Below are 144,179 nucleotides of genomic sequence, written 5' to 3' on the forward strand. Positions count from 1 at the left end.
ATATCCTATTTATTTAAAGTATAGTAGGTATTTCATAAAATTTCAAACCTATTAGAATTAGGTGTATTTAATTAAAATCTTCACGTAAACGAAATTAAGCTGATAAAAAAATACCAAGCTTTGCATTTTATTTTTTTGGCTTCATTAAATATTTGCATATTTTTTGGCATTATGCCTAACCTTTTTTTTGGAGTTAAAATTTTGAATCTAGAGCATGGAAAAGATGCGACTATGACTGTCATGATCATCCAGTTACGTGAACAAATCTTTATTTGTTCGGCCAGCTTAATTCTGTTTAAAGGCAAGGGAAAGAAAAAAGTCAAAAAACAACCACGGGAACTATGACACTAGCGATGGAAATTTGGTAGTCCATCAAATGGCCAGCGGGCACAGTACCATTCGAGTTAGGTCTGATTCAAAATTATAGGCCTTTTGGGTATGGAGTTTCCGTAGTCAATGTCTAGTCCCAGGCTCTATTGATCAAATAGAGGTTTCCCATTAAGAGGTTAATTGAATTTTTGTTCCTATTGATGTACTACATTAACTTAAATATGTTAGTTTAATAATTTTGATTAGTGAACTTTATCAAATAACATTATGTCTAAACTAAAAATCAAATAATAAATTTAAAAGTTGAATTAAATCATTTAATAAAAAATATTAAGTTTTGACAATTTCTAAGTATTTAACAATGAAATTAAAAATAATAATAATAATTGAAAATTTATTGAGTCTTAGTGAAACTTAATACTTAATACTTAATACTTATTATTTATTAATTTAAATTGATTTTAAATTAAATTATTCTCAGATCATTAATTTTTTATTTAAAATATTAAGGTTGCTTGTTAAATTAATTTAAAATTTATTTTTTAAGTTATTGAATTGATGTATCTATCACAATGTAGACTCCAAAAATTATCTTATTTAATTAATTTATTTATTTATTATTATCTTTTTAACTTAATATTTTAAACTCGTTTTATTTTAAGTTTTAATTTTCAACTTTAAATCTATCATTATTATTATTATTTTATCTTATTTTATTTTTATTTATTATTTTATTTTCTCTTTCTTCCCCCTCTCTCTCTCTCTCTCATCCCCACGGCAACCCTCACTTACCCTTTCTTTTTATTCCTATCTTTAATTTCCATTTTTCTTTCTTCTCTCATTTTTCCCCACACCCGTATCCTTTATTTTCTCCCCATTTCTCCCTTTTTCTCTCTCACTCACCCCTCATATCACTGTCGTGGCCCCCACGACGCCGGCGACGACGACCATCTTGCGCCAACCACCCTCTTGCTTCTTTTTCGTTTTTCTTCTTCTCTCTTTCTTTCCTTTTCTCTCTCTCCCTCATCCCCATGACGGCTGCCCATCTCACCACTGCTACCGACGACGCTACTACAATGACACCATCGCTGGCGACGCCACAGTCGACCAACAGTCTCCTCCACTGTCGGCGACTGCCCCCCATCTCCGGCCATATCTTCTATGTCTCTATATTTCTCTATCTCTCTCTCTCTCTCTTTTCTCACCACCCCGACACTCATTCTTTCCACTTTCATTTTGGAGGTAACTATTTTTTTCTTCCTTTTGATTTACACGTGCTTTGTTTGGAGATTTTGGTTTTGTTTGTTTGAGCTTTGGATTGTGCTTATGGGTTATAAGGATGTTGGGCTTACATGGTTGTTGATTTGGGCTGTAGATTTGCGTAATTTGGGCTTACATATTATTGGATATTGTTATTGGACTTATTTGAATCTCTTTGATTTTTGTTTTTCTCGGTGTTTGGACGAGTGTTTTGACACTGTGCTGAGAGTAGAGAAACATAGAAGTAGTTGGAGCAAATGAAGACAGGGCATGGGTTGAGCTCTCCATCATACCTTTTCAATAGGTAACTTGACCCCAGGTTCGACTTTCTTTTCCAGACAAGGAGTCACACTTATAGTTTTCTCTTATTTTGTTTTCCCTTAAAAAATAAAACAAAAATAAGTGGCGACTACAAGTCTTTTTCTAAAAAATCAAATTTTTACAAAAAAAAAAAAAACGAGTCACGCCATTAAGTGGAAATGTAAGTGAAAAATACAGGGTTCATACACAATTAACGTTTATTATTAAAAAAACTAATTGATATTTATTTTTATTCATCTTAATAAATAAATTTATTATTTAACATTTATATTTAAAGTATTGTAAATTTATAAGATGAATAAAAAAAAAAAAAGAAGTTATTAAATATATTATTATTAGATGTGGGTAAACATGATAAAAAAAAAAGGAATAAATGAACTATTTTGACTTAATACTTAGAATCATTTTTAGCTTTTTATGTTACGATGTTAAGTTATTTTATCAAACATATTTAATTTATTTAATAATTTAAACATATTTAATTTATTTGAAAACTTAAATTACTTTAGGTCATTCGATTGATTTACCAAAATCATCTACATTTATTTAGAAAGTCACAATATATATATATATATATATATATATATATATAAAGATAGCAATGCCATAAAAATTTGGTATATAAGGATTCCTTATTCAAGAACCTAATTTTAACATGACAAATAAACAAGTGGAAAAAATGCAAGAAAATGGAACATTAACAATATGAAGGAGCACAAATTAGATTGAAAAAAAACATAGGAACTTATTTTTGAAGGATTGTTAGCAATTGACCCTTTGAGATTTTGGAAATTAATTAATGGGGTGCAAATTGTTGCTTTTAAATTTTTTTTATTAGCTAATTTTTCTTATTAACTAATTATTTGTTGAAAATTTTTTTTTGAAAAGAAAGCAATTTTTTTTTATACTAATTGATTATTAAAATTAATTTATGTTTATTTACATAGATATCTAAAAGGTAAAAAATAAAATAAAATCAAAGCTTAATAAGTTTTTTTAATTTATTTAAATGGGACTTTGATGTGAATTATTCATACAATAATGATATCCCAAGAGTTAAAAAACAAACGAGGGAGTGGTTTCTTTATAATGTCTTGATTTGACATACAACATGGGTTAATATAGGAAAATGTATTTTATTTATTTTTTGTTCAACCACAATGTTTTTAACCTTATAAATTCATAAAATTACTGACTTTTTAAACTTATAATATACTAAAAAAAATAAAAAAAGAAAAATAATGTTTGATAAAACTTAATACTTATTACTTAACTATTTAAATTATTTTTAAATTAAATTGTAATTAAGTTATTAATTTAAAACTTATTATTTAATATTTATTTTAAGTATTAAAGTTATTTGATAAAATTAATTTAAAACATATTTTAAATAATTAAATTAATATATTTATCCTCATAAATTATAATTTGGATAAATGAAATTGAGTAATAATGGGATGATAAGGTAATAAAGATATGGACTTAAAAATAAGTTAATTGATTTTACTTATTAATTAATATAATTTTTAATTACTTTTAAGTAATATTATTAAGTTATTTTATTAAATATATTTAATAATTCAAATAACAAAAAGTCACGTAGTCTCACAATATTAAATATTTTAAAAAATAAGTCATTTTTCAAATGTTTTTAATAATTAAAAATATGTCAGAAATTAACGAGAGAGAAAAAGAAAAAAAAAAGCATATCAATTATTTTTATTATAGAAATCGCCGAGCGTGACCAGTCGGATTTCGAGCACCACATGGAGCTCACGTGTCACACGTATCAGTCCAGTTCTAGATTTCATTTGGAGGAAATTGAGAGTGGTGTTGGCCCACGGCGATAACGGATAAGAGAGGGATGTTTATGGTCGCACGCAAATTTCAGATTAAAGCAGCGGCTGAATTGAAACCCAGAATTTTCAAATGGATATTCAAGTTCGAATTGGAGGCATAGCATCACAGAAGCTTTGGTCGAGAAAACCGAAAACCCCTTCTTCATACCTTTCCTCGCCTCTCAAACCTTTCTGTAAGGGAAGAGGCTCTCAGCAACCCCAACAAAACGGTGACGCCAACAACGACAATAACAGAGGTTTCTCATTTTAGCCGTCTCAATTTGTGCTTTCAGAACTTTAAATTGGGTTTCAGATTAACTTTTTTTTTTTTTGGTTGGGTTCTGATCGGAATAATTTCGAGGGTTTTGTTTGATCGCTCAATGCAAAGTTCTCAATTTTGATTTCCACATTCATGATGATTATCGGATCTTTTTTGGCTGCAGAAGGCATTTGGAAGTTGTTTTTTTTTTCGTGCCGTAATATTCAATGATAAGAATTCAGTTTGGAGTTCTGGGTGTTGATTGGGGTAATACACATGCGTCTTTTCATTGTCAAAATCATTGTTGAACCATTATTATCAAGTCTATGGTCAATTGGGAGATAAGAGTGCTTTGTAGTCTCACCATGACTTGAGACAATCCTTCTCTTAAGGGCCATATTTTCCTGCTCTCTTTTTATTTAGACCTTTCTTTCACCATACTAATAGTTATGGGAATAACTTAAAATCTGAATCTTGTAAAGTTTGGTTAGAGGAAAATAATAAGAAAAAAAAATATTAAGATGATTTTCTGGTTTTCAATTGTAAAAAAAAAATAAAATGTATATAAAAATTATTTAAAAACTTATATATCTTAAAATTATTTAATATTTATATAAAAATATTAAAATAAATTAAATAAATTTGAAATAGTATATAAAAATAATTTATTTTTTATTTTATTTTATTTTTTCTTTCCGTCTATTTTTGTTGGAAACCAAACATAGCATTAAAACACCCTATTGAAAGAAGGCGTCACTCACCTTTCTGGGGAAAGAAGCAATGAGGGATGTTGCCAGAGTGTTCCCATCCTAGCATGTCCTGAATCTCCTGATATTGTTATAATGCTCAGGCATCCTCAAGCCATGAAACTGTTTACTAACCTCACCACTGGCTTGTCAGTTTTGCTAGTTTGTCTTTGAATATGGCATTGATTACATGTAACTATGGTGGCATAACAAGCAACTTGCATCTCTACTTTGGTAGGAGAGTGGCTGGGTGAAAGGCAGGGTTAGGGCTTGGAGCCCTTGACTGTTGCCTTACAGTTCAGGTGAGGGAACATATTGGATTACCTGCTTCTATCTTCTAATCCCGAGAAATGGTTTACCAGCCCATGAAACATTGATCAAACCATAATTTCTCACCCTCTTTTGTTGCCCTAATATATCCATGTCATTGATGGACACATAGCATGGAAACAGGCATGAGGTTCTGAATACTCAATTTCCATGTTCCAACTCTATCACTTGCATTACATGTATCTCTCTGTGATGCTAACCTCAAAATTGATGTATTGGTTCTACTGTAGACAGTCGTATGTGACTAGACTCTCAAAACCCTCCCATTTGTAAGCCTACAAGGTCTATTTACAGAGACTTTATGCAATTGGGAGGCCTTCTGCTGATACAAGTCTATGTTTTGCCAAATGAAAAATTCAGGAAGCATTGCCATGTGGAAAATGGATGGGCTTGACTTTGAATACGAGTCCTTTATAGTTTATGGTTCTTTTTTTCTTGTGACCAATTTACTGCAAGCTTTATTCCATTCCAGCACAGTCCCATGTTTTTCCATTAACAAAGAAAATGAAGGATTGCTATATGTACAAGTTCCAAATGGAAAGAGGAAAAAAACTCATACCTGCATTGTCGCATATTTCTCAGGTGATAAATTCTCTACAGACTGGGACAAAGCCTGGTCAAGCTTCAGGAAGCAGGGGAAAAAGACGCTCTTCTCACAGTTCTCTCCGGACAAGTATGTGACCTGGAATCCCAGGCGTTCAAACTACCCACCGTCCGAGGAGGTTGATCCAATCAAGAGAACAGAGAGGACAAACCTCATGCTATGGACCAGTCCAGGATTTACTCTAACTGTGGCTATTATAATAGTCACATTTCTTTTAATCTACACCATTCTCGCACCAGTCAAGTGATCCCATTTGGAACCCTGTTTTTGTCTTAGATATCAGGGCCTGTGCTGTAAATTACAATGTTGTTATAAGGGATAGCCAAAAAGGAGGGTGTTGTAAATTGTAAATGAATGCAATAGCTTCCATTGTTTTTCCATCTGTTTCTTTATCCAAAAGTTTTGACACGTTCTTTGTTCTCCTTTTTTGTGGGCAAAACTTTTTATTCACATCATTCTTTTAAAAATTGAAAATCAACAATATATATGATCAATGACTAACCCAGAAATTTTGTAAGGATGATATTCAGTTTGTAGGACTGTAAAACAGGTGTCACATTTGTGGGTGAAATTATTTGAGGTATTCAATGGTCGCTTACTTGTTTCTTTGTGTCTAAATTTTTAGACGTTACCTCGCATTACTCATTGAAGGTCCCTGCAGGTCATGTCCTTGGGCTAGGGTTCTTTTTCGGGGAAAGCAAATAAAGAATCTCTTAGGACTTATATTTTGAGTGTAAGATCTCTTTTGGAAAAGCCAAAGAAGATCGACATTGGCAGGTATTTATGAGAGGTTTTGAGGGCCATGTAAGATTACTGACCTGGAAGTTTCCAGGGAAGTGGTGTTGCCCAGGTGGTTGACATGTGCATCACCGTCTCAATGAGTATGTCAGAGGGCTTGTAAGAGAGTCCAGTAATCATCCACAAAATTGTCATCGGGATTGTAGTCCTAGGTAGCAAATTGGTCGTTTTTCACTTTTTGTGCTTTATGATCTCTCAATAATGCTGCCTTTTTTGGACCCTAAATGGGGTTTAATCCTAGTCTGTTTCCACCTTTTTCTTTTCCATCACCAACAAGACAACACGTGTCTTTGGCGTGTCTCCCCTGAAAACCCACCGGAGCTTGAGTCCTTTTCACGGGGAGACATTGGAATTTGGTGCAACAGGAGCTACACGAAGGCACGCTGTGAGGAATTCATTAGCTTGTCTGGTAATACAACATGGAGGAGGAGATTCTTGGATAGCCGCTGATTTTGTCTCAGCCAGCCGCCAGAGAACTGTTCCTTTGTCTTTCAAAAACATGTATATGCTACACTTTCTTTACCTTTGCTCAGTGATCTTAAGGTGGACCTGCTATTTCTGATGAATTTCTTTTAAAATTAACTTTTGTAGATAATTATTATTACTATTTATTTTCCTTCCGAAGAAATTTTGACTTTTTTGCTACCAGACAGGACTTACCGACTTCTATCCTATCCACGTTAAATCTTCCTTCTAGAATCCTCAACCGCTTGAGGGAGACAAACCGTACGTGTATCCCAATTCAAAGAGAGACTCGTGACGAAAACAGTAAAGAATTATAATATAATAAACGTTGGAAAATTACTTATCTTCCTATTCGTTCAGCAATCAGCCAATCAAATGGATCTGTGTGATTCTCCATGTTTGTAAAACCCTGTGACTTGAGCAATTGGGTGGTGCTCTCAAAACAATATAAATACCCTTCTACTCTCTCCCCCATATTAATATCCCCACATCAAAACTAGGTTACTCTTCTTAGACTTCAGAATTCTTTTCCTTCCGAGCCTGTTGGAGACACAGAAGCTGCAGTCTCCTTCTTCCTCTGTTTCCTCAGGACCTGCCAGCTCTGTGGCAATGCCTATGGCTAATGGGCACAAGAATGAGAAAGCAAGGCTTCCTCCAAAGAGAGGACAGGTAAAAGTTAGGATATTCCGCAAATTTGTCGGGCTACTAGTTGGCGTGGTCTCAAAGCCGGGAAGAGTGCTGAGCGGGAAGAAAAAGATGACAGCAGATGAAAGTGATCAACCCCCATTACCCCCAAAGTACACATAATTCAGAAGGGCATCTAATGTCTAGTTGAAATGCAGCATCATCTCTCAATCTGGAGCTTGATCTAAGCCTTTGCAGAGTCATTATCCATGGCAGTAGCACTTAGAAGAGGAGGTGGCTTTTTGAGAGTACACCAATATCCTGAGTCCATGCTGCCTGTACTTCAGTCTATAGATATGAAGAGTCGTAGCAACTCTCTACTTCTCCCTCTCTCTCCATCCAACTACATAAGTACAATAAATTTTACAACCGGCAGTGCTGGCAACCAGACTTCAATGTCATAATCTGCTTAACAAATTTGCATCTGCGTGTCCGATTTTCAATTTTGAGGTGCAATGGAATATAATAATTAATTGCCAGTTTATAAATTACATTATATGCCCATCATCTCAACTTATACAAAACTGCAGGTAAACTGTCTTTGCTGATAAGTTGTCTGTCTATTTCCTTATACAAAATTCAATGACAGACATTGAAATGGGCGATGTTGTCAATTGGACTGTTACCAAACTGCCGGGTCATTTGTTTTAATTCCTGGGAAGATAAGGCTCTTGGGGTTGGCATAAAATTCAATTCTAGGTAGCATTGTTTAATAATTGTACCCTTGTTGTATTGAAACAATGACTTTTGTATTCCTTTCCTTTTTCTTTTTTTCTTTTTATTACTTTTGCATATGGAGAGTCGTTTTCTCTTCAAGGTTGTATGAACATCCCTATCGATGGTAGACAGTGGTGGAGCCAGGCCGACAATTTCTAAGACGTAAATTTTACGAAATGTGGATCGACACTTTTTAGGGACTGAAACTGGTCTGGGAATTGATTTCCCTTATGAGAAACAGGGTTTTATTTTTTTTAATATTTTCAGAAGTGCAGTGCCCCCGGCCTTGGCTGGCTCCGTCCGTGATGCACATTCCTTTTTTTTTTTTATAATATGTTTCGCGTCAAAACATAAAATAGCTTTATGGTTATCAAACCGTGTCTTTTATTTTATTTTAGAAAATAAAAAACCATTCTCGAAAATGATTGTCAAACAAGGGCCAAGACTTTATTTGGTAATTATTTTTTAAGATCGAGAAACAATTTTAAGAGTGTTGTAAAATTATAAAGTGAAAGGAGAAGAAAATAAGAAAGAGAAATTAAAACATAGGAAGAGAATAGAATAAATTTTCATTAGAGATATCTCCCTTTTATAGGGAGTCACAAAGAGATATACATCAATATAGATGATCATCCACAAGTTCCCATATCCGGTAAATTCTCATATTTTATAACACTCCTCTTTGAATTATCATAAGAATATGCTTCATTAAAACCTTATTAGGAAAAACCCTATGGGAAAAAACCCTAGTGAAGGAAAAAGAATATAATATTCTTTTGGATTACTGTAACTGCCTTGTTAAAAACCTTGTCAGTAAAACTTAATGGGATAAAACCTGGACGAAGGAAAAAAGAGTACAGTATATCCATATTATCATTCTCCTCCTCATGTAAACATGATTATGATTTCTTCAACATTTCAAATGGTAGAACTCTCAATCTTCGTATTCCAAAGTTATACCTTAACTTTTTCAATGTGGTCAAAGGTAACGCCTTTGTGAATAGATATGCTAGATTATTGCATGATTGAATCTATTGACATCGATCTCACCTTTCTTTTGGAGCTCATGAGTAGAGAAGAATTTAGGGATATGTGATTAGTTCTATCATCTTTTATGAATCCTCATTTAATTTGTACAATACAAGCAACATTATCTTCAAGTAACTTGATTGTATTAACTCTAATGGAAGGTAGTCCACATGTTTCTTGAATATGTTGGATCATTGACCTTAGCCATATACATTCACGACTTGCTTCATGAGTTGCTAGTATTTATGAATGATTTGATGATGTGGTCAACATTGTTTGTTTGATAGATCTCTATGAGATAGTAGTACCATTGTAATTAAACACATACCCTGTTTTTGACCTACCTTTATGTGGATCTGAAAGATATTCTGCATTTGCATATCTAAGCAATTGTTGTTTTGATTCCCTTTATTAAAATATACTCATACTAATAGTTCTGCGAAAATAACGCAGTATATGTTTGATACCATTCCAATGTCTTCAACTTGGAACAGAACTATATTTTGCTAATAAATTGACAGAAAAAGCAATGTTTGGACGTATACAATTGGCAAGATATATAAGTGCACCAATAGCACTAAGATATGGTACTTCGGGACCAAGTAATTCTTCATCCTTTTCGTAAGGACGAAATGAGTCATTTTTCACATCAAGTGATTGGACAACCATTGGAGAACTTAAATGATGCGCTTTATCCATATAAAAATGCTTCAAAACTTTCTTAAAGTATGTGATTGATGTACTAAAACTCAATTTGGAAAATACTCGATCGAAAATCTTTAATCTCAATTTTTTTTTTCAAGTACTTTGTTATTCTTGTGAGCTCTTCAAGAGTTCCAACAAGATTTAAGTCATTAACATACACTGCAATAATTGCAAATCTGATTTCTGATTTCTTAATGAAGATGCATGGGCATATAGGGTTATTCATATACCCTTCTTTTAGAAAGTATTCACTAAGGCGATTGTACTACATACGTCCAGATTATTTTAATTCATACAAGGATCATTGTAACTTGATTGAGTACATGCTACGAGGCTTTGTACAATTTGCTTTAGGCAATTTAAATCCTTTAGGAATTTTCATGTATATATCATTATCGATGGATCCATATAAATATGTTGTAATAACATTCATGAAACGCATATCTAGTCCTTCTGAGACTGTCAAACTAATTAATAAACGAAATGTGATTGCATCAATGACGGGAGAGTCTGTTTCCTCATAGTTAATACCAGGTCTATACGAGAAACCTTGTGCTACTAATCGCACTTTATATCTTATAATCTCATTATTCTCATTGAGTTTTCGTACAAATACTCATTTATACCTAACAGGCTTTACATTTTTAGGTATTTGGACCACAGGTCCAAAAACTTCTCATTTTGTTAATGAGTTTAACTTTGCCTATATAGCTTCTTTCCATTTTGGCCAATCATTTCTATGTCGGCATTCTTCCATATTTCGTGGTTCAAGATCTTCCTCATTTCTTATGAAGGCCACTTGGAAAGTGAAAATAATATTATTCTGATCTCATTTTTCTCCCGTGTATTCATAACTTACTGAGATCTCACAATTTTTCAGGTACCTGTGCCTCTTCAAGGGCTTCTCATTTAATATGTACCTCTTCAAGGGCTTCTTATTCAATATATGTGCCTCTTCAGGGGCTTCTTATATTATTTGTGTCCCTTCTAGAGCTATAGATTTATCAATTATAAGCTGATCAATTATTTTTTATGGCCTCTTTTAGAGTGCCAAGTTTTTATTGGGTTCTTCTCTTCTAGGGGGTTACATCCTTTGAGCCGACAGGTCTACCACGCTTCAGGCGTATCTTAGATTAATTTGTTAACTGTCTTACAGGGACATCAATCCGTGCTGGAGTATTTGCAGCCAGGATATATGACTTTGTCACTTTCTTTGTATCAATGAATGCATCTGGTAATTGATTTGCAAGATTTTGTAAATAATTGATCCTTGAACTTCTAGTTCACATTGATTGGTATGAGGATCAAGATAAGTCAAAGTCAATACATTCCAAATAATTTCACACTGTTATTCTGGAACTAGCTCTTCTCCCCCTAACGGGTAAGAAAATTGTCTCATTAAAATGATAATCTACACAATATGTCATTCTACCTTTTAAGTGTATAGGTAGACTAGTCACTAATTAAAAACTTCTGGTTTTGTAATGTACATCCATATGACCTTTTACCCCAGGGGACCAAGTTGGTCTTAAAAGATTCTTCTGGATCTATCATCATATAAAGTGTCATTCACGTGGAATCAAATACTACTAATGACATAGTATAAGCTCTTTTGGAACCTTTAATCAAATTTCTATCACCTGATATAGTATTAACATTGTTTGTCATCAATGTTGTGTAATTAATGAGACAAGAGTTTCATCAAAGTAACAAGTCATAAAACATTGTCATAAAGACCTCGTTTTTATAGAGTTGAAGAAATATTATCATAAAGAAATAGTTAAAATCAATGAAAAAATATTAGTCATCGATGATGACATAATAAGTTGTGTAAAAGCAATGAGAGCATAGATAACACAATAAAACAAATATGAAAAGATAATTTAAAGTTATATATTTCGTAAGCATCTCACACATTTGATTTTGTAAGTGTGGAGCAATTTATACATGAAATAACTAGAAAGTATTTCAATAATCAAACTAAATGTAGTGATGGATCAAGGTATGAGAGAGATCCATGTATCTTCAAGTATAAATAAAGAAAATAATTTAAATGATAAATAATAAAATGTGAAATAAACTATAAAATATGAATAATAAACAATGTGTTCAAAGATGATAACAAAATAAACCTATTTGCAAAGAACTAAATAAAAATATAACGTTTAATCATAACAGACATTTCCATCACCAATTAGATAGTCAATTTTCTTATTAGGATTCTCAAAGAAATCCGAAACATCTAAATAGGTTAGATCCACTTGGCCATCATTATCAATGAAGTTCATTTCAACTTTTTTTCCTTTTATTGATGTTTGGTAAAGGTCGACCAAATGTTTGGGCATACGACATGTACGCAACCTCAGTATTATTCCATTTCTAGTGGTGCAATGAGGTTTTCCTTTTCTGAGAATTTGGTGAATTATTACTTTAAGAACCATGGTATCAGGGATTTCTTCCATAACTACGACCACGTTCTCGTCATCGTCCACGAATTTGGGATAATATTGCATTCACTTCATGGAATGATTCAGATCTAGTTGGACGAGACTAGTGATTTCTCATCAAAAGCTCATTTTTTGTTAAACCTTCATAGAGATGGTGATGAAGGAAAATCAGTGTTTTTGCACGATCCTACAGGGATGCTTGATTTCCTTCTTTGATCATAGCTTCAAGATTCATTGACAATTTTGTTTTGTATAACTTCTGGTTATACAATAGAATTAGAAATTGTATGCATAGCTTCTGGCTATGAAACAATTGTACGTAAAAATTGTTTTCCATAATTCCTATTGTGAAAAAAATAAGTGAGTACAAAATAAAAATAAAAAAACAATATTTTTTATAACTTTGAGTTATGATCATTTTGTCAAAACAATAAAATATGCAAATTTATACATATTCAGACTATGAACTATTTATGTATAACTTCTAGTTACACAATATAATTAAAAGAAATTAAAAAAATTAAAAGTTAATATCTTTCATAACTTCAGGTCATGATTATTTTGTCAGAATAAGAAAATATTTAAATTTGTACATAACTTCAAGCTATGAATTTATATATATATATAGTTTCAGGCTATGAACATTTATTTATTTATTTATTTATTTTATAGCTTCTATCCATAATATTGTTTGGTATAACTTCTAGTTATACCTTATAATTAAAAATAAATAATTAGGGATCATATACATAATTTCTGGTCATGTATTTGTAATTTTATAATTTTCCTATAACTTTTTGTTATAAGGATTGCACATATTTTTCATAACTTCTGGTTATAGGAATTGCACATATTTTTCAAAACTTCTGGTTATGAATTTACCTTATAATTTATAATTTATAATTATAGGAATTGTACATATTTTTCATAACTTCTAGTTATGAATTTACCATATAATTTATAATTTACCCCATAACTTTTGGTTATAGAGATTATACAATATTTATGTATTCAAGTAAAATAAATGAAAATAGAAATCAAAAGGTAATAAAATAGAAAATCATGATATAAGTTTGTCACATACCTTTTTATGAGAAAGAATAGAGAAGAGTCTTTCTATTTCTCTAAATACAGAAAAATATTTCTCTTTCTTTTGTAGAGATTATTCATGCAGGAGAAGAAAATAAGAAACAGGAGAAGAAAATAAGAAAAAGAAATTAGAACGTAGGAAAAGAATAGAATAAATTTTCATTACAGGTATTTCCCTTTTATAGGGAGTCACAAAGAGATATACATCAATATGGATGATCATCCACAAGTTTTTATAATCCGATAAATTCTCATATTTGTAAAATAAGAGTTAGTTTAGGAATCTAAAATATTTTTAACTTATTTTTTATATTTTTAAATATGTTTTAAAAATAATTTATATATTTAATACTTTATTTTTAATTATTTTACATGTTTATATAATTATTTTTTAAAATAATTTTCAGCAAAAACAATTGAAAATAATTAAAAGAGTATCTAAAAATACTTTATTTTTTATTCTTATTTAAAAAAAAGGCTTTTTATTTGCCAATCATATTTTATGAGAAACAGGGTTTTTATTTTTTTAATATTTTCAGAAGGGCCAGTGCCCCCGGCCTTGGCTGGCTCCGTCCGTGATGCACATTCCTATTTTTTTTTTTTTATCCATATGTTTAGCGTCAAAACATAAAATAATCCATTTCTTTTTCAGAAATGACACTCTGGAATGATTTTGTTACTGTGTAATTGACCTAGGGAGCCGACAAAGCTGATCAAAAGTCGTGGCGTGCATAGAGGAAGAAAATGTATATCAGCTCAAACTGTTTGTATTAGAATATCGACCAACAAAGCGCGACGACATTTTCCATTGACAAGATCTTGCCAACATTTTTCACTGTGAATTAAGATGCAGTGCAAGGTTTGGTGTAAGTACACCTACCTATCATTGAAAAGAAAAGATTTTCAATGACATCCAACATTCATCAAATTTATTTTTTACATAGATTTTACCCAATATATCTAACATTTTTGTAAAAAATAAACGGAAAATTCGAGGGAAAGGCAAAAAAATAAATAAAATAAATTTAAAATTATTAAATCATTTTTATATATTATTAAATTTTTTTTTTCTTCCAAATTTGGAATCCCAAAAAGGCAGAAACCATTTGTAGTAAATTTTACAAATGATATTGAAATTTTTTCATTTTTTTTATTTTTCCTTGCATATGCTACTTAATCCCATCCGACAGGAAATTTCATACCCAAAACAAAGAAAGAAAAAAAGGTCACTCCCACATCAAGGCAGAAGAAGTGCATTAAACGAGTCCCTATTCGTAGGCCAAGACAGGCACTTCAAGAAAACGTGTGAGCAAATGCAATATTGTCCCCATGCGCTGTTCAGATGCGTCATAAGCTTATAGAAGCATATGAGGTTAGCACTGCACTCACAAGTCTTAATCCCAACATGTGGGCACTCGTGTTGAATCAGTTGAGGTGCCGTCCAATGAGGGATGTTTGGTTTGGGCTACAGAACACTAATATCCATAGCAAACTCTGTCCCCTGGCTGGTTTAGTGGTGGCAGTACTTTTATTTCTTCCCACTTCCCACCCCCCACCTTCATCTGGATTCATGGTGGCTTGCTTTCTGAGTTCCTAGTTTCCACTTTCCACCTTCATTTGGGCTTTTGCTGGCTTGCTTCCTGAGCCAAAGCTTTTCAAAATTTTCATGATGGTGTGCAAAAATGCAGAGAATGTGTGTAGTGCATGACAAGTACAAGATTTAAATCATTAACGTATGGCAGTCTCACAAATGGTTATTGATTCCAAAAACTAATCATTTTCAGATGGAGAAGGAACAGTTAATCCATTAGCATATGAGAAAACCCCACTATTTCATAACCCATGTCGGTCGTATAGTTGTCTTGCAGAATTTTGTTTATGATTTTTTCAAAAACCCGGTTAAAGATTTAGTTCACTTTTTGTTAAGGTAAAACACTAATTTAGAGGGTGTTTGGTACGTCACAATAAAGAATAAAAATGAATATTTTGTTTTCATTCCTATTTCTTAGTGAATAGAAATAAATTTGATGATTTCTTTTATAGTATTTGGATGAACTAGAAATGTAAGATTTGAATGATTATTTGTTTTCATTCCAATGTTTGATAATAATATAAATGAAAATGAAAAAATAAATAAATTTATAATAATATCATTTAATATAATTTAAAATAATTTTTTATTTTTTAAAAATAAAATTTGAGGGTTTTTTTGTTATTAAATAATAAGACTAAAAATATATATATACTCAATAAATAAAAAATTAACCATAAAAAAACATATAACCTTAATGTACAAATATTCAATTATTATTTTTATTAAAAATTTGAATAATTTGTCATGCTTAAGTAGTTATAAAATTATATTTGACCAAAAAAAATATTTATTATAATATTTAAATTCTCAAAACTAACAAATGTTTTTCCTATATCTAAAAGAGGAAATAAAAGAATTTAAATTTCATTCTAATTTTCAACAAGTATCATATCCGATAAAATCCATAACCTTAAAAAATTTTAAATATTCATTTTTTTTTAATAAAAAAAATCATGGTCTTTTTTTTTCTAAATGTTGTGGAAGGTTTGATTAATTCAGTTTGGGAGAATCACTTGTTGTATAGAAGTGAATGATGAATGAGTCTCTAACTTTATAAAAAAGATAAGCATCAGGCTTAAGAATGATATAAGAGGGTAAAATAGTAAATTTAAGTTATTTTATATTATCAAATGAGTTTAATGAATCAGAATATCACCTACTTTTGATGAATTCAAATCCGACTTATAAGTGGATTTGATTTCTCTCTGAATAATTTTTTTATTTCATTTATACCTTCTTAACATTTATCCAAATATAGGAATAAAAGAAAAAAAATGAATGAGATTTTTATTCCTACTATCCATTCCCGTATACCAAACACCCCCTTAAGGGGAAATAACCTTTCAATACAATAAAAAAATTATTAACATGTCAATCCTCTAAGCCTCATCATCCTCATACTTCCACATTTTTGTTGTTTTTTCATATGTTGGCTTTATAAAAAATTTTAAATTTCAAATGTTTCCCACAATTTCAAATTTTCATATTTATTGATTTTAATTATTTATGAATATTTTAAATATAAAATAATAAGTCATTAATGAAAGCAAATTTAATATAAAAATAAATACATGAAAACACATTTAGAGATTTAGAACATAAGATTTTCTATATTCTAATACATAAGTTTTTTATTTTATAAATCTTATTATATTATCATATTATTTTATTGTTTGTGTTTTTTAATATTTTAAAATTTTCATGTGAAAATCTGAATTAATGATTATGTTTTTAATTTTTTAATTGTAGATCTAACTTTAATGGGATTTAAACTTTTTTATTGGTTAAAATGTTTAATATTTTTAATTAAAAAGGATAAAAACTTGGATATAGTTTTAACTTATAACATTTTGCTTTGTTAAAATTTAAAGTTGTTTATTTATATAAAATAAAAACAAAAACATATTTAATCATTTATATTATTTTTTCTTAATTTTGTTAAAAATTAAAAATTTTGCATATTGAGGTTGCCCATCCATGGATATAACCATTAAAAATGAGAATACCACAATTTTCTGAAGAAAAAAAAATGTACAACTCTTTTATGAAAAAAGTAACACTAAAATATATTAATAGTACCACCGTGATGTGAATGAAATACCACTCTTCTTTGATTTTCAAAAAAAAAATGTATCACTCTTTTATGAAAAAAGTAATGTATTAAAAGTATCATTGTAATGAAAATGATACATCATTCTTCTTTGGTTTATGGTAAAATATGTAGAAAATTTAATTTTAATAAAATTAATATAAATGATTAAATATAAATTCTTTATGAGAAATATTTTTATTTTTTATTTTATATAATAATAAATTAAAAATTTAACAAATCAAAATGGTGGAACCACAACTAAGTTTTTATCTCCTCTAATTAAAAATATTAAACATTTTACTTAAGAAAAAAGTCAAAAATACCATGAATTTACATAACTATAAGTAAAAAAGTTAAATTTATTTTTATATTAAATTTTTTCTCATTAACGATTTATTATATGTTATTATTATTATTATTTTATATTTAACATATTCATAAATAATTAAAATCAAAAGATGAAAGGGTGAAATGAAATCCAAAATATATTATAAGAATGTATAACTAGCATATTATAAAAGATTCAAAAGGTAAAATGAAAAAAAAGGAAAAAAATTAATATTACTTGTTGATAGAGACATGTTAAGCTTAAAAACATTGATAAGTATGATTGAAAAAAAAATGATGTGACGGGGTTGATTGCCACATGTCAATTTAAAAAAAAAATAATTATTATAAGAGGAAATAGGTATTGTAGTTAACGAATGGAAGAAAGAAAAGGTAAAGAATAATTTTAAATTTTGTTTATGTTACTGTTGGAGTGCATATTTACAAAATTACTTTGTAAAAGTTCTTAAAAAAATCTATATTTTTTTGTTGACAAGCTTTACATGATTTTCCCTTTTTTAAATCCTTACCATTTTTTACCTAATATTATTTTTGATTTATTATTTTTCATTATTGAAATTTTCGTTTACTTGAATTACTTTTCCATTAATTGCCTCCTAAATTAATATTTTTTAAACAGAGATAATATGGTGAGTTATAGTTTAAGAACGTGATTGATAGTAATTTTACGAACACTTAAAATTTTTTATTTTTTAAATAATAAAAATATTATAAACACTTTTCATAATTATTATGAAACATATTTTAAAATACTAAAAATAGCATAGTAAGCTATCATTACCGCATCCAAATGGGGGCAGTGAGATGGCCCTTTTTGGGATACCATAAATGCCCATTTTCAGGCCGCCATTGCTGACTTTGACCATCAGAAAGAGGCGTACCGATGATCCCAAGTGGTCTGCTATTGCATGTAATGGAAGTAGATTGCCATTCAATTCATGGAAGCAGCACGACCAACATGCAAATTTGATTTACTAAAATTAATTATTCAGCCATTTAGGGATGTTACTCTGTTTGGCTGCTAAGAAAATGGACTAAACTAAACAGAATATAATATTTTGAGTCTTTTGTTCCATATGGTTGTACTAAACACGGACCAGGCAGCGAAAAATCAATAACAATATCCATGGTGCGTTGGAAAATGTTTACACGGACAAAATTTTATCTATTTTCACAAATAGATGGGCTTGGATGTCAAGGGCATCAATCAGTGGACAACATTTGCGAATTGGTACAAAGACTCCAAACACATGCCCGCCGTTCGAATCCAATCCGCCCAAAAAGGCAACATGTAATAAAACCCGCTTCAGTGTACCAAAAGAAAATTAACGGTTGGCCAAGGATGAGAGACCTCGTCCTCCTTGGCTCCTCCATAGTCCTTCCTCCAGACCCCATACCTCCTCACCACCGCACCAAGCCGAAACCAAAACCCAAGCCCAAACCCTCACTCCTCACCTCCACTTCCGCCAGGCTCTCTCCACCCATCTCTAGCCTCCGTTCTCGGCACCCTCTCCTCTCCAACCTCCGATGGGACCTCAACAACTACTCTGACCTCGCCACCAAGCTTGTCCAAGACGGCCGGTTCGACGACTTCTCTACGATGGCCGAGACCTTAATTCTCTCGGGCGTCGAGCTGTCGCAGCTGGTAGAGCTTGTATCGGCCGGAATTTCCGGGCTTCTTCGGGAAGGGAGGGTTTATTGTGTTGTTGAAGTTTTGAGGAAGGTTGACAAGCTAGGGATTTGCCCATTGGAGTTGTTTGATGGATCCACTCTAGAACTTCTTTCAAAAGAATGTCGCCGCATTCTCAATTGCGGCCAAGTGGAGGAAGTGGTCGAGTTGATAGAGATTCTTGACGGTGAGTTTCTTGACTTTTTTGCTCTATTTTTATTTCTGATTGAATTTGGTAAATTTCTGTATGAATTGATGGTGTAGAAAAGTTATAATAATTCAAATTGCTTCATTTCTGATTGAATTTTGTAAATTGCTGTATGGATTGATGGTGTAGAGAAGTCATAATAATTCAAATTGCTTCATTTCTGATTGAATTTTGTAAATTTCTGTATGGATTGATGGTGTAGAGAAGTTATAATAATTCAAATTGCTTCTGTCATTGGTTCAGTTCAGGGAATTGAGCTGGGAGTGTGTTAGTTTATCGTCTGAATTGATCTTGCGTTTGTGTGAGGATAGTGGTTTCCCATGTGCTTCAGTTTTTAATTATTTATTTATTTTTAAGTTTTGTTTTCTGTCTAGTTCAAGTTATTTTATTCTAAAGAAATAAAAGGCGCAGTGAGAAAGAACAAGTATTCAAACTTAAGGTCTCATAGTGTATTTTTCGCTCTCACATTATATAATTCAATATATTGCCCCAACCGAAAGAGAAAACGTTTAATTTACCTTTACCATTAAGGCATGTTTTTTCACAATGGAGATGGTTTGCATGAGATGACAGATTTTATATTGTTTCAGGTTTTCATTTCCCAGTGAAAAAACTATTGGAACCTCTTGACATCATTAAGATCTGTGTCAACAAAAGAAACCCAAATTTGGCTGTAAGGTACAGTGTATTGTTTAATTAAGAGTTGGTTTCTGCCTTTCTGGAGGGTTATTTAATTTGTAATCGGATATCCAACTATACAAATTCTACTTTCTCCCTTCTAGGCTATGCATGACCATACATTCTATTAAACCAGCAGCACTCATGGCTCTTTCCAGAACTTCATTCCATGTTCTTTTTGGCTTTCTAATGCTCTTTATGGCATCTTGGAGTTGAACTATATTATTGACATAATTTTAGTCTTCATTACACCATCCGTTTGACAATGGGCGATCTCTCTCATTTAATTTGTGTACTAAATGCCACATGTTCAATTAGATCACAAGATTACTTTTTTTATCATCGAATGTGTTGCTTCTTTCTCCTTCTTCCAGTCATTAATCATTAGTTAAAACTCACTTATTTTCTGTCTGTTAACCGCTGGTTAATGCAATATCAATCATATTTACAGGTATGCATGCATTCATCCTCATGCACATATCCTATTCTGTACCATAATTCATGAATTCGGAAAGAAAAGGGACTTGGGATCTGCTTTGACAGCATTTGAAGCATCCAAGCAGAAGTTGATTGGTCCTAATATGTATTGCTATCGCACAATGATTGATGTTTGTGGTCTTTGCAGCCACTACCAAAAATCTAGGTACATTTATGAGGTACTTGAATTGACTGCCTCATAAGATCTTTATATTGTGAATGCTTCATTTGTTAGGGTCTTTTTACTCATATAATCGTAATCTTTTTTACTGCATATTTTTCTCCAGTGTTTTTTTGGGATTTGGTTCATACATAACCATTAAATGCTATAATGAATCTTATTATGTCAAGGGTAGCCACTGATTAGTTAATTTTAACCATTTGTAGGATTCTAATATAAATTGCTCATTTTAATTAAATAATTGCTCATTTTTAATTATTATTTAATTAAACAATAAAATTTAGTTGTTTTATTTAAAATATTTTCAAAATGAGGGAGAATTAATGTGCTTCATAATGACCATATAAATGTTTTGACGGTAAATAACGGCCCTTAGTGAAAGATGGGCCTAACATTATTCAGGTTGCAAGGGTGATCTGGTACTGAAATTGGAAAAATGGCCACTTGAATGTTGTTTTGATCGGAAGCTAAGGCATGCATCTCTTCTATAAGATGTTCAATTAGAACATTTGAACTATTCAATCTTGAGGAGAGTGTGAACTTTAGTTTCTTGGGAAGATCAAAATTGTGGTGACCTAAATTGCATTCTAACCTGCTGGTGGAAGTTTTTTACTTGTATTTTTTATTTTTCTTTACTACTGTATATATTAAATTGATAAATTCTAAATTCTCAATACACAAAATGTGTAATTTTGTGTTATTTTGCAAAATAATTAGTTGTTCTATGCTTCCTTTGCTTAGGTTCGTTTCTTACAGTTTTTCCTGCTACAGGAGTTACTTGCTCAGAAGATCACCCCAAATATTTATGTTTTCAACAGTCTCATGAATGTGAATGTCCATGATTTGAGTTACACATTCAATGTCTACAAGAATATGCAAGTAACTCTCTCTCTCTCTCTCTCTCTCTCTCTCTCACCCACTCACTAACTATACACATATGTTTAGCTCCTTTATATTTCTAGTACAGAGTAGCTATTCTTGAATCTGATTCAAAAACTGCTGGTTGGATTTATTATCATGAAGCTGTTGTCAAAAATGCACTTTTTTGCCATTTGCTTGATAATTGATGACAACGATGAAACTCTTAGTGTTAATTGTATAACAGTGTAAATGTTTTGTACGCTGTATTTTTGTGCCTTTTTCCTTTCTTTCTTCTTTTTTACAGTTAATTTAATAAATTGTTTTGCTAGTTGAATTGGTTTGTTGTACATGTCATGGGGGTTGCAGTGTTTTTCCCAATTAAAATCTGCTGTAGAAACTTTAGAGCGGATGTATGAATCATTTTCTTCACTATTGTCCAACAATTAATTGATAAATCTTGTGCTAAAAATTTTTCGAAGTACATTGACAGTATTGCAGTGTGTATTATTATTAAGAACATGGTAGTCTTAACCCGTTCCTTTCATATAAGCAGAATCTAGGTGTCGCAGCAGATATGGCTTCTTATAATATCCTTTTGAAGGCATGCTGTGTTGCTGGAAGAGTTGATTTGGCACAAGAAATTTATAAAGAGGTTCAAAATTTGGAATCAAATGGAATGCTGAAATTGGATGTTTTTACATACAGCACAATTATTAAGGTAAATTTTCATTGTAGCATGTGAAGATTAATTTTGATACCTCATTCATCTGTTCATTACCACTTTCTCTGGCATAGCTTTCACATCCTTTTTTCTGGTGGAAGCGGACACCCATCCAGTGAGATTCTCTTGCATGGTATCTTCATAACGTCTGCATCAATTTTCCAGGTCTTTGCAGATGCTAAATTGTGGCAAATGGCACTGAAAATCAAAGAAGATATGTTATCAGCTGGTGTCATTCCCAATACGGTTACATGGTCAGCATTGATCAGTTCATGTGCCAATGCAGGTATCACAGAACAGGCCATTCAATTATTTGAAGAGATGCTTCTGGCTGGTTGTGAACCTAATTCACAGTGTTACAACATCCTTCTGCATGCCTGTGTTGAGGCTTGCCAGTATGACAGGGCTTTTCGTCTTTTCCAGTCCTGGAAAGATAGTAGATTCCAGGAGATTTCTGGTGGTACTGGAAATGGCAATACAGTTGGTGTGGAGCTTAAACATCAGAATTGTATTACTAGTATGCCAAACTGCTTATCTAATTCACATCATTTGAGCTTTTCTAAGAGCTTTCCCTTTACCCCTACAACCACAACATATAATATTTTGATGAAGGCCTGCGGGACTGATTACTACAGGGCAAAAGCTTTAATGGATGAGATGAAGACCGCAGGTCTTTCTCCTAACCATATAAGTTGGTCAATTTTGATGGACATTTGTGGAGGCACGGGCAATATAGTGGGTGCTGTGAGGGTAAGATACACTAAAATCTTCAGTCATTTCTAGTAATGATAGTTGATATCAGAGATAATGCAAAAGCAGTTAAAATGCTATTTTCATAGCATCACAGCAGAGTTTTAACTGTAGAAACTATATTTTCATGTATCATGATTGGCATATCTCACTAGAAACACATTAATTATATTTGAAATTGCAATGTTAGTACTACTTTGCATGCTTTGACCTCTTCCTGCATTTCTGATTCCCTTCGTACAGCATATGTGATAAGATTAACCTGGAACTAGTGTTAGTAGCATGAGAAACAATTGGAGGATAGATCAGGGCATTCCATTCACAATATGCTTGGACCAAGGGTGAAAATTAACCCAAATTTGGTAGTGGTTGTGGATGAAGATTCTCAACATATTCAGGAAGAGGTCCCACAGTGTATGCTGTTTACTGATGAAATGGCTCTAGTTTACAAGATCAAAAAAAGGGTTAAATGTTAAATTTAGAATATGGAGAAATGTATTAGCTCCAGAAGGATTAGAATATGTAGGACTTGGATGATCAAATGGTCATTTTAGTAAAAGTTCAACTCAGAACTGAGCGCATTATGAATATTGTTGTCTGGGAGGTACTTGAGAGCAATCATTTTCATTTTCACTAGGTCACCCACAAGGAGAGCCAAAGAAAGTAGGTTCCCTTCTTGTAAAGAAACAAACACCAACTATCAAACAAGGGACAAATTGAGAGGTGTATTAGTGCAACATCCTTGTACCCCTCGTAGTCAGGCTGCTTTCAAATTGAGAAGAAGTGAAGATTTTTTTGGCTTTTCCCTATTTTCCACTCCATCTTTACTGTACTACTGTCTTTCCATGGTTTAACTTCTAACATTTTATTTTCTCTGGAAAGTATAATTATGATTTGCTGCACTTGATAGCCCCTGAATTTAGATAGGCTAGAGTACTTGTTATTCATTTCATGGCTCTACCTTTTACCTCCTTGTAACTGTGCAGATTTTGAAAACTATGCGTGAGGCAGGAATTAAACCAGATGTTGTTGCATATACAACAGCTATCAAGGTTCAAAGCTTTCTCATTACACTGCATTTGATTGATTTATAATCAATGTTTTCAACCAGTGCAAGCTCCATGAGAAGCTAAATTACATAGATCTCTAACTAATTTGACCCAGGTGCTGATGCATTTTGCCTTTGGTTGCAGTACTGCGTGGAGAGTAAAAATTTGAAGATAGCGTTCTCATTATTTGCAGAAATGAAACGATATCAGATACAACCAAATTTGGTAAGTGGCAGAAGTGAATATCTGTGATTTCATTCCCACATCTTGTTTCATTGTAACAATAAGACAAGTTGAGTTGTGCATTAAGTATGACTTCAAAGATATCATGTCATAAATCAATTGGGTCCTAGGCCAATTTAACTTGCATATGGATGAGGCTGCTCTGAGTTGTGTCCACAGAAACCAACATGTAAGTTGTTATTTCAGGTGACCTATAATACACTTTTAAGAGCTCGAAGTAGATATGGTTCCTTACATGAAGTACAACAGTGCCTGGCTATATATCAGCATATGCGGAAAGCAGGGTATGTTGAATTTGTACAAATTTTTTTCCATTTTACTTATCATTGCCAAATGAGCAGTACTTTTGTGGCATTCAAAGTGCTTCCCAAGCAAGGTAGGAATGCTAAGTGATAGCTACAATATAAGTTTCTCTGGGTGAGCAAAACCAACTCCCCACCCCCACTGCAACCCCCAAAAATATGAAAGGCATCTGCATCCTTCCTAGTATATATGAAATTCCCGACAAATGTTTTTCAATTGTCCTTTTTCTTTGTACCATATTTGTTTTGCTTCATAAGGTAATGCATCTATATGCTATATCAGTTTGTTTAGGAGTAATCCTCGAGTGCAATGATTATTTGATTATCACTTGTCACAAATCATAAGTATTTGTTCATCCGAAAAGTTTCTAATTAGTTTCTATCCCATCCTGTCCTCTTCAAACAATTGTCAACTCTGATAGCTTGAGTGTTGCAATGTTAGTTGTTCCATCTTTCTATTGTGAAATTTCATGGAAACTTGCACCTCAAAAGTCACTATGCACAATCAAGCCCATCCCATCAATTAAGGAGCGTGTATGATGATATTCTACCAGGAACTTGTATAACTACATCCTAGTTTGATTGTGACATTTTAACTTCCAAGATGGTGTGATTTGCATGTTTCACGATATATTGGCCCATCAAACTTTTGTTAGATTAACTGTATAATAATTATGGCTGACAATAGGGTAGCTTTTTTAGGATACCCGTCTCGCCCTTAATAGGATAGGTTTGGAATAAAGACAAATGAGTTAGGGATGAGTTCAAGATTTTTTTCTTTAAAAAGAAAAGACACTTGGAATGGGTTTGAGGCAGGTTTAGACATTGCCTTGTTCCGCCTTGCCCTGTTATATTATTAAATTTTAGAATAGTTTAATCTATTTTTTTCTTTCATTTTCTCTTTTTTAATGCATATAAAATAATTTTAAAAAATCTCCTTCTCTAATGAAATTAATTGTAAAAAGTTGTAATATTTATTTATTTATAAAATGTGTTTATTTTTAATATAATTAAAAATTTTAATAATAAAAAATAAATAAATAAATGGGGAGGGTGGATATGGAAAATTCTTATACCCACCCCACCTTAGCCCGTTTAAATTTTTTATTGGGATGAGGATGAAATTAGGTTTATATAAATGGGATAGGGTCGGGATGGGAGCAACCCTCCTTAACCACCCCATTGCTAACCCTAATAATACTCTTGTAGCTTTGTGCTCAGTGATGTCATAGGTGTTACTTGTGAAGGATATCATTGATCTAGAGTCTAGACAAAGCCACGCTGAATTGTTGTGGACCAAGGATCATGTAAAAGAATTCTCCACTATTTCCTGCTTGATAGAAAACTTTTTGAGGCCATGGAGTATTTTGAACTTTGCCTAATTCAAGCATTGGGAACTTGGTCGAACACTTATGAGCTCAAGTATTTTGAAGTTCATACCATGGAATGGATTTTAGCTTATACAACCTGAGTGAAAAGGAGGTCGCTAATGTAATATTAGGTTGTACTTGATATTAGGTCCTTGGTGATTGTGCATTTTTGCTGGTTTTTGTTCCTGGTTCTTTTGCTTCTTGAGATCTCTCATCTCTCTTTGTATTCACCTTTTTTTTCTTTGGTCATGCATATAAAGTCGCTCTTGTGTGATGTGCCCATGTGTATATTGGGATAAAATGAAACAAAAATAATGCACATGCATACAAGCACCTGTGTCCAACTGCATGTACTTGGTTTTGCCTTTGGTGTTGAGGGAACAGGAGTTGTAAGCAACATGTTCTCCTTGGAACTTGGATCTGATTGTAATTTCTTTGTGATTTTAATCATGCATGTTTTAGGTACAAATCCAATGACTACTACCTCAAAGAACTAATTGAGGAGTGGTGTGAAGGGGTGATACAAGATAACAATCTGAATCAAAGCAAGTTTAGTTCAGTCAACAGAGCTGACTGGGGGAGACCTCAAAGTTTGCTTCTTGAAAAAGTTGCTGCACACTTGCAAAAGAGTGTGGCTGAAAGCCTAGCAATTGACCTTCAGGGCCTTACACAGGTATGTTTAATAACAACAAAAAACATAAAGAGCATTGGCAAGTTTTACAGGCACACTTGAGGGCAAGCATTTTGTCAATATAGTTACATTTGGTATTGATTACTCATGGTTTATCGGTATTTCATCTGTATGACATAATCTTAGCATCCTTTCTATCCATAATTCATTCACTATTTCTTGTAGTTTGGTAAAACCAATATTACCGCATCTCCTTATTGTTGCTTTATATCTAATTTTCCTTATTATGTCTTGACAGGTTGAAGCTCGGATTGTCGTCCTTGCAGTTCTTCGAATGATCAAGGAGAACTACATACTAGGTATGAATAGTTTTTTTTTTCAAACATACTAGGTATGAATAGTTATTCTTATAACCTTTCTTATATAGAAATTTATCTCACTAAAATTTGGAAGCATTGCAATTCTACATTTTCACATAACAAGTTGAAAACCATGAAGTTATAAAAACACATTAAACCTTGGGGGCAGAAGGGTATTTAGGTGACCGGATGCATTTATTAAATTTGATAAAATTTCCACATCCTTCTGTGATTGGTATTGGGGCAAATAGAGATTGTGTCTGGAAGTTTTGTATCTGGTACAATCCACACATCCTTGTGGTCATACTTCTTTTGCATGGACATACATAGATAAATGCATGCACACTTCTTGCATCATGTGATCAACTCAACCCAGCATACACGGGCACATTTTTGTTGCATCGCATTTGTCATCTATTCAGCATTTCAATGTTATTTTGTGGTTGCAGGGCATCCAATAAAAGATGACATACTGATTATCTTGGGGATTAAGAAAGTAGATGCAAATCTAGTCGAACATGAATCCCAAGTGAAAGGTGCAATCATTAAACTTCTGCAGGATGAACTGGGGCTTGAGGTTGCTTTTGCAGGACCTAAAATTGCACTTGATAAACGTATCAATTTGGGAGGCCCTCCTGGTTCAGATCCAGACTGGCAAGAAGCTTTAGGAAGGAATAGGTTACCGACCGAGTTAGAATCTTCTACCAGGAGACCTGCAGTTTTGCAAAGGTTTAAAGTCACAAGGAAATCGTTAGATCATTGGTTACAGAGGAGAGTGGGTGCCACGAGGGGGTAACAATTACCATGTACCAATGCTCAATTTTGTATATGATTTTAATGTTCCTTTCCAAAGAATGATAAGCCACTGCATTGTAAATTTTTTTGTATCAACAGATGCCATGTATACAAAAACATAAAGGCCATCACCACATGTCTGAAAAATTATAGAATGCAAATAGCTTTTACTCATTTGTTCCTCTCTTCTGCTTTAGTTTTTCTGTTGCTTCTAAGCCCTGATTTTTCTAGGGTGATCGCAGCATGTCCTCATCAATGCCAAAGGTATTGCAGCTTGAATAGAACATAACTCAATGACTCTTCAGCTACTACTAGTTAATGGCACAATGGTACCTTTGTTTTTGAAATGCAGTACAAAACTTTTCTCAAATACAGGATCAGTTAAAATCATCTTAAAGAGTCAGGGAATTGCTTTAAGACTTCAAAAAACCAAGGAAAAACGAACAACTAAATAAAAACAATCGCAACCTTACATATATATGCTGTATGCATACCTAAGACGCAAAGATTAAGATTGATCAATATAGTGAAATTTTTCATATTCCTTCTGGTCCTAGTAGAAATTCCAATACCATGGGAAGATTCATCATTCTGGAATCTAAATATTCCGCCAACAATGAAGTAAAAGGATACATGAAAATTGAGCATCAACAAACATCTTTCCAGGCCTTATGCCTGAATCTAGAACAAGAAATGGTGTGTTTGTCATTAACGTAGCCCTATTCATTCAATCCTCCGCACTCACAGCCAATCTTGTTGCTGCAGCTTTAGTGGCAAATAAACCTCAGACAAGTACTGGAACCCAAAAGTGCTCAAAGCCTGAATCTCAGCCTTTTGCTTCGTCTTCACCATCAAGTTCAACTCCTCCACCCACCCCGGATTCTTCTTCACAAAATCCTCTTCCAACAAATCCTTTCCAGTCTTAATATCCTGCTCTGTCATCGGCAATCTGCATTGTTCAGGTATGCTATACTTATCCAAATCACTGGGCCTAATTCCCAGCCACTTTATATCTGGGGTTGTCAAATTTGCACTGTCATAGCTCATATTCTTCGACCCACACCCATAGACCGATAAAATCTTCAATCCATATGGATCACTGTCGACAAGGGCAAGAACAGGTAATTTCAACTCCGTCTTCATCTTCCTCAAGAACAACCTGGTTGCCACATCAGGTTGCCCTTTGGCAGTAACAATAATACATGGAAACCTGTTGTAAAATCGATCTTCTGCCAGTCTAATGTATGCAGCATCCTTCTCCACAAGCAAAATAAACAACGCATCACTCTGCATATCCCCAACTCGATCAATATTTGGGGGAATGGCTTTTCCACCCATACCCATCTTTGTACAATCAATCATATCGCCATTGTCGCTAAAAATAAGCCTCCCCACAACAACCCCTTTTTCAGATGCGATAACATTGAGGCTCGACCTGGTGCACCCAAGCATACAAGAAACATCGTCAAGAACCGAATCGGATTGTGTTTGGTCTTGAAAGAGCTTGACATCGGTGTAGAAAAGGTCACGCTTGGTGACGTGGATATTCTTGGTGCACAACTGGTGAATGAGCTGGAGAATTCGGGTAGTGACGGCGGATTTGCGGACAGTCGATACGTTGGCGAAGGGGCGGAGAGATGACTTATCCTTGAGGACAATGCGATCGAGCTCAGGGACGTAGAGTTGGTTGGCGGAGGAGCGTGAAGGAACGGAGAAGGAGAAGCCTTGGCCAGACAGAATGGAGTGGGTGAGGCGGAGGATAAGGGTTTCGATAGTAGATTGAACGGAGGAGAGTGAGAGGTCGGCGACTTCGCGGCATGTGGAGGCAAGGCCAAGGTCAGAGAGGGTTAAAGTACCGGTGGCACCATCGCTACTACTGCTGCTGCAGAGGTCTTTCAGGGTCTGGAGTATTATTTCGTCGGATTTCAGACTGTTCCTGAAGGGGAGGTGCTGTTGATCAGAGTCGGAGGGATCTGTACGACGCCGTTTTTTCTTATCGGCCATGAATTCCTCCGACCGAGACGGCGGCAGCGGGCGTGTATCAGGGCAGCGCGAGGAGCAGGAGGGAAAGGAGCTGAGAGAATCCGAGATTCACTGATGTGAGTCGGTTTTAGATTTTAGGGCTTTGATGTACTAGTTATGAAAGTCCCAAAACGACGGCGTTTTAATGTTAAGTGTTTAGCTAGAGGCGTGTTGCCTGGGTGGCTTCAAACTTAAACACTCCCGCTAATTTGCGAGGAAAAGTACCAGGGCGTGTTTGGCAACTACAACAGTTTTCTATTATCTACAATAATGACTTTATCATTAAAATAATTATCATATATTTAAATAATATGATAATATTTTTATTAAAATAAATATTTATAACTAAATGTATAATAAATATTTAAACATTTGAATATTTTAAATTACATATAAAATATTTAGAAAAATAATAATTTTTATTTCTAAAATCCATTTAAAGGACAATAAAAAATATTAATCATAATTATAAGTTATTTCAAATAAATTAAATAAGGATATTATAGTAAAATTATATATTCCATTATCTTTCATCTATCATAAATAAATACTTCAAAAGGAATGAACTTATTCTCTTTTCATTTCCTTTATCACAAGTAAACTTTACATTTTTATTCCCTTTTATTTATCGTAAATAAAAATAATTTAGCTCCATTCTTATTCCATGTTCTTATCATGAAATAAATTCTTCAATCAAAATTTTAATTATGGTTCCCTTTCCTTTTTTTAAAAATAATGTAAATTTGTCAAATTAAAGTAATTTCAAACTAGGCATATCCCTTTTGAGTATGAAGAATTCGTTTGGTGATGATCGAAAACGTTTTTAACATTTATAACAATTAAATTTTTTTTATTTCGAATATTCAAAATACTATAAACGTTTTCTAAAATTATTATGAAATGCATTATAAATGTATTTCAAATTTTATATATTATTATTAAGTTTTGCTTAATTTTTAACTTTAATAATATTTCTTTTTAAGTTTCATTTGATATTTAATATCATATATCACCAAAAAGTAAATAAGGGCCTATTTAGTTGTTGTTTTCAAAAACTATTTTTTGTTATTTAAAAAAAAAAACACACTAAAACATGTTTGGGAAATGGGGTGATTTTTGTTTTTTGTATTTTATGTGTTCTCGAGAGGCCTTTTTTCAAAGAACAAAAAAAAAAGTTGTTTTGGTTGTTTTCTTCACTGTTCAAGAAAGAGTTGTTCTCCGTATTTTATTCTCTTTTTTTTTTTGTGTTTCCCTACATGTGGTTTCTCATTCAGCAACAATAAATGAAGGATAAAGATGGCAACCATGTTGGTTGACTATGGTGGTCTTGGCGTGAGTGAATGGTTGTGGGTATGAAAGGTGTCGACGACCGTGCGGCGCTTTGAAGGGCAAGGTCGTAATAACAAGTACGATTATGAGATTCTCAAATCCCAATTTCAAACTATCAATCTTGTCCACCATGAAGATTAAAAAAGAAGAATGATGCAAACCTCAATCGACACGCTTTGAGACCCAACAAACAGTATTGAAATAATTGCCCAAGAAAGCTAAAATATAGATTTTTGATAGAACCCTAACCCAACATTTATAAGTGAAACGCGAACCAAAAGTATAAGTAATAGACTTGGACCCAATGATTACAATGGAATCATGAATCGAAGGTATAAAGTTTGAATGTTATAAGGAAGAATCTCTAATAAGTTCACAATTCTTGAAGAACCAAAAGAAGAGCAAAGCCTCACATTTTATGCGTGCTATTTATATGTCATAAAAAAAACTTACTAAATATTAAAACCCTAAATAAAAGTTGATTTGGTTTGAAATTAGCATATCCAACATAGGAAAATAGTTTTAAAAAAAGTTCTAAATAATAAAAGCCTAAAATTAAGGTAGATTTGGCCTGAAATTAGAAGCTCTAAAATAGAAAAAATGTTTATTAACTGATATGAGGTTGGAAAGTCAATCAGTCATTAATCTACGCTATAAATCACGCCCAATCAAGCCAGATTAGCCCTCAATAGCTTGGATTAAATTTATTACACCTTCATCTTCATTTGGGCCAAGCTTGGAATGTTCCGCGTTAGAATCAACCCAAATCTCTTGAATTAGCCCATTAAGTGCTTCTTTGAACTTTTTAGATATTGCTTTAGTAATAAGCCTAACTGGAACATGCAATAGATCCTTAAATGCTTGTTGATTCTCATCAAAGAAGAATAACTATTCTCGTTTAACCCAACTGTTACCTCCTTCGAAGTCTATTAAGATGAGAGATCAGGGGATGAGGGCTCCCTTACCTCACTACAATTGATGGACCATGCAAGATTCCTACAACCCTCGATTGTGATTGGGATTTGGGAGAGCTTTGGGTTTGAGGATTTGCTAGTGGTTATTGGGATAGGGAGAACCATATTTGGTAAACTTGTAATTTTATACTTTATAATGCAACATCAAATTTAATATTTGGTAATTTATATGTAGCATCACATTTAATATTTGGTAAAGTAATATTTAGTAATTGATAATTTATACATTAGAAAAAAACTTGTAAATTTTATAATTTATGTACAACATCAAATTTAATATTTGGTAATTTATATGAAATATCAAATAATAATATGGTTTGTATATGATACATTTATATGATGATCAACTTCTGATATGAATATATGGTAAATAGATTATATTTACATTTGAATAGTTTTTAATTTATTATATCATATAATTTTTTTAATCTTATAATTTTTTTTAATTGCATTAGGAAATCAATAATTATTTTTAAATGGTATAAAAATTATATCATATTCCACGTTCATATTTATCTACTAAAAGTTAACAAAAATTATAATTGGTGTAAATAAATTTGAGAATAAGTTTTTTAATTTTAATAAAATGTGAATTTAAAAATTATTTATATGCTTATGATATCAATCGAAGAAAAAAAAAACCTTTAAATATATTTTTTATTTTACTTATTCTAAAAAACTTTTTTATTAATTAAACCAAACATGTTTTTTTTTTTTTTAACAAAAACTGTTTTTCAGAATTCAATTATCAAACACAATTTTATTTCTAAAAATACCATAAATTGTTCTCAAAAACTATTTTTTAGAACAATTTTTAAAAAACAGTAACCAAACATACCTTGTACTCTTCGGAACTTTGTTTTTATATATTCAATTTTAGTGCAAAGTAAAAAAAAAATTGCTTATTTATGTACTTCAATGAAATTTTTTAATTTGTTATAAAATGACTCAAAAGTGAAGGCAAGTACACCTTTCAAAAATGCCTTTAAATTTATTTCAAAATTACCCTCAAAAGTCGAGGGAAATCACACCTATCACTTTTAAAACTGCCTTGTCACATTGAGTTTTTATTTATTTTTTAAAAGTATAACGTGTATTCAAATAGACACAACAAAAAAAATTGCTCTTTGTTAGAGGCCAACACCACCGATTCCACGGCGTCGTCCAGACCCGAAAAAGTTTCCAACAAAACCCAAACAGCCAAAAAGTTCCCGACACGTGGCGTAATGGCACAAGGAAAGAGAAAGTCGAGGCTAAACAATAGCAGAAAACCAGGAAGAGAGAGAAAGAGACAGAGGGAGACGGGCTGTATCTATATGCGTAAATATATATCGACATAAAAAACAACTATACGGACCTACCGGGAACGGACGGTGCTGATAACCCAAACCATCTCATCTGAGTCGTCTCCTCTCTCCTCTCTTCTCCAGCGTCCGATCTCATCCAATCTAAAAGCTTCGAACGCTCGCTCCCTCTCTCGCGCTAAATACATAACAATCAGTCGGTGAGCCTCTCATTTCAAACCTCTCGCACTCTTCCCTCGCTTTCTCTCTCTGCTTTCTATCTCTACACTTCTGGCTTAGCCATGGCGAACCTAGGGTTTTGCTGCGGAGAGCTAGGGTTTCTCCTCCGATTCTCAGTCTTGCTCTTTTGACCCAGGGTTAGGGCAAGTATGGCCGACTCTGCTGCGAGCCCCGGCGAAGGAAGTCACGAGAGCGGCGAGCAGACCCCCCACTCGAACGTGCGCGAGCAAGATCGGTTTCTTCCGATCGCGAATATTAGCCGGATCATGAAGAAGGCGCTTCCCGCGAATGGAAAGATCGCTAAGGATGCGAAAGAGATCATGCAAGAATGCGTCTCGGAGTTCATCAGTTTCATCACTAGCGAGTATGGCTGATGCATTTTTTCTTTTTAATTTTAGGCGGTGCGTGATTGATGGTGTTGTTGATTTTGTTTTTCAATTGGATGCCTAGGGCGAGTGATAAATGTCAGAGAGAGAAGAGGAAGACTATTAATGGGGATGATTTGCTCTGGGCAATGGCGACTTTAGGGTTTGAGGATTATATCGATCCGCTGAAGTTGTACTTGGCTGCATACAGAGAGGTAATATGTCTTTGACTTTCAGGTTTTCTCGATTTGTTTAGAACATTGATGTAGTTGTTTGCTTCACTGAATTGATGCCGTTTTTTTTGTCTTGTTATTCCTCTGGATTGTACGATATGGTGTAGATGGAGGTACGGAAATATGATTTTTAATTCATTTACCTGCTTATTACATTTTTCCATGCTTACTGTTTTGATTTGGGCATTTGTGGATTTTGGTAGGGTGACACCAAGGGACCGGCAAAGGGTGGAGATGGGCCGGCTAGGAAAGATGCAGCTGGAGCTCAATCAAGCATTAATTCCCACGTGAGATATTGTACATAGAATGTTAAGAATTTTATCTCTTGTTATGGAATGAACTATATTTTTATTACCTTACCCTATCATCTTCGTTTTGCATTTTTTCCAAATATATGTGGCAGATTTCACATCAAGGTCCTTACACGCAAAATGTGAACTATGAGACTCCTCAAGTAATCTCCCTACCCCTCTCTCTCCATCACATATGCAACATATATACATACTTACTCTTTACATATTTAGTGCAATGGTTTAAAATCTTGATTTGAGATGAGCTAGAGATAATTCTCCCAGTTAATGTGGCGATACAAGTTCTGCTAGACAGACTATAACTGATCAGGTTGAAAAATGAAGAACGCAGCTGCTCAACCAAATATTTTTGTTCAGTTTGTATTTAAGGGGCAGTTTGATAATGATGCTAACGTTGAAATTTAGAAAAAAAAATAATTAGTCACACTCATCCAATGCAATTTTATCACTTGAAAAATAATTTGCTACATCCTCCTATCATTTTTTAATCTTTCCTTCTAGATATATTTTCATTTCATTAAATAAATATCTCATTTCCCTTTTTGTTTCTTTTTTATATTATCATTAAGATGGTGTGCATTTGTATAGGTGATAGTGATGTCCATATTCAAATAAGCTTCTCAAGTTTGATTACTTGCTTAACACACATCCTTCCTTATAAGTGCTAATTAAGTTCCCTTCATATATGGCTTTATTTAGTTTCTCTTTTCTCTCTCTAACTTGAAGCCTCATGGATGCCGTCAATCTGCAGTTTGCTTTACTATATTCATTTGTTGTTGATTTCATCCCAAATACCTGTACTTTAGATTTTGAGCATTGATGGAGTTTTGAGATAGAAACCGTGGACCTTTCTTCAATTTTTTTGGTTGTATGTCTAGATGGAGAGGCAGATTGCTTATCCAGAAGGGGGAGCTTTTTCCATCATAGTAGCTTCTCTCTCTCTCTCTCTCTCTCTCTCTCTCATGCTCCTCTTCTGGTCTTTTTCTTGTTTTTAGTTATTAATTTTGCACTTACAATGGAGATATTCTAGTTTACATACATCTTCTTCACACTGTATTAACTTTCATTCTTATAGAATTATATTAGAAGTTGGTTCATCTAAATATTTTTTCTTTTCATCGCTTTGCAATGGAAATTATGGTTTTTAATTGATGTTTCAAAACCTACCAATATTTTGACAAGGTGACCATCAGTCCATCACTACCATTTATGAATCAAATTGATCATCCTACTACAAAAAAGAACTTTGCACCATCGCTATCATTCATGAGCCAAATGCACAAGTCTTGATGTTGCTTTTGTGGGAATGTATGTATGTCCATCTGGGGAATATCAGTGAAATTTTTTATTTTGCATAATATGTTGCACATCTTATAAAATTATTTTATCATACTCTTATACAACTAAATGTTACCTGTTTCAGTGCTCTGGTATGATGCTCCTTTTTTTTTTTTTTAAAAAAAAAAAAGAGGTGGGGTTTCTTTTATGGTTGATTTGGGGGATCATTGATTTGGGCAACAATGAGATAAAGAAAGATTGTAAATCTCTGTGGCAGGCATAGAGGATTTTGCACTTGTCAGAAGGATTCCTCATCTTTCTTTGTACTCTCTATTTCAATGCAATAAAATGGTTGTTTTTGATAAAAACAAGTCTCTTTGGGATGTAAAGGTAACTCGTAAAGTCCTTTGGGCATTAGGTTATCGTCTTGTTGTTTTTGAAGAATCAGCTTGTACAATAATCACAGTGCCAAACAAGTCCTACTAACGCCAGATAGTTTCAAAAGGTTTTGGTGCTTTTGTGTTCAGGCTTGCCTTGGGGCAAGCCTAAAGGAAAATACCAAGACTAAATTCGAGGATTAAGTAACATAAGGCTCATTACTGAATTGTAAGGCTCTAAATATACCTTCATCTCACAATATACTTCAAAATGTGCACTCCATACACATGTTATATAATCCACTCAGAATTATTAGTCGAGTATGGGTATCTTTATCAAGTTTGGCTTTAAAATTCCTACAACTTCACATCAGTAATGTATTTGTCAAACCTCAATTGGCTGATTTTTAAAAAATGAAGTGCACTGAATAGGTTTAATATTTTTTCATGTATTCAAACCTCAAAGTGTATGGTTAGTTTGGCATGCCAAGTTTACTATCTTGTCTTCAAATATCCAAGCATTATTGTACTATCCTTTGGAAATTGTAGGACCTCCAAGTTATGGAAGTTTTCATCTCCATGAAAGTGAACATATGCTTTGTGTGATTTGGCTATGCTTTCATGCACTCAAAAGGTGGGACTGAGTTGAATATACTAAAATGGTATCTTCATAGTCCCTTCTACTCAGCATGCAAATACTTGAATAAATGGCTGTGTTTTAGCTCTTTTTGTAAATCACAGATTTCCCTTTCACTGCCTCCCTATCCAAGAATGAACTTCGATAGACTTATAATTTAATGACTGAACACCATACTTTAAATGGTGGGGTCAATCCTTTTGTTAAATAGGCTAAACTAAGCAGCCCTTCTTCTTACTCATAATTTAACGTACTTTTTCAAGTCTAATAATTAATTCTGTGATTAGGATTATACAATTGTATTACTTATTATATGATGTTCCTTTTTGTTTTCTGCTCCCTTTTTTTTTGTGGTTGTGGTTGTGGTTGACACTTCTCACCATCACTCCACTAAATTTTGCACTCGAGTTGTTGATACATTCATCTAGCATCGACTTTTGTGCAAATATGTTTTGAAGTGTCATTTAATTGCTTTATTTGAACCATATTAGAAAATTGATCACATGGTGACATCTTTCAAGCAAACAAAAAAAATGTATTCCTGCTAAGCATCGGATGTTTTGCACTGCTTGCTCATGTATAAAGATGTGACAAATGATGGTATCTACTTCATACCTCCCTTTGATTTTTCATGATTGGTTGAAAACCTTTATTCGACATTATATGAATCAAAATGCGGTGTAAAGTCCTTTTGACTAAGTAAGAAAATTATGTTGCTGAAATCCACGGGAACTGGAGAACAGTTCATTGTGACAATATTCAGCACTCACATGTATTTTAATCATGTTTTTATTGAGATAATAAACCAAAAATGGCTATGGCTGTTCTCTGATCAGTCTCACATCATTACATAATGCATTGGTCTTAGAGTCCAGCATACGTAGGTGGTAATCTTCTCCATCACCATTTGCATCTTTGTCAACTTAAGGCTCAGATGTGATTTTCCGCATGCTTAGTTTTGTTCTGCTGCCTTCTATTGGAGATTCCTTAGTTTTTATTTTGTAAACAATTATATGTTCTTGTTGGGCTAACTTTGAGTTTTTTGGTTCTGATGCTAACTAGTTCTCTTGAAATTGTAGTCACAGACTCAACATTTGATGGTTCCCTTGGATGGCACAAAGTAGGAGTTTCTCTCCAGTTAATTGCATCATTTGGAATCCCATTCAAGGAGATGCTGTACTTATTACATCGAGACAATTTAAATATAATCTGTACAACTGTAACTTTTTCAAATGGTTTTGGCGCTATTGCCATGTCTAGTAGTCATTCTGCCAAAGTTCATATATCTGCTTGCCTTTTGGAGTAGAATGATTATTCGAGGAAAAGATGTGAACCTTTGGATGGTTTACATGCCTTTTGGAGTAGAATACTATTTAAAGAAAGATTGCAAGATTTATGATAGTCCGTATAAGAATTCCATTCTCGATTAACTTCCACTCGGGAACCGCTGATATTTTTGTGCTTACATTTCCTTGACTGCTATATCACTAAGGAATATCTGAAAGCCTCGTTGGCAGTTCCATCGCCAGCAGTGCTGGGAGTTTGTTTATTTAATCACTGCAATTTTTTCCGTGTCCTCTGGATGTTGTTCATAGTGGGATCATAAAAGTGTTGTAATGCCAACCTTATGGTGACCTAGTTTAATGCTCGGACATGAATCCAGGGCAGAGAGAAGGTGACAATATTGCCTGTGGAGATGCTCTTATTTTATTTCTCATTAGGCAATTATTTATATTTTGATTTTGTTATACCTCTGGTGTTGCACGGATGGTTTTTCTTGCTCCAGAAGGGAGTGCTAAGTCCAGTGTATCTGATTCAGGTCAAATCCATCTTATATGCGACTGTTCCTATGTAATCATCCTGTTACCTGGTTTTGATTTTGAGCCTCAAATGAAAAGTAAAATAATTTGTTTTCGAGGTTTAACCATCCTTCGGTCTTATTTGACAATTGTTTTTGAGGATCATTATTTATTTATTGATTTTAAATAAGAAAATATATTGGACGACCAATTCTTATTTTGGGGATTGATCAACTTATATGCTCATTTTTCCTACCCCAAGCAGCTGGCCTATTTGGGTGTCATTGTGGAGAACCCTTTTCGTCACAATTACACTTTCTCAGTCTTTCTTTTATTTATTTATTTTATTTTATTTTTAATATGCTGCTTTTTGCGTGTGGTGTACCAAATCCAGTGGGTTTCCTTCCCGTGTTAGTTGTCGTGGGAGAGATGATAACTGCCATGCAACCATCTCTGAAGATTCATCCGGCACAGAAAAAGAAAAAGCATTAAAAAAAATCCCCATTGACTTGCGCTAACTTATTGATGGGCTTGTAAGAAATTAGGTATTAGATTAATAGATTTGGTTCCATTCATTTTAAGCCAAAGCTCCTCCGTCCATTTAGTATTTATGCTTTTATATTCAACTCTAACTCATGCCAAAACCCTTTTTCTTCTTCTTCTTCTTTTTCCAGACAGATGGTGGCCAAAAAATCCAAGGGAAGCGATTTAACATACGGATGTTTTTTCCTTGACATTGAAGTCTATACATTTAATGAGCAACAATTTGAAAAATGTGCCACAAACTTAGAGAAAAAAGCAAATATATTCATACCATTCGACATGGAGAGTCTACCACCACGAGGCCATACCTTTTAGGCTCGACTGCCGTGTAAAAGGGGAAGTCATAAACTATAAAACCATTTTTGCTTGAAAAAGAAAGCCTCACTAAATACCTGGAAAATTCTTTTTAAAAAATAAAAATAAGGCTGACGCACACAGCAATTGCGGGAACACTAATCGCACCATCGCTCCTGATGACAATGAAACACTGGTTCCACAAGTTGCATTTCATGAAGGAGATTCCAGGACATATAAGGGATGAAAAATGTTTCACTTTTTTTTTAACAATATTATAATTTTAAAGAATATAAATAAATTTCTTTTAGATTGTGTACTTTTTTTTTATGGTACTTCAATCAAGTTTCCGATAAGTATGACCGTGTTTGATTTAATATAAAATAAGATAAAAGAAATAATAACATATTCTAACTTAAGATAAGTTATTCCAATAAATATATTATTCATTTTTATTTTTATATCCCTTATCCATAGAATCGGTTAATCTCAAACTAAGATATATGAAATACATATATCATATGCCATAAATTTATTTATTTTTATCAATTCTTTTATTTTTTATATTCTTTTTGTTGTAAAATAGAGAATTTTGATTTAAAAAAAATTAAATTTGTGATTATAAAAAGAAAAACTAAAAAAATATTTATAAAATATATTGTAAATAAAAATAATAGTAATATATGTATTATTTAATATGTATATATATATATTGAATAACATAATCTAAAATTTTTATTTAAAAATTTTAGATATTTTATTTATTAAATTTTAAATTATTAAACAATTTCATAATAATACTAAAGGTATGAGAAATTCCATATTTTTTTAATAAAAAATACTATAATATAATATAATTTTTATTTTAATTAAATATCGAAACATTGAAAAATAATAGATATTCTATTTTATTTTCATATTCATTTTACAAGCTAAATATGAAGATGACATAACATATCCCATTACATAGAGTACATCATGATACCGTGTCCATTGCGTATAATATTTAAAAATATCACATCTCATTGGGTATTATATATATATATATATATATATATATATCATATCATATCATATCATATCCCACTAACCATATACAGCTTATAATACTCATAATTATGGATGACTCTCACAACTTCCTCACGCTATTCATCATTTTCTTTGATTTAATATGTAATTTACCAATATTTCATTTCTATTATGGTTTATTTTTATGCATACGGTATATTTACCTTTGCTTTTAGTTCTAAAAAATTTATTTTCAATTCAAAAATAAAAATATAATAATATTTTTAGTTAGGAATATGTTGAAGATGTAATGATAAAGCTTTTAATGTGAGTATTTTTATATCTAAATATATTTTTTATTTGGTATTTACATTATTACACCATTAGCTATAATATTAGGAATTTCAATTTTTATTACATTGCACATGCATTGTTAATGCCTTAATTAGTCTTAGGGTATGATAATTTGGTATTAGATAGGTCACTCAAATAATGACTCTTAAAATAGACCTTCAAGAGATGTAATGTAAAATATCATAAAAGGTTTGTCCCAAAATCATTAAAAAAATATTGATTAATTTTCGAATGGGATAATCAAAACCTAATCCAATATTATATTTATATTAAATATTATGAATATAATATTAGTTTAATATTTCTACCCTTATATATGTATATATAATTGTTCATACATGAGAATAAAAAAATGAATGAAAAATATTTTTATTCAAAAAAAATATTATGAGGCTTTTAAAATATGAAGATTATTTCTATGAGTATATGATTATTTTATTCTTTTAATCAAATAATTCAAAATAAAATTACTTTTACAACAATATTCATGCAAACAAATAGGATAAAGAAAAAATTAATTAATTTTGATTTTATTAATAATATAATCAAAGTTAGCTTTAAAATTTTCAAATTTTAATTAGGGTTGTAACTAGGGTGGGTTGTTCAACCCAACCAAGATTAATAAACAATAAACTTGAGTTTAACCCAATCCGAATTCTAACTTGAAATACTCAATCAAGCCCGACTCAACCTCATTTTTTAAAACTCAAGTTGAGTTTGAGTTATTCAAATTAGACTTGAATTGATCAAATCAGATTCAGGTTTATCAGGTTAAATTCGAGTTGGTTGGGTTAGACTCATGTTGATCGATTTACATAATTCCAAATCCAAGTGTAATATTTTTTAAAAAACTTTTGTAGTATATTTATATGAAAATTTAAATAATAAATATGACAAAATTTGAAGATAGCAATAAAAGAGTAAATATAAATTTACATATTTTCTAAAAAATGAAAAATGTAAGATATAATATAATTTAATATATTTTTTAAATAGAAAACGAGAATAAATATTATTATATAAGATAATATATGTTATAAATATTATAAAAACATTGAATCAAATTTGAGTTGGACTTGGATTGCTCGAAATTTATCCCAAGCCCAACCCAAATTGAGTTCGGGTTGAGAAAACTTAACTCAAACTCAACATAAATATTGAAAATGATTGTTTAAATTTGTTCAAATGTCGGTTTAATTTGGGTCAACCTGTTCAAGTTGTGCCCTAATTTCAACTATGCGGGAGGAAAATGACCAATTGCGTTGCTTTTATCCGCTTCATGCCTACTTCAGATCTTTCATGATTGGTTGAGAATTACCATTCAATATATGAGCAAAAATGCAGCATGAAGTTGCCATCCTTTTTACCAAGTAAGAAAATTATTATAATGCTGAAATTCAACAGTTCATTGTAACAATATTCAACATTCATGTGTATTTTAATCATGTTTTTATTGAGATCATAAACCAAAAAATGCCTATGGGTGTTATCTGGTAAGTCTATCACATTGTTACATGATACATTCATCTGAGTCCACCATGCATTGGCGGTAATCTTCTACATTGCCATCTGCATCTTTGTCAACTCAAGGCTAAGATGTGATTTTCATTTCTCTCAATATCGTGTTAGCTGCCTTCTATTGGAGACTCGTTAGTTCTTATTTTGAAAATGGAAAACCATCCATGGATGAAACAATTTAATGTTCTTGTTGGGTTAAATTTGAGGTTTTTGGTTCTACTGCTAGCTAGTTCTATTGAAATTGTAGTTGAATCCACGGCAGAGAGAAGGGGAAAGACTGAAAGGGCATTGCCTCTGGCGTTGCTCGTAATTTATTATTCATTCTGCAATTATTTTTATTTTAACTTTGTTCCACCTCTAGTACAGCATGGATAGTTTTTCTTGCTCCAGAGGGGAATGCCAAGTCCATTCAATCTGATTCAGGTTGGTTGGACCAGCTGTAGCCTAAGAAATTTTATTTTAAAGTTCAATGGATTCAGGTCGAATCCAATCCAACTTACATATTCTGCGACTGTTTGGACCTTGGTTTTGAGCCTCAAATGATTTTGCTTTGGGTTTTTGTGTTGAGAATCCTGGTGTTTGGCCATCCTTTAGGGATTGCTAAAGTTTTATGCCTAGTTTTCAAACCCCAAACAGCTGGCCTAGCTATGTGCTGCTGTTGTGGACAATCCTTTCACCAAAGTTCTACTTTTTTTTGGTGGGTTTCTTCCTTTTTAAGTTGTGGGAGAGAATTGGCAGGGAACCATCCGGCACTTCTTGGATTAAAGAAAATAAAAAAGCGTTAAAAGAATCCCTATTGACTTGGCAATGATGCTGGTTGATGTAGATGGATGTAGATGAAAGTAGTCGGACCGGCCCCGGCTTGTATTGGTTAAGAACACAATACCAACAACATTCGTTCTAAGCAAAAGCTCCTCCGTCCATTTAGACCCACCTATGCTTTGATCATCCTGTAAATTACGTTCCTTTTTTGTCCCCCTGTTTGTGTAAACTACATGGCAGACTCAGTTGACATCTGCATTGATTTGGTGTTAATTTTCAAACCTGGACTTAATTCCTTGACACTCAAGTCTTGCATTTAATAAGCAACCTGTAGAAAAATGCGCCACAAAGTTACAACATCAAATTACAGAAAGACCCAAAACAAAAATTCGTATCATTCAACGGGGATAGCCTACCACCACGACGCTGTACCTTTGAGGGTCGAGGGTCGAGGGTCGAGGGTCGAGGGTCTTCTAAGAGGGAAAGTCATTCATTGGAAAAGCTTTCTTGCTTGAAAAGAAAACCTAAACAAAGGGCCTGAAAAAATCGGTCTTTTTCCATCACAGCCCTTGCAAACCCGTAACAATTTATGGAGGAGATTCCTAGAAGAAAATTGTGTCGCGGTAAGTGTAAGTTCCTTTTTGTTATATTCCAATTTCAAATAAATTTTTCTTAGGCCCTGTTTGGAGCTTAGGATCTGAAGAGAAGAAAACCAAGAATTAATTCTTGGTTTGTGTATTTAAAAATGAAAGAACTTTCAGTTGTATGTTTGGTTTTTAAAATATTTGAGAAAATGGAATGATAAAAATAAAAAAATAACTTCAAATTTAATAAATTATATTGTATAAGTTTTTTAAACTCTTATTTTCTTATTCTAATTTTAATTATATTTGATTTTTTATATTATTTATGATAAATTAAACATAAGAAAAATAAATATTTTAATATTTAATTATTCTTAATTTACGAAAATATTAATAAAGTGAATTCTTATATGTCATGTTTCCTAAAATATTATTTTCTAAATTAGAAGAATCAAATATTTATTAAGATTCTTATCGTCCCTCTTCTATTTTTTATTTTTAATTCATTTAAAATAATCCATTAAAATGGTAAGTCAAATTTTATCAAGTGTTTAATTCTATTGGGTATTTTAAGATTCTCTTTTCTATATTAAAATTTTCTTAATCTTACCCTGCCATTCTTAATAAGATTTTCAACTTATTCCATGCCAAATGAATCTTTATCAAATAAATTTTTAAATGAATTAAAAATATTATAGAATATGTTACTTAAAAAAAAAAAATGAAAATGAAACACTGAAGTTTCGTATAGATACATTTAAATAAATCGCTGATTTATAAATTTGAAGGTTAATCATTAATTTATAATCTATAAATTTTATAATTAATTAATTAATTAATTTATTGCATAATTAAAAAAGCTTGATAGGTGCCACTTATTTATACTCAAATTTGTTTATCCAAAAGCCTAGGGTGTCATTGTCATTTTTTAAATTACAGATTCATAATTTTTTTTATTTAAATAAATCACTAATTTATCATTTATAAAATAAAATTTATAATTAATTAATTTTATTAATAGATAATGATGAAATTAAAATAAAAAAATAATAAAGGATATTTTTTAGCTTCTAAAATTTCAAATTTCAACAATGCGTGAGGAAAGAGGCGAATTTGGTTGATAAAAAACCAAATAAAAAGGCGAAAGAGAATGTGCACTGGGCCGGAATTAAGCCCAAAAACACGAAAGGCGGTGCGAATATTTTCGATCTCCTCAAATCGGACCGTCCACGTGTATGAGTCCCACAGAGAGTCAATGTACCTGAGTCACACATGAACTCGGTTCCCGTGAATATATAAAGCATATTGGCGGAAGCCTAACCGTATTCACCCAAAGCTCTCTCCGATGCCATTCCCTGAATCGATACGTATCGTAATTTATCTTTCACAGAGCATCATCAAAAGGGATTCACAGGTCGCCGCCTTAAATCAACATACCCTTTGTGGTTTTAATACAAAAAATATATATTTTGGTCTGTTAATAGCTTTTGAAATTTGATTTGATGTTTGTATTTATCGATAAATTGACGGAAATTTTTAACTACACAGGATTGAAATTTTGTGCAAGTGAGAATCTATAATGGGAAATCGGGGCCAGAAGCGGTCGGAATCCGTTGAGGAGTTGCCGGCGGATAAGCGAGCTTGCAGTTCTTTGGAGTTTAGGCCGAGTTCATCGTCGAACTCGCCGGGTCAGACTCACACGAACTCTCCGAACTTGGCCCCGGAGTCCCAAGATGGTGGCCATGATGGTGGTGAGATGGACACGTCGTCATCGGCTTCCGGCTCGGTCCGATCAGAGGAAGCTGAGAAAGATTCGGCCTATGGATCATGCGATTCTGATGACTTGGCCGATGGAGAACTGCGGTTTAATCGGGACATTCTTCGTGATTTTCAACGGAGGCGATCGTCCGGTGACCAAGCGAAATTCAAGAAGATTTTGGTGACTTTAACGGAAGCCGACGAGGTTGATGTTTCCGGCGTGCTTGCTGCGCTCACTGAGCTCTGTGAAGTGTTGTCGTTTTGTACTGAGAGTTCTCTTTCGAGTTTGACGGTGGACTCGCTGGCACCGGTTCTTGTGAAGCATGCGAAGCACGAGAGCAATCCGGATATAATGCTATTGGCAATTAGGGCAATTACGTATCTCTGCGACGTCTTCCCACGATCATCTGGCCTCCTTTCTCGCCATGGTGTCGTTCCGGCTTTGTGTGAAAGATTAATGGCTATTGAGTATTTGGATGTGGCCGAACAGGTATAATTTTATTCCTCTTTGTCATAAGCATCTGATTTTGTTTATTTGATAAAACATTATTGTTTGTATGGTGATTTTGAAATTTACAGAGCCTCTGTTCCCAATGTAGTGTTTACAAGCATTGGAGAAAATTTCTCGGGATCAACCACTTGCTTGTTTGCAATCTGGTGCAATTATGGCTGTTTTAAATTATATAGATTTTTTCTCCACTACTGTGCAGGTAAGATTGCTTCTGAAAATTAGTGGCACTGTTCCCTTCTTTTGAATTCGATTGGAATGACTGTTGTTCTCATGTTGGAGGATTGAAGGCTGATATTAATTTCTTTTATGTGGCAGAGAGTTGCACTGTCTACTGTTGTGAATATATGTAAGAAACTGCCTTCTGAGTGCACAGCACCTTTCATGCTGGCTGTCCCTTCATTGTGTAATCTTCTTCAGTATGAGGACCGACAAGTATGTATTTTTTTATGTTGTGTTCATCTCAATGCATTTGTATTCAAATTTATTGTTGGTTATGTTTTGTTCATCTCAATGGATTTGCATTCAAAAGTTTTGATCATTTATTGTCCTCTAGTTGTGTTACTCTTGATGAATTTATGTTTGAATCTTTGAATCATTTATCAACTTTTGAAAACGCATTGTTTTGTTTTTATTTAATTCCTCAGCTTGTAGAAAATGTGGCTATTTGCTTGATAAAAATAGTGGAGCGAGTTCGTACCTACCCAGAAATGCTGAATGAGCTATGTAAGCACGGGTTGATTCAGCAAGCCACCCATCTCATAGACTTGAATAGTCGAACCACTCTTTCTCAGCCGATTTACACTGTAGGCATATCTGACATTGTCTTTCCCAACACCCTGACTCTCAAATGGTTTTCTAATTTTCTCATATTGATTTGCAGGGTTTGATTGGGTCACTTGTCAAGCTTGCTTCTGGTTCAGTTGTGGCTGTCAGGACTCTTTTTGAGCTTAATATAAGCAGCATATTGAAAGATATTTTATCTACTTATGATCTCTCTCATGGAATACCTTCTGTTAATATGGTTGATGGACACTGCAATCAGGTTTATATGCTACACTAGAAAGCCTCTCTGCTTTGTTTCTTACTTCAGCTATCTGTATTAATAGAGTTTTATATGATCTTATCTGTGACAATGGGAGGGAATAGGCTGTAGCTTTTGTTATAGATGTGCATCGACAGACATTTACGTTGTGAAACATGCTAAAAATAACTTATATACCATAATAGTAATTTTGAACTTGAAGTCTATAACAAAGACATGTTTGCTCCCCTGATTGGGAGGACTCGGAATGACCTGCTGTTTTAGTATGCTAGTGAACTCGAGGACGATAGGATGCTTGTGCATTGACATGAATGATTGGAGACAATATATTGCCACCATTTATGTGAGAATTCATTCTTTGTCCCTCTCCTCCTTTGTTCTCCTTTTTTCTTCCTTGCAAGTTATCTGTTGGAAATGGATAGATGTGTGGGATTGACACCCATGTTTCCTTCTTCCTCCCTTTACCTGTTTGTCATCCATTTTATTTAAAAAATTTTCTTTATTTGCCCCCTTTCCCTGTTTGGCTTTCTGTCATCTATTTTAACATTCCAATGAAACTTTTTCCAAGTCCTGCTTTCTACTTACAATCTCAGCAAATTTGCATTATAGCTGAGTTGCATCAATTGGATTCTCTTATCCTGTGTACACTGCAAAATAGGTTTAATCATGCATGCATCTCTCTGTACAATAGTCCATAGCCATGCTGGAAGTTCTCCACCCACAAAAATTTGTTCATTTTTTCTTTTTCTCTCTAATTTGCCTCTCCAAAAATAAGATTGCGACCCAAAGTCCTGGCTTTTCAACTATTGGCGAGGTACGAGTTATTTTGATGTTGCATATTTCTTAGTTGATGCATTTTTTTTCTTTTTACATAAAAAAATGTCACATTTGTTTCCAAATTGAATTTGAGAATAAAACATTGGAAGAAAAGGGGCAAAGAACTGGTAGGGGATGGACAGGTACCACTTACAGATATTTATCAGGAAGCAGAGTAGTGTCTGTTAAAATAATTACCTCAATTCGAGTAAGGACTAATAGCCTTGGCTAAGTGGGTAAGTGCCTTCCAAAAATAGGGGTGCTTGGGAATTGTCCATTGGCAAGAATGTTCCTCTATTTTTAGCAAGTTTTTCTGGGCTTGTGGGAGAGTAGTGAGGGGGTAGGGTCTGTGGCTATTTATTTATTTATTTTTTGGGGGGTCTTTGTTTTGATTGCAGGTGACTGCACATGCTCTAAGCCTTTGTCTTGGAATGTTATGATTTCAAATATGGAATTAATGCCTTTAATTATAAAAGGATGTAGAATTAATACATTTCAATCAATTGGTGCTTTTGGCAGGGATTTAGTTCTTTAATTAGATTAATTAACATTAGATTTTTTAATATGTTTTGGTCATTGTCACTTAAAATCTTACTGGTTTGGGCATTTTCAGTGTTGGGTAAAACATCAGGTCACATCAGGTCCTAATCTTTCTGCTAATAATTTCTTAGGAGAGCTTTGTATCAGTTATTTGAGTTTGCCTGCTTCTGCTTGTAACTGAATTTTATTATTATTATTTTTTTTAAAGGCTTTAGATTTTAGATGAGATTGGCTACATGAATCCTGAACTACTTCTAAGTTACATTCTTATTAATAGGCAGTAGTAGAAATAAGAAGGCACCCGACTAAAGGGGGTGCAACTCTAGTGCACAAAAAGGTGCACCAAGGCAAAGAAAGAAAGAACCAAGAAACACCCTACTACTATATCTCACCTTAACTATCTAGGAAATCAAGCAAGGAAAAGTTCATTCCCATCCCATATCAGCTTGACCAAGAAAGCAAAGATGTTAAAGAAGTCTCTTTAATTGCCAACAGAGCGTGCTTAGTGCCTTCAAAGATGTTCTATTTCTATCTTTATAAATAGTCCAAAGCAAGCATAAAGGGCCATTTTCCATACAATTCCTTTATGGTCCTCAAAGTTTCCATAAAACCCAATGAGAACATAGGGGTGCAACTTGAATGGGTTGACCTAACACATAATTTGAACAGGCTTGGGTAGTTATTTTCAATATTCAGGTTGAGCTTAGGTTAGGTTTTTTCAACCCGACCTCAATTTGGGTTGGGCTTGGGTTAAGGTTTGGACAACCCAAGCCTAACTCGAACTTGATTTAATATTTTTATGATATTTATAATGCATATTATCTTATATAAAAATATTCATTTTCTTTTTCTATTTTTAAGGAAAAATATCTAACTATATTATATCATATGTTTTTTATTTTTTATTAGAAAAATATATAAATTTATGCTTATTATTTTGTTGCTATCTTGATTTTTTATATTTTTTTAATTTTTTTTATTTATTTTTATACATAAATTTTTGTCCCCATTGGGACTTCAACTTGGAACCTCCCACAAATGGTCTCCATCCTTTCACCACTTGAGCTAAGCCTCAAGGGCAATTGCTATCTTGAAATTTTATCATATGTACTATTTAAATTTTCATATAAATACATTAAAAAAGGTTTTTTAAAAATATTATAGGTGGATTTTGAATTATATAACCTGACCAACTCGAACTCAACCCAAATCTAACCCGACGAACCTGAATCTAACTTGAACAATCTAAACTCAACCCGAATTAGAAAAATGAGGTTGGATTGGGTTTGAGTTGAGTACCTGGGTTAGAGTTCAGGTTGGATTGAGCTTGAGTTAGAGTTCGGATTGGGTTGAGCTTAGGTTGATTGTTTCTTAATTCAAGTTGGGTTCAGGTTAGTCATGAACCCAACCAATTTGCCCAAGTTGCAGTCCTATGAGAACATAATGAACCTTCTTAGGAAGCACTCATTCCACTCCAAAGAAACCCAAAAAAAAAAAAGAAAGAAAAATCAGAGATCAAAGGTAATATGACTCACAGTGCTTAAGAATATGGTTGGCTAACTCTTTGTGATTCTTGCATAAGCAACTATGGATGCTACATTTTAGTTATATTATTTTAATTCCATTAATACTAATTTACTCAATGGTATTATTACAAGTACTGTTAATACTAAGTTAAATTTTTTAAATTCAATGATTTACCATGTTTTTCATGACTGAGGTTTGGTACAAGGCTGAAGGACACAGAAATGTTACTATTATATCTTTTCTCTCAGGTGTGTGAAGTGCTCAAGTTGCTTAATGCGCTTCTCCCTACTTCAGCTAGGGATCAAGATGTTCAAATGGTGTTGGATAAGGAATCTTTTCTAGCAAATCAGCCAGATCTTTTGCAGAAGTTTGGGAATGACATACTTCCCATTTTGATGCAGGTAGCTTTTATGAAATGTAGCATTTAAGTATTTTCCTTTTCTTTTTCATTGCATTGTTAATATTTTCTTCATCCCTCAAACAGGTGGTTAGTTCTGGTGCAAATTTGTATGTTTGCTATGGCTGCCTATCTATTATCAACAAGTTAGTTTATTTCAGCAAATCTGACAATCTTCTTGAATTGCTTAACAATACCAATATATCAAGGTGAAATAGGTTTCTAGTCTCAGTTATATTATATCTTGAATATATTCTAACTAAAGCTAATAATATGATTTTGATCATGTGGCAGTTTTTTGGCTGGAGTTTTTACTCGGAAGGAACACCATGTGCTGATAATAGCCCTGCAGATTGTGGAGACACTCCTACAAAAACTTTCTGACACTTTCTCAAATTCTTTCATAAAGGAAGGTGTCTTTTTTGCTGTGGACGCGCTTCTTACCCCAGAAAAATGTTCACAATTGAAGTTTCCAGTGTTAAGTGGCACCCATTTTTCAATTGATTCAAATCAAAGGCATGCTGCTAAGGAGGTTTTCAGATGCTTATGTTATGCTTTTGATAACGATCAATTCTCCTCAGCTTCAGAAATGGAAAATTGCAAGCTTAAAAAGGATTCTGTTCACAACCTTGCAAAGCACATAAGGACAAAGTATTTGACCACTGAACTACTTAACTCTGAGAAAGGTTTGACTGATATTCTTCAGAAGCTCAGAACTTTCTCAGCTGCATTAACGGATCTGGTAGACATGTCCCTCCATGATGATACTTCTGCTCAGCATGAAGAGAAGTACTATTGTATGTTACATCAAATCATCACAATTCTCAATGGAAAAGAACCCATTTCAACTTTTGAGTTTATTGAAAGTGGAATTGTGAAATCCTTGGTGAATTACTTATCCAATGGTCTGTACATGAGAGAAAAAGTCAGTTCTCAGGGTGTATCAAGTCATTATGACAATGTAGAAAAAAGATTTGAGGTTTTTGGAGGACTATTATTATCTTTGTCAGAACCCCTCTCAGAGGACTTGCCTCTATCAGTATTAATACAGAAATTGCAACATGCATTGTCTTCTGTGGAAAATTTCCCTGTTATTTTAAGCCATGCATCCAAGCAAAGAAACTCATTTGCTACTGTTCCAAATGGACGTTGTGTGTCGCATCCCTGTCTAAAAGTTCGTTTCACAAAGGAAGAGGTGGAGACATCCCTATATGATTATTCAGAAGATGTTCTGACTGTTGACCCCTTTTCTTCTTTGGATGCCATTGAGGGATTTCTGTGGCGCAAAGTTAGCATCAAAAGAACTGAACCCACAAACTCAGTGTTTCAAGCTTCACATGATATGAAAGGTCCAATATTTCAAGGACCATTAGATGCAGGTTCTCAAGGCAAAAGTCCAGATCTGATGGAGTCTGAAAGCATGTCCTCTGAGTTTCCTGAGATGCAGGTTATTTCTTTAACTTTAAAGAATACAATTTCTCTTCAGAAGCAAGAAACTCAGATTTTTTCCCCCTATTGTTTCTTGTAGGCTTGAATTTAGTATCTTCTGGGCATTATTTGATCCCTTTTTCTGATTTTATGCAGGAAGACAAAGATTCATCACGGTCTACACCTGAATCTGCAAGCAATTTAAGAGAGATGACTCCTGGTGAAGCAACGTCTTCTGGAGAAACTCAAACAGTAAGTGTATTTCTGTTTATCATTTTTACAATCCTCCTAATCTCAACTGAAAAAGTATCCTGAGATTGAAGTCACACTGAAAGGGTTCATGGTTTTATCTGTACTAAATATATGGCATACCCTGTGTGATTGTGTATGTGGTTTAGGGCTGCTGGGCAAATGGGTGGGTATTTTGTGTTTGATAGGGGAAAAGCAATTAATTTTTATTGTAGCTGTGGAATATCCATGATTGTAAAAGGAGATGCAAAGAAGAAGGGGATGATATTAGTAAATCTTTCCTTACTAGAGCAGAGAGATGAGACATAGATTTAGGTGGTGTATGTTTTTTTGGCTTTTTGCTGAAAGCAATTTGTTTTCAGAATTTAGGTTGTTTGTTTTTCTACTTTTTTATAACTTATTATAAACTTTTTACTAAATAGAAAAAGCCAAAATATGTAGTTTTTTCTAAATAGAAAAAATAACATATTGGTTTTTCTTTACTTTTTAATACTTAATAGAAATAAAATATTATAAAAACAAACATCCTAATATTTAACACTATTAAGCATTAAGGTTCTATTTAGAATTAAGTAAAAAAACAAACACCACCTTAGTGATGTTCTCCATATTGGAAAGAAGGGCAGATGTGAAATTGGTAAAATTTGGATTAAGTTAATTTCTCAAAGATGGATTCCAATAAGAGAGATTATGGATTGTGACTTTCATTGGTAGTCACTGTATATAAATTTAACAACCATGAGGACAGAAGATGCATTTCACAAAGGTGCATATTAAGGAGAAAGAAAACAAAATTTATTGGTGGGCTTAGTATTATAGGTTTTACTATTTTGTCCTTAGTATGCATTCTCACCTTTTTGAGAACATGGGGGAGGATCAAAACACAAAAGGAGATACAAAATGTGATATTGGTGAGTCAACAGTAAGGATAACTGCATAACTAAATTAATTACTTGTTATATTGTATTGATGGCCTTCAGTATTATTGGTTTTACTATTTTGTCCTTAATAAGCATCATCACCTCTTTGAGAACATGGGGAAGGATGAAAACGCCAAAGGGATACAAAATATGATATTGGTGTAGTCAACAGTATAGATGACTGCATAACTAAATTAATTACTTGTTATAGTTGTATTTTTCTCAGGTCCTGCTTGTTTCTTATCGTGTAAGGTGCTTCTGCCTTTAGTACTACTAAGTGTGTCATGTTTCAGGTATCTGCTGAACAAGAACAACATGTTTCTTCAGAGGCTGGTGTTAAAATGAAAACTCAGTGTCCTGAATCCTGTAGCGGTGAAGATGCTTCAGTAAAATTGTTATTCTATCTAGAAGGGCAACAGCTAAACCGGGAACTAACGATGTATCAAGCAATTATCCAGCAGCAAATTGAGGCAGAACATGAAATTATTCCCAGTGGAAAATTGTGGGGTCAAGTGCACACCCTGACATACAGGGCAGCTGTGGAACCTAAACAAACTCATCCTCAAGAATGTCTTCAAAATTCTCCTGTATCTGCTAAAGTTGGGACACATCTTCAGCATGCTTCATTTTTTTCCAATATCTTTGTTCCTGAACTAGTTGCTGAGTTGGATAAGTCAGGCCCTACATATGATATATTATTTCTACTTAAAAGTTTGGAAGGCATGAACAAGTTCAAATTCCATCTTATGTCCCGTGAAAGAACAAAAGCTTTTGCTGAAGGGAGAATTGATAACTTGGATAATTTGAAGGTGGCAGTTCCTGTAATACCAGAGAATGAGTTTGTGAACAGTAAATTGACTGAAAAACTGGAGCAGCAGATGCGGGACCCTCTTGCTGTGTCTATTGGTGGCATGCCTTTGTGGTGTAACCAGTTGATGGCTTTGTATCCATTTTTATTTGGTTTTGAAGCAAGATGTAAGTACTTTCGATTGGCTGCATTTGGCCCACTTCAAGCTCAACCTCATTCATCATTTCATAATACATCAGGTGCCCCAAGTGACAGGCGACATAATGCTGGTAGTTTGCCTCGGAAAAAATTTTTAGTTTGCCGGGATCATATTCTGGATTCTGCTGCCCAAATGATGAACCTGCATGCTTGTCAAAAAGTTGTTCTTGAAGTGGAGTATAATGAAGAAGTTGGTACTGGCCTTGGTCCAACATTAGAATTCTATACTTTGGTTTGTCATGAATTCCAGAAGACTGGCCTGGGCATGTGGAGAGAAGACTATACTTCATCTAGGTCATGTAAAAGCTTACAGGCAGGGTCAGGAATGGTGGTGTCCCCTTCAGGACTCTTCCCTCACCCTTGGTCGTCTACATTAAGTACATCTAATGGAATAGAATTTTCTGACGTGACAAAACAATTTGTTCTTCTAGGCCAGGTCGTGGCAAAGGCTCTCCAGGATGGAAGGGTCCTGGATCTTCCCTTCTCCAAAGCTTTCTACAAACTTGCTATTCTTGGGCAGGTATCCTTGATATTTTAATTTAGTATTTATTTTGATGAATTTCCAATTAACTGTTTAATTTAATGTTATTTAATTATTTATTTTATTCTTTAATTTAATACTTTGTCTGGAGGGCAAAAATGTTAATTGAGTTTTTTTTGCAGGAACTTAGTGTGTATGACATCCAGTCATTTGATCCTGAGCTTGGCAGGGTTCTGCTAGAGTTTCAGGCTCTCATTGATAGAAAAAGATACTTGGAGACTGTTTGTGGTGAAAAATCTACATTTGATATTGATATGTGCTTCCGGAATACAAAAATTGAGGATCTTTACCTTGATTTTACACTTCCGGGGTATCCCGAATATGTTCTTACTTCTGGTTCTGATCATAAAATGGTAGGCCTTTTCCATGGTGATTATCTTTATTTTTCTGAGACATTAATTGGAATACAGTTTATAACATATTTCATTGTTGTTATCTTAATTTAGGTAACTATGACTAACTTGGAGGAATATGTTTCACTTCTTGTGGATGCTACTATAAATGCTGGAATTTCCAGACAAGTGGAAGCATTCAGGTCTGGGTTTAACCAGGTTTGTATCATTCACTCAGGCTTTCACTGGAATGGACAGGACTTTATCCTTTAATGATCATCCCAACAGAACATGATCCTTTAATTTTTCCAAGTTCTACCAACTAGAGTACTCAAAATACAAAATTACTCGATGCAATGAAGATGTGCTTGTGTCTAATTTCTGTCCTGTGGTAAGATTCTATGTGTTATAACGTGAAGAAAGAAGTGAAAAAAGTTTCTATACCCTTTTCTTTAAAAAATTTATACTTTATGGTTTAAAGGGATTGTTCGATAACTCAATTGATTCTAAGACAGTTGGGAAGAAAAAGAGAAAAGCAAACCAGAAATCGATATATATGTGCAAAACCTTTTTGATAGGCATATAAAATTTTATTACAAAAGCTGCTAACAAAGTGTAGAGGAAGTCTACTGAGTGCACCTTGGCTAGGAAAAGAAAGAAACACAAGCTAACATACTGAGTACTAATATCTGTGTGCGTGTTTAAAACTACAGTATGTTGGTTGTGATCCTGAATTATGCAAACTTGTGCACTTTTCTATTTCAATTGAATTGGAAACTGAAAACTGAAGTGTTTTACATATCATTTCTTACAACTGCATCAGTGAAGGGTAAAATGTAGAAAATGGCTGCCATCACTTCCTAAATGGTGATGATGAAATATAAAAATCAGCATCATTTAATGAACCCTTAAAACATCAGTCTTGGCTCTCTCTCTCACTCCCTTGAAGCCCCTCGTCATAGCAGATGGAATTGCATGTTCAAATTCTGAGTTGGTATAGTGGAGCCATGAAGTACTGGAGTTGGTTCAATTTCAATTGACACGGTTGCAAGCATATAGTTCATATTCATTGATGTAAGCCTAAATACAGCCATTCAAATAACGAAAATGAACTCTAGGAGTCTTGAACCAGAATTTGTTAAGTGATAAGACATGGTTTGACATGGGTGCAGGGTTAACATATAGAGGATGTGATAGGGATTTTGAGCTTTAGGAAACAGAGTGTAAAGCTTGAGTTTTAGGAAGACTTGAAACATTCTCTACAATGTATCCTGATGTTTCAGTGTCATCGTTTGGGTGTATCTGATCTATGATCTGATTTTGTGTTCCAGTTTTAGGAAATTGATGTAGATTGTCATGGTAAAATGGTTTAGTTTTTTATAGTTTGAATAAATATTATCCTCCTCTTGGATAGGGTCTTGTGATTAGTTCTTTCTTCTTTTCACTATGGATGATGATGCGACGAATTTCTCAATTCTACAGGTTTTCCCCATCAAACATCTTCAGATTTTCACTGAAGAAGAACTGGAGAAATTAATATGTGGAGAGCGTGATTCTTGGGCTGTATGTATATTCCATCTAAGCTATCTCAATTGGGGAATATTTTATTATCCTCACTAAGATGATATATTGTTGCCTTTTCAACAGTGCAATGGGCTCTTAGATCATATCAAATTTGATCATGGATACACTGCTAGCAGTCCTCCCATTATTAATGTTAGTATTGTTCTGTCTTTTTGCAATTTTTTTTCCTGGTTAATACTGAAAAGATTGCTAAGTTGCTGTTTTGAACTTCAGTTACTGGAAATTGTGCAAGAGTTCGACCATGAACAGCGACGAGCATTTCTGCAGTTTGTGACAGGGGCGCCAAGGCTTCCTCCTGGTGGTTTGGCATCTCTCAACCCGAAGCTCACAATTGTCCGGAAGGTCCAACTTGAAACACATCTCATAATCCCAATCTTAATTTTAATTTCTTTCATCTTTTTAAGTCGGCTACTGATTTTATGTGGACTACAACAGCATTGCAGCAAATGGGCAGATGCAGATCTGCCAAGTGTGATGACTTGTGCCAATTATCTGAAGTTGCCGCCCTACTCATCAAAAGTGCAATTCTTTCCTCAATGACATCTTTTGTTCATTTATTTATTTTGAAAAAAGGACTTCGATGCTTTTGTTTATGCATTGATTGTTATAGGCTAAACTCTTATAACACATCTATTTTATTTTGTTACAGGAAAGGATGAAAGAGAAGCTGTTATATGCTATAACTGAAGGACAAGGATCATTCCACCTCTCCTAGCTAGCTTCTAATTCCTCCATCCAACTGATACAGAAACTGTGAATTTGTAATTATTAGATTAGATGGTGGTGTAGATAAGAAAGAAATGAAGTGGGTGGCAACGGGGCAATGATAATGCCGGAAGAGGAGCTGATTGGCTTGAACAAGAGGATGCTCCTTCCTTCATGGACTGTAGATAAAACAAGTTCGTATAGGCTGTTGGTTTAGTTTTTGGAGATGGGGGAAGAGAGCTGTACAGGGAAATATGGGGGTTTATGGATTAGCTCTCCTTTCCAAGCTTCATGTACAAAGCTCTGTACAGAAGATCTTTATGGCATGTGTATTTTGACACCTTTGGTCTGGTAGCAATTCCAAGGGTCTAGCATGTGAACAAACTATATTATATCAGTATACTTTGGTTTCCGAACGACTTAATTACAAAATGATGGTAATTTCATGTTTATGTTCTATATATCATTTTGATCTGGAGTTAGAAAATACCATCACATGTCTTTGCAAGGACAACTGTTGGAAACCATTTCGTCATGTACTGGAATTGAACCGTTCTCCATAGGGATATGATTGTCATTGATTTCATTCACATCATTCCTGTTGACGTTTATCGCTGTCACTTATTTTTGAAGAAATCAGGTTGATGAAAATTATCTGTTCACCCATTTTTCATGGATATTGGGGGATGATAATTTTGCTTCTCGATGGTACTAGCAGAAGTTTTAGGATATGTTTGGGTCGTAAAAATATTTGTGGGAAAAAGATGAGAGAAACGAATGAAAGAAAAAAAAGGAGGAAAAGTAGAAGGCGAAAAAACAAATAAAAGGTACGAGCACCTTTTAAAGCCCTTCCAATCACATTGATTCAAACCATCTAGGGTTGTATTTTCCCTCAAATCTTTTAATTAAATATTATTGTAAAACAATGACAAATACAATGTAAATCAAAGTAATAGAAATGAAATATATTTTACTTTGATATATAATAGAGAAGAATAAATTAGAGAAGAGAGTTGAGAAAGTTGAGAGAATGAAAAACAGAGAGAATGAGAGAAAGTAAGAAATTTCTTTCTTGCTTAGGGATACATATTACAGGGGATGGGAAACCCTTTTATGACTTCTATTAATATTCTCATTAATGGTTTCCATTAATGAGTATTAATGGAAGTCATAAATAATACTTAATTAATATTTATTATAATTAATGTGTTGGCATTCATTACTTCAATTATAACACTCCCCTTTGAATGTCCACCACATTGAAGAATAAAAACCTTGTTAGTAAAAAACCCTATGAGAAAAACCTAGCGAATGAAAAATAGTGCAATATTTTTATAATTCTTTAAGTTGCTCTTGGTATGTTAGGACTGCCTTGTTAAAAACCTTACCAGTAAAATCCAGTAGGACAAAACTTGGACGAAGGAAAAAAGAGTACAGTACACTAACACCCTTTTACAAGCATACTCCCCCTCATGTCAATATCCTTGAGTTGACGCATTCCAATCCTGTGTATTAACTTCTTGAATGTTGAGGTTGAATGATTTTGTGAATAAATATGCTAGATTATCACTTGAGCGTATTTGTTGCACATCAATTTCACCACTCTTCTGGAGTTCATGTGTATAAAAGAATTATGGTGAAATGTGTTTAGTTCTATCTCCTTAATATAACCCCCTGTTATTTGTGCAATGCATGCAACATTATCTTCAAATAATATTATCGGGTCACCTTTGATAGATGAGAGTCCACATGATTCCTGAATATGTTGATCATAGATTTTAGTCATATACATTCATGACTTGCTTCATGAATTACCAGTATTACTGAATGATTTGATGATGTGGCCACCATTATTTGTTTGACAGATCTCCATGAAATAACAATATCATTACAGTTAAACACATACCCTGTTTGTGACCTACCTTTATGTGGATTTGAAAGATATCCTGCATTTGCATATCCAAGCAATTGTTGTTTTGATTCTCTTGAGTAAAATAAACTCATATCAGTAGTTCTGCGAAAATAACACAATATATGTTTGATACCATTCCAATGTCTTCGAGTTGAAGTGGAACTGTATCTTGCTAATAAATTGACAGAAAAAACAATATCTGGATGTGTACAATTGACAAGATATATAAGTGAACCACTAGCACTAAGATATGGTACTTCAGGACCAAGTAACTTTTCATCTTTTTCGCAATAACGAAATAGGTCATTTTTCACATCAAGTGATCGGACAACCATTGGATAACTTAAAGGATGCGCTTTATCCATATAAAAATGCTTCAAAACTTTCTTAATGTATGTTGATTGATGTATTAAAAGTCCATTTGGAAAATGCTTGATCTGTAAGCCGAGACAAAATTTTGTTTTTCTAAGATTTTTCATCTCAAATTCATTTTTCAAATAATTTGTTGTTCTTGTAAGCTCTTTAGGAGTTCTAACAAAATTTAAGTCATCATCATACATTGCAATAATTGCAAATCCGGTTTCTGATTTTTAATAAAAATGCATGGGCATATAGGGTTATTCACATACCCTTCTTTTAGCAAGTATTCGCTAAGGCGATTGTACCACATGCGTCCAAATTGCTTTAATTCATACAAGAATTATTGTAACTTGATTGAGTACATGCTACAAGGCTTTATACTATTTGTTTTATGCAATTTAAATCATTCAAGGATTTTCATGTATATATCATTATCCATGGATCTGTATAAATATGTTGTAATAACATCCATGAGATGCATATCCAGTCCTTCTGAGACTGCCAAACTAATTAAGAAACAAAATGTGATTACGTCCATGACGAGAGAATATGTTTCCTCGTAGTCAATACCAGGTTTCCGCGAGAAATCTTGTCCTACTAATCGCGTTTTATATCTTATGATCTCATTATTCTTATTGCACTTTCGTACAAATATCCATTTGTACCCAACAGACTTTGCATCTTCAAGTGTTTGGACTATAGGTCCAAAAACTTCTCGTTTTGTTAATGAGTTTAACTCTGCCTATATAGCTTCTTTCCATTTTGGCCAATCATTTCTATGTCGACATTCTTCCACATTTCGTGGTTCGAGATCTTCTTCATTTCTTATGATATCAAAGGTCACTTGGAAATTAAAAATATTGTTAATAACAATATTATTTTGATCTCATTTTTTTCCCGTGTGTATATAACTTATCGAGATCTCACAATTTTCAGGTACCTGTACCTCTTCAGGGGCTTCTCATTCAATATGTGCCTCTTTAGGGGCTTTCTGCATTATTTGTGCCTCTATTAGGGCTATAAATTTATCAATTTTAAACTGATCAATCATTTTGATGGCTTCTTCTAGAGTGCTAAGTTTTTCTTGGGTTCTTCTCTTCCGAGGAGTTACGTCCTGAGCTGACAGGTCTACCATGCTTCAGGCGTATCTTAGATTCATTTGTTAACTGTCCTATAGGAACATCAATCCGTGTTAGAGTATTTGCAGTCGGGATATGTGACTTTGTCACTTTCTTTGTATCAATGAATGCATCTGGTAATTGATTTGCAAAATTTTGCAAATGAATGATCATTTGAACTTCTAGTTCACATTGATTTGTACCAGGATCAAGATGGGTCATAATAGATGCCTTCAAACTAATTTCTTGTCGTTTTTCAGGAATTGACTTTTCTCCCCTTAATGATGGGAAAACACTCATTAAAATAACAATCCGCAAAGCGGGCTGTAAAAACATCACTTATCAAAGGTTCAAGATATCTTATGATAGATGGAGAATCAAAATCTACATAAATCCCAAGTCTTCGTTGGGGACCCATTTTAAGTATGTTGTGTAGGTGCAATTGGTACATATATTGTACAACCAAAGATTCGTAAGTGAGAGATATTTGGTTGTTTTCCAAGCACAAGTTGTGAAGGAGAGTATTCATGGTAAGTTGTAGGTCGAATACGGACTATAGCTGCAACATGCATAATAGCATGTCCCCAGGCGGAAGTAGGTAATTTGGTTTTCATTAGTAATGGTCGAACTATTAATTAGAGACGTTTGATGAAGGATTCTGCGAAACCATTTTGGGTATGAGTATGAGCAACAAGATGCTTAATATTATCCCTACTAATATGCAATAGTCAATGAACGTTTGAGAAGTAAATTCGCCAGCATTATCAAAATGTATTGTCTTAATTGGATAATCTGGAAATTGTGCTCGTAGTTTGATTATTTGTGCAAGAAGTCTAGCAAAGGCAATGTTACGTGTAGAAAGAAGACAAACATGTGACCACCTAGTAGAAACATCTATTAAGATCATAAAATAACATAATGGTCCACATGATGGATGGATAGGCCCACATATGTCCCCATGTATTCTTTCTAAAAAGACTAGTGACTCAGATATGACTTTAGTAAAAGATGGTTTGACTATCAATTTACCTTGTGAACAGGCAACACATGAATATTCATTGGGCAAAAGAATCTTCTGGTTCTTTAGTGGATGCCCATGTGAGTGTTCGATTATTCGACGCATCATTGAAGACCTTGGGTGACCTAGCCTGTCATGCCAAAAGACAAAAACTTTTAAGTCGTTGAACTTTTGGTTCACGACAACATATGATTCAATAGGCTTTATAGTTGTATGATACAACCCAAATGAGAAAGCCGGAAGTTTTTCCATTATAAGCTTCTGACCAGATATAATGGAAGTAATGTAAAGGTATTCTACATTATCTTCATTCATAGTTTCAATATAATATCCATTTATGCGGATATCTTTAAAATTGAGCAAATTTCTTCTGGATTTGCTAGAATATAAAGCATCATTTATATGGAATCTAGTGCCATTTGGCAACATTATATTTGCTCTTCCAGAGCCTTTAACTAAGTTTGTAGTATCAGATATGGTACTTACATTAGCTTTTATTAATGTCAATTCGAGGAAATATCTTTTATCTTGAAGAATTGTGTGCGTCGTTGCACAGTCTATGAGACATACATCATCCTCATTCATCTTGAGACCAAATAACACATGGATTTCAGATATAACTACAAAAAAGAAGGCATAATGTAAATAACAAAAGAAAATCAAATATAAATATAAGACATAATAATATATTATTTCATATATAAAGTAACATCAATCAATGTTAATTTCCTCATCATTTATCAAATGGTCTGTTTTTTCATTGGGACTTCCAAAGAAATCAATGTCATAGTAGGTTAGATCTAATCCATCACCATCGATAAAGTTCATCTCTATTTCTTTTCCTTTTGCTTTTATTGATACTTGGTAAAGATCGACCAAATATTTGGGCATACAACAGGTACACGACCAATGTCCCTTCATACCACATCTATAACAATTATTCTCATGGTTTTTAGGAAGTTTATCTTGTAAACGCTTCCCATTTTCTTGTTTTGCCTCAGTATTGTTCCACTTCTGGTGGTGCAATGATGCTTTCATTTTCTGAGAATTATTACTATAAGAACTATGGTATCGAGGATTTCTTCCACAACTATGTCCTTGTCCTCGTCCTCGTCCTCGTCCATGTCCACGAGTTTGGGATGATATTGCATTCACTTGAGGGAATGGTTCAGATCCAGTTGGACGAGACTGGTGATTTCTCATCAAAAGCTCACTATTTTGTTCAGCAAAAAGAAGACATGATATTAATTCAGAATATTTTGTAAATCTACGCTCTCGATATTGCTATTACAATAGCACATTCGATGCATGAAACATAGTAAAATTTTCTCTAACATGTCTTCTTCTGTGATTTTTTTCTCCACACAGCTTTAATTGAGAACTGATTTTAAAAAGTGTGGAATTGTATTCACTAATAGTTTTAAAATCTTGCAACCTTAGGTGCATCCAATCATATTGAGCTTTTGGGAGAATCACAATTTTTTGGTGGTCATATATTTCCTTCAAATTACTCCATAAAGTAAAAGGGTTTTTTACCGTAAGATACTCATTTTTTAAACCTTCATGGAGGTGATGGTGAAGGAAAATCAATGCTTTTACATGATCCTGTAGGGATGCTTGATTTCCTTCTTTGATCATAGCTTCAAGGTTCATTGCATCAAGATGTATTTCAGCATCAAAGATCCAATATAAATAGTTCTTTCTCGAAATGTCAAGTGTCATAAATTCGAGTTTTGTGATATTCGACATTGTCAAATAACTTCATATATATGACAAAACAATATTATTAGAATCAATTATAATAACTTGATAGCGTTGGTATAACTTTGATTATAAACAAAATCAAATAATTTGTTTATAACTTTTAACAATATGTAACAAAACAAATCAACAATAATATAAATATGTAAAATTTTATTCTATATAAATAACTTCAAATTTAAGATACGAGAATTACCGTCAGAGCAATTCGTACTGATAACTTGTTGTAAAATAAGGACAAATATAATGCAAATCAAAGTAGTAGAGATGAAATATATCTTACTTTGATATATAATAGGGAAGAAGAAATCAGATAAGAGAGTTGAGAAAGTTGAGAGAATGAATAACAAAGAGAATGAGAGAAAGTAAGAAATTTCTTTCTTGCTTAGGGATACATATTACAGGGGATGAGAAATTCTTTTATAGGTTTTCTAAATGACTTTCATTAATATTCTCATTAATGAATATTAATGAAACTCATAAACAACATTAATGGTTTCCATTAATGAGTATTAATAGAAGTCATAAATAATACTTAATTAACATTTATTATAATTAATGTGGTGACATTCATTACTTCAGTTATAATAAATATCTTTTTTTTTTTAATCATATAGAGTAAAAAAAAAAAAGAGTCATTACATCAACTTAATCTCTTATGGGTTGAGGTCATCGGAATTCATTAGGCTTCATATCTGTTCCAAGATCTTAGAATAAGTGGTATTTAACGAAACAAACCACCACCTAGAGCCCTCTCTCCATCTGTTCCAAGATCTTAGAATAAGTGGGATTCCGTGACTCTATGCACGATGCTCAAGGACCTCTTTCCCTTCTAGTTTCATTGGACCTCTTTCTTTTAATGGAAAATACTTAAATTATAAGAAAAAACACCCCAAAAGCATATAGTATTTAGTGTCCGCAATGGCAATAATCCAAGAAGGATGTGACGACAAACAAGAGGACACAATTTACTCGACGTAGTACACCCCACTTCCACCCAAAGCCCTGGAAGCATTTTCTCATATCATCAAATTCAAACAAAGCTCCCACTCACTCCCTTCCCCCTAATGGGCAGTCATGAACACTGCTAAACCACCACCACCTTCATCAACCTCAAGTCCATTCCCTATACTCCAAACTCTAACTCCCCTCCATCGGGTCTCTCCATTGCCTTCCTCCACCATCATCACAACCTTTACCGCCAAACCCCCACGCCAATTTGTGGTGCTCGTGCAGGGCACTGCCGATCACACTAACCCCACAAGCGTCTCCTTCACCACTACCACCGCCGCAACCACACCTCACCACTCGCTCAATCAGACACTCCTAACACTCCTCCGTCAAAGAAAGACCGAAGAGGCCTGGCTAACTTACGTCCAGTGCACACAGCTTCCCAGCCCCACCTGCCTTAGCCGCTTGGTCTCTCAATTGTCCTACCAAAACACCCATCAAGCCCTCACCCGTGCCCAGTCCATCATCCAACGCCTCCGCAATGAGCGCCAGCTCCACCGCCTCGACGCCAACTCCCTCGGCCTCCTCGCCGTCTCCGCTGCCAAGGCCGGCCACACCCTTTATGCTGCCTCCCTCATCAAATCCATGCTTCGCTCCGGCTATCTTCCCCACGTGAAGGCATGGAGCGCTGTGGTAAGCCGCCTTGCCGCTTCAGGTGATGACGGCCCGCTCGAAGCCCTAAAGCTGTTTGATTCGGTGACCCGACGGATCCGCAGGTTTACTGACGCTACATTAGTTGCGGACTCTCGGCCAGACACGGCTGCTTACAACGCCGTGCTGAATGCTTGCGCCAATTTGGGCGACACCAAAAGGTTCTTACAGGTGTTTGAAGAAATGACTCAGTTAGGTGCGGAGCCTGATGTTTTGACTTATAATGTTATGATCAAGCTTTGTGCTAGAGTTGATAGAAAAGATCTGCTTGTCTTTGTTCTGGAGAGGATTCTTAACAAGGGGATTCAATTGTGTATGACCACTTTGCATTCTCTTGTTGCGGCTTATGTTGGTTTTGGTGATTTGGAGACTGCGGAGAAACTGGTTCAAGCAATGAGGGAAGGGCGGCAAGATCTATGCAAGATTCTTAGAGACGTGAATTCTGAGAACCCCGGTAATAATGAGGGATATATCTTTGATAAATTGCTTCCTAATTCTGTTGAACACAATAACTCAGAGCCCCCATTGTTACCTAAAGCGTATGCTCCTGACTCTAGGATTTACACAACCTTAATGAAAGGTTACATGAAGGAAGGACGTGTTACTGATACCGTCAGAATGCTTGAGGCAATGCGGCATCAGGATGATAGCACCAGCCACCCTGACCACGTTACATACACGACTGTTGTTTCTGCACTTGTCAAAGCAGGTTCAATGGACCGAGCTAGGCAGGTGCTTGCTGAAATGACAAGGATTGGAGTACCTGCAAATCGGGTCACCTATAATATTCTTCTCAAGGGTTATTGCGAGCAGTTGCAAATAGACAAGGCGAAAGAGCTGGTTCATGAGATGGTCGATGATGAAGGGATTGTGCCTGATGTGGTTTCTTATAATACCTTAATTGATGGATGTATACTAGTTGATGACAGTGCCGGGGCTCTTGCCTACTTTAATGAGATGCGAGCAAGAGGAATTGCTCCTACCAAGATCAGTTACACCACTTTAATGAAAGCTTTTGCCTTGTCTGGTCAACCAAAGCTAGCAAACAAGGTATTTGACGAGATGCTCAGAGACCCACGAGTGAAAGTTGATTTGGTAGCTTGGAATATGTTGGTTGAAGCTCATTGTAGACTGGGACTGGTCGAAGAAGCAAAAAAAACAGTTCAGAGGATGAGAGAGAATGGATTTTACCCTAATGTTGCTACTTATGGAAGTCTTGCAAATGGGATTGCATTAGCTAGAAAGCCAGGAGAAGCACTTTTGCTTTGGAATGAAGTGAAGGAGAGGTGTGTTGTGAAGGAGGAAGGAGAAAATTCTAAATCTTCTCCCCCACCATTGAAGCCTGACGAAGGGCTATTAGATACTCTGGCTGATATCTGTGTGAGGGCTGCATTCTTTAGGAAGGCTTTGGAGATAGTGGCTTGCATGGAAGAGAATGGGATTCCACCAAACAAGAGTAAATATACTAGAATCTATGTGGAGATGCACTCAAGGATGTTTACAAGCAAGCATGCCTCAAAGGCCAGGCAGGACCGAAGGAGCGAGAGGAAGAGAGCAGCTGAAGCCTTCAAATTCTGGTTGGGCTTACCTAATTCATATTATGGGAGTGAATGGCGGCTTGAACCTATTGATGGAGATGATTATGGTTCAGATTCTGTTTAACTGTCTGGTCTGTGATGGCATTCCACAGGAAGGGAGCAGATTTAGCAAAAAGGGAAATCCAATACATTTATGGATCAGAAGATTATAAGGCTTGTATTACAATTGTAACATACTCGTTTAATGTATAAGTGGGTTTCACTGTTATAGAACTTATCAACTTATCTATAGATCTCTGCAGATTACAATCAGAACTTTTTGACTAATCTACAGATCTCTGAAAATGAAAAGCAGGAGATTCACTCTGGGATTTTGTTTAGAATTATAAATCTAGCATATATAACATTACTTGTCTCTGACTACCATTATTTATACTATATCCAATCTGTAAACGTATAGTTGATATACCCAATATTTTACAGTCGGTAGTGGCTGGAAATTTCAGAGCAATTTGAACATGCAGAAGTTCACAACATGGGACATTCAGCGAAGCCATTCATAATGCATAGTATGATATACCTGAGGAGAAGAAATGTTGGAAAGGAGAAAACTTGACCTCTTTAATGCTGCACAATTTTAGTCCCTTGACCCAGATGATAGACTTCATGAATGAGACGCAGATATTACCTGTACAAAAGATATCAGTTTGTAGGTGAACGAGGCTGCATGAGCCAAGAATATATTGTCATTTTGTTTTAATCATAAAGAGTCCTAAATTTTTAATGCCCATAGTTCCGTATCTAGGGTTTTAGTGTTTGTGAAATCACATTACCTGATACGTCTTAGGGCCCTTCTTGAGTAGATAACCAACAGTGTTTAAATTATCCACAAACATGTCAATATCCGGAACTCTTAATCCAATTCTATCTGCTAAATTGTATATTTCCTGAAAAACAAGAATAAAAAATGTCAATGACTGGATATTAAGGGGCATGACGTTATGGCTCAAAATGAGAGAAAAGTGTGGCTGCATACGGAAATTGAAAAGCAATCTTTTTTCTTCAACTCTGTTTGTTTATGCAAGGCACCTAAAAATCGTTTTGCTTCTTTCTGCTGACTCATTCCCCCACTCCGACCAAAATCCACAAAACCATGCTCATCAACGTACTTGTCATACAGTGATTCCTTCATTATCTCAACAACATCCTGCAAAATGATGTAAAGCTTAGAAAGTTCATGAACAAGTTTTGGTTCTGTAAACTTCAAAGGAGTTGGTGAATGCCAATGGTCATGCTTGTAGCTGGATCAAATAGCAGTTGTAGGCCACAACCTTGAGGCCACAGAATATATCTCAGCTTACCAAGCTACAAGAAAAAGAGGCATGCCAAGGTCGAGTAAGACAAGAGATGCTATTTCTGTGTGTTGCTCCTACGTCAAGTAAAACAAGAGATCATATTTGTGTGTGTGTGTTCCTCATGCGTAAGTGACTGTATTCTTCTTTCAAGATATGAGACTATTTGCACCTATAAAAGTTTTTCAAGACCCTTTTGAGTCCACCTCAGGGTTCAACTTGATCTGGCATATACCAGCTAAGTTGGTAAATTGCAAGCCTTTTGAAATAAATCCAGCTTCTGAGGCTAGTGCTGCTATTTTAATAGAACTGAACTAGACAGATGGTTATCATTATTATTGGGACCAATAAGTGTTAACCTTTAGTGAGCTATCCTCTCTACCAGATGAACTTACCAAAGCATCCTGGGCTGTTATTTCTTCTCTCAAGTCCAGCCTGGCTCGAGCTTCAGCCAGCCTCACTAAACTTTCCAGTTGCCTTGCAGTTATTGGCGTACCATCTGCTGATGTACTATGGTCTCTTAGTCGTAAGTAAAACTTCTGTAGTATTTCTGCTGCTGGTTTCGACATTCTGATAAAACAGAAAGATAATATTAGCAATTGTTGTCAAGTCAAAATTGCAAACATGAAAATTTTGCTAGGCAGAAATAATGGACAATCACCTCGGAAAGACAAAAGTTCGTGCATAAGCAATATATTTGCGAAGAAGTGGAGCAGGCAATGGAACAAAATCCATGTCCTTTTTTGGGTCAAGTCTCAACCTAGAAACTAAAGAACCACTTTTTGCATTCATATCTACGTCTCCAACAGTGTGAGCAGCAATATCTTGCAAATTAAAAGGCATATCTTGTTAAAGAAAATCCTCCATTGGTAAAATTTAACTGATTAACAAGTAGAAAATACCACCTCTACATGGCCTTTTTGCAGCTGGTGAATTTTCTCCACATCCAGCATGAAGCTGCAAGAGAAACACCTGAATCATATTTTGTCATATCTTTTAAATAAACACAGAACCCTGGGCATCATTTAAAAATCATATGTATGGTCCCAGAGACACCAAAAGGGAACTTAATTTCATTGTCCAAATGAGCAGCTAGAATCAACTGGCACAAGGAATCCCTAGGTTGAATAGTGGATGGCAGATTCTAATTACTGCCCTTGTGAAATGAGGGCAAAATTGAAGTATCATCGCCAAGTTCTCCTATTCTTGAAAACTGAAATTATTTCCCATCATTTTCATCAAGCATAATGACCCAATTCCATCATGTATATCCCATTATCACAAATGTTTGAAAATATTTCAATGTTGTAAATAAAATTGCAGGAAACTTCTACATGCTAACAACTGTTTGCTTTTCTAAGATGAATTGCATTTTCCCCTTTCAATTCACTTTTATTTCCATTATTATTTGCTCATGATATTATCTTAAATTAATTCTCAAGTTTTGAATGAGAGCAGAGGCATAGGATTTCCAAATCCAAAATGTCATTATGGCTGTATGTCAGGTTTTCTGCATAAACTTTATCAAACAGGCAAAAACTCCTCATGTCTAGGCTGAAGATAAAATATTTGGCATGACATATATTCATCAACCTCTAAATAAGTTGTCTTGAATGTGATTCACTCATAAGCATGCAAGAATATGAAGTGGCCAGACAGGTAACTTACTGACATAATATGCTCGGAGACTCGCTTATCCAGTAGCTCATCAGGTTTATCAAGTAATATGAAAACCAAATCAAACCGTGAAAGAAGAGCAGCACTCATTTTCAAATTTTCATTCACAGTTTTTGCACGGCTGCAATTTGAATATAATTTAATGAGTATTTATGAAGGAGCCTATATGATGAATAAAAATAAATAAATAAATAATAATCATTCAGGAATGGTTATGATTCTAAATCTGCTCATCTACAAGACTTAGAATAAATTTATTAAGTGCAAATCCTTCAGAAAATGGTTTGTCTGAAACATCATAATATCAAAATACAAAGAAAACAATTTTTTTTCTTTTTGCATAAAAGGAACTGAAATAAATGATGGTATAACAAGGAAAAAGACAAATTTCACAGATCAAACAAAAGTCCCTGGAGTCTACAGTATGTAATATTATTTAACAACTCCAACAAATATAAGTTGGTTTCATCATTATGGTCCAACAAGGAAAACCACTTCTAATGCACCAATGATTATATCATCAGAGTTGATAGAGAAGGCAAATACTGAAGTTAGAAACATCGGGAAAATTACTTATAATGACCACCAACAGGATTTGCCGCTGCTAAGACAGAAGTTCGTGCTGATAAACTTGCCACAAGTCCAGCCTTTGCAACAGAGACACACTGTTGCTCCATGGCTTCTAGAAGAGCCTGAGGTAAACTCAAAATTAGAAATGTGTGGTCTTGACAATTAGAGGTCAAACAATACATCAATGATTAGTCAGGCCAAACCTGATGTTCTGCTGACATTTTGTCAAACTCATCAATACAGCATAATCCACGATCAGCAAGCACCATGGCACCTGTTTGGAAATATAATTGTTGCTTAAGAGGGTAAAAGCTGAATATTTCCATGCATGTGCAAAACGACATGTAAACTTTAAAAGCTGACATGGAATGCAAGCTTCATGATCATCAAATAATGCATTACTCATGAGTCCCAAGAAAATCTCAACTTACAAGTTCCATTTTTTCTATAACGGATCAAACCCCTTAATAGCTAAATGAGAACCAGGCTAGCACAAAGATAAGATGTCATATTATCGATTTTTTTCATATCCATGACAGAAATTTGCAATTCATGATCTTTGGAATTGTGTACTTCAAATTCCTTCTTATTGCATTTGTTAGTATTTTGTACAATTTTTCAAGCCATAACAGTAGTATTTAAATTGAAAATTTGTGGATGTTATGATGTTAGAGAGGTTTGAAGATGTTATAATGTTAGAGAGCAAGTCTTGGGGACTTCCACTCAAAGCTATATTTTTAAAACTGGAGTCAACCTTCATGGGTCACAACAGTCAAATATGCCTTCTGCAGCCAAATACACATCCCAAGAATTGGTGCTGCTCTAACCCATTAATACCATGGAGCATAATATGGTTCACAATGAGAAAACTTTGTTGATCTATTAACAATTCATTGTACAGCCTCTTGCAAAGAGAAAAATTATATTGGAAGTTGTCATCCCCATAATTGGGAAAATGAAACCCATCTGAGATAATTTATTGCTATAGTTTCTTGTTACTTATCCAAAAAAGGAAGACAATTTGAAGAACGAGAAATAGATTTCATTTTCCAGTATTCTTATGATTTTTCAAGTTTGCTGAAATACATGTGGAAGTTTTATCCATCAATCATGACATCAATTACAGGTAAACCATTAAAGATAGCAAAAATAGTATTAGATAATTGAGAGAGAGAGGGAGGGAGGGAGGGAGGAGGAGGGAAACAAGTACCAGCCTCAAAAGCATAGTCACTTGTCATAGGATCCTTCACAACAGCTACAGTAAGCCCAGCATTGGTTGTAGCATTGCCACACACATAAATGCCACGTGGAGAAATGGCAGCTGCTGCTTGCAGTAGTTGGCTTTTACCGAGTCCAGGATCACCTAATGATATGACATTAGCATTTTTCAAGCTCATCTTAGCATAACATTGACTTCCAGTTGAATGAAATGTAAGATAGTTTTCACTCTCACTAACATAGAAAGTAGAATAATTGTTAAGGTTAGCACCATTATATGAGCAAGAGAAGACTTATGCATACCAACAACTATGATATGGATGTCTCCTCTGACAGGGACCTTGTTCTTATCCGTTGAATACTTTTGGACACCTCCAAACAGTGCTAATGTTATTCCCGCTGTTGAGAAACAAAATAACCACATGAGTGAACCAGACTAACAATCAACTTCAGATTCCAGGTTCATCAAGGAAATAATCCAATAACCAGAGAAAGGAGGGAGATTTATATTTAATCATATGTTCTTTTACATTGCTTCATATTTGAATAATCTTGGATGTCATTGCACATACAACCAGCATAAACAAACAGAAGTACAGAACTAGAATTAGTGAATGAGAAGTGCAGAATCATCACATCCTAGGCATAGAATCAAAAAGCTTCTGGATTTATTAAGCTCTCAATGGTAAGGGTTATGGTGGGGATGTGGGAAGTTCCAAGCTCAAGTCCTAGTGGGGCCAAAAGAAAAAGCCACCTATCAAAGAAAAAACCTAAGTTCATAGAACTTCTGACAGTGCACATAACAACATAAGCTAACCAAGAAACTTAATAAGGAAAATTTCTACTTGTGCACAAGCACAAAAATAAGCAGTGAGCAGAATCAGATGGAGGAATGTACGGAACTAGTGGACTTCTTTGTTTAACAACTCAATGAGCAATTAATTTATAGGGATTGGCACACAACCTCTTTCACTTTTTGAAGAGAGGTATAAGTACAAGATTAGAGTTAAAGAACATTGTTGAAATGCCAATTTAGCCCAAAAGCTTAAGATGCTACACAACTGGCCAAAAATGCACATTAAGGTACCACCCTCCCTCACCTGCAGTTTGGTTGCATGTGGAGAGGGAAATAATGAAACACAGAAAAATAGATAAGTAAATCAACAGTGAAGAAACTTGAACTTGAAACCTATATAAAGTAGAACTCTAATACCATATTAAGTTACCACTTCAATAAAAAAAGTTTTAAGTTGTCAAGTTATCAGCCAACTAAGTACATCAGGCTAACAAACATATTTATTAAATGTTTAACAGTTCTAGTTATAGGTTAGGACATGCAGCATGATAAGTTCATGCATAATCATTACGAGGGTAAAAAAAACTATCGATGCTAGCTCTTGATGTAAGCATATTCACTGGTCCAAAGCACCCACTCGTGTAAAAGCTTCGACAGCTGGTTGACCAAAATGAGGATTCCAAATTGCATGAGCAATAGGTCTTACATGCATTCGAAATTTCCTTGCCAAGCTACATGAAACAAATTTCTAGAAGTCCACAGAAAAATTAGTGCTAATTGCCCAAAATAAGGAGCAAAAAATTTATGATAAATGCACTCCTAAGTAATATCATCATGACTTTCAAAGTCATGTGCAATAGCACCACCAAACCAAATACAATAAGTAGTGGGGTCTTGAGCTAACCCTTGCCAAACCTTGGAAATCTTAATGTCATGTCTTTGAAGTCCTCCCAGCCATTATCCTACTATAATAATCCTTACTAAGAATACCCACATTGTGGCAATTCCACCCAAGAGATAATGGGTTACTCCTATTGCACGTTCTTGTACAATGGTCAAGGCTCTAGGATGAATAGCAAGAGCAACTATTAATTTATTATGAGATCAAATGATGAATTCAATAACTTCTTGCCAATAACCACACCTCCAAATAGAAACATTAAACTAAAATCCATACAAAATGAGCACTTAGGAAAAAAAGGCCATATGAAGATAATGAAAAAACATAAGACTGACAGGAATTTACTTGCCTTGCTGATTGTTCCTGCACTAGTTATTGCTCCATCTTAGACGTTCCTAATCACATCAAAATATCTAGGACTGGCTCACACTCCTTAATTCTCTAGAATATGACATTTTCTCCCTTCACAATACCCATTGTATTTTTTCTAATTGGAAAAAATGTTATATGAAGGTTTTTCTTCTTGCTTAACACTTCCAATCAATTGCTTAGGCAAAGAATAGCTTCAATCATATCACAAACACTTCGTTCACCCCCCATATTTTTTGTGTTGTGTGGTACTTAAAAGCCCCCTATGTCAACCCTTTACAAGCCTCACAAGATGTACAAGCAACAAACACACAATACAAAACTTCAGCCATTGTCATTGGTCATAGGAGATTGCATTCCATGCTCAACAGTCCACTTGCCTTATTGCCCTATTGCATGCCATCAGCTCCATTGTTGTAGAGAATAGCTTGGCTTGTGTCATTTGTCCTGCAAGCGTAGCAACCTGCTATGTGTCTCATGTCAGATGTCTTTCAATCCACATGCCAAGTGTCATTTCTTTGATGCTCTAGTAGTCCGTTGCTTGGGCTTCCCTCAACACCAAGGTTTTGCATCCTTATGCTTGTCATGTTCTTGTTGTGTTAACAACCTTTGCTTGGTTCCTCGCCAATGCCAAGTGTTGCACTATGTTGAGCCCACATGCGATACTCAGCCCACTGATTGTATAGGCAGGCCGATATGTACCAACCAAGCCCATTCTTAGCTCACATCCTTGCTACAACTTGGCCTATGTGTGCCAAGCTTCCTTCTCAGCCCATATCTTATATTTGTTATATTGTTCGCAAATGTTTGCCAACATTGTTAATTTCTTCCTTTTGAAGCATGCATAGCCCATGTCATGTGTTATAGCTGCAGCACATGGCATTGTGCCCATCAATTGCATCATACTCATGGTAATATGCCCATGCATGTGTGCTTACAAGGCTCACCATTACACCTTTCTCATGCCCAAGGCTCCATTGTCATGCCTTTGAAGTAGCATACCCATTGCCACCCACCTTTTATCATGACCCTTAGAAAGATTTTGATGTAGGACAACCCTAGGATAGTAGCCTACAATCAAATAGGTGGGCTAGGGTTTTTATCTTTTAGGGTTTAAGAAGAGGAACAAGGGATAAAGTTCATAGTAGAGAAAAAATAAAATAAAAAACATTGAGAAAAAATATACGAAGAGAAGAATGAGAAACCTTAAAATCTCACTAAGGCCTTCTAGGAGTTTCACCTAGAAGAAAATTAATGGATTCTCATCACATTCTAATGAGAATGACAAAGCTAAGAAAGAAAAGGAAGAAAAACTAGAGCGATTTGAATAGCACGAACAACATTGACTTTTGAAAATTGCAATACTTGCCAAAAAAATATAATATTATTAATCACCAATCCATTACTTTGGTTTTACATTAATTAGCCTTATTTATAAGCTTCTCTAAGAAATCCAAAGTTTATTAGAATTATAATAACCTATTATGTGTCTAATTTTAATTCTCCTATAACCTAATTAGTCACTCTTAATTTAACTTCAACAAATAATAATCCTAATTTAATTCCAAGTAATACTAATCTTATTTAATTGTAACTAATACTAACTCTCTTTCTTGATGTATATCTTGGAGATTCATCCTCATCAGAGTCACCTTCCTCCCCTTCTTTAAAGAGCTTTTTAAACCTTTTCCATTTTGATAGAAAGAGAATCATAGGTGCTTCCATAGACATAATATATTTTCTTTAATTATAGAAAATCCTGAAAAATATTCCTCTATAAGTAAACTCCCACTTAGTACATGCACTTTGAAGGAAAAATCTCAACGCAATGAAATCTCACAATTGAATTTTTGTTTAGTCGAGCCACCCATAAGGTGCCTTGTATGGGCACATATGCATGCTGCCACCACCAAGCCAATGCCCGATGCCCATAACACTCATCCCTATGCACCAATCTGCTACTAAGCCTCTCAAGCACCCTCACTATTCACCTTGTCTTCATCATGGCATGTTGTCTCACATGCCATAGGCATTCATGGGTGCAAGGTGCCACCACATGAGGCCTTTGTCCCACATCATCATAATCAAGATGTTTACACTTAGATGGAATCAATTGGTTAAATGATACTAATGCCTTATTGTCTAAATGTTTGCTCAATCATTTCTCTCTTTCAATTCCATAATATTACTTCTAAGTTTTAGCACTATAGTTGGTGAAACGTAAATATCACCTATGTTGTTATATACAGTAGAGGGGGTTGCTTCCATTTCCTAGCATCACCTCCCTCCATTGCAATATAAATGAACCTATCAATTAGCCATGGGCCAACCACACTATAGCAGATTATGCTTCACCAATGCATCTGACATGGTAAAGAGGTTATGCATATTTTTTTCTGCTGTTGCTCATAATTCACAATGAACTCTCCTGATACTTTAGGCTTCATGAAACAGCACTTGCCCCTGACATTACATTGTATAGGGAGTGATGTTGACAATCTAGCTATTTTAGAATTACTTAGCATCATTGTGTGTGTGTGTGTGTGTGTTTAGCTAGTGAGTTAACAATATGGGGAAATAGGGTAAGAGCAACTCCACATAGCATGATCATTAGTTACCAATGAATCTACAAGCAAACCAAACAACTTATAGGTGAAGAAACCATACATAGAAATAGTTAAAGCATAACTTGAGGAGATGGTTTAACATGAAGGAGATATTATGGTATAACTCACCTTTGACAAGCTCATGTCCATAAATGGAAGGGCAAATTGATTGTAGTATTTGTCGAAATCTGTCTGAACCATGTTCCTCTGAGAACTTAACAATGAATTCCAAATCTCTTGGAGAAAATGAGAATAAATCTAACAGCTCTGTAGCTCTAGAATCAGCATTAGAATCTTGCAAATCCTCAGATATATACTGCGACTTGGAATTTTTGATTGAAACTGCTTCTAGGTACAAATAGAACAATCCTTGGTTCTTGTTTTTTGATTTTCCTGCAATATTTGAAATTGCTTGAAGCTGCAGCTGGCATGAGTTGAGGGAAATAGTTCCACAATTACAACATAAATATATTTTCTGTTATTAATAATGGTGGACGTATTGTTGGTAACATCCTATACTTCGTGGTAAAATTACTAAACAACTAATGTATCCGCTAAAATTAATTTTAAGGTCGCCCTATACTTTGTATTGACTTGTGAGATAAGCCATGCTCTCTACCAGGATAAAATTTCAAGCTATAGAAAAGTGGAACAAGGTTTAAATTCAGCTCCCTAGACATAAAGAACGAAAATGATCTAATTGTGATAAGATAAATAGAGTTAAAGTGGATATCATATTACAGGAACCCTCTAACATGCTATCTCAAATTCCATAGTATCCTTACACAATATACTTTTTTTTGATAAGTAAAGAAAAGTTGTGTATAAAGAAAAGAGGGGACACCAAAAACAGTGCCCTCAAAGTATACAAGAAGTATACAAAAGAAGCCAAAAGGCTCAAACCAAAGGTGGAGGGATAGAAACAAAAAACATCACTTGTCCTTACTTAAAGCATAACCAATCAATGAAGCTTAAAAGAGAAAATGGCTCAAATCTACAGACACCCTAGACCAAGACCATAGGTTACATACAAAAGAATTTTTCAATCTTCGGAGCAAAAGCTCCTCATTGCCAAACGCTAACAAATTCCTTTCCTTCGTCCAAAATATACATAAGGGGGCCGCTTGCCAAGCCTTTTTACAAGCTTTACCCACAAACAACCCATGCTAACCCAAGAAGAGTTTCCTTCACTGAACAAGAAAGAATCCAAGACACACCAAAGAGGGAGAAAAGAAGATTCCAAAAAACCCAAGTCTTTGCACAGTGAAGAAGAAGGTGATCAACCATCTTTGCTTCAAAGAGGCAAGTATCCTTACACAATATATAGTTTTCATATAATGCTTTATGGACTGGTTATCTTCACAAAAGCTGCACCTAACCCTAAATTTCTCATATTAATTCAAATCTTCCTGTCATAGTGGAATGGTCGTGGTAGAATGCTTGTCTGTTGATCTATAATCATTTCATGGAGAACCAAAGGAGAAGAAAGAAATCTCAATTGTGTTAGGTTGAAAAGTTTCAAGATTTTTATAGTATATTTTTTGTTTATTGTAGATGAATATGTATCCCTTCAAAACATATTCCAAACCACAGGGCGGTTCCCTCATAACTGCAACAAAACTAAGTATCCCTTTAATTTTATGAAGCTGAATGAGAAACTACAACTAACAACTGTGAGACTGTGAGACTTTATTATCAATCTCTCACAAGGTCCAGTTTTTCTTATTTTATTATTGTATTAACTAAAATGTGTTACTCGGTTACTCCTCAAGTCATTGACAAGGCAAACAAGTTGTTCAACAATGATTTGGACTTATTCATGTCTCAATATAAGATCTTTTCTTTTTTGGTTCAAAGGCGATATTGGGCCACACAACTAAGGCTGCCTCCATATTGATGAATAAACACCAAACCAAATCCCTCCCCACACATACACTGACACACACAATAAAGCTCTGACAATCAATCTGACATTACAAGAAAGTGTAATATATAATATTAAAATAAAATTTAAAAGCATTTAATAAATTCATAAAACCGCATATATTTATGGCAAAAGAACCAATATCACAAACAGAACCTGAAATTACAAAGGTGAGATCATGCAAACAGGCCAAACATAAGGATGCTAGCAACAGAAATTGTTCTTTTTGTTCCTCTTTCAGTGCAAATTTTTTTTACACTGCACAACAAGCATTTTATTATCAGTATTCCTAAACATATAAGAAATGTCGGTTGTGTTATTTTAGAAATGCATGGTAGGATGAATATGCTGACGACCAGGGATACATATGGATTTCATTCTATAAATAGTTGTGAATTGAAATCCCTGTATCAAAGAATTCATTTGCTTTACCTCCACCGATATCCATGTAATTATTGATTTGCCTTATAATTCCAGTAACAGTGACCACATCTCCAGGAATGCATGCATCAACAAGATCTTCAGTCAATTCACACTCTACTGTTCGAGGCACCCGGCCTTCTTCATGATTTTCAGACTTTAGTATCTCCTGTAGTCTGGAAAAATAAAAGTTTATAAAAAATAAAAAAACAGATTTCTTTTTTCCCCATTGATGAGGAACTTAAAATGAAAGGAAGATGCATAATATTGAAGTCAAAGATTGTTGAGTGCTTGCCTTATTTTCTGAAAATCTATGGGTTGAGCAGTGGATCTTATTGGAGTAAAAGTTCTGCTCTTGCACCCATGTAAGGTGCAAACGGATGGTGGTGAAAATTTTCCATCATGAAAAATACGTAAAATATTGGTTTGACACTTAACACAGGCAAAAGTCATCTGTACAACTAGAGGCTTGACCGTGCTAGCTTTTACTACTGTACCACGTACAGATACAAGTTTATCTGCCATGTCACCAAAGATATCAGTAATTCTGTTCCTCAACATTTATTGCTTTGGCCTGGTATATCACAATTAATAAAAAAACTATAACTTAATTTTCAATCATGAATTTACCAATATATGCTGATTTTAGGTTCTTCAAAGCAATCATAGTTTCAGGGTGGTTGTGCAGACGGATATTTATCTTCACACCATCCTCCAACCTATTGTCATCCCAGTTGGTCAATAAAACCTGCTATAAAAGAAAGGTAATTGATATCACAGCAAAAAAGGAATACCCAAGAATACATGGAACTTCAGGGATAATTGCCTCATTGTTATTGTGTACCTTGTGAACTGCAGCACTCATACATAATAAAGCTTCTTTAGGTTTTGTATCTAAAGTTGCATAAAAGTCCTCAAGGTCGCATATCTTATGAAATTGTTTGAAGTCAAGCGACAAAGAGAAGATGTCATCATCACTCTTGACCTGTTCATTATTTAGAAATCAACTTTCTGAAATCACTGAAAAAAATTCTAAAATAAGCTAAAAATGCCAGACATCCCACTACAATTAGCAATTCAATTGATTGGCAAGTGATGAACATTCTTGTCTCATAATATATGCTCTTACTTATTCAAGAAAGATCACACAAGATCCTATCAGTAACTTGACATCTTCCATCTATCTTCACTCTTGATGCTTTGGGAATATTTCTTAATGCCTAAAGAGCTAGTAGCAACCTCATTCATGAACTAAATTTTGTGTGTTTCATGGATTGTTTGAGCATTATATATGTGAAAGGGTAGCAAGGTCATCATATCCAAGCTACAAATGTTGACAGTCAAGTTTGTTTATTTCTAATGGAGAAGGATGGTTATCAAATTGCTTGGTAGGATACATGGAAGATGTGATGGTTATTATGTGAAAAGAATATTAGTACTCATTGCACATCTAGGGCATAATTCAATTAGTTACTCTAGCCAGAGAGTTAGTTAACCTTAGTTAGCCAGAGAGTTTGTTTATATTTTGATTCGTTGTTGGTTTGTTTACATAGAGATATGCTAGAACAAACATTGAGGACAACCCTAAGCTCTAAGCTTCTTAATGGAATTTGTAGTTTTCCAAGTTATCTTTTATAGACATAGGCATTTGTAACAAGGTTTCTGCAGTTTTCCAAGCTTTCGAAAAATAAATTTAGCCCATAACAAATTTACTTTCATGCCCATGCATTGTACAGTCTCCCCCTGGTACACACATAAGTAGATTCTACCCCAGGTCAAGGAATGGGTGACCTGAGGATAGAACAACCCAGACCAGAGCTAGAGAGTGCCGCCAGGTTGAAAGGACTACCTAGGGATAGGCCATAGTGAATCCCATCATACGGAGATCATAAATACACTGAACCCAAAACATGGAGGCAAGTTACGACTAGGAGTCAGCGGTTATGGGTCCAAACTTGATGTGTTCCATCGACCCTAGGGCATGTGGCATATCAGTTAACTTCTTGCTTCAAACCACAAAAGTTGAGAGTTTTTCCCACATGATATAGTGGTTTCTCAAAGAAATGTTAGCCCACCCAGAAAATTCACTACAAGATGTTGCAAGAAATGCCAGTGAAAAGCCCTGAAAGCCAAAAACAATCTCATTCTTAACCACACGAATTCAACGCTGCCCTAGGTGGGCTAGTGGGGATCTTTCTAATTAACTTTTTTTGGGGCAAGAATTAATAAATCAATGTTTTTCTCATGTTCCCCAACCTCAGGGTTTTGAGATCCAAAACATTCACCAGGTTACAGAATTGAGTTCTAAAAAGGATAAATAGTTCAAAGCCAATGAATTATCCTGGTACTTGAAAGAAAATGGAAAGAAACTGAACAAAAGTCAATAAATTCAAGATCTCAATTGCATTTCTTAATTTCCATAGAATTTCTCATTGACTGAATTACGTTTTTAGGCATAAAATTTAGGTGGTTAAACCAGTTAAAAGCATAGCATCACTGTATGGAACAGATCCCACCTAGTCTCTAGCACAACAATAAACTCACGGAGTTTGAATCCACAATTGCAGCAGTACAATCAATTTTTGTTTCTCATAATATATCACACAAAATGTGTACAGTCAGATTTCAAATCCTCACCCACGTCAATGGCACGCCAGGCATTTTCACAAATTTAACAAAATCAAACCCCAATCCAACCATTAAACAACATATAACCCACAAATGACTGATAGCTGTGCCTCATAAGCATCAAAATGACAAAATCCCTAATACTACTTCAATTTTCAAGAAACAAAAGGAAAGAAAATTGTTAAAATTTTCATGTTATAATAAACTGGAATCGAAGTAGATTCGCAAGATTCCAAGCTTTCTTCTCTCTTTCCTTGAATTTCCTGGGAAACAAATGAAACATACATAGAAAAAGAGAGACCTGCGAAACGAATTGTTGGGCGGATGGGGAAGAAAAGAAGTGAATGAGTTGAGAAGTGACGTGGAGGCGAGGGTCGTTGGCCGACAATTGGATTTCGGGGAAGTAAGTGGCCAAGACCTTAGTAATGTCGGTGTCGGTGAATCGGCACTTGGCGCTCATGGTCTCTCCGTACATTCCGATCTCTCTCTTAGAAGATCCTCCTCAGCAACGTTTTCGAAAATAGGTCTGTTTATTTGGCGGGAGAAAAGAAGAACAACAAATTTATAATGCGGAGAAGACAACCGCCCATTAATAGGCTAAACGACGTCGTATTGGTACTTTTTTTGGCCACGCGGATCATCTGATGTCCAAACGCGCATTCTTTCAGCGCCATGGCGATCGCGTGCAGAAAACGCGCAGTTTTGGGGCTTTCAAAAACGCTTTATTGTCACCGTTTTAGCATCCCGTGTAATAAAACGCACCGATCGGTTTCACCGTTTCGTCTTGTCATATATTTCAATTCTTCATTTTCAAGTGTCACAGTGCCGTCTTGGTTTCCGCGAAGATTTTAAAACGCATCGTTTTTGTTTCACTAATCACTGGCTGGCTGAGTGAGAACTAAGAAGGGTCGGCCAAATAAACCGTCTGCCTTTCCTTTCTCTTGACAAGAAGCAGCCGCAGTACCTCTTTTCTTCAGCAGTCTGCCTTACAACACTAGATTCCAAAAAAACCTAGAAATAAGAGGGCTTGAGCTCTCAGCTTAGATTTTCGAAACACCAGCATTAGGCAGAGTTGAGTGGGGGATTTTATGTCCTGCTCTGGCTGATTTTTGATGGAAGAGCAAAAGAAAGATAAAATGAAAACTCTCGAACGTTTGATGATGGCTACAGAATAACCGAGCAAAAAGGATAAAACAAAGTCCATTGTATGGCATAAAAAACGTGAAGCGTGTCATCTCAAATTCAGTTCCTACTTTCAGTTGATTGTAGGGATTTCAGACATAATCAAGGACCAATAGCTTGTAAATTGCAAGTTTCACACGCATGCATGGGTTGAGGGAGAGCTCTTGCAGAGCCCTATTCCGACTTGGGCTGTCATGAGAGATCCTTTTCTACCAACCTGCGAGAAAAAAATTGATACGAAAGAATTAAAAACTTCACCTTTTGCATTGAGATAAACCAGCTAAAAATAAGACACAATAAAAAGTAAATAGTACATAAACGTCCTAAACCTCTAAAGACTTCAAACAGAAAATCAAACAGGCTAAGCGGTCATCCACACCCCTCTCCACCAACTTCCCACCCAAACAAAGGAAACCCACACCCACAGTTGCTAGGAGTGGTTTATTGTTACCAAACTGACGTAAAGCAAAGGACTACAACAAAATAGAAGGAAGGAGAAGGAAAATGCATAAAGCTGTTATTTTTTTAAATGATACATAGCAGCCTATGAATAGGCATTACATGTAAAGGAAAATAAAAAACAAACCATTCACCCACTACTTTAACCACTAACGTTACTCCTTAAAAAATAGCAAAATGAAAGTGATTTTATAAAACAATAAAGCTACAACTTCACCCACTAAACAAATGCCTAAAGACTCGTTCAACTTGATCAGAGCTTCCACAACTTAAATAAAATAAAATATTAATTATTGTCTAGAACATGTGCATAAGCAAGGCAGTCAAAAATTCTAAAGTGGTCTATTGTTGGTTTCCTCCCACTCCCAGCTTCCTTAAGTGTAGAAAAAGTAGGACTTCTATTCAACACATGAATGCCCCAATTTATTGACTCTAGGCCAAAAACTCTTTGGAATGTTCCCTTTTTGCTACCAAGCTTCTTACTATGTTGAGAATGATTCTATTTTTCCTTTTCGATACACCATTTTTTTGAGGTGAGTATACTATTTTATAAGCAAGGATAAAAATATCGGTAATGATGGATATATTGGTACTTCGATTTTATGGATATATCAGTGGATATTTTGACACAAAATATCGATAAGCCAAAAATTGATCAAAAGTCATGGAAATATAAGAAAAAAACTCTTATAAACGAATTTAAAAGTATAATAAATATTTTAAAGTTGTTTTGTTGAAGAAATTGATATATGTATATATGATTTGCAATATTAAATTTAATTATTTCGTGTCGATCGATACAAAAATGTAAATTTTGTAAGTATACACTCATTATGAAATTAGATTAAAGATTTGATATTATTATATATCAATAATTTGTGCATATTATATTATAGCGACCCTTTAGTACCAAAATGATGACTGATGTGGTTCAATGAAATTGATAAATGAAGGAATCTCATCTTGTTATTGGAGACAATATTGGTACCAAGTCAATGAGCCTCAATACTATTGATTAAAAATTTGAAAATGTCATGCATAGATCCCTCGAGTCTTGCCCACTGCTTCTTGGATGGGATACTCTAGGTTCACCCATGTGCTTGTGTCAAATCCTCCTTGCATCTGATATCAAACGTGATATGAGTCGTATGACATTTGTGCAAAAGGAGAATGACTAGGCATACCATACTCTTCATCTATTGAACTTGAAGGTTGACCATAACACATCACATAAGAAGGGTAAACGTTAGCCTCATTAGATGAGTCACTAAATTGAGTCCCTATACTCATAGACTCAAAACTAGCTGAAAATAACTACTCATTAAATGGTGGTGTCATCATCCGTTCTCTTCCTCTATACGGCTTTCTAATACTTCATATGTCTGAACCAGCTCTTTTAAAGCCATGGTCTACATCCTAGGTAAAGTGTGTGAAATCATCTTCACAAGTGAATGGGCTCATTGGATATTGACTTTATTGTTGTTGCCCAACATCTTCTCCTGCATTATCACCTCCATCATCAGTTCCACATCTTGAACCATCGTAACCAAAAGCAAAAGTACCAACAACACTAGGTTTACTACTTTGCCCAACACTTGCGGAGTCAACCAAAATATGGGCATTCAATGCTGCCTCAAATGAATCATCAGTGTCTTTGCTAAAACTCTCACTATGAACTTCTTTAGACAATACTTGGTCAACATCAACGCCAAATTATCGAGCATGAGCGACAATTCGTGGATTAGGATTTTTTATTTCATCATCCAACTATAGAGGCCTAACCCATTGGAAAAATTGATTATCCTCTTCTTCACCCATCTCAGCTGAAATGTCAAGGAGATCAAGGTAATCTTTCTCAGCAACTCTTATCATTTTATGTCTTCATATCACGCAGCTTCAGCTTCATATTGTAATAACAAAAAACTAATTGTTGTAGTCGAGGGTAAGCTAACGATTTCGTTGCTTCATGTGAATGAGAGGAATGTGTTCCAATTTCTTTGATCGGCAAAAGATGATGCAGTTTGTAAAAGAACTTTGATGGTCAACTTCCTCAATGTCAGTGTAAGGTTTCCATACATGAACTACCATCCAACTACAACCAAATTCATAATTATATAAATACTTATGTTGTGAAATTTACAATAATGATAATCAATTTAGTTTTCTATTAAGAAATGGTACTCACCACGAACCATGTTTAACCTTGCAACAACTGTTGCTTGATCACCAAATCCTTTTTTTGCATCTTGAAAAAATACAAGCTATATATTCAATATTCAATATGTGAATATAATATTTTTAGTAAACGTTCAAATAAATTGATGAATAAAATATTTTTAGTTTATCTCATTTCCAAATTGACTAAGCGATTCAGCAGTTGGGTCTAGTTTCGCAAAAACGTCATGGATTGCTTGGAGTAGTTTGAGATCACTACCAACTCCATGTCTGTATTGAAACCTTGGATTTAAGAAATATGTTATAATAAAATTAAGCAAAGTTAGTATTTTAAAGAGAAAAAATTATATAACATCAAGACTAAGAACTTATGAAGATAAATAGTGGTTAATTACATGTTGCATGAAGTGGATGTTTCAGTGTTTTCTCCCAACAACCTTTTATTATTCAAATATCCATTATCTAGCTTGCTGACGAATGAGGTTTTCTTTCTACCAATTGTATAAGCGCGTACACAAAAGGCATTGTGCACAATATCAATACAAACTAAAATGTAATTAAATATACATACAAATGATAAACTTCAACACCAAAATTTCGAATTAGCATCTTCTCTATTTGTTGAGTTTTCCCAAAATTTCCACCTGTAAAAATCTTCATATATGATAGTTATAACATAATATAGTATGTAATTCCAACACCCAAAGGGAATCAAGGATTTCTATGTTTAAGTCTACAGTTAAATGAGATCTCCAACAACATAGTAAGCTGCTTTCTCTTATTTTTCCACCCTCCATACAAAAAGTAAATCACACCAAGAAATGGAGAAGGATCACCCAAAATTCCAAAGTATGGATAGTTATTAGCAAAGCTTCAAAAATGCAACATAAACAAATCAATAAATCGTGGTACTGTGAAACCCTTTCCCCTGTGCTCGGTCATGGGTTAGATATACAAATATGACATTATACCATTGCATAAACTACAATCCCTGGCTCACTACAAGTGCACTCAACTAGTTTGATCTGTTGAGTGAAGTTCAACATTTTTAGGAGACTGAATTAATATAAAAAAATGTAATCAATTAACCAAACTGGAGTAAATCACCAAAACAAAAGAGAGAGAGAAGATAATACTAATGAAAAAGGGCTTTGTATACCCCAATTTATGTCACTCAAGCTATCTTTCTAAACAGCTCCTCACACACAAATGATATAGTAGCAGGAAAGACAGTTTAATTACACTATTCTTATCACAATGCCAATGGAAACGCTTCAACAGTGAGTGAAACATCACAAAACCATATTTGGACAAACTGAAAAACACTAAGACCACAGAAGAAAACTAAACAAAAGCTAGAGTTTATGATTCTCACTATGTATGAGTATTGCAAGTTTCTTAGAAGCTTTAAATGTCTCAACATGGAGTTTCACAAGAAAGGGATCAACAATTCAACACAACAGGTGGATTTAGCGCAGGGCTTACCTGAGATAAAAGGTAGGGTTGCTAGAGATGAGATTTGCAGCCGTCAGACAGGTCCCAGTGCAGCACTGAGGATTAAGCAGGGTGTTCAAGAAACAACTTTGTTTTGAGTTTTTAACAGAAGTAAAATAAGATTGAATGGACCAGACAGCTTCACCAATACCAGCCCATTCACATAGGTAGCCATTCCAACCACCAGCCAGGATTCTTAACCAGTTCGACTCAAAAAGGGTCTAAAAATGCAACCTGGAATGGTGAAAGAACTGGTCAACACCCCACTCGATCCAGTTCTGAAAATATTGATTGCTACAGCTTAGCCATTAACTGCCTTTCCTTTTCTAGAAACTAACAAAACATAAAACCAATAAAACATGAGGAAATCTAACTAATTATCAATAAAGCCAACAACCAGTTGCCTATACTAAACACCAAAACCATCATTTTTATCCAATTCACAACTCCATCAACAGCCTCATACCTTCGACTTCTCCATTTCAGAAGCTACTCCAACTTCCCATGTCTTTTAAGTTCTTTGTTCTCCTACATTTGTTTGTTTGCCTCAACTGTAAATACCTAGGTAAGTCCACCTTACTTTCATTCACATGATCCATGTTAAGTAAATATTCATGCTGAACGCCTAATGCTTGTCCGAGATGTGATTTTTAGGTGTCTCCCAGATGTTGTGCTGAATAAATATGAACCTACTGCACAAAAGCAAAACTAGAAGCTACTAAACAGAAGCAAAGCAAAACCAATTGAGTAAAAACTAGCCAAACATGATAAAATAAGTGAAGATAACGGAACATGCAATAAACTAACTTTGCCCTTTTCCCATTAATAAACAAAAAAACCACTAATTTGATCATCTATTCCACAGTCCTTATATCTGAACCATTCTTAAAAGCTTTAAAAAAATTTCCATACACATGATGTCAAAAACTCTTTTCACTAACAAAGAGCTTCTTGTTACCATAGAGGTTCACTCAATTAGCATCCTATATAACACCATAGTAAAGCTGTGAGTTTTTATTCACCAAATTCAAACAGTTCAATCAATACAAACCCACACTCCTTGTAATGCGCATGGGTTCAAACTCCATAAGGACGCATGAGTTTCCTTCCAGAACACAAGAATAAAAAACCAAATGCTCTTAATTGATAGCACATTTCTAATCAATACACAAAAACCTTACCAAATAGTAAAGCATCTCTATTAAAAAACCCTGAAATTATCTGAAAACTGAATTTCATTCATTTGAAACAGAATGTCCTAAGAGAACATGGAAACAAAGAGTACAATGCTCCTATTTTCTGATCGAATAAAGCTTTCCTATCACCCATAGACAGAGAAGGGGGACTACATACAGGGAGAGATAAGAAGAAGACAAGTCTTTCTCTAACACAATTGATAAACTAAGCCTTTCTGGGAGATTTGGTGGCCTTGGATGGCGACTTGGGTTCCTTTGCTGCCTTGTCAGACTTCTTTGGAAGAAGAACAGGGTTGATGTTCGGCAGGACACCACCATGAGCAATTGTGACTCCAGCTAGAAGCTTCCCAAGTTCTTCATCATTTCTCACAGCCAACAAAACATGCCTCGGGATTATCCTGTTCTTCTTGTTATCCCTTGCTGCATTTCCAGCCAACTCCAAAACCTGGATCCACAGGCCAAACTCACCAAAATCATCTTCAAGCCGAACAAATTCAAAACCAAGACAAAATTAACCCTATTTGGCTGTGGCGAAAATTTAAGAACTAAAAAACCAATTTTCGATATATTTCACCATTTAGGGTTCCGGAAAAATCATGGAAATAAAGCTCAAAACATTTGTTTTTCCTCCCTCCTTCTATCTAAAGGAATGGAGAGCTAGGACATCAACGCAAGATCTGATAAGCAAGAAAAGATCAAACTATCGGATATAAAAATTAGTTAACTAAAACAGTACAAATTTTGAAAGTTAGCCACCAGATTCAACTCAAAACGCAGCACAGGAACCCTAGAGATTGAACAAATAAACATGTAGAGAGATAGAGCGGTTATTACCTCAGCAGCTAGGTACTCCAGCACGGCAGCGAGGTAGACCGGGGCACCAGTTCCAACGCGCTGAGAATAACGGCCCTTCTTGAGGTATCTGCCGATACGACCGACCGGGAATTGAAGACCAGCTTTGACGGAGCGGGATACGGGTTTCTTCTTGGGACCACCGCCCTTCCTTCCTCCGGCACCCTTCTTCACCTTTCCAGCAGCCTCCATTTCCCGGATACAGTCGGCGGAAAATCAAATTCCCGAGAAAACAAAACAGGTATCACCGTCCGAAACGAGCAATTCGTGAGTGCTATCGTAGCTGTTGCGGTAGTGCGGTTTTATATGTTCTTGAATAAATCGTGAAGGCGCTTTGGTTGGGCATTAGAAATGAGGATCGTTGGATTTGTTTTGATCGACGGCTGATGGTCCACAGCTTCACGATCCTTGTAATCTGGAATAAACCAATCGTGAGCTGACATCTAATTAGTCAAATATTTTTAAAAAAATTGTTGCGGAGAGCTGATGTATCGGATAAGACCGGGGCCATTTTTATTCGGTCCTCCTGAATTAGCGTGCTACTCGACTGCCGGATTGACAAATTTTATATTTCTTTAACGAGAAAAAAAATGAAAAATGATGTAAGAAGAATGTTTGATGATTTTTTTTTTTTGTCTTTTTAAATTTCCAAATATAAATAATAAAAATGGCAGGATTTTCAATCATTCATTATTTTTTATTTTATTAAAAATAATCATAATTTTTAAAAATGTAATTTTCTATTATCAATCACGTCTTTTAAAATTTTTATATTTGTATTTTTTATTGAGAAAATTATGTTATTATGTCATTACTTCTTAGTCTTACAATTTGAAAATTTCTACAACATGCACTTCAAAAATAATATAATAATATAAACCTATTTTAAAATTCGTCTAATTACTTTATTTTAAAACCCGAGCCATGTATTGGTTTTCAAACACCTTGCCACCACGAGACATCTCACCACACAACCTTCTTTTTAATAATGAAAATAGGTTGTTAAGCAAAATACCTTCAAATTTAATTGAAAAATAATTCATACCATGAACACAAAACCTTGTTTGAATTATTAGAACATAATAAAATGAATTCAAAGTTGGGTTGAGCAACTAAATAGATAGAGCCTTAATGGCTCCAATTAAATTATAGGAAAACAAAAAAATGCAATGAGCTTTTGTTCTTAATGTGAATGTGTAAAATCAAAGTTTGGTTAATATCGGTTTTGATGATAACAAAATAAGGTTTAAAACTAATAATTATATTTCAAGTGTGATTAGGTAATGCGATTTTCAAAGTGGCAATCATAAAAACAAATCAAACCAAAGAGAAATCATTAAGAAAAAAATCTCAAAGAGAAGTGTTTTTCAAGATTCAAACTTCATAAGATCTCTTTGTAAGGTTGTTGGTATACTAGGATTTTCATGTATTACATTCTTTACTTGTGCACCAAAATTATCCAAAAGTTTTTTTTTTCATTTTAAATTTTTTAATATTTGATGATTTCATATTTTCAACTAAAATCTTGTGTCAAATATTTTCTAAACTTGTTTAAAAGGTTTTAAGTTTAAAAAGTTGGTTGTTGAACTAAAAACGGGTCAACCAATTAAACCAGATGAGGACCAAATTGACCTTCAACTCAACCAGTTGAGGGGTGCAAAAAAAAAATCTTTCTCTTTCTTCCAAAACGGTTGTTAAATCGATCAAGGTTGAACCTCAACTAGTTGACCTCCATCTCAACCGATCGAGATCCAGTCAAGGGGCGGTCGAGGTCCAATGGTCGCCTGTCAAACATTAAATGCTAACGGTTAGTCAACCGGTTGACCCCCAACTTGACCGATTGAACCCCCAATGACTATTTTGGCATTTTTCCTCTATAAAAATACTTAAATCTTCATTGTTTCTAAAGTTTAACTTTCTTAAACCTTTCTTGAATATATTTGAGCCTTGAGAGAGTATTTTGAAGTGCACCATTGTTTTAAAACTTGCATATCATTAGTGCACCATTCAATCCTAGTTTTCTTGTATCATTTGAGCCTTAAAGTTTTGTACTATGATTTTATGAGATCCTTTATTATCTTTGTTTGTAAATCTTTGAGAGAAGAAATATAAGTGTGAAGTATCACTTAGGGATTCTCGAGTGTGGAGCATCACTTAAAGAGTTATTCAAGAGTAAGGTATCTCTTGAGGTTTATAAAGGGTGCTTGGAACTAAAAGTCAAAGAGGGTGGATTGAAATCATAATCTAATTGTATTGCTTGAAGGCTATGTTTGGAAGCCTTAAATTAGTGGAACCTCAAGTTTGGGATGGAAGATAAAAGAGAGTAGATATAAGTCGGGTTGTGTTGAACCACTATAAAAATATTGTGCTTGTATTATCTCTTTCCTACTTTTTTACTTTGCATGCAATTGTTTTTATATTGTTTTGTTATATATTTACATATAATTGTCTCTTGCATTTATACAATTTAAATATACAAAAAGAGATCATCACCCTATTAAGGACCATCACCTTATTCACCTCACTTTAGGGTGATTACCTTAAATCGAATTAACTTATTTTTTCTAACAAAATGATTACCAAATTTAGTGTTTGATATAGGAAAGGCTTCTCCTATGAGTCATTATAAATTTTATAATAATTTTTAAAACCAAATTTTATAATAATTTTATAAAAAAAATTGACATTTCAATTATTCACTCTATATAGCAAATATTTTCTTAAGTTATACATTATGTTATTTTATTTGTTTTCCTATAAACATGACAATAATTATAATATTTATATTTAATTTTCAAACACCCTTCATTAATAGTATAATAAAATAAGGAATGTTACTTTTTTTTATTATTATAACAATCCATTATTATTTTTCTCAGTTACCTTCAATCTCTAAGATTAAAAACTTATTGTCATTAGTAGCTAACATATATTTTTTTAAATTTTATACATTTTATAATAATTACGTCTCTACCTCAGTACTTACATGGTTCCACACAAGCATGGCAAGTATGTGAACATAGCATATATTTCATTTTTTTTCATTTTTCATCTAAAATTTATTTTGTTAAAAATTTAAATGTATTAATTATCAATTTTTATTAATAACTCAACAACAAATCATATGACATGTCACATGCAATTCATTATGTTATTTTATTTAGGAAAAAAAATACCGTATTAGGTTGGATGTGATAATGACGAAGAAATGTCATCTATTTTGATAATTCCTAGATAGGTCATGATAAGAGAATCAAAAGAAATAAAATTCTCTTTTCAATTCATTTGGTATGGTATCAGGCTAAAATGCCAACATGCAATAGATGTATTTCAACTAAAAACTTTTAAAATTTAAAGTATTTAAGGTGTTTTATTTTTATTTTTATTTTATTGGGTTTTGATTCACTCATTTAAAAAAATACAAAAAAAAAATAACCTTAACTCATAAGTCAGTTTTATTTTCAACTATTTAAAAATATTTTAAAATACATGCACTATATCATAAGTCACATATTTATTTTATGAAATGACCTTTTACTAGTATAGGATATCATAACAACATCACAATTTGACAATTTTTTAAAACCAATTCAAATAATAAATTAAAATTTAAAAACTTTAAAGCAAAAAATATAAAAATAAAATATTAATTTTCACTTTGTTAGATAATACTAGTACAAAATGTAGATATCACATCAAAAGTTGGAAATACAATGAAAGTTAGTATTTTATTTTTTTAATTTTTAAGTTATTTTTTAAATTGTATTTGATTTATATTTTTTAATTGTATTTAATTTTTAAGTATTAGTTTTAATTGTATTTTTATTTTACTGTTGATACCGACTAATAAAATTTTTATTCAATTATATTAAAAAAAAAAAAAAGAGAAGATGAGTATATTTATATAATATAGTATATAAAATCAGTATTAATTAAAGAATTATAAATATTTTATTTATCATTTGAGGATTTGGAGAATTTTTATAAAATGATTTGTATCCAATATTATATAATAAAAAAGTATAATATATTTATTTGTAACATATTTTTATCAAATTAAAATGATAAATTAATTTTTTGACAATTTTATTTAGTATTATGAAGTAAAATTATACTTTCAGGAAATATATATCTTATTTATGAAAAAAATACATATATTTTAAAATATTTGCAAAATAAATGAATATAAAATTGATTTATAAAAATTGAGGTTATTTTTTCTATATTTTTTAAAATTAGTGAGTCAAATCCATTTTTTTTCTTATTTATATTTACTATTTAAAACCAAATCACTTCTAATAAATATTTTCAAAATAACATCTATTGTTTGTTTTTTTTTTTTTTACATATTTCTATTTCTATTATAATTTTTAATTTTATCAAAAAACAAAACATGATTAAGAACGATGATTTTTTCATATATATTTTTAAAATTTTAAATTCATAACTTAAGTTTTGTATTGAGATCGTGGAAGATACGGTATTTAAATTTTCATTTGAATTGTCTACCAGCTACTTGACTGCATGATTGACAACAATTTTATATTTCTTTGAGAAAAAAAATGAAAAATGATGTAAGAAGAATGTTTGATGATTTTATTTATTTTTATTTTTTTTGTGTGTTTTTTAATTTCCAAATATAAATAATAAAAATAGCATGGATTTTCAATCAATCATCATTTTTTATTTTATTAAAAATAATTATAATTTTTTAAAATGTAATTTTCTATTATCAATACCCGACCTTACATTTTTAAAAAAATTTATATTTATAATTTTTTATTGAGAGAATTATTTTATTATGTCGTTACTTCTTAGTCTTACAATTTGAAAATTTCTACAACATGCACTTCAAAAATAATATAATAATATAAACCCATTTATTAATTTTTTCATTAAAAAAATTACTGAAACTATTTAACATATTTTAGTAAGATTTATTATTATTTGTTTATTTTTAATTCTTTTGATGAATTTATTTGGATGTTTTTTTATCAACTTTTTATTATAAATTCTAAAACATTTTTTTAAGATGAACATTGTAGCCTTAGAAAATCACAAGGTTAATGATGTTAGGCTACGTTACATGGTAATATACTTTAGGAACATGTCCACTATCATTACGATTAAACCTGATGCTTTTGATTTTTTTATTAATTAATTTATTAAATTATATCAAATGCAAAACTTATGATAATAATTATAGGTATAATTTTCTATTCTGTAAGATTTCTTAAAAAATTAGAATGTTTAGGAAAAATGAAAAATGAAAATTAAATGCTTTAAAGTTATAAGATCATATTTGATACATTCCAATTTATTTATTGCTAAAACAAATGTCACCTTAATATAAGTAAGGATGAAAATATTGATAATCACGAATATATTGGTATTTTGATTTTATGGATATATAAAAAATATCGATGGATATTTTTTCACAAATATCGGTAGAATAAAAATTATTCAAAATTCATAAGAATATTTGAAACACTCAAAAAAATTATAAAATAAGCAATAATACACATTTTAAAGTTATTTTGTAGGTGTAATTGACATAGACATGGTGATGAAGAAAAACATTGTAGGCAAAGATATATCGGTAGATTCAATACTTGGATTTTAAGAATAATAAATATACATTTTAGAAGTGTATAAAGTTAGAATTGAGTTAAGAAATATTTATTTTTATTGAATAAAAATAATTTATACATAAATATAATACATATGAGATTGCAATAGTTTTTAGTACCAAAATGAAGATCGATATGGTTCCATTGTATTGTTATATGAAAGGAGTCCATTTTATTGAAAACAGTATTTATTTTAAAATTTTTAAATCGTGAAGGCGTTTTGGTTGGGCATTAGAAATGAAGATCGTTGGATTTGTGTTGATCGACCGGTGATGGTCCACAGCTTCACGATCTTTGTAGTCTGGAATAAACCAATCGTGAGCTGAAATCTAATTAGTCAAATATTCTTTTAAAAATTGTTGCGGAGAGTTGATGATGTATCGGATAAGACCGAGGCCATTTTTATCCGGTCCTTCTGAATTAGTGTGCTACTCGACTACAGGATTGACAATAATTTTATATTTCTTTGAGAAAAAAAATGAAAAATGATGTAAGAAGAATGTTTGATGATTTTTTTTTTTTAATTTCCAAATATAAATAATAAAAATGGCAGAGATTTTCAATCAATCATTATTTTTTATTTTATTAAAAATAATTATAATTTTTTAAAATGTAATTTTATATTATCAATCTCTGACCTTACATTTTTTTAAATTTGTATATTTATATTTTTTTTATTGAGAGAATTATTTTATTATGTGGTTACTTCTTAGTCTTACAATTTGAAAATTTCTACAACATGTAGTTCAAAAATGATATAATAATATAAACCTATTTTAAAATTCATCTAATTACTTTATTTTAAAACCCGAGTCATGTATTGGTTTTTCAAACACCTTGCCACCACGAGACATCTCATTCGTCACACAACCTTTTTCTTAACAATGAAAAGAGATTATCAAGCAAAATACCTCCAAATTTAATTGAAAAATAATTTATACCATAACACAAAACCTTGTTTGAATTATTAGAATATAATAAAATGAATTCAAAGTTGGGTTGAACGAATAGATGTTGGAATTTTTGTGTGGACTTACATAATCAATTTGATAATACCATAAATCAGTGTTAATTTAATTTTTGCATTGTGATTCATAATGGGGTTGGACACATTATTGTTTGATTTCTATGGGCTCACCCTAATTCACTTGACTGACTCATTAAGTCAAGTGGTCCAAACTGTGTATGTGCGATATGTAATATATATATATGGGGGAAAAAAGGCAGGTTGTTGTTTGATTCTATTATATTTTCTCTCGGGGCTGAGAAGAGCACGTACTACACGAACTCTTCAGAGCACACACACAAACTATTTTGGGCGTAGAAAGGGAAGAGCCAATTGAACCCGGGGTTTCTCTCCATCACGAATTGATCGTATCCTTGAACACCATAATAGCATAGGAATGGTTTTCCATGGCATCAATCAATGTTAGCTTTTCTTAATTCCCAATTTTTATTGTATGCTTTAATGTCTACATGAGATTCTGTTTGTGGTTTAATTTTTCAACAATTGGTATCAGAGCCACCATAGATGACATTTAAGCTGCAGTATTTTTTGGGATTAATTTAGGCTTTCCCATTTTTTATTTGGAAGCCATTTTTGGGGGTTTTTTTTTTCGTTTGGTGTTTATTATCCAATTTGAAGCCCAATTAATGTTGGAGACTTGTAGAAAACCTTGTTTGGAGCAAAACCCATCATTTTTTTATTTTTTGGAGATCATTTAATGGGATTTCGAAAACTAGGGTTTGTTTTGGATATCTTTTTTTTACCCATTTTTTTTGCAATTTTTTGGTCAAGATTGATGGATTGATGTTTGAGGATGGAAAATCGATTGTTTGCATCGAAAATTGCATATTTTTTGGTCGAATTTTTTTTTCTTCTCTAGATTTGTTCAGCCCGTGGAGAAGACGATGATGTCATCATGACATTACCAAAAAAAAAAAAAATTGTTTGTCTTGGCATTCTTGGAATGATAATGCATATGTTGAAATTATTATGCATTTATTAAGTTTGACTTTATTGAGACAATTATTATTATTATTATTGTTCTTTTGGGTATAATTTTTGTTTTATACCAATAATGTTGTCATAGGTTATTTTGTTAAATATTTCAATTTATTATGACATTAAAGAACACTTGAGTGATTGCCTATCGCAATTCCAAGTGTGTCAAGTTGTGCAAATTGAAATATTTTGAATTTATCATGACAATAGTGAACATATATGTGGTTGTCTATCGTGATCCTATATGTCTCAAATTGTCTTTGTTGATATTTAATCTCCTACTTTTGGTTGTTTTATTATTGTGATTACTAAGGTCCATACAAGTATTGTAATTGTCTTATCGATGATTATAATACTTGGTCGGATGCTTAGATTGGTGAAGGAAATTAATTATATATTATGAACCGTACTAATTTTCTTTGTCGTTTCGGTTATAAAATTAGTGCATCTTGGTTGTGATATTTAATTAGTTATCATTACCGCTGTGGAATTTTCAAAATTCCAAGCTATTGGTAAATTGAGCAATTCTAGAAACTAGCAAATAGCATGATTTTGTAGTAACATGCATATTGTTTAATTTTGTTATTTTCCAACTACTAGCAATCCTGGTAGTACTCTGCAATTGTCTGCCATCAAGCCTCTTACAAGAAATAATTTTGATGAATGGTTTGAGTCTTTTAATGTGCATATGACTTTGCACAATTTGGACTTGGCTTTGAGAGTTGATGAGTCAAGTAAGCCCACTGATATGAGTTCTGCACATGAAATATTCTTTTATGAGAAATGGGAGCACTCCAATATGAGTTGTTTGATGGTGATGAAATACACTATGGATAAGTCCATTAAAGAATGTGCGTCAAAGATGAAAAGAGCCAAAGATTTTTTGGAATATGTGAAGGTCAATCATACCAAGATTGATAAGGCAGAAATGACAACTTACTTGAAGCTTCTCACAACCACTGTGTATGATGGAGTAGGTGGGGTTAGAGATCACATCATCAAGCTAAAGCACTACTTCAACAAGGCAAATGAGATGAAAGTGGAGTTGAGTGAGAAATTCCTGAAATGGTTGATACTTGAGTCTCTTCCTGTTTCTTTTGATGTAGTGAAGTTGACTTATAATGCCTTGAAGAAAGAATAGGCTTTGGAGGAGTTGATGTCCATTGTGGTGCAACATGAAGTCTCACTGAAGAAAAATGAGACTCACTCTCTTACTAACCAAGGGAGCAATATGAAGAAAAAACTTCCACACAAGAATTCTGGAGACTCTAAGCAATTCAAAAGGAAAGGGAATTCAACTCAAGGAGCCTCTAGTGCATCTGTTTCATCTAATGCTACAAAGAATGAGAAATTCGAGGGGAAGTGCAACTTTTGCCACAAGATTGGGCACAAGCAAGTTGATTGCTTCAAGTTTAAAAATTGGCTAGAGAAAAATAAGAAATGTAAAATTGTGGTTGTGGTTGATTTGAATGCAAACATGATTGAGACTAATATTGTTGATGTTCATGCCAATTCTTAGTGGTTAGATGCTGGTGTCACTATTCATGTTACTAATTCTTTGTAGGAGATGACAAAGAAAAGGAGGTCGTCAAAGTATGAAGAATTTGTGTATATGGGTGATGGAAGCAAAGTGAAAATAGATTTTTTTTTGACATGATAAAGCTAAGATTGGCCACTGAAATCTTTTTATTGTTACACGATGTTGCTTACATACCCTCACTTAAGAAGAATTTGATTTATGTATCTATTTTGGATAGACAATGTTATTCTTTCCACTTTTGAGGTGGAAAAATGGATATTTTTAGCAACTCAGTTTTAATTGGCAATGGTGTTTTGTTTGGCAATCTTTATAGTCTCAATTTGCATCATGGTCTTTTGTGTGATTCATCTTCTGTTAATTTTTTTGTTGGTTGCAAGCGTGTTAGAATGAATTTGAGTTCTTCTATGTTGTGGCACAAACGCCTAGGTCATATTTCTAGGCAAAGATTAGAGAGATTGGTTAGAGATTGTGTGCTTTCTAATCTTGATTTCTCAGACTTCGAGACTTGTGTTATTTGCTTAAAGTGAAATATGACAGCTAAGACTAGAAAAGAGAAGATTGATAGGTGTGGAAGTACTTTAAACTTGATCCACACACACACACACACACACACACACACATATATATATATATATATATATATATTTCATCACTTGACACCAACTGCTTTAGGGGGTTATAAATATTTCATCACTTTTATTGATGATTTCTCTAGATATGGTTATGTTGAACTAATCCATGAGAAATTTGACTCCCTAAATGTGTTTAAAGTCTTTAAGGCTAAGGTGGAGTTGTAGTTGGGAAAGCCCATTAAAGCTGTGAAGTCTGATAGATGTGGTGAGTATTATGGGAGATATGATGAGACTGGACGGAATCCTGGACCATTCACTAAGTTTTTGTTGGAATGCGACATGGATGCTAGATATACAATGTCAAACACTCCTCAATAGAATGGAGTTGAAGAAATGAGGAATCACACATTGTTGGATATGGTGATGTGCATGTTGTCTAATTCCTCCTTACCATAATTTCTATGGGGTGAAGCCTTAAGGACTGCGACATATATTTTGAATCAAGTGCCCAGTAAGTCTGTGCCTAAGACACCTTATGAGGTACGGTAAAGGAAGAAACCGAGTCTTCATCATTTCCATGCTTGGGGATGTAAGGCTGAGGTTAAACCATATAACCCACAATCAAAGAGACTTGATCCTAAACCCATAAGTGGTTTCTTCATTGGTTATTGCATTGGATCAAGGGGTTCCAGATTTTATTGTCCATCTCATACCACCAGGATCATTGAGTCAGACAGGGATGTATACTTTGCAGATGAAGTTAACGTTGATCCCAATTTTGTGCCTCGTGAGATACCTTTTGGAAAAAAAACATGTTGCAATTCCTTTTCCTGCATCTCATGTTCCAAATGTGGATGTTCCTATTGTCCAATAGTCAGCCACTAATCAAGGAGAGCATGGTGATGATCAAGTGGAATATGGCATTCCTATTGGTGATACTATTGTCGATGGGATTCCTTTGAGAAGATCACAGAGGGTTTGTAAGCCAGTTATTTCAGATGACTACATGATTTATTTGCAGGAGCATGAGTATGATGGTTATAATGCTTCTGATCCAGTAACTTATCAAGAAGCAATTCATTGTCCTCAATTCACTTATTGGAAAGAAGCTATGGATGATGAAACGACTTCTATGTATATAAATGGTGTTTGGGATTTGGTCGAATTGCCACAGGGTTGTAAACCAGTTAGGTGCAAATGGGTCTTTAAAACCAAACGTGATTCTAGCGGGTGAATAGAGAGATATAAAACTAGACTTGTGGTTAAAGGTTATAGTAAAAGAGAAGGCATTGATTTTAAAGAAACCTTCTCGTCTGTGTCGACCAAGGACTCTTTTAGAGTGATTATGGTCATAGTAGCTCATTTTGATTTAGAGCTACATTAGATGGATATCAAGACAGCTTTCTTGAATGGTGATCTGGATGAGGATGTGTATATGGAGCAGCTACTAGTTTTACAGAAGTTGGAAAAGAAGACTTAGTTTGCAAACTCAATAAGTCAATTTATGGTCTTAAACAGGCTTCGAGGCGATGGTATCTGAAGTTTGATAGGATTATCACCCAAAATGGTTACAGTTGACAGATGCATATATTTGAGGGTTAGTGGGAATAGTTACATATTTCTTGTTTTATATGTTGATAATATACTACTCACATCAAATGATTCTGACTTATTGATTGAGACAAAGCACATGTTGTCAACCTATTTTGACATGAAGGATCTTGGTGAAGCTTCTTATGTTTTGAGCATAAAGATTCTTTGTGATAGGGTTTGGGATGCTTAAATTGTCTCAAAGAACCTATATTGAGAAGATATTAAAGAGGTTCAATATGCACAACTGTAGTTCTACTAGAGCGCCAATTGTGAAGGGTGATAAGTTTTCAAAGGCTTAGTGTCCTTAAAATGATGATGAGAGAGAGGAAATGAGAACCATTCCTTATTCATCTTTGGTTGGCAGTCTTATGTATGCTCAAGTATGTACACGCCCTGATATTGCTTTTGTTGTGGGCATGTTCGGTAGGTACTTAAGAAATCCTAGGAGTCAACATTGGAAAGCTGCTAAGAAGGTCCTTAGGCATTTGCAATAAACTAAGGACTTAATGTTGACATATCGACACACCAACATACTTGATGTAGTTAGGTTCTGTGATGCTGATTTTGCTGGCTGCATAGATGATAAGAAATCCACTACAGGCTATATTTTTGTGATGGCAAAATGAGTTGTATCTTGGAAAAGTGTCAAACAGACGCTTACAACATCTTCAACTATGGAGGCAGAGTATGTGGCATGTTATGAGGCTTGTTGTCATGCTATGTGGATGTGGAATTTTATTTCAACTTTGGGAGTTATTGACTCCATTTCTAGACCGCTGAAATTATTTTGTGATAATTCCGCAGTTGTTGCTTTCTCTAAGAACATTAGGAGTATTTCTCGCTTCAAACATATTGATGTAAAGTTCTATTTTGTTAAGAAAAAAGTGACAGAGTTTCTTATTGATATTGAACACATGTCCACAAAAGGTATGTTGGCGGATCCACTAACAAAAGGCTTACCCATAGTTGTGTTTCAGGAACATGTATCTCAAATGCGGTTGTTGGAAGCCTAGGTTGCATTAAGTTAGTGGAAGCCACTTTTGGTATTGTAATATTATGCTATTGTTGGGAGGATTGCTATTATTGTATATTTCCCCATGAATCAAGCAATGAAGCATAAATGATTGTTTTCCGATTACTTGTTTTTTGATGAGATTTTATGGGACATTGATTTATGATTATGTATATGTTGTAATGTTCGATTATGTAGTCCAATTGGGAAAATTGTTGGAATTTTTATGTGTGGACTTACATAATCAATTTGATAATGCCATAAATCAGTGTTAATTTAATTTTTTCATTGTGGTCCATAATGGGATGGACACATTATTGCTTGATTTCTATGGGCTCACCCTAATTCACTTGACTGATCCATTAAGTCAAGCGGTCCAAACTGTGTATGTGTGATATGTAATATATATATATGAATTATTTTTTATTTATATATATAAGGGAAAAAAAACAGGTTGTTGTCCGATTCTGTTTTGTTTTCTTTTGGGGCTGAGAAGAGCACATACTGCACGAACTCTTTAGAGCACACACATAGATTGTTTTGGGTGTAGAAAGGGAAGAGCCAATTGAACCCAGAGTTTCTCTCCATTACGAACTGATCGTATCATTGAACACCAGAAGAGCATAGGAATGGCTTTCCATGGCATCAATCAAAGTCGACTTTTCTTAATTCCCAAATTTTATTGTATGCTTTAATGTCTACATGAGATCCTGTTTGTGGTTTAATTGTTCAACAATAAATAGATAGAGCCTTAATGGATCTAATTAAATTATAGGAAAACAAAAAAAAAAAAAAAACAATGAGATTTTGTTCTTAATGTGAATGATTACCATATGCTATTAGACATTAAAAATATATTAGTGCTTGATACAGGGAATGTTTCTCCTATGATTGGAATTACAATCAAAGTTAGTATTTTTATTTTTTTTTATTTTTTAAGTTTTTTTTTTTGTTTTAATTGTATTTAATTTTTAAGTATTTTAGTTTTAATTGTATTTTTTATTTTTAGATTTTTTTTATTTTATTGTTGATGTTGAACTAATAATATATAAGAGCTTTTTAATAAAAATAATAATAATTTGATCAAGAAATTTGTGGATTAAAAAAAAAAAAAAAAAACTCTCAAATCAATATTTAGAACAAAGTAAAAAATAAAGATAATTTTATTATTTACTTGAATGCTATAATTTTCATAAAAATAACTTAATAAATTATAAATTATTAATCTAGTTTATTATTTTATATTAACGTCGTAAATTATTTTGTATTATCACATCAATCTAATATATTTAACAAATTTGTCATTTTTTTTACTCATTTGGTTACGTAGGGTTGAAAAGAAAAATTGAAAATGTAAAAAAATTAGTATGGACCCTGCATTTTGCATGATGCGTTCTCATTCAATGGTGAACATTTTATTTGAAAAAAAATTATTTTTTTTAGAAAAGGACTTGGAGTTGCCACTTATTTAGAAAATGACTTAAAAGAAAACAAAATAAGAAATGAAACTTTAAGTTCGACTCCTTCTTTGGAAAAGATAGTCCATAGAAAACTAAAGTTGTGTCCGGGAGTCAGGTTACCTATTGGGAAAGTACGATAAAAGACTGTAGCGCCCCTCTAAGCCCTATAATATGGTCTCTACTAAATAAGGCAAGACAAGTGTGACAATTAATAAAGAAATCAATGGATACCAATGAAATGATCGAATAATAAAACATTCATGCATAAGAATAAGCAAAATGAGAGTGAGATCATACCTTAGCAGCAAACAATAGTGCACTATCATGGAAAGAAGGTTAGCTCAAGTATAAAATTTTCAAATGCATATCACAGAGCAAGACAAATATCAGACAATATTCATTAAACATAATAGTTGACAATTAGAAGAGAAAATTCATATGTAGGGTCCCCACCAAAACCCAATTTATTTTGCATGAATTAGTCCTACAAATTATATTATTTCGAAATTACGAAAATCATATTCATGCTTATTTAAAATCAAGAGAAACAAAAGATTATTTGAAAATCAAAGAAAATTTGTGAAATGGCTTACCTTAATGGAAAGGTAACAAGTTTATTAAAAACGAGATTTTTTTGACCTAAAACTCTAATAAATTTTGAAAAGTTGTAGAATTAAAAATATTTGAAAACTGGAGTAAAATTAAAATTATTTAAAAAAAAAAAACTAGAGTTTTGAAAATTATTTGAAAACTAAAATCTTGAAAATTAAATTTAAAAATTGGAATTTTGAAAAATTATTTGAAAATGGGAGTTTGAAAATTAATTTGAAAATTGGAAATTTGAAAATTATTTGGAAATTAGAGTTTTGAAAATTAAATATGGAAATTGAAGTTTTGAAAATTATTTGAAAAAAAAAAACCTAGAGTTTTGAAAATTAGAATTTTGAAAATTAAATTTAGAAATTGAAGTTTTAAAGATTAAATTTGAAAATTTGAAGTTTTGAAAATTGAAGTTTTGAAGATTAAATTTGAAATTGAAGTTTTGAAAACTATTTGAAAATTGGAGCTTTAAAAATTGAAGTTTTGAAATTTATTTGAGAATTGTAGTTTTGAAAATTGGGATTTTATAAAATTATTCAAGAATGGAAGTTTTGAAAATTGGAATTTTGAAAATTATCCGAGAATGGAAGTTTTGAAAATTGGAATTTTGAAAAATTATTTGAGAATAAGATTTCTTAAAAATTAAATTTGAAAATTGGAAATTTGGAAAATTATTCGAGAATGGAAGTTTTGAAAATTGGAATTTTGGAAAATTATTTTAGAATGGAAGTTTTGAGAATTAAATTTTAAAATTGGAATTTTGGAAAATTATTTGAGAATGAAAGTTTTGAAAATTAAATTTAAAAATTGGGATTTTGGAAAATTATTTGAAAATGGAAGTTTTAAAAATTAAATTAAAAAATAAATTAAATTTAAAAATTGGTATTTTGAAAAATTATTGGAGAATGAATTTTTTTATAAAAAAAAAAATTATCACTAAAAGATGAAGAGTTAAGAGTACGCCCCTTGGCCTATGGGGGTAATACAGTTGTAGGTGGTCATGCATGCTCAATCACTTCAATGTATATTTTACATGCAGTATCAAATTCGAATCAAGCTTGCGGGACCCTCCTTGCATTTAACATTCTAGATTACATTTCTCCACAAGTTCATTCTTATTCTCAACTTTATTTGTTATCTCAAATACAGTAGCAACCAACCCACCAACCCGGTCTAAATCACGATATTCTTGTGATCCATTCCACCAAAGACGGGAAAAACATAAGAGAAAGAATGCCTTAAGGTGAAACCCCATTTCATTATCTCATCCATGGGTTGAAGATCAATGTGTGAATCTAAAGTGGTTTTTTTTTTTTTTTAAGAGAAACAAAAAATACAACAAATCTTACGATATGACACAATGGATTAGACTCGAAATCAGGTTATGCATAAAAGGAATTAGAGAAATGGGAGATGAAACAAATAACAATCTAAGAAATCAACCGAAATGAATGTAGGATCCTCTGACATTCATACTCAAAATCAACAACAAGCATGTGGGCCTTCGATAGCCACACCCAAACATATAATAAATTATAGAAGTAGCAAATGAAAGAAATTCGGAAAAGAGTAGAGGTATTACAATGAATAACATACCTGAAGAAAAATGCAGATTGATGATTCATTTCCCCTCTCTTTCTCTCGGTGTTCCTTCTCTTTCAGTACCAACTCTCTGTTTTTCTCTCTTAGGTACTAGTTCTTCTTTCTTCAATTTTCTGTTTCTCTCTCTCAGGTATCAGCTCTTTGTTTTCAACTCTCCACCTCCATAACAACCCTATCACTTTAAAAAAAAAATGGCTTTCTCCTAGTCTAATGATCCTTCTCAAAATAGTTACCTCAATATCTCTAAAAACCTTGCTTACATCTTGCTCATTCTTTCTAAAAAAAAGACTCTCTCACCGTCTCCTTTTTTTTCTCTCAAGAAATCTTCATTTTCTTCTCAACCTTTTTTTTTTTTCTCACAACTCTTCCATGGTTTTTCAAACTCCCCCTCCCAGCTTTTCCTTATTCCTAATAAAATCCTAGCCAACTCCGCTTCTCCCCTTTCTGTTCAGCTCATCATCCTTTGAAACTCCACATTTCCAACCATCTTTCTCTTTAGCTATTCCACTACTCCCCATTCAGCAAAAAAGTCTCTCTCAACCACCACCATGGCAAGGTGGTCATATCCTTGCCACACGTCCTATGCAGCCCTTAACCTTAGGAAGTCATCCCCCACTCCTAAAAATGAAATGCTCAACTCACTCTAAGATACCTAGCTCTCCCGATCCAAAGAGAAGTCTACAATTAGGAATATATATATATATATATATATATATATATATATATATATATATATATAGGTAAAATAAAAAATAATAAAAGTTGAAAACTAATGTTATAAAATTGAGCATAATTGCCTAATTTATTGGACTATCACCTTACGAGTCATACGCACATCAAATGACAAATACAACATGTTATCTTCAATACGTTGTTTCCCATGGGTAGAGTTGATAAGAGATCGATATGATCAACTAGCATCTGAATGGACAAACTATAAATATAAAAATATATTTGACTTATTATGTTTGTTTGCAATCATGTCATATGTTGTTATCACTTCATGCTGCCTAAGGGTCTCCAACGGGCCGGGCCGCCCGGCCCAGAGGAGTAAGGCCCATGGCCTAGCCCGGGGCGGGCCACTGAGTCCGTTGATTGGTCAACGGGCCGGGCCGTTCGTATATCTAAGGCCCGTGGGCCCTCAAGCTGGGCGGGCCAGATGGAGGGCTGCCCGGCGGGCCGGCTGGGCGGGCTTGGGATTCGAACCCCTTCCCTTATGGATCCATAAGGGAGCTAGCCACCAACTGAGCTGGCCCTCTTTTGTGTAAGTATTTTGCATTAGTTATAGATATATTAGAAATATTGTATGATTTTTGAAAAAAAATAAAAGTGTTGGTTGTTCAACGGTCATGTGACCGTTGAACATGCCTGCCACTCATAATTCAATATTATGACTGTTGAACGGTCTTGAAATTTAAAAAAAAAAAATTAAATTAAATCCTAATATTTAAATTTCTATAAATATTAAATACCCTCAATTTTTTTCTATTCTCTCAACTCTTAAGTTCTCTCTCATTCCACAATATTTCATATTATTGCATTTTGTCTCAAATTATTCGATATTATTGGTGGTGAAAAACAAGCATTAGTGGTTCAAAGAGTTCAAATTTGAAGGAATTTCTGCTTCGGTTCTCCGATTTAGTAACATACTTCACCTTTAATTTTATTAATTTGATACATTTTAATTTTACATTTATTATTTTTAGCATAATATTTTATCAATAATTATAATTATGGCAAGTGGTTCTTGTTCTTCATCTAATGCATGTGATAGCAAAAAATTTACTTCAAATATATGGAATTTTTTTGATAGAATATAAATAAATTTAGAAAATAATAAAAAAGAAATAAAATCAAAATGTAAAATTTGTAACAAACTTCTTAGTGGTGGCTCAAATGCAGGTACAAGTCATTTAAAAAGGTATAATGAAAATTGTAAAACTAAAAATAATGTAGATATTAGAAATTATATGCAATTAGGTAAAGATAAAAGTGGAAATTTAAAAATATTTTCTTATGATGAATCTTATTGTCATGAAGAAATGATTAGTTATATAATAAGAGCAGAACAACCTTTCAATTTCATGGAAACTCATGATTTTACGAGAACAATGCAACGAGCTGTTAATCCTCAGTTTCAAGGTTGCTTTGGAAATACAGTTAAAAGAATTCTTATAAAAAATTTTGAAACACAAAAAGAAAATTTAAAAAAAAAAAATTGCAAATTTTGAAGGAAGAATTTGTTTAACATCTGATATTTGGACATCTTTAACTCACAGTAGTTTTTTATGTATAACTGCTCATTATATTGATAATGAATTGAAATTAAATAAAAGAATTATTTCATTTAAAATAATAAATGCTCCACATAATGGTAAAAATATAGCATCTTTAATAAATGATGAAATTATAGATTTTGGCATTTGTGATAAAATATTTACAATAACATTAGATAATGCTTCTAATAATGATGCAGCAGTATCTAGATTAAAACGATATTAGTAAATAAAAGAAGATCAATGTAAAATATTTCATGTGCGTTGTTGTGCACATATTTTAAATTTAATTGTAAAAGATGGATTAAAACACGTTGATGATACATTATCAAAAATTAGATGCATTGCTGCGGGTCTTAATAGTTTTCAAGCAAAATATGAATTATTTTTTTATTGTTGCAAAATGTTAAATAGGAAAAAAAGAAATATAAATTTGGATATGCCCACTAGATGGAATTCCACTTATAAACTTTTACAAACTATTATAAAATATAGAAAAGTAGTAGAACTATATGAAATACAATTAATTAGCAATGATTGTGAAACAGATATTGATGCATTAAATGATTATGATTGACATATTGCAGATCTTTTAAGAGATCTTTTTGAAGTATTTGATACTTCAACAAAAAAATTTTGTGGTGTATGTTATCCATCTTCAAACCGAGTTGTCATACAAATAACTAATATTTTTATTGTACTTAAAAAATATTTAAATTTTGATATATTTAATGATGCAATATTTGCAATGATAGAAAAATTTAGAAAATATTGGGGAGAAATACCTTTAATTTTTTATCTTGGTTTAATTGTGGACCCTAGATTGAAATTTGAAGCTTTTGATGAATGGTTAACAACTATTTATTTTAATGACCAAATAAAAATTGAAGAAATTAAAAATGAAATAAATTCATTATTATATAATTTATATAACTATTATAAAGAAAAATATGGTGATGATATTAGTTCTATTAAATTACCACCTACATCTACAAGTTCTTCATCTTTTTATAAAGGAGCTCTAGAAATGTTAAAAAGTCAAAAGAAGACAACAAATAGTTCTCCAAACAACACAACTGATTTAAATAGATATCTTAATATTGATTTAATTTCATTTGAAGATGATGAAGATTTTGATATTTTAATATGGTGGAAATCACAACAACACAAATATCCTGTGCTTTCTATCATTGCTCGTGATGTACTAACAGTTCCTGTGAATACAGTTGCATCAGAAGCTGCTTTTAGTGCAGATGGAAGAGTAGTTAGTGATAAACGATGCAGCTTAGCGCCGGATTCTATTGAAACAAATATATGTGTGAAAGACTGGGTAATAGCAGATAAAAGGATATTTGATTACATTCAAGAAGAAAATATGTTTGTCGATATGGAAAAACTAAAATCATCAAGAACTTCATGGATTTGCGATAGTTCGCCATCATCGCCAAGAGATAATGATTAAAATATTTTACTTAATGTATGTCATATTTTTATTTTTATTTTTGTGATTGAAAAGTACAAATGATTGACAAATAAGTAGGTGCTAACCTAGTTGGGATGTATTTATTTTATAGTGATGTAAACTTTTCCCACATTTTCAAATGTAATGTATATATTCAATGAATAAAATAGTTAGCAATGAATATTTTTATTAATGTAGCATTTTCTATTTCTTAAACATATTTATATATATATATATATATTTTTTTAAGTGGCGGGCCAGCCCGTTGGGCCGGGCCGGGCCTAAATTGGGGCCCATGGCCCGACCCATCCAGAAATTGGCTCGGGTCGGGCTCGGGCCGCGGGCTTTTTGGATACCCTTATGGACAACTTGCTTCTTTTTTTGTCTAACTCACTTAAATGCTGCCTTTACCATATGACCGTTAAAACTTGATGTTATCCTTCCACGATTTGCTTCAATTTGTACATCTCAATAATGACAATTAGCTAGTTTTAACTTGCACGATTCTTGGCTCTAGAGGTTATAGTTTCGCATCATGTTCGAGCGTGATGTGAGCCACCACGCTCCATGACAAGCACTCGAGATTGGATTGCCACGTAAAATTGATCTAATACTATCTTTATGAACGGCACATATGATTTATTTTTAAATAAAAATATTAATATAATAAGAATTAAAAAAACATAAAAATGAAAATTCCCGCATAAGAATTTGAATTTGTTTTAAAAGAAAACATTTATAATTAAATATTACGACAAACACACAAGAATCGTGTGATGTCATAAATTTTAAAATCAAACTAAATATAATTCAATCATTTTAAAAAGAATGATTTGACTAACCATTTAGGATAAGAACGTCATAAATGAATTTTAAAATTTTATAATTTTTTTATTTGATATTTATTATTATTTATTTATTTAAGAATGAATTATTTATATTTATAATCAAAGCTAGACGAGAATAGTGGAAGAAATTATTTATTTCTCCATTTATTATACAATACCAAATAAGAAAAAGAATTATTCACATTTCAATTCATAAAAGAAATTGAAATCCAATTTATTTCATTTCAAATTGTTAATTGAATTGTGTTGTTCCAAACGTAGAGACTTTGTTATTTTCAATTAATTTATATTTAATTATTTTTAAAATTTAACAAATTTAAAATAAAAATTATTAATCTTTTTATTACAAAAATTACTAAAACTATTTAACATATTTTAGTAAGATTATTATTATTTATTTATTTTTAATTCTTTTGATGAATTTATTTGGATGTTTTCTATCAACTTTTTATTATAAATTCTAAAACATTTTTTTTAATACAAACATCCTATAGCATTCAAGAGTCGCAAGGTTAATAATATGAAGCAACATTATGTGGTAATATACTTAGAGAACTTGTCCATTATTATTATAATCAAGCTTGATGTTTTTAATATTTTTTTATTAGTTAATTTATTATATCATATTGAAGGCAAAACTTATGATAATAATTATAGGTATAATTTTCTATTATATAAGATTTCTTAAAAATATCAGAATGCTTAGGAAAAACGAAATATGAAATTAAATGCTTTAAAGTTATAAGATCAAATTTGATATATTCCAATTTATTTATTGCTAAAACAGATGTCACCTTAATATAAGACATAAAATTATTCTTAACATACAAGATTCAGCAAGGGGAGTTTTGGGTCAAAATGACCCATTTAAAAAAAAAATTGTAACATCTAACCACTCTTTGAAACTTATGTTGAAATTGGCCTCATTGGTGCCACGTAAGTACCATGTCATTAAAAATATTTGTTTTCATCATTTTAGTTAAAGCTGCAATTGGCAACTACAACTTCATTTTTGAACTAAAGCCGTAATTGGCAACTACGGCTTCATTTTTGAACTAAAGCCGTAGTTGCCAACTACGGTTTTATTTTTGAATTAACATTGCAGTTGGCAACTGCGGTTTCATTTTTGAATTAAAGTCGCAATTGTCAACTGAGACTATAATTAATTTTTTAAAATTTTAAAATTTAATTAAAAATTATTAAATTACCATTTATGATTGAAATTTAAAAATATACTTAAATAATAAATTATTTAAATTTAAATTTAAAAATATAATATTACTTCAACAAACATAAATTGATAAATAGAAAATATTATAAATGAATATTTTATTTATTAATAAATTAATAATCTTAAAATAATAAATTTATATAACATAAAAATAATATATAAAAGTGTATAATTTATTAATTTAAGATATTTAATTTGTTATTTTTTAAGATATTAATTTATTTGTATTATGATAAATTTATCTTTATCGAAATAATAATATACTTTTAAGCTGGAGTTGATAGCTGAAATTTTAATTGTAATTTTTTTGTTTTTACTTTCAAATTTAATTAGTTATTTGATAGCTGAGATTTCAATTGTAATTTTTTTGTTTTTACTTTCAAATTTAATTACAAAAATGAAACCACAGTTGTCAACTGCGATTTTAATTCAAAAATAAAATCGTAGTTGACAACTGTGGTTTTAATTCAAAAATTAAGCCGCAACGAGACTTTAACTAAAATGATGAAAAAAAATATTTTTAATGATATGGTGCCTACATGCCAATTTTAACATAAGTTTCAAAGAGTTGTTAGATGTTACGGGCCATTTTGGCCCAAAACTCCACCAAGGGTATATCAGTCTCGGCCCGTCCTGGATCTAGACCATTAAGTTTGGGCCAAGCTCAGGCCTAGTAGGCAGTCCATCATCAGGAAATATCAGAAGTCAGAAAAGAATAGTTACAGCTGGCGATGAAACGTGGGCGTCCCTGATTCCATCCCACAAAACGACAAATGTCTTGCCAGCCGCTGGATTGACCGACACATTGGCCCTTTGCATAAATACCCAATCTCAGACTTTTGTTTTACCTCTCAGATCTTATCCAGTTTTCTTCGTCAATAGCGAGTGTTTGATCTCTGTCGGAATTAGGGTTTTTAATTATCCATGTCTTGACTCTGAACTTTTCGGTTAGATCGACTGCTACGGAGCAGGGTTTCGGTCCTATTCTCGGTTTCCAATTAGGGTTTTGATCCAGAGTGCTGTCTAGCGTTTTGCCCGATCCCTTGGCATAGGGTTTCGAAGGGCATAAAAAATGCCTTCGGTGCCCATCAAACTCCTTCTCCGTCCGATGATCCCATCCGTCATGTCTTTCCATGGTGGTTCGTGTTCTCATCGTCTGAAACGTCTTGAAAAAGGTGATCGGCGTGGTAATCTTAGTTAACATTTGATTTTATCTGTAGCTTCCGCCCTTGTCTATTTAGGGTTTTTCGGGTCTCGATTCGTGATTTTCGCCCGACAAGAGGAACTTTGACTGAGAAATTAGAGATCAAGTGATTGTGTAGTGATTCCCTTGATATTGGTTGGATCTAAGTGATCTGAAAACTTCGGTGTTGTTGGATTCTGCTGTTCTAAGGTGATTTCGATTGCCGTAATATAAGGTATATATACAGACACATTAGAAACAGATTCAACTTTCTCGTGTCATAAAATGCATTGGATTCTTTTGTAAGTGCTGCATGACTCTTTTTTCTTCTTTTGGTGTTCATATATATTTTTTTATCTCTTACAGTATTTGGTGCAACTGCAGACTGTACCGTGCTTGTCATTATTGGAATTTTTTATTGTAACAATATGTGAAAATGATTTGGGCTTTTTTCCCAGTGCATGGTGTTCTTAATTAGGATATTATCATTTGTTTAAGGATTGATATTAATTTGATTCTCACAACTCCTGTCATTTCTCTTATGTATTGGTTGCATGCCTTGTGACATGCTTCGTCTGCCACTTAAGCAATTTTTTTTAACCTCTCTTGATGGAGAATGTGCATGAGCATCCGTGTGGGATCCATATGTACAGAATTATGTGCAAAGTTGTGATGTTGACAAGAAATGGATAAAAGTAACATTTCTCCCTTTCTGTTCTACTTTCTTTTAGAAATGAGCAGGGATTGTGTGTATCAGTGCTGTGCTATTGTCAGTGCACTCTTTTTGCTGAAAGAGTTCTTTGCAAGACTGATTTGGAAAACATGGGTAGTTGCACTTCACACCAACTTTTGAAATGCCAACCGTTGTCTAAGCCAAAATATAGATTTGGCAGTTGAATTTTTCTCTTAGTTCTTTATCTCTTTTCTACTTGCAGTTATTTAATTTCCTCTCTGTCTCTCTCTAAATGTTTTAATGCACGTAATGCTGTAATTTCTTGTCTTTGTCTAAGGATTACATGGCCATCATTTTTGTATGGAGAAGGAATATATTATTATTGTTGCTGTTTTTTTGGACTGACTATCAGTTTAGTTAATTGTTGATTGGATGAATTGCTAATGTCCTCAAATCTTTCTATTTTGTGTGTTTTGACAGTTTTGTTCCTTCAAGTTGTGGATTTTCTCAAATGGACAATTGTGTTCCTTCTGGTGAGTTAGTTTTTCAAGACACAGATTGCTTCCTCGACTTGCAGCAGACACATATAGATAAAAAGCAAGGCTATTGTAACAACACTGAAGATGTTTTGGAAGATTACCTTCAGAATAGTTTTAGTCAGTTTTTACACATTCAAGATGTTAAAGAATTAGCAAATAGCCGCATAGAACAATCTGGCATGGATGTTATCAGCAGTACAGAAGCAGAAAATATATGTGGGGAGCTCAAAGTACGTCAAACTGAATCCCCAACTAGATCTTATCAGAAGTCCTTTTGCAAGTGTGCGACATTTCCGCCTTCTGGTAAGACATCTCTTGCTGGGTCTTCAGGTGAAGAAGATGGGAATCCTGATGCAACATTGCAGGAGAACTGCTCACTGAAATCTTTGAGTCCAGACCTTTCACGATTAGCATCTTTGCCTGTAAGCCTTCCGTTCATTGATCAACGAATTGGATGTCTTTCAAATCACTGACCTACTATTCTTTGTTGTTACGTGTCTATGATGCTGATTCTAATACACAAAAACTTCCTAGTTTTTTTAATGTGATGCTTACTTGTCTGATTGGATCAATAATTTTGTGAGTTGTCTGTATTGTTGAAGCAATGCCTTAGGACTTCACAGGTACATCCTTATAGACAAATATAATCTAGTAGTAACAGTATGAATGGTTTGAAGGAGTATATTATAGGGATTGACATGCACCTGCCTTGAGTTTGAAGTTTGTTGTAAGCCTGAAAGATTTTGAATATGCTTCCCCACTCCTTTATTTTTTTTTTCAGATCTATTTAGAAAATAAAATTATTGAGACAGATATCAAATACTTCATTTTATACCACTGAAATGGTTTTTTACTTCTAGCATATAGATTGCAATATCATTGAGAGTGACAGTGCGTGATCTCATGTACTTGATGTTCTCAGGGTGAACACTGGGTAGTGTGGTCCCAGTAAGTGACACATGGTCTTGGGTTTGAATCTTGCCACTGATGATACCCTGAATTTACCTGATGCTGGTTGTTGCGGGGCGGTCAACACCCCAAGATTTGAGTCCCCATGGAGAGTCCTAAGAGCTTAGACATGGAAGGTTCCCCAATTATTTTTAAAAAAAAAGCAGATTTGTATGATTGCAATATTCAGTTCTTTGATTTGGGTAATGGCCTGAGCTTGTCTCATGGGATGTAACTTTTCTCTGGATTTTTCATAAAATGTTTTGATTTTTATGATATATGATATCATAACATGTTATCATTTTGTTAGAAAACAGCCATTGTTATTTCTGTACAGCTGCGAGCTAGATATTCTGAAGTGCTTTAGTTGCCTTTCAAGGTGCATCGGGTAGTTTGAGCTTTATGTGGATTTTCTGTTTGTTTGACATGCTGTGTCTTGAGTGGTTTGTGTCGTGTGTGTAAAACTGACCACATTTTTGTATTTTTTTTAAAAAAAATCCTATACTGGCTTCTGTTACTGAATTTTATGTAAATGAAAAGGTAAATTTATTCTCCAGTAAAATTTGAATTCTTATGCAATAAATTCACCTTTAGCAAGCACTGCTGGCCACAAGTACACGCTGTGGGTGTATTCGATTTGCTCCTAATTAAGCAAATATGCTGTGGCTCTTGATACGAATCCTTTTGTTGACTGTTCTGTTTTGGTTCTTTTCTCTTTCATTCATTATCCTCTCACAGACTCCTTTGAAGCTTGTGTCTGCAATGAAAGGTAGCCGTGAGAAAGAGGGGATTCCATTGAAGAAGCTGAATGTGACATGGGCCCCTGATGTGTATGATCCACCTCCTACAATAGTGTCTCACACAGTGAGAAATTGTAAGAAGCAGCAACAGTCCAAGAACAATAGGAAGAATGGAAAACACAAGCAGAAAGGCAAATCTGCACGAGGGAGCAATGGCAAAGACAAGAAGCAACTTCGTAAAATTGTTGGAAGTGGGGACAGGGGTTTTAAATCATTTGAAGTCAGGGATAAATTGATTGCAAGCAATTTTATTGATTCTTCTAGAGAACTCGAGGATTTTGAGGTTGGCAGCCCTGATGGCTACTGTGGGAGTAGCTTCCTTAGAAAATCAGTCACCAAGGTCCACTTTTCAGTTGCTGAGGCTACTTAAGCCACAACATTATTAGTCTTATGTCAGGCTTTGCTCTTCACAGGCATTGTAGATAAATAATTCCATGAGAGTTTCTTGATTAGTGATGTCCACATACTTTGACTGTCTTCTTATCTAAATGCAACATTTTTGTTAATAATGTTTGCCAGTGCAATTTTATGATTGAGAAGATATATATAGGACTTATATTCTGTAGTGTGTTGATTTGTGAGGATTCTGTTTGTATTTTGTTATAATATGAGATCTTTGCTAACACAGGCATGTGATTTCCTTTTTATTCTGGCCTGTGGATGATCCTGATATTTTGATAAAGTTCGTGTGCCCTATTTGTTTCTACGATCAAGTAGCTGGTTTTTGTTGGTTCTCTGGTCTCCCTTTTGGAAAATTCTAGGGTACCTCTTCGGCACCTACTACCCAAAAAGTTTTCCAAGCCATCCATTTTAAATTTGAAATAAAAATTTCACTTAACCAGTTAATACATCTTGGCCATCTATTTTAAATTTGAAATAAAAATTTCACTTAACCAGTTAAGGGAAGAATCGATTGTGGCCTTCTTTCTTCCTACATTCTCAATAATTTTGGGTTTAAATAAAATAAATATTGGATAAAAGTAGAATTGGAAAAAAATAAAAATAAAAATGATATAAAATTTGAAAACATATTTATTAAAAAAAAAATCATCATATATCATAATTATATTATTTTATTTTTAACAAATTATTAAACATTTAAATTCAATATAAAAATAAATATGTTAATATTTTAATATGAAATGAATATTTTCATTAAAATTCAACATTTTGATAATCATATGTAAAGCTTAGGTAATTAGACCGTCCTAATTTTTTTTCCATACTCTCCAAATTTTACATTTTTTTAATTTAAGGTTTTTAAAGTTAAATTACAATAAAATAAATTACTAATACTATTTTAAGTTACTAATGATAGTATTTTCGAAAATAAATTTGTAATTTCAAAAATTTTTAAACTAAAAATCAATATGAAAAATGTGATGAAATTACCAAACATATATTTATCACATTTTTCATACCGTCCTCATATTTTTTATACCCTAATTATTTATATTTTTAAAATTTCAGATTTACTTTTTAACTTGAAATAACAATAACATGCTTTAATAATATTATTTTGAGTTATTATTAATAGAATTGTTAAAAAAAAAAAAAGAATTAAAAAATTTTTAAATAGGAAATAATGTAAATTATCCTAAAAAAATTAGAAAATTAAAACACTAAAAAATTAGAGAGAATATGAAAAATGTGAGAAAAGGTATGAAGATTATGAGAAATCCTCACATTCTCCGTACCCTGAAGTTTTAACAATTTATTTATTTTTTCAATTTTTTTCCACTTAAAAATACAAATAATATTGTTTATTGATACTAATCAAGCTTAGAAATGATGAAAATTATTTTTGAAGAAAATTTAAAAATTAAAACACGAATGAGAAGCTTTCAACACAAGAAAACGCGAACTGCGCGGAGCCCACCCGAGTTCGTTTTCTGCCGTCACTGTAAGTAATTGTAGAAGGTACGAATAATGTGATGAATGGTACAAAGAATGTGAGGAATCCTCACATTCTTAGCACCCTTCGTCACATTCTCTTTACCTTAAAAAATTTTACAAATTTTCAAACTTTTCAATTTTTTTTCCACATGGAAATACAATAATATTATTTATTGATACTAATTAAGCTTAGAAATGTCTTAGAAAGTTCGTACATTCTCTTAGAAAGTTCGAACACTCTCTTAGAAAGTTCGTACCCTCTCTTAAAAAGTCCTTACCCTCTCTTAGAAAGTTCGTACCCAGTCTTAGAAAGTTCATATCACATCTTAGAAAGTTCGTACCCTCTCTTAGAAAGTTCGTACCCTCTCTTAGAAAGTTCCTACCATATCTTAGAAAGTTTGTACACTATCTTAAAAAGTTAGTACTCTCTCTTAGAAAGTTTGTACCATCTCTTAGAAAGTTAGTACAATCTCTTAGAAAGTTTATACCATCTTTTAGAAAGTTCGTACCATCTCTTACAAAGTTCATACCCTCTCTTAGAAAGTTCGTACCATCTCTTACAAAGTTCGTACATTGTCTTAGAAAGTTCATACCCTCTCTTAAAAAGTTCGTACCATCTCTTACAAAGTTCGTACCTTATCTTACAAAGTTCGTACCCTCTCTTATAAAGTTCGTACATCATCTTAGAAAGTTCATACCATCTCTTAGAAAGTTCGTACCCTCTCTTAGAAAGTTCGTACCCTCTCTTAGAAAGTTCGTGCTCACTCTTAGAAAGTTAGTACTATCTCTTACAAAATTCGTACTATGTCTTACAAAGTTCGTACCCTCTCTTAGAAAGTTCATACCCTCTCTGAAAAAATTCGTACCCCGTCTTAGAAAGTTTGTACCCCGTCTTAGAAAATTCGTACCATCTTTTAGAAAGTTCGTACTCTCTTTTAGAAAGTTCGTACCCTCTCTTAAAAAGTTCGTACCATTTCTTAGAAAGTTCGTACCCTCTCTTACAAAATATTGATGACAATTTCATAATAAATGACTAAATGCTCTCAATTGGATTAATAATAACTCAAAAAAAAATTAAAAAATCTAGATGTTATAAATCATTACATATTTAAATGTCATTTAACATGACATTTCTACCTACAATAGTTATATGTAAATGGAAAAAAAAATAAAAAATCAAATGTTACCTTTTAACACTTGTAATAACTTGACATCCTTCAAGACATATAAAGCTTCATCTTCAAATTTAATCTATGAACAAAAAAAGAAAAATTATATAAAAATATTAATAACAATTTGATAACAAAACTTTATAATAAACTCATAAAAAATTCTAAAATTGTTATTTAACATCACATTTCTTCCTACAACAATTATATTTGGATAAAAAAATATCAAATATTACCTTTGACACTTGTAATCACTTGAAATCCTTCATCTTCTTCATATAATACAAATTTTAAATTTTCTCTCTCAAAAAGTTTTAAACTTGATCTTGAAATTTGATTCATCAAAATACATCTTACATATTTTGTAATTTGGTAGTTGAAATTATTTAATTTTCATATTAAATTACTATCCTTTTTTATATATATGAATAATGAGAGTATTAAGAGTAATTGGTAGAATTTTCTTTTTTAGATAGAATTAGGTAATGCGTTAATAATAAATGATAAAAAAATTGTAATATTTAGATATATATGAAATGCATGCGATTATTTCTCATCAACGAGTCATCTTTACCTATTTGATAAGTTTTTATGAATTTTTTAATGATATATACTTTACACATGTCATCTTTTTATTGGGGTCAAATGTGGGTAGGTACCCCAAAATGAAGAGTGGGTACCAAAGAACAACCCCTTTCTTTTTCTCATTTTTGTTGGGGTGTGGTGGCTTTACTGGTTGTGGGATGGGTTTGGCTGCTGGTGAAATCCCTGAAGAGGAAACTAGAAATAAACAAAACCTGGCCACGCTACAGAATGGCTTTAACTGGTAATGTTGGGTATTTGGCGTTTGTGTGGTGGGTTTGGCTCATGTGCTGGTGTGGCCTGTTTTAAATGTTGTGGTTAGTCCTGAGTTTTGGGCTGTGGTGGAGCCTAGTCGATCCGGTTGATCCTGCAGTCAGGGTAGGTTGTCACGGTCAGCCACATAAAAAACTATTCTGCTTGTAATATTTTTGCAATTAGTTTGATTTCCTTGGTTTGATTTTTTTTCCCTTCTGATATAGCAATTCAGAAATTTGGGAATGCAGAATAAGGGGGGCCATGTATGCAAAATAAATTTGATCAATTACCATAATAAATCGAACAAGTTGGATGGTTCTGACACTTATCTTCAGCCTAGCTCAGTAGGTTAACAAGAAAAACCCGGCTACTTTCATGCTTCTCCCCAGTCGAATCCTTCGTCCATACGTTTGTTAGAATTAGTGTTACATTTTTTTAAATACTGCAGCGAAAGTTAAAAAGTTTAGCGTACTGCAGGATTATCATATTGATTTTTCAAGGACAGTCTTGACGCTGACGCATAAATAACTGAAAAAGTAGCAACAAGAGAATTTGATATAGAGGGAAAAATCATTCTATGTCGTGTACTCGGCATTTATCTTCACGTAGTCATAACTTAAATCACATCCCCATGCCTGCCCGCGCCCTGCCCCATCACCTGTTGCAAATGGAAGAGGAAAAAAAATCACAAAGCAAAGCAGATGAGTCCACGCTAGAAAACTTAACCAAGAAAAATCAAAGAGCCCTTTCTTCTTCTTTTTATTTATTTATTTATTTCAATTTCACTCTTTTTCTCAGTGAATGAAATGGACGGTGAAAGTTATCTCATAATAGTGTTTCTCATAGACAACTATACGAGATTTGACTAGATAATATGCTTTAAAATTATCACATGGGGCAAACAGAAATACAGTAAAATTGCTAATTTAAGGCCATATCAGGCATATGCAAAATGCAAATTTATATTTTTGCTTCAATCTCCTTTCCACAATCCGGGAATTGAAGATATGGTCAAGATTAGAGATTTTCTCTGATGATAATGAGCAAAGCAACTTAACAGGTGGTGATTATAGTAACGCATGACTGATGTGACGATTGAGAGACCAATGTGCAAAACCCCGTGTAAATGACTAAATGGCATGGTCCTCAACTATACGATACAAGTATATTCATGCTTCACAGGTATTTTGAAAGCTTACCAATAGAGATGTGAATTCCAACTGTACCATGGGTCTCACCAGCCTTCTTGAGATAATTACTAGCCGCAGCCCTGAAAGATATGAGCTACTTAGCACTATGGAAGAAGCACAATATTCTGGCAATAGAAAATTGAGAAAAAATAAAAAAAGAATAAAGAAGACGTGCTGAATGGAAAAATGAAAGAGCTGGAGACATGCATGCAGTATAGATAAGAGTGAATGTCTAGTTTCTTCTAAATTTTTCCGGGTACAAAAATTGTTACAATGAGCCTAAACAATCGAGTACGATGAACCTAAGGAAAAAGCAACTCACTGGAGCATTAAGGAAACGCCTAATGTTTTGTGACTATCAGTATAGATAAGAGTGAATGTCTAGTTTCTTCTAAATTTTTCCGGGTACAAAAATTGTTACAACGAGCCTTAACAATTACGATGAACCTAAGGAAAAAGCAACTCACTGGAGCATTAAGGAAACGCTCAATGTTTTGTGACTATCAAATTTGCCTTTAGTCAATGACTAGGACATTTTACGAACTCATTTTATGAACTTGAGAAACTCTCTCCAAAAAACTAGCATTTCTTAAGAAAATCTAATATACTTACGACTAGTTTCAAGTATGCTATATTAGCTTCCTTTCTGGTTTGTTTGGACACAGTCCCTTAATGGAAGGGTTGAGTATCCTACTATAGGAGTTAGGACAGATGTATTAGCATGTAATCCAGAGGGATTAGGACAGTAAAAGGGCAGAGTCAGCTAGTCCAAACCTGTCAAATGGAAGCGGTTGTCCACCCTCCATAAGCAGAATTTCTCCAAGTGATATACGGAGCTTGTTGGGTTGGAAAGGGATCCCTGCATAGCCAGCAGCACAAGCAATGCGCCCCCAATTTGGATCTCGACCGTACACTGCAGCCTAATACATCATTGACAGTAAACTGGAATTAGCTAAACTGAAGGATTCAATGGATCAATACTCATCTCATGAGGTTATGGCACTGATTTCATGCCTTGGCAAGTGAAGAAGATGCCACTGATCGTGCAACCTTTGCTGCATCAGCCTCATTTTCTGCACCATTTACTGAGACCTGCATATCTAATTTAGAATTAGCTGGAAAATTATGATCCCTCCACAAAAGGTGCTGGACCTTTAAATTCATTAATGTTTATATTTAAACCCATAAAATAGACATTGCCCCAATTACTCATCCATCCAGAATATGAACCATGGAGTTAATGAATGAATTTCTAATTGGAATAAAAGCAGACTTGGACTGAGCAATTGAGGTGACCTTTAAGTTCATTAATGTTATATTAGCATTGCCCCAATTACTCATCTATCCAGGATATGAACCATGGAGTTAATGAATGAATTTCTAATTGGAATAAAAGCAGACTTGGACTAAGCAATTGAGGTGAAGACCTCAGGTCTAGAGGGCCCAATCATTGTTTAATAGTTGTCGGTCTCCCATTTTGTTCATAACACTTACCTATAGACAGGAGTATGACAATTGTGAACCTACAAAACAGAGCTCCACATGGTTGATAGCCCAATACCACAAGTGCAATGAGATGATTCTAAGTGGACCTGTTGGCATGGCCATGTGTCCTCTGTACCTCCATATGCGGATGGTGGCAGCATTCACTAAACTTCTTCCCTGTGCTAAGGGAAAGGGGACCTAGTAAAGATGTTCACTCGACAGGCAGATGTCAGATGTCCAAACTCCTTGGACAACCACAAATTTGGATACATGTCTGCAGCAGATGCTGAGAAAGGATTCCTTCACTCCACTGACATGAATTTCCTATCCTCTATAAATTCTTGATAGTAATAGTGGAGAGTCTTTTCTCAATCCATGGATGTAACAAGGGTATTCCAAACCATTTTAAATATTCTCTTATGCAGATGCTATGTTATCTAATTATTTAACATTGGATCTTGGTATTGCTGTGCTTCCATTGGCCAATCCAATGCAACGTTCACAACCCTCTTTGATTACTGAGTTCTCTACTTGAGATTCCAACCTCCTCTAGGTCATCTACCATCATTTTTTCCAACCCCTTCCCTCTAAACTGCTCCTCTCTCCCCTCAAGCTCAAACAATTCACAAACTGCCTAGCTACACTCCACCACAGAAGGAACCGACTTAGGCAACTGTTGAAATTGGTTGGAGGAATATAACTTTATCAGCTTAACAATCAGGAAAATTTCATATGGAGTTGTCTGTGGTCAAATAACAAACAAAAAAAATAACATGCTTAAAGGATCTAAGTTTAGGGAAATCATCCAAGAAATTGGGAGAAACCATAGAAGTTAAGCAGGTTTTGGGTATCACTAATTCACACATATTTTGAATTTTGTGTTTCCCATGCTTATTTATAAAAAGATCAATAATGTTTTAGAAATATTAGTGCTGCTGCCTTTTGTATTACTCAAAAAGAAAATTTGTTCACTATTTGGTTTGCATGATTGGAATAATGGTCAAATTTGCAATATTGGGTTAGGCTCATTAAGTATGCATGATTTTAATGTAAGACTCAGACCTCAATTAGGCATGTTGCTCCTTCTCCATCCCATGCTATTGATTTTGCAAGACCCTGCATTACCTGAAAAAAGGACATTTGTTAAGAACTGACCAGATTGGGCCCAAAGGCTGTCCATAATAGTAGAAATTCAAGCCTCTAAACCTCATGAGCCAACTGACCTGCCACCCTTCCAAGAAGAGAATTACATGCTTTAAATTAATGAGCATTTCAATGTAATAAAAATAGCTAAATGTGAGATTGATCATAATAACCATCTTTTCATTAAAAAAGAAAAAAAGTATTAGAAAAAACAAGAAACTACCATTGTTCATCATGTTTAGTCAATTATGCTATATTTTTAATTTTCACTAATTAAATATGTCAAGGAGAAAATGCAATGGTGGCATACCATGATGAAAATAATGGCCCATGTTGCAGCAAGTGGATTTGAAGCCATGGAAAAGTATATAAAAATCTTACAATTCACATAATTAGAAAGCCTACTCCCAAAAAATTGAAGATGCAAAACATTACTATATTTTATTATTCTGGTTAAGCTGTTGGGAATATATGTTTAAACCACCAAAGACTAGGAAAAAGGTAAATGGGAGTTGGACTAACTGCATCAAGGCATGCTTGAAGTTGTATTGCCTCATGACTGATCAAAGATGATATCCTGGTTGACCCAGATAGCCCACTAGCTAAAGCAATGACAGTATCATTGGTACTAGTATCTCCATCTACCTGCAACAAATCCACACCTGAACCAGCTTAGGCCCAACTCGAATTACAAGTCCAAATGATGTGGATTACTTAAACTACATCAAAATAGACTTGCCAATGGCCTATTTTCTCATTTCAGTTTCCAGTTTACAAAAAAAAAAAACCTACTACTAACTCTCTAATTTTAACAGAAATTCAGGCTAGGTTATTTTCTGTAGTTAAGTAGCAAGTATTTGATTTAATGGTGAACTTGACTAGTTGACTGACCAGGTTACCCGTCACCAGTCTGACCAGCTAGTCCAGTCAAATTTGATAAAACTTATACAAGAATATTACATACAGTAATTTGGTTGAAACTCCGGTTTACGGCAATCTGCACCATCTTTCTCCAAACATCACTTGCAACCAAGGCATCAGTTGTTACGACCTGGAACAAAGTAGTCCTATCAAGAAAGTGGAATAAGAATATTTACTTTGCAGAACAGGACATGTAGAAAACAGAGACGCACACCAAGCATGGTAGCCATATTTGGATGGATCATCCCAGAACCCTTTGCCATTCCCCCAACTCTAATATTTGTCCCCCCAACCTGCATTTTTCCAAAATCAGACAGAATAACAAATACTTCCTTGGCAAAATGAAAGGGAAGTCTGAGCAGACACATGGATTGGCAATATCACTGGAAAAGATAGGTGACCCTTCAATTACTTTTGATTTGAAAGACCATGAAAAAGCAATGATGTTGAGAGTTCAAGTTCAAAAGGAATCATGAGTGTCTCTCTCTCACATTTGTTTTTCGTCTTTTGGTCATTTTTGTTGTTTTAGCTTTTTGATAGGCAAAGAAGATATATACAAAAAAGTGTCTGGTAAAGAGAGGGTGCAACCATGGTACACATTAAATGCACAAAGCAGCAGCCAAGGGTAAAAGAAGTTGCAAATCTTAGAATATAGCTGTTGGGAATTTGAGTTACTGATAGGTTAAATTAAGCTATGGATAGAGTCAGACAACACCAATAATTGAAAATTAATTAGTATTTGTGATAGTATATGCAGGATAGAATTAATGGTAGTTAATTGTAAATCAATAACTGGAGAGTAAGAGATAGGCAAATATATAGAAAAAAAGAAACCAAACCATTAATCATTTCACTTTTTAACATTGGGTATTCAAAAAGCTCCCAAACTTTTGAGGAGAGTTGATAAATCAATACGATTTAAGGGTAGAGAAAAAGATAAAAGCAAGCACCGTGGACATACTCAAGCTTAGGATATTGACCTTGTATCCATATCAATGTCCACCCAATAAGAAAATTGAGCAAGTAGTGAACATACTCATCTGTGTTGGATTCCATGCCTAATTTCACATTGATACTACAGATAAGAGATGTCATATTGGTTCTCATGTAAAGTATAAGGTATGAGCACAAGACTCATAGAAAAGAAGTCACTTCACACCTCAGATTCAATTGCCACACTCTTGCTCACTAAGTCGGTTGTTGTAATAGCTACTGCTGCAGAATCTGCCCTGCAATCCCCAGATATAAGATTCAAGAATGTTTCAATAAAATAGTACAGAAAAGAAGACAAAGGGATCAATCAAAAAGAAATATCAAGGTGCCCAAAAAGGGAAGAAGAAGAACCAAAAAGGAGAAAAGATAATCAACAGAGAAAATGCTACAAAAAATCCAATGGTTAAAATTACTACAAACAGTTTCCTTCATGAATGTAGATGGTTCTCATTTGCCAGGTTAATTGTTAAACAATAGAAACAAAAGCTGTACCCCTCAGTTGACGATGATAGTGAACTAACAAGCTTTGGAAGGGAATTAAGAAGAGCGTCCTGCATATGAATTTATCCAATAATCTGAACTGTGTATGATAATAAAAAAAAAAAGATAAAAGAAATGGAAAAATTGAACACAAGAAAGTATCATACAAATTCCTATCACAAGTAAAACAAAGAAACATGCAAATCTTCTTTTACCTTCTTTATTCTATGACCAATGACACCAGTAGATTCGATCAACACTTCCTCTGGCCTCATTTGCAGTAGCTGCAACAGTGGAACAATCATAGAAAGTAAAAAAAGAAACAAACAACTCCAGCCTCTACAACAGAACAAGTCAGACTGAGGCATCTAACAGCCTGATGTTTGTTCACCTTAGCCAGGGCATTTGCACATTCTATCACATCCTGGTAACCTGCATCACCCTGGTAATCATTGGAAGGTCTCTTAGCCTCTAATTCATTAGTACTCTCTCACAGTAATAAAAAATATTATGACAGTGACTTGAGAATTGATCGTTGCAGTTGTTAACCCAGAATTACACAAGGAAAAAATTCTATACAATTTGAAATTTAATTGCATTTATATTGAATCTAGCTAAGCAATGGAATGCATGAGACAAAATCTTGAAAAGCACATAGCTTCTGAATGAGAAGTCAAGAAAAAAAACATCTAGCTATTCTAACACATCTTACCGTTGCTGCATTGGCTTGACCAGCATTTATTAACACTGCACGCGCCTGACAAGTTCCAAGTGTAGTAATTAGCAGATAATTAAGAAACTGAACCATACGGAAGAACTTCAAACTGTGCCCAGGGAATATATATATACTGAGTTAACGATTGATACACTGAGCTAATTAAGTTATTGGCTTAAGGAGACTCGCACTCAATTCCCATCCAATCCACATGTCGGGTATTTTGGGTTTATATCACAGTTAACAGTCAAGATAGCTGCTTCTGTTAAAAGAAAATCAGAGGCTAATGTCATAGTCTTTCCGAATCAAACTTCATTGATTAAGATGCACTTTTTCTGCATTAGATTTTCATGCATTGATATTGGACACACAAAAAAAAAAAAAAAAAATCACAAATACCACTACCATGATCATCATCACCGTAAGTACATTATTTTATAAAGTCATGCAATTGATTAACTAGTGCTAGTGTCAAGCAGATGTGCAGTATCTGAAATGTGAAATTCACAATAGTGCAAAAAAAGTAAATATATGCAGGTACAGCTATCAATATGGAGTATCAAAACAACCATGCAGTCTTTTAATCCAATCAGGCCTGTATTTTCCAAGACCTTATAAAATTAGGTGACTGGTAGAAAAGGGGAGAATGTCTTGAAGCCAATGGTAATTACCATAAGAAATGATCATACAAAAAGCTCATCCTTTACTTGGTTCATAATTTCAGTATTTCTTATGGAAAAATAAATAAATAAATTAAATAGGCCAACAATCAAAATAATGTCTGCATACTGTTTTTGACATATCCAATGCATTTTTGCAGTATACCACCGGCGCAGCTGCAACCACATTTGTAGTAAATGCTCCTGAGAATAGATGAACAGGCAAGGCTTAGAAGTTGCAACATCAATGTCATTTCCAATCATTAACCGAAAAGATATGATCCCATTCACCAAATTATTGAATCTAAAAGTTATATGCCATGCAGGAAGAAGGCAGAATACAAGAAATATAATTTTAGTAACAGTAGAAGTAGAAACGAGAACATAGAACTTGGGGTTAAGACTTTGTTAAGTCGTCAAACTATAGCCAACTAGACCAGGACTTGATTAGGATGAATGGTAACCTGCAGATATGGCATCTACATCACAAGCAACTAGTGCAAGATCAGGCTTCTCTCCTTTTGCCCGTAGTCCACCATACAAGCCTGCAGCTTTGAATCCCTTTGCAGCAGTAACTCCCCCAGGAATCTAAGCAGTAAAATATCTTGTATGATAAGTACAATAAATTTGGAAGCTAATTAATCCCAACAAATCATATGCCCTTAAGAGTAAAATAAGCATAGAATAAATGCAAGATTAACCAGACACAATGTTAGCACCATTGCAAGCTCAGACTCGATTCTACCCCACTAGCACATTGAGGGCACTTCGATGTCATTTTTTCTTTTCCTTCTTTTACTTTTTGAAGAATTTATCTTAAGAACGCAAGACAGTAAAACTTCAAGTAACAATCAGAATATCTTGGACATGTTTGGGCATCCATTGGAAACTGAAATAGCTTCATTGGCCATGTTTTTTATCACCAGTCCATCATCACTCCTACACATTGGGTCATTTCAATTTTCATCAAACCTTGAAACCAATTATATACCAGAAATATCGTTTTCTTCAACAGTCCCAACCCTAAACGTGAAGCCCTAATATCTAGAAATAATACCTTCAGGTGCTATGCAACACACTAAGATATAATACCGAGCCATTCATTCCTGTGAAAGGATAATTGAACAAACATATTTTCACCTTTTTAAAAATCAAAACTCTAATTCATATCGTGATGAAACATGAATTCTATATTTTACTAAACTTTCTCACCTGCTTCCAAGGTCCATCAGGAAGAAATATTGGAGCCGCTGTTATGTAATTTGAAGCTTCACTCACACTTGACGACATTGCCAATATCCTAAAACCCCCCCGTTGATAAGAACCAAACCTCAAGACCTGCAAAATTAGCTCTTTCTCAAAAGACAGAACAGGTGATCATGGTCTAGACTAATCCTCAATCTGTTTGGCTGCCTAGAAAGTTGAGGAAAAGAATAAAAAAATCACTTTCTGTGATCTCCGAATGATGAAAGCTCCCTTTGACTAAGGCGAGTAGTTGTATTACTCTCAGCCCAGTTAAGTCCCATATTTTCCGCTCGGGTCTCAAAAAAAATCAGAGACACTGACCTTTCTGCCATCGTTAAGTTGAGGAAATATGATCGAGGTGTAATGAGGAACGCACAGAAACATGTCTGCAGACTATCTTGAAGCTCGTTTGGCTTCTAGAAAAAATGGATGAAAATGGATAATACGGCAGGTTTGAATAGGTTTTCCTGAATGGCGATTTTATAGGGTTTTCTGTTGAAACTTGAAAGGAGAGTGACTGTGAGGCAGTGTGGAAGAGAGGAGTTTGTGCGGCGTATTTGACAGTGAATAGAAGGCGGGATAGATTATATTCTCGTGGACACTACGCCGTTCTGTTAAAGGATTTCTTCAATTCTAACTGCATATGATGAAAATCTTTAAGCTTTATTTTTATGCTTTATTCGATTTGGCGATGAAACAGAAAGTTAAACACTTTCACGGTACAACTTACGACAAACCATTTTTCCATTTTTAGGAAGGAGACATCCTCCGAATTTTAAATGCCGATGAGGAAAATAATTAGGGCAAAGTGTGTTTTCATCTGATTGCCAAAGAACTCGTGTGATCGCCAGAGAACTCAATCCACCGGAGGAATCCTTTTGTTTGAAATGCTACTACACACTATAAAGAACGTAGCAATTTTTTTTTTTCAATTTACCTTATTTTTTATGTCTTAAAATTTTTTACGGAATAAAAAAAATTAAAATATTTAAATTTTTTTATGCTAAAAATGAATTATTATAACTGCAATAAATTTATTGATTTTCTTTTACTTTTTAATATTTAATAAAAATATAAGGGCAAGGGCTATAGATTAACATCAGCTTACAAGAAATAATACAACTCCACTCCAATTGTAGTAGAACTCAAACAAAAAAAAAGGAATTGAACTGGTTATTTCAGGACAAAAAAAATAATAGTAAATAAATTAGCTTAACTCGAAGACACAAGGATTAGGAAGTCATTATTATGGCTGGAGACTGTTAAAGATTATTCAATCTTAAATTCTATTTAAAATTAAGTTAAAAAAACAAACACGGAACTAAAATCAATACTGATGATACAATAAATTTCTTCCCACAACAGCTTAGGTTTAGGACAATGGAGACAGTACAGTTCAGTTTATCATCCAACAAAAAATGGAATAATATTAAGAGTACATTAGTTTTTCTCTGTTTCAATTGCTGAATAAATCACCCAATCGTACATGTTTGCCAATGTGTGGTGTATCTGAGATAAATAAAGTCACCCACACCATCCAATTGTCTTGTTTGTTCTGAAACCAGTTTCAGAAGACTCCGGCTCTTGTTGAGGTGGAGGTCGAGGCTCCCTTGGTTTAGCAGGATCAACAAAAATAACCCACCCATCTAAGAACTTAGCGTTCATTCCTTCTCTGGCCTTCTCAGCTTCTTCTAAGGTGGTGTATGTAACAAAGCCAAAACCCTTTGATCTTCCAGACACTCTATCAGTTATGACCTTTGCTGCAAATATAAAATAAGGAAGCAGGTAGATTAGGATTGGAACCAAAGCTGGCAATAAAGATGCTTCGGAAAAAATGAAGGTAGGAAAGCTTGAAGTTACCTTCAAGAAGCTGGCCAAAAGGAGAAAATGCTTCTTTTAGCTTTTCATCTGTTGTTAATCTCGAGAGGCCTACATCTCATTACGTCAAGACAAGGGTCAGTCAATTCTTTAAAAGAGGTTTGTTCATGTACAATGCAAATAATCAAATAGTTAGTTGTTGCCACCTATTATTTCGTCAATGATGAATGCATTGCATTCCTAAAGCTCCACTGGGAATCATATAAGATCCAACATATTTGTGGGTGTGTGATAAAATCTTAGCAACACAACAAATTAAGACATCCACCCTCCACCATAAAGTACACGGCAGATAAAAAAGAAAGCATTCTTTCTATTAGTGATCAGTGATGCTAGACCTACCTGGGGAAGTATTGACCTGGTACCTGACACCACAATAGCACAATGACAGCGGTAACAAGTTCAAATCTCTGATATTTGAAATTTCCAAAATAAGTCACCAAAATGGCAAAATGTAATCATAAATCACCATAACACAAAATGAGGTCAACATAATTAACTTCAATGGTAATCACCCCAAACACTGCAGAGGCAATTACTCTTTTTCTAAAAAGGCTCTGAAGGACCCTAAGAGATCAGAGGAACACCACGTCACATGTAAGAGATCCTCTTGCCACGGTTACATTATCATTAATGTAAGAGCACTAGTAATTCAAATTGCCAAATCTAGTAACCAAAATATAATTGAAAATTTTAATAATAGAAGCAGGCGTATACCATTATGATACTGCAGCCAAGAGAGAAACAACTTGAAATTGCAAAAACTCGGTAACTGAAATGGCAAAAATATGATTATAAAGTTCTCATAACATGAGGTCAACATAATTGAACATCATGCCATTCTAATGGATACCAGACAGCAACTGTGATTCCCCGTAAAGAGGCTATAAAGAAATCTATGGGATCAGAGGAACTCCATAGGAACCTTACATATTCTTTATATTTGGATTAATTTAACAGTAACATGGAGTGCTAGTGATTAAAATCACCAAAATTAGTAACCAGAATATAAATGAAAAGTTTCATAACAGGAGGCCACTACAAGTGAACGTCTTGTCATGATAATCAAAGTCAGATGGCAACCAAAGTTCCTCCTAACACTTCGGTAAAATTGGATCAGCCATAGCTAAAGAGGCTCCAAAGATCTTACTTAAGTGGTCAGAGGAACTTCAGGGGACAACTGACATTTCCTTTCTCTCGTCTTTTCTTGCTTGGCGAGGTAAATCCTCAAGCCTACTTTCTCTCATCTTTTGTGCACCCTTTGGGTGGGGAGCTTTTAATACAATTCTTTTTCACCCATTAAAAAAAAAGGCTACTGTTTATATAAGCTTTTGACAAGGGGATCTATCAGGGAGGACTAGGAAGATAAATCCTGGGCCAAGGAACCTGGTCAGACTTGTAGGTAAGGTGAAGAGGCAAAAGAAAAACAGCGAGGCAACTGAGTGGCTGAAAGGAGTTCTATCCTTTCTACTATATGATATTTACAGTTTTCAGCATTTCTTGTGGCAATGAACAGTCAGACCCACAGCCACATTCTGATCTAAGATCTTTTGTCCAGTCATCTCACTGATATTCTCCATGCTTGGTCTAACCCACAATTTTGACTATGTCCAACATCCATAACTTTATCCACCTAGATTTTCCTCCTCTAAATTCAGTGACTAATGCAAATGGCATCTTTCTTAGCTGATAGATAAGAAGGGTGATTCATTGAAAATACTATGTTTATTCCTATCATAATAAAAACAAGAAAAAACAAAAAATTCAAAATACCATGGGCAGGACTTACCTCCTCAAGCACATAAATAAAGGGAAAGGGCACCCTATATGGTACACAATAATTTTCCTCTACTACTGGAGCCAAAATAGACAGGATTTCAAATGACTTTCATCACCCTCTAAGGTAGGATAATTACATGATTATAACCTCGACACTAACAAGCTTAATAGGACAGAATCGACAGATGAATAAAGAATTCAACTTCTCCAGAGAAGTCATTTCTTTGGTGAGCATGCACTGGCAAAAGTTCCATAAATTAGAAATAATACAATCAAGAACTTTCCCTTTCCACATAAATTTTTCCAGGATTTAGTACATGCCACCTTGACCTTTATAGGGCCCAAGGTGAAATATTAAGCTCGTGCAACTAAGTGTGCCAGTGTGGAAATTTCTCATGTAGCATAAAAATATATAAAAAGTTAAGCTTCCAAACTTCTAAGAAAAAAGGAATGCTCCCTCTCTTTCTTTTGTAGAAACATGTTCATTGCATTCATATCCAACACAAATACCATACTCATAACTATGTCATGGTGTGGCAATGGTGATGGTAATATTGTGCCTTTTTTTTTTTAATAGGATGATGGTAATATTGTGCTATGATAACAATGGTGATGGTGGCAGTGACAAATTGTGCAGCAGCTGCCACAACAGCAATGAATCTGATGGCAAATGGTGGCAATGGTGGTAGTGGCAATGATGCAGTCTGGATGACTGTATTGAAACTTGAAAGTAGTAGTGAAAATCACAGTAAGGTTGGTGGTGGTATGAATAGGGGTGTTGATGGTGACTGGTTTCTTGCTATTATCTAACAAAGCCGTGGCCGTGGTGGTTGGGTAGCGGCGGTTACATAGCAATGTTTGTAGTAGTTGTTGCAGAAGTAACAACTGCTGTGTTAGAGTATGCTTTTATCAAGTTGAGTAGGATATGATAAATTTCATAATTTATTATCATACTAAGAAAAATAAAAATTGGTAATTCATTTTCCAACATCCATGCTCAAACCAACCAAGCTAAAAGCAATTTCCCAGATTCATTCCCAAAAAATGCATAACCAAAAAATTATAATTCAAAAAAAAAGAACCACCAAAAAAATTAAACAACAGTTTATGGCGTCAGAATAGGCATCTAATTACTTAATCCTACTATATATGGTTGCAAAATATATCAATGCATAGCAAAATAAAAACCCTAATGCTCCGTTTCATTGCTGAGAAAATGTCGGAAAGAGAAGAAGAAATAAACGATTCGAATCTTAGATTTTTCATTATTTTTAACGCTCTGAGAGCAAAAAAAAAAAAAAAAAGGACTCTGCTCACTGAACCTACTACGATTATCTGGTTCATAACATAAAACTAAAAATTTTCTTTTCTGCATCCTTTTTTTTTCCACCTCCGTTTTCTCACCAACCAAACAGAGAATAACAAAGAAGAATCGAAACGTACCGCTGACGAAGAGCTTTGGTGATGTGACGGTTGAATTAAAGCGAACCGGAGAGAACTGAGATTGGAGAATTGTGGAAGATCCGGTGAGGACGCGACGAAAACTAGAAGCAAAAGCCATCAGTAAAAACCGATGATTCGACGGTGATAAAGAGAGCGATTTGGGGTTTAGAGGTTTATATATAAAAAGTTTCGTTGAGAAGAAGCAAAACCCTACTAAACCTCAGCATATTAGTTGAATGCCATTGAGGGGTGCAACTAGCGCAGCTGGGACCGAACCACCCACTTTCTAATCCGCGCCCAACCCGATCTTTGAGCGAGTTGGGCTTTTTTTTGTGGTTCGATCTTAATGCGCCGCAGCCTTCGAAGTACGGACAATCTAATGCTCACCCTAACCCAATTTGCCCTGACCAAAGATATTTATGATTTATATTATTTTATGTATAATATTTGTTCATTTGTTTTTAAACAAATTTTTTAATTGTTTTAAAAGTACACGGTGTCAAGAAATGGAGTTTAAGTCCAAAATAGTAAATTGGTAGAAAAAATTTGTAAGAATATTACACATCTCAAAATATTTGTTAAAGTAATTTTTGTATCCACGTATGTATTCACATAGATTTTTTTAGTGTAAAAAATCATCATTGGTAACTATGGTTTTAAAAGTTTCAGAAATATCTTTAAAACCACAATCATAAACTGTGATTTTACAATTTTCTTTAGAACCATAATTAGTAATTGTGATTTCAAAATTATTTTTAATCCATCCTCGTTTTAATGATATTGTGATTTTAATATTATTTTAAAAATATTCATTATCATAATAAATATAAAACCATAATTAGTAAGGAATAACCTAAAATCATAATCATTGACATTAATTTTTATATCAAAGTATAAAATTTTAAAATAATATAAACAATTTATTTAGTTATTTTAAAATTTTAAAATAATATGAAAACAATTATTTTCTTTAATTCATATGTGATAAAATTCATAAAACAAATAAATATTTTATTTACCATAAATATATAAATTTTTATGGGAATGTATGTAGGCAAAACTATTTTCTCAAAATTTAAAGGAAAATATGAAAAAATAAAGATAAATATATATATATATATATATATAATTTTAAAACGGTCGTAAAGAAAAATTTATTAAAGATAATTTGTAAAAAAAAATAATTTTAAACTGACAATGAAAAATTGTTATAAATTTTCCCTACTCCAAAACAAACTTTAAGAAAATTTGATACATCGTTAAGAAATTTTAATACATTCATAATTTACACTAAAATTAAAAATAAAAAAATAAAATTCTAAAATCTCACATTTTTTTAGTTGATATATGGTTACATGAGTTTATGTGACTATGATTTTTAAGATATTTTTAAAATCATAGTTACTAACTATTGTTTTATAATTATTATGATAAATAATATTTTTTTTAAATATTAAAATTACAATACAATTAAAATGAAAGTCAGAAGATTACTTTGATTTTGAGATGGTTATTATTCTTTGAAAAAAAAAAATTTATCAATGAATTATTTTTTATATGATGTTTATTTTTTGGCTGAATAAAAAAACTAAAATATTTAACTTTTTTTATTAAGCTAAAAATACGTATTAACCCACATAATTAAAGTTAACTTGTAATCACACTCCAAGACACGGTGGTCGGTGAAATGTACTAATCTCGGCCGTAACCATAAGCGCGTCAACAACGTTGGAAACCTCTTCCAAGCCCTCGTCAGCTCGCCGTTTTCTACCACCGATTCGGTGTCTGTCCAGAAGAAGAAGTGGGTCGATGACGCCTTTGCTGCACCTTAGCCGCGCTCGAGTCGCCGGCAAATGATACTGGTGATGGGTGGTGTTAGCACAGGTTTCTTCCGTTGATATGTGAATGACTGGCTGTGCCAACCTTTCCGGTGCGTTGCATCATAATCTGGTGGGGTCGATGCAAGCACAGAGGAGTCTTTTTCTTGTACATTAAATGAACTGGTTCAAACCTCGAAATGGACTGTCAGCTGTTTGTTCCTCTCCAGTTCTTCTGTAAATAATTTCTAAAAATTGCTTTAACGAAGGTTTTCTTTAGTAAGATATATATATAGTTACCCTTTTTTTTAGGAAAGTGAATTTAAACTTTCAAATTCTAATTGAATCATGAAAAGTAATAAAGAAATTAGAAAGATTATAATAAAATTTTGAATAGAAAAAATTTCAACGGCATTCTTGTTTTCCTGGACAAAAATTTGTTTGGAAAATTGGACTGTCGAAAGGATACTCTATATGGCTTTTAAAAATAATTTTTATTTATAATGTCTTATTTTTTATTATTCTTTATAATCATGTAATTATTTTAAAAACAATTCTAAAAAACGAACTAAGATAATTAAAATATATTTTAAAAAATTATCACATTTAAAAAAAAATACAAGAAACACAATTTTCTATTTTTAATAATAAAAAATTGTTTTAAAAAATAATTAATAGATTCATAAATTATGTTACATGATAAATATGCTATAAAATTAAAATTATGAAATATATTATAAAATAATATTAATATGTGTATTATTTAATATACGTAAATTATTTTTATACATTGAATAATATAATATAAACAAATTTATTTATGAAATTTAAATACTTTTAATTATGAATACTATTAAACATAAAGGACATTTCACATTTTTTGAATATAAATATATTATAACACGATATAATTATTTATTTTAAACATTCAAAAATAATACGTATACATTTTATGCTACAAACTAAATACAAAGATAACATTACATATCTTATTGAACAATGTGACCTTAAGATATCATATTCATTAAATTCGATATCCAATATATCATATTCCAATTGATCATATATTGTGATATACGTTTTATATCTAATGAAATATGATATCTTATGGTATACATATCTCATCTTATCCTGTGTCGTTAACTAAATGTAACTTTACTTTAAGTTATATTTAGTTAGTTGAATACAACACTGAGATATGATAAGATAAAATATTATATTTTATCTCATATTTGATAGATAATTAATTTGAATAAGTTATATCATCACTTATTTTATCATGTGTTTAGCCAAATTATATAGAATTAGCGGTACATGTTATTACATTTTGTATATATACATTGTTTGCATATGATATATTAATTTTAAGCGATGATGTAGAATATATATATCACATGTTTCATAATTTTATTTATTTTTATCAATTTTTTATCTATGTATATTATTTATATTTGCAAATTAACAATTTTTATGTTAAAAATAAAATCGTGTTTAAAAAAAAAACTAAAAATTATTTATAAAATGTATTGTAAAATAATATTAATACATGTATTCTTTAAACTGTATATGTAATTTTTATATATTGAATAGCATGATATAATGAATTTTTATTTATAGGGATTAAAAAAATGAATTAGGAATATTATTAAATGTAAGAGAAATTTCATATTTTTAAAAATAAAAAAATTATAATGCAATATAATTTTTATTTTAAACATTGAAAAATTATATAAACTCCATTTTTTTTATATTACAATTTAAATATAAATACAATATAATATATCACATTAGAGAGGATATTATATTTATTGAATTCAGTATCCCACCAATAAAATATATCTCATATTTGGTTAGTAATGAGAAATGATAACTTAGTCTATTATTTATCATATCTTATGTTTGATTAAACATAGGATATGATAAATGATATGATATATCATCCACATTTTTTTTTATATGCCCTTATGCTAATCTTATATTAAAAAAAATGTTTATAAAATAATATATATATATATATATTATTTGTATATATTAAATAACATAATATGAACAAAATTTATTTATAAAATTTAAATATTTTAAAATATTGTTAAATGCGAGAGAAATTTCATATGTAGTTTTTTAAATTAAAAAAAAATATTGAAATGCGTTATAATTTTTATTTTAAACATTGAAAAAATAATATATATTTCATTTTTTTATTCATTCTATAAATTAAATATAAGCATGACTTTACACATTCAATTGATATTATACCTTAAAATATCATATCTATTAAATTTAACATCCCAAAATATCACATTCAAATTGAATCATATACATTTTTTTATCAAATGAAATATGGTATCTTCAGAGATACATATGTTATTCCATTTTATCACACGTAATAAAACGTAACAAGTAATCTCATATGATTCAAATATAACTTACATTTAGGTTATGTTTGTTTCTCAAAAAATATTAGAGATTTTTTTTTTTAAATAAATTTATTTTATCATGTTTGATTTTACTATATAAAATAAAATTAATAATTAAAATTGATTAAAAATGTAGATATTTTTAAATTAGTATTGCTACAATTGAAATAGATAAGTGGATGAGTTTGTAAAAACACATAAAGATAATTTATTTAATCAAATATTTATTTATTTTTTCTACTTTTCATCTGTATTTTTTTCCTTCGCATTTTTCTCAAAATTTTTAAAAACGAAACATAGCGAGATAACAAATAAAGAAAATAAAACTTTTAGGAGGTGTTTGGTACACGAGAATACGGAGTGAGAATAGATATCTCATTTATTTTCTCCCTTATATGATATGTTTGGATAAATGTTAAGACGGTAGAAATGAAATAAAAAATTATTTAAGCAGAAATCAAATCTAACTTATAAGTAGGATTTGAATTAATAAAAATTAGGTGGTATTATGATTCATTAAACTCATTTGATAATATAAAATAACCTAAATTTACTATTTTACCCCCTTATCTCATTCTTCAAAACTCGTGCTTATCTTATCTGTAAATCCAGGGACTCATTCACCATCCACTTCTATGTAACAAGTGATTCCAATTAATAAAACCTTCCACAACATTTAGAAAAAAAAAATTTAATTATTAATTTATAGGGTTTTGGATGTTCATTTTGATTGTTGAATCCAATATTTGTCATTGTTTGTTGCAACTAGGTTCTGAAAACTCCCTTCTACGTCTCTGATCAGGTTTACCTTCTTATCTCTTTATCTGTCTATCTTATTCTCTATAAATCAATTGTTTTTTTTTCATTTTTTGATTTGTGTTTGGAGCTTGTACTTGTGGATTTTGTATTTGATGTTTCTTTATCTTGTATTAATAGAAACCAGGAGGAAAATTGAAATGGTTGGAAAAAGATTTTTCGATTTCACGTATTTGCGATATTGGAAATTTTTGTTTCATACATGAATGGATATTGAAGAGGAAATTTGAAATGGTTAGAAAAAAAAAGAAAAAGAAGAAAACAAACAGAAACAAAACTTTTGGATTTCACGTGTTTGTGATATTAGAAATTTTTGTACGAGAATATTGCCTAAAACTCTGTTGCATGCAGCCGAAACACGAAAGTTAGAATTTTCTTTGGTGATTTATTGATGCAGCCGTAGATCCATGCCATGTATGATTTTTGCAGTAATTTATAGAGATTTATAGAGCAAACACATTTTAAAAAATGCAGAAAATATATTATAATAGGGGCATATTTTTTGTCCAGCAGTGCAGTATAATTATTGGGTGTCAGTGTAAATGTGAGAGGGGAATTTTAAACTGTGGTGGAGGCGGTGCGTGGCTGCGACAGCGGTGGCATTGGCCGGTGATTTTATTCAGTTCATGGCCTGTGGCCACTGACTTTACCCAATTTAGCTGCTTATTCTTTTATTCTTTTTCCTTTTTGTGTGTATATCAATATATATATATATATATATATATAATGTACTTTTTGGTTCTCCTTCCACGACATTTTTTTTGTTCTCCATTTGGTTGTCGGAAAATGGTTGAAATTTAGAGGAAGCAACTAAAAAGGATTTTGGATTAGAGTGTTATTTATCTTTGATATCCATTATAATCAAAACATATGCATGATATATTTATCAATTCATTTAAAACATGCATTTATTCACATGAAACATACCCGAATCCATTTCTTGAATTTTGGTTGAAGATGTATGGATCTTCTAAGGCTGAAGAGGGGAACCACCGTCACTGGATTCTCTTTAACAATGGGAAGCGGAAGAGATTAGAGTTTTATTATATTCAAAGATCTGATGTTACAAAATGAACAAACCCTTGACCTTCTATACCCTCATGTCTTAGGAACCATACCCATTGGGTTATTGGGCTTTACGAGTCTTAGGGCCATCATCTAAGGCTCGTGATGGCGTTTGGGCTCTATACATAGGTGACCCATACTCTTGAACGAACAGAAAACAAATAGAAAGCGGTGAATAGCTTGGTTATAAATTATTGTTAGATATGTGAGTCCATATCTTAACATAAAGTTGTTTAAAACCCAAAAACCATTGAAAGGAGAACTGCAACATTTTCTCTGACAGGAAAAAAAAAAAGAAAAATGAAAACCAACAACAACAACAATGTAAGACATTTTTAGCCTTTGCCCCAACCCAGCTGACTGTCATTTGCACTACTTCGGTTTAGTGCAGAAGATTCAACCAGGGTTTCTTCTATTAGGTTTTTTTAGTAAACTTTTAGCAAGACAATATTCTCATAATCATCCAAAGGATAAAATGAGAATTAATTATATTGTGAGAACTTATAAATAATAATCCATATTGATATAAATGTTCTAGAGGGGAAGACTTGCTAATAAAATATTTTTGTCAGTTTATTTGTTGCCATTTTATTTTTTTTATTTCACAATTTCTTCTCTTTCTAATAATTATTAATCCATACAATATATAATTAAAAATATAAATAATAACAATAATAACATTAAAAAAAAAACTAAACAAAATGGGATGAACTTGTATAGAAAATAGAATAAGGTGAGCATGTATAAAAAATTCTTATACCTATCTCATTTAAAGTTTTTTTTATTATAATAGAAATAAGAATAAACTTATATAAACAAAACTAAATCAATATGAAACCACTGAACCCACCTGGTATCATCCTAAATTTAGTATATCATGAATTTATTATTTTTATTTTTATTTTTTATTTTTCTCGTATTTTCCATCAAATTTTTCGAAAACCAAACTTAACGTTGCACCATTCCCCCTTTCCCTTCTTCTCCAAAGACCTGGAATGCAAGCATATTAGTGATGATGGACAGCTCCATGATAATCATGACTCACTCCTTTCTTTGGGGTCTTATAATTTAGGGTTCGACTAGATTTTAGATTGTATGTGCTCAAAATGAAGGTTGAACCCAATCTAATCCAGCTCTAGCTTATTCCACGAAGCAAAAATCTAGCCTTTCCTCGAGCTGTGACCCAAAAAGAAAAACATAACCCAGTTAGGTTTCGCTCTATTAGGCCATTTTGGAAATTTAGTAGATTATTAGGAAATGAAAAGCATTTACTTATGGTTATGTTTGGTTGTCCAAAAGTACTAAAAATAAATAAATAAAAACCAGAGCTATGTTTAGTTTTAAAAAAAATATTAAGAAAAAAAATGTGAAGAAAAATAAATTTTCATATTTGATTTTATTATATATATAAAAAAATCAAATATAATTAAAATTAATATATTTTTAAATTATTTTATCTTTATATAATGAAGGAAAATATATGAAATGAGTTATACTGATTTTGAATCTATTTTATATTTTATTTTATTCATTTATTTCATTACACTTTTCCTCTGATTTTTCTCATATTTTATTTCAAAATTTTCAAAACCAAACATACCCTATGATTCATTACCAAATCTAGAAAAAAAAACTTAAAACCGAGTATTTGCGGGCTACAAATTTCAAAAATGGTTTTTTATTTAAAAAAATGACTAACCATTATAAAATAATTTGTTCTTAAATCCGTAAAATATGGTTTTTTTTTTTTAGAAATTTTAATTATTTTTACTTATTTTTAAAAAATAATTAAAATAATACGAATAATGATTAAAAATAGAGCATCACAATTAAATTTACCTTTAAAAGTATTTAAAATATAAAAATTAGGCTAAGAATAGTTTAATTTTTAAGCAAACTTATGTTTGACAAAATGTTGGAGAACATTTTTTAAAAATTATTGTTTATAATTATTTTAGAAATGCTTCCTAAATATAACCCATATTTTTTATAACATAAATAGTAATGTGTGTCATATAGGGTGCAAGTTTGTCATACCCAACCTTATATTTTGGTGGATTTAAACAATCATTTTTAATATTTGGATTGAGTTTGAATTATATTTTTTAATCAAAGTTCAAATTAGGTTGGGTTCGAGTCAATGTTCAAACAACTCCAGTTTAACCCCATCATTGTTTAATGTTTTTAGAATATATTATTTAATATAATAATATTTATTTTATTTTTACATTTTCAATAAAAAATATCAAATTATTTTATCCCATATATTTTTTCATGTTTTTTTTTTATTTAAAAAATGTATTAATTTATTATTTTTTGTTACCATCTTGAAATTTGGTTATACATGCTATTTAAATTTTCATATAAATATATAAGATTTTTTTTAAAAATATGATAATTAAATTTTGAATTATATAATTCACCAACGGAATTCAATCCAATCAATAATATGAATAATTCAAACTCAATCCCAATTTTAAAAAATGAGGTCGAGTTGAGTACCTCTAATTAAAAAGTTGGGTATTTTAGTTAGAAATTGAGTTGGGTTAGGTTGAGTTCTAATTTATTATTTCTCGATTTAGATTAAGCTCAATTAATTATCAATCCAATGAATCCACCCAAATTACGATAATACGTAGTATTAAAATTGATGTTCCTTGTTAAAAAAATTAGTTTGAAATACTTAAAAGGAAAAAAAAAGGGAAAATAAAGAAATCCACCACATTTGGGTCGAAATTCATTTGGCAATTTACTACCATTATTAAAACAGGACAAAATTCTCTTCTATTTCATAATTATATAAAACAATATTTTTAGAAATAATAAACAATAAACCCTTGATTTCAAAATTTGAAAATATATGACAATTATTTCCTAACCGTTTTTAGTGGATCAGAGAATAAAGATACGTTTGAAAGTGTATTTGAGAGAAAAAAAAAGAAAAGAAAAAGAAAAAGACATAATAGATATCTCCGAAAAAACAATATAAAATCAATAAAATTAACATCACCACACGATAGGTCACCAGGAAAGGGCCCACCCGATTTTATCCACTCGCCTTCTCGTCTCTTCCAAATGTGGTGTCGTGGCCACTTTGATAAATATTTGTTTCGTTTTAAATCTTCGCTGCCACTCCCTTCTCTTGACCGCGAACCAAGCTTTTTCGTTTCAGTTGTTGCCGCTCCGCGCGTTCCCTCCCTTCTTGCACCAAAAAGGAAAAAGAAAAAAAATGGAAACAAACAAAAAGAAGCCCTATTTCTGGCCCCGGGCCTAACCCTAACTCTCCAACTTTCGCATCTCTCGTTTCCAATCTCGAATGATGGAAATCAATGGTTTCTTTCTCTGCAAATTTCAGATCCATAGAACCTCAATTTCGATTTGAAGGCGGTTTCTGTGGATGTTTCGATATCCAAGGACAGTTGATTTGTTTCGATTTGGTTTTTGATGTTTGAATCGATAGTTTTTGAAGGTAGGTTTGATTGGATCTGTATGTTTGGATCTCTTCATTCAAATTCAAGCAGCGGTTTAGCGGTTGTTGATGGATTTGAATTTTTTTTTTAGTTGATCTGTTTCGTATTAGATTTTTCTGATTTTGGATTTCCCAAGAAGGTTTTACTAGTTTTGGAGGCAAAGTCCAATTCAAATTTATTCAGTTCTTGAAGCAAATTTGAAAAGTATAATTGGTTTCTTACTTTATTGTTATTTCTTCTCTTGAATGTTGCCATGCAGTTTCAAAATTTCGGTGTTTATCGATTTGCAGTTCGGAAAGGAGTTGTTTGGATGGGAGAAGGGGAAGGTTGTTTGCCAGTGGTTAAGGATATCAAAGTGTTAAAGGATGGAAAAACGGAAAGTGAAAATTCTTCTAGAATGGAATTGAAGCGGGACCATGAATGTATTGCTGGCAATATCGAAACGGAGGCTTCTCCTAGGAAGAAGCCAGTGAAAGAAGCTTTGAACGAGGAAGGATGCTCAGAAGTTTCAAATCCGATTCTTTCTCCAAAATATAATGCTTCTAGCGTTCAAACTATTACGAGTCAGGTGGCTGAGTTAGCAAGCACTAACCAAGCGGTGTTAGGTGAAATCACGTCTACAAGTTCAGGAAATTCAGTTCCAGAGAGTTTGAGTGATGAAGAGCATAGCAGAAATGGTTCATCTGATGGAGTCTCAACAACTCAGGTTGTGCTGGAAATTCCGAAGCATGTCAGCTCTACTGGAATCAGGAAAATTACATTCAAGTTTAGCAAGAGCAAGGAGGCTTATAATAGTAAGCTATCTTCAGAACCTCTGCATGTGCTTGGTAGGGTTGGTAATTCCCATTCATATATAGGCTACCCCGGTGATCCTGGACGAAACATTGCATCACCTGATACAGGAACAAATATGCGTGTAAATACATGTTGGAATCTGGAAACCAGAAATCTTCATTTTCGTGCTCCTAATATGGAATTGAAAATGTCGAAGAAGGTTGTTCCAAAGAGCTACCCTACAAATGTTAAAAAGTTATTATCAACTGGTATTCTTGATGGGGCTCTGGTAAAATATATTTCTACTTCACGGGAGGTAAATATTGGTTTGATACATTTTCATAGAATGTATTTAGGTGTATTTGCTTATTATTCAGGACTCTTATATTATTTTTAATGTTTATCAGAAAGAGCTGCATGGAGTTATAAGAGAAAGTGGATATTTGTGTGGCTGTTCAGCATGCAATTTCACCAAAGTAAGTCATTCATATATAATTTGATTTGTTCTCATCATTGTAGTGTTTGGCATGTGTTCAGGTTTAGTGAACAATATGATATTTTGATCAGGTTCTTACTGCCTATGAGTTTGAGCAGCATGCTGGTGGTAGAACTAGACACCCAAATAATCACATATACCTGGAGAATGGCAAGCCAATTTATAGTATCATTCAACAGCTTAAGACCGCCCCACTCAGTGATCTGGATGAAGTGATAAAAAATATTGCAGGTTCATCCGTCAATATAGAATGCTTCAAGGCTTGGAAAGGTGATGCCAATTATTTAATATGTATGCTATGCGTTTTTAGACATCTTGGAGAAATGAATATGTTTTTTGACATGAACAGAAGTTGTTATGTTTGGTAACAAGGCTGTTTTCAGGGCTCACAAGTCAAACATACAGCTTACAAAAAAAAGTCCTGTATGCATTACACACACACACACACACACACTTGCTAAGAAACCAGCTCAAGCAATAGAGATAAGAAAGAAAGGAAATGCGAGTTTTATTTCCCACAATAGACATGTCTTCTTTTGCCATTCTCCTGACATTTCTGTTGGATATTGCAGCAAGTTTTCATCAAAACAATGGAGTGACCGAAGCAGATGAAAATTATCATGCCCAGCTCCTTAACCATCCCCAATCAATTGTAAGGTATAAAATTTTGAATCTTTTACTGTATGTCTCGGCCACCAAGGTCTGATTATTATAAAGTCCCATACCCAGAGTCCTTTTTGCCATATTAGTATTATTCTAGCAAAAAAAGTTGCATTTACCTGGTTCTGTTGCCCATCCTTCCCAGATTCAACCTTTTATGCTGAAAATGCTGGCTGACTCCCCATCAAGTTCTTCAAACACATTTTTGTGCCACATATACATACATTCATACACATAAAGAGTTCATAGTCCCTTTAGATCTCTTCATTTGACAGTTGGTGTACTAATTCTACAGATCAAAATGAATGTGATTTTTGGCTACATGAACATCCTGATACTGATTTTTATGCATACCTTGTAATTCCCAATGAAGAAACCCAATTCTTTTTCTTCTAGGCGAAACTTTTAGAAGGCCTTAATGAGACTTTAATTGTTTTCTCTCATTTATTGTC

The 144,179-nt window shown here is 33.1% G+C and overlaps 12 protein-coding genes and 1 non-coding gene across 18 annotated transcripts in view; 8 read left to right on the top strand and 5 right to left on the bottom strand.

The window, feature by feature from the left end:
- Window positions 1-3,741: 3,741 nt before the first annotated feature.
- Window positions 3,742-6,096, top strand: LOC117919772. 2 transcript variants are annotated; one of them, XM_034837019.1, is made up of 3 exons: window positions 3,915-4,006; window positions 4,193-4,275; window positions 5,667-6,096. In XM_034837019.1, the coding sequence occupies exons 2-3, from the start codon at window positions 4,236-4,238 to the stop codon at window positions 5,933-5,935; spliced, it is 309 nt and encodes a 102-aa protein (XP_034692910.1). In that variant the 5' UTR covers window positions 3,915-4,006; window positions 4,193-4,235; the 3' UTR covers window positions 5,936-6,096. The 2 variants fall into 2 exon arrangements, with proteins under 2 accessions (XP_034692909.1, XP_034692910.1); XM_034837018.1 differs by lacking the exon at window positions 4,193-4,275 and having other exon boundaries at window positions 3,742-4,006.
- Window positions 6,097-18,919: 12,823 nt separating this feature from the next.
- LOC117920150 (pentatricopeptide repeat-containing protein At5g02830, chloroplastic) lies at window positions 18,920-28,124 on the top strand. The gene is made up of 12 exons (XM_034837518.1): window positions 18,920-19,512; window positions 20,124-20,211; window positions 20,663-20,867; window positions 21,641-21,748; window positions 22,284-22,448; window positions 22,617-23,201; window positions 24,188-24,253; window positions 24,395-24,475; window positions 24,680-24,777; window positions 26,628-26,838; window positions 27,095-27,155; window positions 27,605-28,124. Exons 1-12 carry the CDS (start codon window positions 18,999-19,001, stop codon window positions 27,949-27,951), a joined length of 2,529 nt encoding a protein of 842 aa, XP_034693409.1. The 5' UTR covers window positions 18,920-18,998; the 3' UTR covers window positions 27,952-28,124.
- A 257-nt stretch (window positions 28,125-28,381) lies between these two features.
- Window positions 28,382-30,050, bottom strand: LOC117920151 (DNA topoisomerase 6 subunit A). The gene has a single exon (XM_034837519.1). The coding sequence runs from the start codon at window positions 29,952-29,954 to the stop codon at window positions 28,692-28,694; it is 1,263 nt and encodes a 420-aa protein (XP_034693410.1). The 5' UTR covers window positions 29,955-30,050; the 3' UTR covers window positions 28,382-28,691.
- Window positions 30,051-33,617: 3,567 nt separating this feature from the next.
- LOC117919617 (nuclear transcription factor Y subunit B-1-like) lies at window positions 33,618-38,552 on the top strand. 2 transcript variants are annotated; one of them, XM_034836816.1, is made up of 8 exons: window positions 33,618-33,779; window positions 33,935-34,162; window positions 34,249-34,378; window positions 34,504-34,509; window positions 34,600-34,683; window positions 34,800-34,850; window positions 35,586-35,633; window positions 38,079-38,552. In XM_034836816.1, exons 2-8 carry the CDS (start codon window positions 33,948-33,950, stop codon window positions 38,121-38,123), a joined length of 579 nt encoding a protein of 192 aa, XP_034692707.1. In that variant the 5' UTR covers window positions 33,618-33,779; window positions 33,935-33,947; the 3' UTR covers window positions 38,124-38,552. The 2 variants fall into 2 exon arrangements, with proteins under 2 accessions (XP_034692707.1, XP_034692708.1); XM_034836817.1 differs by lacking the exon at window positions 35,586-35,633 and having other exon boundaries at window positions 33,620-33,779.
- A 6,634-nt stretch (window positions 38,553-45,186) lies between these two features.
- Window positions 45,187-57,669, top strand: LOC117920023 (E3 ubiquitin-protein ligase UPL4). The gene is made up of 18 exons (XM_034837369.1): window positions 45,187-45,275; window positions 45,410-46,109; window positions 46,219-46,329; window positions 46,446-46,562; window positions 46,775-46,933; window positions 47,011-47,172; window positions 50,304-50,456; window positions 50,540-50,661; window positions 50,747-51,899; window positions 52,037-52,132; window positions 53,343-54,575; window positions 54,719-54,949; window positions 55,043-55,147; window positions 56,411-56,491; window positions 56,576-56,644; window positions 56,726-56,854; window positions 56,948-57,031; window positions 57,162-57,669. The coding sequence occupies exons 2-18, from the start codon at window positions 45,441-45,443 to the stop codon at window positions 57,225-57,227; spliced, it is 4,740 nt and encodes a 1,579-aa protein (XP_034693260.1). The 5' UTR covers window positions 45,187-45,275; window positions 45,410-45,440; the 3' UTR covers window positions 57,228-57,669.
- Window positions 57,670-64,313: 6,644 nt separating this feature from the next.
- Window positions 64,314-66,877, top strand: LOC117920508 (pentatricopeptide repeat-containing protein At3g09650, chloroplastic). The gene has a single exon (XM_034838087.1). The coding sequence runs from the start codon at window positions 64,464-64,466 to the stop codon at window positions 66,708-66,710; it is 2,247 nt and encodes a 748-aa protein (XP_034693978.1). The 5' UTR covers window positions 64,314-64,463; the 3' UTR covers window positions 66,711-66,877.
- On the bottom strand, window positions 66,827-82,220 carry LOC117920507 (probable DNA helicase MCM8). The gene is made up of 17 exons (XM_034838086.1): window positions 81,349-82,220; window positions 79,264-79,404; window positions 79,050-79,170; window positions 78,715-78,937; window positions 78,432-78,595; window positions 76,205-76,468; window positions 71,707-71,802; window positions 71,396-71,548; window positions 70,389-70,459; window positions 70,189-70,307; window positions 69,607-69,736; window positions 68,844-68,895; window positions 68,600-68,762; window positions 68,334-68,508; window positions 67,623-67,793; window positions 67,420-67,533; window positions 66,827-67,274 (listed from the first exon to the last, which is right to left on the bottom strand). Exons 1-17 carry the CDS (start codon window positions 81,520-81,522, stop codon window positions 67,251-67,253), a joined length of 2,355 nt encoding a protein of 784 aa, XP_034693977.1. The 5' UTR covers window positions 81,523-82,220; the 3' UTR covers window positions 66,827-67,250.
- Window positions 82,221-87,511: 5,291 nt separating this feature from the next.
- LOC117919664 (histone H2A) lies at window positions 87,512-88,686 on the bottom strand. The gene is made up of 2 exons (XM_034836881.1): window positions 88,388-88,686; window positions 87,512-87,998 (listed from the first exon to the last, which is right to left on the bottom strand). Exons 1-2 carry the CDS (start codon window positions 88,595-88,597, stop codon window positions 87,759-87,761), a joined length of 450 nt encoding a protein of 149 aa, XP_034692772.1. The 5' UTR covers window positions 88,598-88,686; the 3' UTR covers window positions 87,512-87,758.
- Window positions 88,687-111,085: 22,399 nt separating this feature from the next.
- LOC117920295 lies at window positions 111,086-115,025 on the top strand. Its single transcript, XM_034837729.1, has 3 exons — window positions 111,086-111,654; window positions 112,573-113,053; window positions 114,318-115,025. The coding sequence occupies exons 2-3, from the start codon at window positions 112,604-112,606 to the stop codon at window positions 114,747-114,749; spliced, it is 882 nt and encodes a 293-aa protein (XP_034693620.1). The 5' UTR covers window positions 111,086-111,654; window positions 112,573-112,603; the 3' UTR covers window positions 114,750-115,025.
- LOC117921366 lies at window positions 112,154-112,300 on the top strand. The gene has a single exon (XR_004652327.1). It is a non-coding gene; the product is annotated as a small nucleolar RNA snoR135 (small nucleolar RNA).
- Window positions 115,026-118,547: 3,522 nt separating the features above from the next.
- LOC117921321 (arginine biosynthesis bifunctional protein ArgJ, chloroplastic) lies at window positions 118,548-127,858 on the bottom strand. 3 transcript variants are annotated; one of them, XM_034839186.1, is made up of 17 exons: window positions 127,434-127,851; window positions 127,080-127,205; window positions 126,332-126,455; window positions 125,998-126,071; window positions 125,206-125,250; window positions 124,885-124,935; window positions 124,709-124,777; window positions 124,506-124,564; window positions 124,180-124,249; window positions 123,233-123,313; window positions 123,064-123,150; window positions 122,622-122,744; window positions 122,019-122,081; window positions 120,486-120,563; window positions 120,246-120,391; window positions 119,481-119,551; window positions 118,548-118,939 (listed from the first exon to the last, which is right to left on the bottom strand). In XM_034839186.1, exons 1-17 carry the CDS (start codon window positions 127,494-127,496, stop codon window positions 118,857-118,859), a joined length of 1,413 nt encoding a protein of 470 aa, XP_034695077.1. In that variant the 5' UTR covers window positions 127,497-127,851; the 3' UTR covers window positions 118,548-118,856. The 3 variants fall into 3 exon arrangements, with proteins under 3 accessions (XP_034695077.1, XP_034695079.1, XP_034695078.1); XM_034839188.1 differs by lacking the exon at window positions 122,622-122,744 and having other exon boundaries at window positions 127,434-127,858; XM_034839187.1 differs by lacking the exon at window positions 123,233-123,313 and having other exon boundaries at window positions 127,434-127,853.
- A 555-nt stretch (window positions 127,859-128,413) lies between these two features.
- Window positions 128,414-132,502, bottom strand: LOC117919675 (organelle RRM domain-containing protein 2, mitochondrial). Its single transcript, XM_034836898.1, has 3 exons — window positions 132,213-132,502; window positions 128,973-129,041; window positions 128,414-128,872 (listed from the first exon to the last, which is right to left on the bottom strand). Exons 1-3 carry the CDS (start codon window positions 132,328-132,330, stop codon window positions 128,637-128,639), a joined length of 423 nt encoding a protein of 140 aa, XP_034692789.1. The 5' UTR covers window positions 132,331-132,502; the 3' UTR covers window positions 128,414-128,636.
- Window positions 132,503-141,451: 8,949 nt separating this feature from the next.
- The window catches only part of LOC117920421, an 18,446-nt gene continuing 15,718 nt past the window's right edge, over window positions 141,452-144,179 (top strand). The window contains exons 1-5 of one of the 2 annotated variants that reach the window (XM_034837932.1): window positions 141,452-141,796; window positions 142,088-142,887; window positions 142,979-143,047; window positions 143,139-143,337; window positions 143,640-143,724. In XM_034837932.1, coding sequence (XP_034693823.1) covers window positions 141,772-141,796; window positions 142,088-142,887; window positions 142,979-143,047; window positions 143,139-143,337; window positions 143,640-143,724 — 1,178 coding nt within the window. In that variant the 5' untranslated portion in view covers window positions 141,452-141,771. Of the gene's footprint in view, window positions 141,797-142,056; window positions 142,888-142,978; window positions 143,048-143,138; window positions 143,338-143,639; window positions 143,725-144,179 lie in introns of both variants that reach the window. The other variant, XM_034837934.1, reaches the window with a different exon arrangement.

The sequence above is a fragment of the Vitis riparia genome, chromosome 8, assembly GCF_004353265.1.
Source record: "Vitis riparia cultivar Riparia Gloire de Montpellier isolate 1030 chromosome 8, EGFV_Vit.rip_1.0, whole genome shotgun sequence".
NCBI classification, from domain to species: domain Eukaryota; kingdom Viridiplantae; phylum Streptophyta; class Magnoliopsida; order Vitales; family Vitaceae; genus Vitis; species Vitis riparia.

What these genes read in the sequence shown, in the direction of transcription:
- LOC117921321 (XM_034839186.1), bottom strand. Translation starts at nt 127,496, where the DNA reads ATGTTTCTGTGCGTTCCTCATTACACCTCGATCATATTTCCTCAACTT. An exon ending in CTATCATCGTCAACTGAGGG is followed by an intron (nt 124,250 to 124,505) that starts GTACAGCTTTTG and finishes TGGGGATTGCAG; the next exon opens with GGCAGATTCTGCAGCAGTAG. An exon ending in GTGTGGCAATTGAATCTGAG is followed by an intron (nt 123,314 to 124,179) that starts GTGTGAAGTGAC and finishes GGAAAAATGCAG; the next exon opens with GTTGGGGGGACAAATATTAG.
- LOC117920507 (XM_034838086.1), bottom strand. Translation starts at nt 81,522, where the DNA reads ATGTACGGAGAGACCATGAGCGCCAAGTGCCGATTCACCGACACCGAC. An exon ending in CCTAAAATCAGCATATATTG is followed by an intron (nt 78,938 to 79,049) that starts GTAAATTCATGA and finishes GTGACATGGCAG; the next exon opens with ATAAACTTGTATCTGTACGT. An exon ending in TTACATGGATATCGGTGGAG is followed by an intron (nt 76,469 to 78,431) that starts GTAAAGCAAATG and finishes CAAATATTGCAG; the next exon opens with GAAAATCAAAAAACAAGAAC.
- LOC117919772 (XM_034837018.1), top strand. Translation starts at nt 3,841, where the DNA reads ATGGATATTCAAGTTCGAATTGGAGGCATAGCATCACAGAAGCTTTGG. An exon ending in CAACAACGACAATAACAGAG is followed by an intron (nt 4,007 to 5,666) that starts GTTTCTCATTTT and finishes CATATTTCTCAG; the next exon opens with GTGATAAATTCTCTACAGAC.
- LOC117920151 (XM_034837519.1), bottom strand. Translation starts at nt 29,954, where the DNA reads ATGGCCGATAAGAAAAAACGGCGTCGTACAGATCCCTCCGACTCTGAT.
- LOC117919675 (XM_034836898.1), bottom strand. Translation starts at nt 132,330, where the DNA reads ATGGCTTTTGCTTCTAGTTTTCGTCGCGTCCTCACCGGATCTTCCACA. An exon ending in ACCAAAGCTCTTCGTCAGCG is followed by an intron (nt 129,042 to 132,212) that starts GTACGTTTCGAT and finishes AATGAGATGTAG; the next exon opens with GCCTCTCGAGATTAACAACA. An exon ending in TTTTGGCCAGCTTCTTGAAG is followed by an intron (nt 128,873 to 128,972) that starts GTAACTTCAAGC and finishes TTATATTTGCAG; the next exon opens with CAAAGGTCATAACTGATAGA.
- LOC117919664 (XM_034836881.1), bottom strand. Translation starts at nt 88,597, where the DNA reads ATGGAGGCTGCTGGAAAGGTGAAGAAGGGTGCCGGAGGAAGGAAGGGC. An exon ending in TGGAGTACCTAGCTGCTGAG is followed by an intron (nt 87,999 to 88,387) that starts GTAATAACCGCT and finishes CTGTGGATCCAG; the next exon opens with GTTTTGGAGTTGGCTGGAAA.
- LOC117920295 (XM_034837729.1), top strand. Translation starts at nt 112,604, where the DNA reads ATGGACAATTGTGTTCCTTCTGGTGAGTTAGTTTTTCAAGACACAGAT. An exon ending in CACGATTAGCATCTTTGCCT is followed by an intron (nt 113,054 to 114,317) that starts GTAAGCCTTCCG and finishes ATCCTCTCACAG; the next exon opens with ACTCCTTTGAAGCTTGTGTC.
- LOC117920150 (XM_034837518.1), top strand. Translation starts at nt 18,999, where the DNA reads ATGAGAGACCTCGTCCTCCTTGGCTCCTCCATAGTCCTTCCTCCAGAC. An exon ending in ATCAGATACAACCAAATTTG is followed by an intron (nt 24,476 to 24,679) that starts GTAAGTGGCAGA and finishes TTGTTATTTCAG; the next exon opens with GTGACCTATAATACACTTTT. An exon ending in CAGCATATGCGGAAAGCAGG is followed by an intron (nt 24,778 to 26,627) that starts GTATGTTGAATT and finishes TGCATGTTTTAG; the next exon opens with GTACAAATCCAATGACTACT.
- LOC117920023 (XM_034837369.1), top strand. Translation starts at nt 45,441, where the DNA reads ATGGGAAATCGGGGCCAGAAGCGGTCGGAATCCGTTGAGGAGTTGCCG. An exon ending in TACTTCCCATTTTGATGCAG is followed by an intron (nt 50,457 to 50,539) that starts GTAGCTTTTATG and finishes TCCCTCAAACAG; the next exon opens with GTGGTTAGTTCTGGTGCAAA. An exon ending in AACTTGCTATTCTTGGGCAG is followed by an intron (nt 54,576 to 54,718) that starts GTATCCTTGATA and finishes TTTTTTTTGCAG; the next exon opens with GAACTTAGTGTGTATGACAT.
- LOC117920508 (XM_034838087.1), top strand. Translation starts at nt 64,464, where the DNA reads ATGAACACTGCTAAACCACCACCACCTTCATCAACCTCAAGTCCATTC.
- LOC117919617 (XM_034836816.1), top strand. Translation starts at nt 33,948, where the DNA reads ATGGCCGACTCTGCTGCGAGCCCCGGCGAAGGAAGTCACGAGAGCGGC. An exon ending in ATCAGTTTCATCACTAGCGA is followed by an intron (nt 34,163 to 34,248) that starts GTATGGCTGATG and finishes TTGGATGCCTAG; the next exon opens with GGCGAGTGATAAATGTCAGA. An exon ending in AATCAAGCATTAATTCCCAC is followed by an intron (nt 34,684 to 34,799) that starts GTGAGATATTGT and finishes TATATGTGGCAG; the next exon opens with ATTTCACATCAAGGTCCTTA.